This window comes from Neofelis nebulosa, chromosome 3 (genome assembly GCF_028018385.1).
Source record: "Neofelis nebulosa isolate mNeoNeb1 chromosome 3, mNeoNeb1.pri, whole genome shotgun sequence".
NCBI lineage: Eukaryota > Metazoa > Chordata > Mammalia > Carnivora > Felidae > Neofelis > Neofelis nebulosa.
The window spans coordinates 123,693,343-123,803,687 of record NC_080784.1 but is presented as its reverse complement, the minus strand read 5'-3'; the positions used below and the strand labels follow the sequence as shown (position 1 = coordinate 123,803,687).

At 37.0% G+C, this 110,345-nt stretch overlaps 3 protein-coding genes across 7 annotated transcripts in view; 1 reads left to right on the top strand and 2 right to left on the bottom strand.

The window, feature by feature from the left end:
* Positions 1 to 5,969: 5,969 nt before the first annotated feature.
* Positions 5,970 to 30,338, bottom strand: TRMT10A (tRNA methyltransferase 10A). Of its 5 annotated transcripts, none has more exons than XM_058721827.1 (9): positions 30,202 to 30,333; positions 27,228 to 27,289; positions 23,737 to 23,942; positions 22,734 to 22,896; positions 21,711 to 21,782; positions 14,667 to 14,741; positions 12,610 to 12,759; positions 10,606 to 10,711; positions 5,970 to 9,381 (listed from the first exon to the last, which is right to left on the bottom strand). In XM_058721827.1, exons 3-9 carry the CDS (start codon positions 23,919 to 23,921, stop codon positions 9,116 to 9,118), a joined length of 1,017 nt encoding a protein of 338 aa, XP_058577810.1. In that variant the 5' UTR covers positions 23,922 to 23,942; positions 27,228 to 27,289; positions 30,202 to 30,333; the 3' UTR covers positions 5,970 to 9,115. The 5 variants fall into 5 exon arrangements, with proteins under 5 accessions (XP_058577810.1, XP_058577808.1, XP_058577807.1 ...); XM_058721825.1 differs by lacking the exon at positions 30,202 to 30,333 and adding an exon at positions 29,886 to 30,108; XM_058721824.1 differs by lacking the exon at positions 27,228 to 27,289 and having other exon boundaries at positions 30,202 to 30,338.
* A 12,384-nt stretch (positions 30,339 to 42,722) lies between these two features.
* MTTP (microsomal triglyceride transfer protein) lies at positions 42,723 to 90,160 on the top strand. Its single transcript, XM_058721823.1, has 18 exons — positions 42,723 to 42,885; positions 48,843 to 49,030; positions 50,337 to 50,480; positions 56,459 to 56,566; positions 57,769 to 57,885; positions 58,214 to 58,353; positions 60,098 to 60,248; positions 62,391 to 62,548; positions 67,381 to 67,549; positions 68,845 to 68,952; positions 74,611 to 74,823; positions 76,309 to 76,520; positions 78,745 to 78,842; positions 78,948 to 79,069; positions 80,691 to 80,918; positions 84,782 to 84,906; positions 87,094 to 87,264; positions 88,776 to 90,160. The coding sequence occupies exons 1-18, from the start codon at positions 42,825 to 42,827 to the stop codon at positions 88,945 to 88,947; spliced, it is 2,685 nt and encodes an 894-aa protein (XP_058577806.1). The 5' UTR covers positions 42,723 to 42,824; the 3' UTR covers positions 88,948 to 90,160.
* Positions 90,161 to 104,601: 14,441 nt separating this feature from the next.
* Positions 104,602 to 110,345, bottom strand: part of C3H4orf54 (chromosome 3 C4orf54 homolog) — a 19,086-nt gene continuing 13,342 nt past the window's right edge. Inside the window, exon 2 of the mRNA XM_058721821.1 lies at positions 104,602 to 109,345. The gene's annotated coding sequence lies outside the window, so the exon portion shown is untranslated. The remainder of the gene's footprint in view (positions 109,346 to 110,345) is intronic.

Sequence of the window (110,345 nt, the reverse complement as noted above, 5' to 3'; positions counted from 1 at the left end):
AAAAATCAGATAAATTTAGTGCTTTGTTTCACAATGTTCCTATATCTATTTCATTAATATCTCCTTTCATTCTTTATTTTAGTTTCTTTAGGTTAATTACTACTCTAATGTCTTGAGTGGGATGTTATTAATATAGGTATATTCATTCATTCTCATGTATTAGCATAAGTTTTTAAGATGACAAAACTCAACACCCTTCATGATTAAAATAATGAACAAACCAGGAACAGAAGGAAACTACCTCGACATAAAAAGAGCCATATATTAAAAGCCCACAGCTAACATTGTATTCAATAGGGGAAACACTGAAATATTTTGCTATATGATCAGAAATAAGTCAGGGATGCCCACTCTCACCATACTTCTATTCAATATAGTATTGGCACTTCTAGTCAGAGCAATCAGATAAGAAAAAGAAATGAAAGGCAAAAAAAAAAAAAAAAAAAAGAAATGGAAAAGAAGAAAATTAAAATGATCTCTGTTTGCACATGACATGCTATTATTCGTAGAAAACTAAAGATTATACACACACACACACACACACACACACACACACACCTATGAGAGCTAATAAACAAATTCAGCAAAGTTGATGATACAAAAATCAATTGCATTCCTGTACACCAATAATGACCAATTCAAAAAGAAAATTTAAAAAGCCTATTTACTATCCAATTGAAATTGGATTGAAAAACAATATTGCTAAAATGTCCACACTATCCAAAAATATCTACAGATTCAATGCAATTGCTATCAAAATACCAAAGACAATTCTTGCAGAAATAGAAAAAAAAAATCCTAAAATTCATATGGAATCTCAAGGGACCTTAAATAACCAAAACAATCTTGAAAAAGAAAAAAGTTGGAAGCCTCATATTCCCAGATTTCAAAACATGCTACAAAGCAACAGCAATTAAGATAGGTTCTGAAATAAAGACAGAAATATAGGCCAATGGAACAGAATAGAGAGCTCAGAAATAAACCCTTGCGTTTATGACCAAGTGATTCTCAACACATATGTCAAGACTACACAATTGGGAAAGTACTGTCTTCAACAAAGGGTGTTAGGAAAACTGGATTCCACATACAAAAGAATAAAGTTACTTTATACCATATACAAAATTAACTCAAATTTGATTAAAGACATAAATGTAAGACCTAAAACTATTAAACTCTTAGAAGAAAATACAGGGGGAAAACTTAAGAACATTGGATTGGGCAATGATTTCTTAGATATGATACCAAAAACACAAGCAACAAAATAAAAAAAAAAAAAGATAAATAGGACTTCACTAAACTTTAAAACTTTGTGTCAAAAGAAACAATATAGTGAAAAGGCAACCTATGAAATTAGGGAAAATATTTGCAAATCATATATTTGATAAGTGGTTAATATCTAAAATATATAAGGAACTTCTATAAATCAATAACAGAAGACAACCCAATTTAAAAATGGGCAAAGGACTTGAATAGACATTTCTCTAATGAAGATATGCAAATTGCCAAGAAGCACATGAAAACATGTTCAACATCATTAGTCATTAAGGAAATGCTATCAAATCCATAATGAGATACCACCTCACATCCATCAGGATGGCTACTATTAAAAGAGAAAATAAATGTTGGCAAGGATGTGGAGAAGTTGGACCCTTAGACATTGTTGATGGGAATGTAAAATAGTACAGCCATTATGGAAAACGCCAGAAACTACTCAAAAACTTTAAAATAGAATTACCGTATGACCCAGCAATCCCACTTCTGTCTATATATCCAAAAGAATGGAAAGCAGAATCTCAAAGAGATATTTGCATACCTGTGTTCATAGCATTATTCAAAATACCCAAGAGGTAGAGGTAATCCAAACGGCAATTGACAGATGACTGGATAAAGAAAATATGGAACATACATACAGTGGAATATTACGCAGTCTTAAAAAAAGGGAGATCCTGTCACATGCTACAACATAGATAAGCCTTGAGGACATTATGCTAAGGAAAGTTAGCCAGTCATAAAAGGACAAATACTGTATAATTCCACCATATGAAGTATCTAAAGTAGTCAAAATCACAAAAGTAGAAAGGTATTTACCAAGGGCTGCTGGGAGGATGAAGGTGTAATTGGTTTTTAATGGATATAGAATTTCAGCGCTTCATGATAAATAAGTTCTACAGAGCTGTTGCAAAACAATGAATATACTGAACACTACTAAACTGTACACTTAAAAAGAGTTAAGATGGTAAATGTAGTGTTTTATCATAACTAAAAGATATATATATATATATATATATGGGAAAATATATGCCTTGAACAGCACAGTTAACAAGCTTCATAAAATGAGCATTCCCTCATTTTTAATTATCTACAAAGAGTCTGTGAGATGTCCAATTTACTGGGAATCCTGGGTGGCTCAGCTGGTTAAGCGTCTGACTCTTGATTTCGGATCAGGTCATGATCTCACCATTTGTGGGATTAAGCCCCATGTTGCTCTCTGTGCTGTTAGCACAGAGCCTGCTTAGGATTCTCTTTCTCGCTCTCTCTATGCCCCTCTCCTGGTCATGCTCTCTCTCTTTTTCAAAATAAATAAACTTTAAAAAAAAGATGACTACTTTGCTTTTGGTATGTCTCACAGATATGCCCATAAAACATTTAGGCCTAGATTTTAAAATACTACACCAGGAGTGCTGATTCATAGGGGCATATGTACCCCAATGTTTATAGCAGCACTATCAACAATAGCCAAATTATAGAAAGAGCACAAATGTCCATGAACTGATAAATGGATAAAGAAGATGTGGTTTATATATACAGTGGAATACTACTTGGTGATGAGAAAGAATGAAATCTTGCCATTTGCAACAGTGTAGATGGAACTGGAGGGTATTATGCTAAGTGAAATAAGTCAGAGAAAGATGACATATGTTTTCACTCATATGGGGAATTTGAGAAACAAAAGAAGACCATGGAGGAAGGGAAGGGGAAAACAATATTTTCAAACAGAGAGGGAGGCAATCCATAAGACACTCTTAAATACAGAGACCAAACAGGGTTGATGACGGGTTGGGGGGGCAAAAATGGGTGATGAGCATTGAGGAGGGCACTTGTTGGGATGAGCACTGGGTGTCGTATGTAAGCAATGAATCATGGGAATCTACTTCTGAAACCAAGACCACACTGTATACACTACATGTTAGCTAACTTGACAATAAATTATACTTAGAAGAAAAAAATTAAAAATAAAATCTTTAAAAAATGAAATACTATGCCAGTTTGAGTTAAAAATTCTTTGGGGTTTTAAAACAGATGTACATAGGGGAAGGGAAAAAGAGAGAGAGAGGGAAGCAAACAATAAGAGACTGAACTGTAGAGAACAGACTGAGGGTTGATGGAGGGAGATGGGCAGGGGATAAGCTAAATGGATGATGGACTTTAAGGAGGGCACTTGTAATGAGCACTGGGTGTTGTATGTAAGTGATGAATCACTGAATTCTATACCTGAAACCAATCTTACACTATATGTTAACTAGAATTGGAGTGAAAAACTGAAAACAAAAAAATTCTTTGGAACTTTAATTTTTTTAGGGTTATTTTGGTAATTTTAATTTAGAACTTAGTTATTTCATATGAACTTTCAAATGCATTGACATTTAGTATTTTGTAATATCCGTTTCCAATATCCACATTAATTTCTTTATATGTGTCTTCTTGCCCTCCCTCTTAACATTTGGGTTTTTTTGGTTCAATTTTGCCAGAGGTTAACCTTTGCAGGGTTGATTTTTGCCTGGAGCCTCTTTACTGTGTTTATTGCTGCTATCTTTATTTCTTTCAACTTTGAATTTATGCTGCAGTCCTCCTTTAAACTTGTTAAATGCATAGCTCAATAATGCTAGCCTTCCCTTATCTGACTTAAATATTTTAGGCTATAACTTTTCCTCTAAATGTTGCTTTAGTTACATTCCACAAGTTTTAATCCATAGTTTCATTTACTTTTAAATATTTTCTAATTAAATATCTTCTAATTTTCACTTCCTCCTGTAACCAAGTTGTTTATTTTTTTAATTCTCAAACATACAGTGTTTTTCAAACTTGTTACATATTTAAATGATTTAATTGCATTGTGGTCAGATAATGTGATCTGTAAAAATGACCAGTTTTATTTTTTTTTAAGATGACTTAATCCTTTTGTTTTCTTGGGGGTAGTTTTGAGGGTTAGTACATGGTCAATTCCATAAATATCCCATAAGACTTTAAAAGAATGAGAATTTTAAAATTGTTGAACACAAATGTACAGATATATTCATTAGGACAAACATGTTATTTGTGCTGTTCAAATTTTATATACCCTAATTTTTCTTAGTGTTTCATTTATCAATTATAAAGATGTGTAATAAAATTTTCCAACTATTTTAGAGTACATTTTGTAGTTCTGTTGGTCCTTGTAATTTTTCCATTTTGATTCATATATTTTGAAGTGATGTGTTAACACAGTTTAAAATTTTATAATGAAGTCATGACTATCTCCAACACTAATTTTTACAATAAGAACCATCTAACATTGAAGACAAAGGTACTGGGTGGTAAGGCATTCCTTCTATCTCACAAGTTTATTTCCTACTATAATATATTATGAGAGAAGTTCCTTATTTCTTACATTTGGAACTTATTTTCTTTTGTGCCCTCATATATAAATACTTCTATGAACATTCCATGGGCACTGGAAAACTACTTTCAGCCTGTAGGACTTGATATGTATCAATTATAAGTTTATTAATTATAGCATTTACATCTCCCATATATTTATCTTTTGTCCACTTGAGCTACTGTGGGTTGGAAAACGTGAATTAAAGTCTCCTTATACTAATGTATTTCTGTTTCACGTAATTCTCCAAGTCTTTTCTCAATGAATTTTAATACTATGCTACTTAGTGCATATTCATAACCATTAAATCTTCACTAAGGGTTGCATTCTTGAACATTACAACATGCCTTTCTGTTCCTTAATTGTAATGTGTTGAACTTAATTCAATGTTAAAATTGTGACTTTTTAAAAAAATTATTAGCCCAATATGCCTTTCTCTATTATTTTCAACACTGCTGAGCAACATTAAATACAACATATATTTAGGTTTGGGGTTTTTTAAAATTCAATTTGGGTGATTTTAGACATTTATACTTGCTGATAGATTTGGTTTTGTGTAGTTACTGTTTTATGTTTGCAGTGTTTTCACTGCTTTTTAAAACATCTCACTAAATGATGTGATATCCATATTTTGTCTAATATGTATACATTCTGATTATTTAGAAAGTTCACATTTAAAAAAATCTTATCTAAGTCTGGGTTCCTTATCAGAGTCTGAAGCAAATACTTACATATTATTGGGGGGGGGGCAGGCAATGACAAAAAAGAATGAAAACCAAGGGAAACAAGGCAAGTAATGAAGAAATGTCAATATGAGAAAGATTATGAAATTAACTGCTGCTTGGTTTCAAACCAATTGATTGCTCAACCCTAAGAAACAGGATAAAAGGGATAAAACTCCTGTTTCACAAATGAGGACACAAGGACTATGAAGGCTCGTTAAGTTGCCCAGTCACAACAGGTGGCAGTGCCAAAATTTAAGCCTACTCTTCCTAGTGATTGCATTATCTCCTCATTCTGACGCTGGTTCTCCCCTTCATGTTTATGAAATGCCTACTCTATGTGTCTGGCTAGGAGGCAGAAAAACAGATAGGGGCGCTGGGGTGGCTCAGTCGGTTGGGCTTCCAACTTCGGCTCAGGTCATGATCTCACGGTCTGTGAGTTCAAGCCCCGTGTCGGGCTCTGTGCTGTCAGTTCAGAGCCCGGAGCCTGCTTCAGATTCTGTGTCTCCCTCTCTCTCTGCCCCTCCCCCGCTCATGCTGTTTCTGTCTCAAAAAGAAATTAAAACATTAAGAAAAAAATTTAAAAAAAAAGAAAAACAGATAAACATCTCTAGGTCAACTGAGATCAAAGTTTAATGAGCACCATAGGCTACTGCTGTCATTTAATCTCTGCTTTCTCTTTTGTCTTTTAAATTTTCTTTTTACAACTATTGTCTGTACATGTCCTCAGTGCTCCACGGACAATTCTTGCCTTTTAAACTGTATCATCTGTATCCCTATCTATAACATGAAATGATCTTTCACTTTCCTTTGTAATTGGTAGTAATTGAGGAGTCTCCTCATTGTTCATTCACCTTAACATTTCTTCAGAATTGCTTCCTTTTTTCTTTTCCAATCTCAAGTATTTTCAAATGCTCCAAGATGGCAACACACTGATTTCTGGAGAATCAATCTGAAGAATGCTCCTTCAAGAATGTGCTTGATTTATTAATACTGCAGGGTTTTTAAAGAAGTGAGAGAAAATTTTATTTTAGGAGACGTATCTTCTTTTGATGTGTTTATTTAAGTACTAACTGAATTCCCCACCCTTATTATTTTCCAATACAGGTGACTTCAATATTACTGAAGTTTTAAATAAGGCACCTTCATAAACCAAAACAATGTTGCGAGACAATAATACATTAAAATAAGAAAAGAGATTACTATTATTTTAAAAAGATTTTTAAATATCTCAGCAATTACTTATTTCTAATTGTAATCTTACCCTTTTTAAATAGAAGGTTTTATCTCCTTCTTGTCATCAACAGCCTGATATGGACTTGTAAGGATAGAATTGTGCGTACATATGAACATATATTGAACGTGTGAACATTGAACATATGTTCAAGTCCTAGTATCTTGTACCTGTGGGTGTGACCTTATTTGGAAACAGGTTCTTTGCAAATGTAATCAAGTTAATTGACCTCAATATGAGGTCATATTGGATTACAACAAACACTAATCCAATGATTTGTATCCTTATAAGAGGGATACAGACACAGGTAAAGAAGACTGAGGCTAGAAGCCATGTGATGACAAAGCAGATACTGGAGTGATGCAGCTGTAAGAACAGTAAAGATTGCTGGGAACCACTAAAAGCCAAGAGGCTAGGAACAATTCTTCCCTATAGCCTCCAGAGGGAAGCTATAGGGACCCACCTCGATTCTACAGTTTTCGCCTCCATAATTGTAAGAGAAGAGTGTCTGTGTCTTGAGGCACTCGGTTTGTGATAATTTGTTATGGCAGCCCTAGGAAACTAATACAGACCTTTCATAATTACTGAAGATTGTTATATAGTGCCTGCAGGGATTTTTCCCCTTTCAGAATTAACCTGTGCCCCATTCCATATCAAATAATTTAAGTAAAAGGCATAATACAGTTGACCCTTGAACAACATGGGTTTGAACTGCATGGGTCCATTTATATGTGAATTTTTTTTGATATAGGACAGTACTGTAAATGTATTTTCTCTTATGATTTTAACATTTTCTTTTCTCTAGCTCACTATATTGTAAGAATATACTATAAAATACATATAACATATAAAATATGTGTTAATACACTCTTTGTTATCAGTGAGACTTCTAGTCAACGGTAGGTTATTAAGTTTTGGGGCAAAGTTATACATGGATTTTCAACTGTGTGAGGGGGTTGGTGCCCCTAACCCCCACACTTTTCAAGAGTCAAATGGATTTCATGCTACTAAACCATATTTCCTCAGGAATATGAGCCTTTGAAAAAGACAACTTAAGACATAGCTTTGCTCTTCTAGACTAGTAGGGGGTTTTCTTTATTTACATACCTTGCTCGCAGATCTTATTTTAAATGGATGACTACAACAGATTACTAAACTAAAGCAACCAAAAGAGACAGTGAACATCAATACTAAATCCAATGAACTTTCTACCAAATGTGTATATAATTTAAGATGCCAATGGGTGAAAAGAACAGAAACTTAATTTATTCAAATTCAGGGAAGGCTTCCAAAATCTTACTTTAGCTGTGACAAAGAAAAATCACTACTTTGAAAATAACTGCTCTACATTTGCTGGTAGAAAACAAAACATCTCCTTATAGTCCCATCTTCCCTTGCCAATATCCTCATACAAATTTTTAGTTACAGATTTTTGCACTTTCTAAAATTCAAATTCTTAGTGTTGTTCAACACAACCATTCATGCAATTAATATGGATATTTGGCAACTCAGTCCTGTTATCATTAATAACTAAGAATCATACGTGATTGTGGACAGATACATATACATACAATTATATATTTTTTTCATACATGCTTATATGTAGAAACATACAGTTACATTAGATTGCATATTATATGCTAGTAGACAGATGCACATATAAGTTAACTTGTTTCACTTTAAGAACAACAAATATTTTATTTAATAAAAGTACATATAGAAGGGAAGGATAACTAAGAGCTGTTTCCTTTTAAATATAAAACAAAATTGAGACTCAACAGCCTTTTAAAATAATCTAGCCTGAAAAATTAAAATTTTCAATTGAAATAATTTACCACCATTATTGAAATTAAGAAAACATATTAAAGAGATTCTTAATTCTTTAGTGATTGCTTTAGAGCCACAAAAAGGCATCACAGAGGAGGAACTCCATAGTACAAAAGAAATAAACTGTTGAGTTTATCAATCTAATAGTTCTTCCTAAATCACTGTATTCCTTTCAAGTAACTGAGTTATTTTTGAAGTACCTTTGAAGTAACTGGATAAAAAAGCTGCAAATAGGAGATAACCTCCCATTTAGAACATTTTGGTAGATTTACAGGAGATTTGTAAATATCTATCTCCACAAATAAGTAGACAATAAATCAGAGAGACACTTGATATAAACATAAAAAAAAAAAAAAACCTGAAAGGTTTGAAGGCACATTCTAAAGAATATAATCCAGTAAATAAAAGAGAATGAAGGTTTACCAAAAAAGTAAAATTCTCAAGAAACTGTTATTTGAGGCTTAGAAAACTATTTTAAAAATTAAACATTTAAATTTTATGCAAAAACAAAAAATGCTTTCTTATAAGGGCTTTTTATCATTTAGCTCTAAAGAACGTTTTAAAAATTCACAACAGAAATAAGAGGAAATAAAATTTTCTTCCAATTAGAGTATTCTATGAAGCACCTCATCTTTTCCTAAGTTTTCCTTAAACTAAAAAAACAAAACGAAACAAAACAAAAAACAACAGATGACATTAGTGTGGTATAGAGTTTACTGTAGATTCACTGCTATTTTCTTTATCCTGCTTTTCTTCATATTGTGAATCTAGTTCATTTCTGCTATTTTCCTCGTCACTAGAATCACTGTCTAATCCACCTTCAACACTGGCAGAATTCTTGTCATGCGAAGAACTTGCACAGGCTTTGTCTGTGGGAACAGCTCCTTTCCGTTGGGGTAAGATAGTAAAAAATGCTTCTTGCCAGTCTCTGGTTTCCAGATATTCCAGAATAATCTCAAACACTGCAACAAAGACAAACTCCATACGTTTCTTAGGTGCATCACAATGTTGCATACTGTATTTTAAATACATTGCTTTTGTGTTAAGAGTATTAAAATGTCCTGATAACTACTTTGTTGGTATCACTTCCTTGCCCCAAGTCTCTCAGGCCTGTTAGCTCTTCTTTAGCTTTTCATTAATTCACTTCATGAACACTCAAAGATTTACCATTATCTTTCATCAATTATAATCAATAGGCAGGAGCCATTTTCATTTCCTTCCTATTCTTCTTAATCCCTTTCACTTCTTTATCCTTTATGTACTAACATAAAAACTAAAACAACAACGAGAAAAGGTCAGCATTAATCTAAATTTCTTCTGTCTTTCCTACAGTCACTCTGGGGAGCACCTTACTTGCTTTCTTTTTTTCTTACCTTTTTTAAAAATTTCACGTTAAAGGTAAAGAATATAAATACTGTCTTCAAGGTACTCTTACTTTAATATATTGCTGAAGGTCTTAATTTGCATTACTTTATGGAAAAGTAATTTCTACTATCTATCAAAGGTCTTAGAAGAAGTTCATTCCTTGAATCAATAAGGCTTGAATCATTTCTATAATTCCCTAGAGCCTGCTATAGAGAAAGTGTTTAGCACATAAAAAGAGCCTGGTAAGTAGTTGTGTACTAACAAAAATCTCTACTAAACAAAGCTTAAAAAGCAAAACTCCAGGCAACGACTCAGGTCCGAGACTACTATAATGTTATTTACAAAAGGAAAAAGGAAAAAAAAAATCAACAATAATAGAATGGTTACATTATTGTATATTCAGATGACAGAATATTACATAGACATGAACAATGATTCAATGACATAGAAAAATATAAATGTGTGTGGGAGGGAACACCCCAAATTTATAGCATTTTATGCAACAGAGTAAAACTCCAATTATGTAATAAATACTATATACGAATAGGAAAAGAACTGGAAGGAAATACACGAAAAAGTTAATACTCTGGGTAGTGAAATTCTAGCTTATTTTTCTTTCTAGTTTTCTACATTTCCATATGAATGCACATTAATTCAGTTCTATAATATGCATGTATTATTTCTATATTCAAACAAATTATAAATGATTACATTTCACAATTTTGTCTCTAGCAAAGTGTATATTTTCTACTCATCCAGAGGTAATGTTATTCTTCACATTGTTTACTCAGGTATATTTTCATAATTCCCTTATAGCTTACCATGATTAATTGCCAAAACTTTTCTACTATTCATCTTCACAAAATTTCCAAGGGGGAGTTGTGCATGATCAATTCCATGATCTGATGCTTGTTTATATGTGAGTCCCTAAAACAAAGATACTATAACTTGGACTAGAACATTAGATTATTATAACTTAAAGTCTACAACAAAATAAGTACTTTTTAGAAAAGACTTTAGTTCAGTGAACATTATTTGATGAAGTGTGTGTGTGTGTGTGTGTGTGTGTGTGTGTGTGTGTGTGTTTAGCTTCTAATTTGGAAATGTTCTTTTGACAATAAGTGTAATAGGAATGTTTAGGGCATTTGCTTTAACCACTTTACAAATGAGAAAACCAAAGATATTATATTCCCTGCCCATCACAAAGCTCCTCAGTGGCAGAACCAAGGGAAGACCTGGCTCATGCTGACTCAAATAGCTTTTCACTATTCCACACTGCCTTTCTCTCAGTGTAAAATACTCAAATTGAATTCCTAGAGAAGCACCATCACTTTGTGAATGTAAAAGATATAAACATAAAACTTTGTTTCAATTACATAACATTAAGGGGCACAAACGGTGGGGCACCTGGGTGGCTCAGTCGGTTAAGCATCCGACTCTCGATTTCAGCTTACATCATGACCTACAGGTTTGTGAGTTCGAGCCCCAGGTTTGTGGGATTCTCTCTCCTCTCTCTGCCCCTCTGCCACTACGTATCTCTCTCAAAACAAATAAGTAAACTTAAAAAAAGGAAGAGGTACAAATGGTAAAGACAAAGTAAATGAAAACCTGAATGGAAAAAAAATTTTAATTGCCTATAAATTTTATTTTTCCTGTCAATTAAAAAAATGTTGAATATAAATTTTGTCCTCAAAATTAAAATCCTTAAAAGCTTGGTTCTTAACAGAACTCAAGTAGCCAAAAGTACAGGAGAAAGAAGAGCTAAATTTCTTAACCAGTAGTTTGCATATTTTGGGACAAATAAAAGCACCTGAGGTAGGTGTTTTTTAAAACAAAATCATTGTAGTTCAGAGAAACATACAACATCAAAGAAAAAAATATGGTTGTACACAAATAACAAAATGGAATTTTTCCACTAAGAAAAAAATTTAAAAAGCTAAAGATCATTCTGATAAAAACTCCCTGTAACGCTATAGAGCTGCACTGCCCTGCTGTGGCCACAACTGTGACTACTTAAGTTTAAATTGATTAGTTTCTCAATCATTCTACGCACAGGCTCTCTGCTCAACAGCCACATAGCTACCATACTGGACAAGATGATATAAACTATTCCAACGTTGCAGACAGTTCTACCTCAGAGTGATACTATAGAAGAATGATGAATTACTTCATATTATCCTGCTGACAGCATTTCACCTGACACTTAGTGAACATGTCTTTTCTGGAGATGGGCTGAATTTAGCATGCGGCAAAGTAGCTGGCAAAGTACAACATGATGTTTTCTTTTAGAAAGTATATTTCTAATTTTTCATCCAAATGAGCGTAAGGAGGTGGTGGAAGAGACAAAAGTACAAATATAAGAGAAAAGAAAACACAGCCCATTAAAATTATATATTAAAAAACTCGTATTACCATTTTGGTATACATTTTGGTGTAAATTGTTATAAATTTTACCAGTGGCCTAGAAATTGATCAGTAGCAGCATCTACTATCAATACAACATATTGTTTAAGCATGTGGGCTCTGGAACAATCTGTCTGGTTTCAAATATCTGCTTTATCACCTACTATTGATTTTAGACTTAGTTTCTCTGGGCCTCCAGTTCCTTATCTGTAAGATGTAGAGAATAGCACTGACCTCACTGCATTGTAGGGAGGATTAAACAAACTAGTCATATATGTGAAATGATTTCTTTGCGAAAGATGACTGAAATATATAGTAGGCAGTCAATAATGATCAGTCATCATCAGTACTATTGTTACTATCAAGAATTGGTGTATCAATTTTAAGTATAAGCAAACACAAAAATAAAAACTTAACAGTACCTTGTGATGGTTGTGATCTACTAACCCTCCAATCACATAGGCCTTTGATTCATCTAATTCCTTCAGTACATTAGGTGAGTCTGATGTAAGATAAATTAGGTCTTCTTTCTTTATAAATTCACTATAATGCTGTGGTTTGATGTGGATATCCTTTAAGATGTAAGGATAAAGATATTAATTAATAGGATTTTGTGAAAATGGCTAAAAGAGATTATTTTCTTTTCCTTAGACAAAGTCACCCAAAAGCATATGAAGTATAAAACAATATTTTACAATGTATTATTGAAAACCTACCACTTCCATTCCTTACCACCTTACATCTCAATTATTTAAGGTGGCTCCTACTGTTCCCTGTCTCTAGCTTCAGATCCCTCTGATTCACTTCCATAAGTGAGTGATGGCAGACTCACTTCCTAAAAACCCTACTTTCAATGTTTTATCATTACCTATAGGATAAAACTTAAATCCCTTTACCTAGTGATGCTTTCCTGAATATGGCACTAACCTAGCTTTCTCAATTTATTTCTGTTCCAAAAAAACAAATGCATTTTTTTGGTCACATATCTGCTCAACCTGTTCTCCAACCAAAAAATGCCTTTTCCAATTACTTCCTCTCCATCTGCATGAATCATCAAAAGGAAATGGCTAATAGATTTAATAAATTTCATGCATCTGTTTCTACAAAGATACATAGTAGAAATCTTCTTCACCAAAATTATCAGGTCAGAAGTACAAGACTGAACTACGGTTGGCAGTCAAAATTTTGCGAACTACATTCATGGAATAAGGGATGATGCATCACCAAATTCAGATGCAGATGGCATTTTGAAATTTTTAAAGAAAAAATGAAGGAGACTTCTCACCTAAAATTTATATCCTGCTAGGTAATAAATAGCCACTTTTCTGGCAAATGGTATTATAAATTTGATCGCTATGCTTAATAAGGGCCCCTAGAGAGACCTCAGTAGAGACCAGTGATCTCCCAGGTCTCTAGAAAACCGATGGTGTATATAATAATCTTAACAAGCCACAAAATAAGTGAAAGTATGCCTATTTCAATTATCTTATTTCTTAGGAAAATAGGCATGAATATAATAAAACTTGGTAAATATATTGTACTTTAAAACTTAAGAAAGCTTCTGAAAATGTTTTACACTATAGGCTATTATCAAAATAAACAGTCATTATGGGATCAGTGAGTGTGAGAGGGAAAGTTTTTCACAGTAAAAACTGGTTTTGAGAAAGAAAAAAAAATAGGAATAACCTAGTACTTCTCTGAATAGGGCAAAGTTCCTCAGGGATTGGTACTAAAGCCAATCTATTAGTCATCTTTGCAAATGAGAATGGTTTAGTCCAATAGAAAAAACAAATGTGAGCCACATATGTAATTTTAAATCTTCTAGTAGCCACATTAAAAAAAACGAAAATAGGTGAAATTAATTTTAATACATTGCACCTAACATAATATAGCCAATATGTTATCGCTTCGAGATATAAATATATATATATACATATATATATATGTATATATATATTTTTTAATTTTGAGCAGGTATTTTAATTCTCTTTTTTGTACCGTCTTTTAAATCCAATGTATATTTCACATTTACAGTACATCTCAATTCAGACCAGTCACATTTCAAGAGCTCAATATCCACATGTGGATGGTGGACACCATATGGGATGGCACAGAGTTAGAAGAAACAGAATACAAGTACATTCCCAAATTTTAAAGTTACTTCACTCATAAATAATGTATAGCCAGTTTGCTAGGTAGAGATTGTAGAAAGACCTTTAAAATTCTTCCTGCTTTAAAAATTCGTTTTAAAGTTGGTGGTAAAATAAGTGAGATTTAATGAGAACAGATACGAACAGGCATTTCAGTTTCTTTAGCTTCTCTCATTAGTAACATTAGACTTAGCAACAGTGATATACAGCTTTTAGAGACTTGTTGACTCCTATATTTGCTGAATAATATTTAGAATTTAGAATTTAGGTAAAAATGTAGACCTTTAAGCATAAAAATACTTAGAATTATGTTAATCTATTTTAATCACCTTCCAGTTGACCCATCCTTTGTCATTTTCATCCATGTTCTTTTTCAACTGGCCTCCATGGCTTGTCAAGTAAAACTGATAGATTGGTAGACACAGAAAGAAAGAGCAAATGACTATTGAAGTCCAATATTTTATTTCTCTTCTATACCCATCTGATCATCGATGAAACATAAAATATATTCACTCTAGAAAAAAAATAAGCTCGTGACATGCTTTAAACATATAAGAATAAATGTCTGCTACAAGTGACATGTTTTATGTTTCTCATAACCCACTACTTTAAGTATTCCACCTACATTTTTATCCCATTTTCCAACCGCTATCTTTGGACTCTCCCTTAATGGTCACTTTTCTGCAAACTCCCTGTTTCCATGTCAAGTTTTCATTCACTTTCTTTTGCCACCACTGTTTTTTTCATGAGTCCAAAGTCTTCATAGTTTCCCTTTGATTCTAAACCCTGACACCTATTTCAAGTCTAATCAAGGGTGTGAAAAATAGAAAATGTAAAAATATAAAAACACTATCATTTGATAGAAAGAAAATATCTAACCAAAAATAGATTAAGAGTTTCTGGTTCTTAACATCAGTGAGCCAGTGTTAATATTTAGGTCACCTGGAGTTCAAATCAAGAGTAGATAGGGTAAGAAAAAGACCCTATCTACTCTTAACAGCAGCCAATTAGCCTAAGGAAGTACCTTTCAAAACAATCACTGACTCAAAATCCGTTAGGTAGAAGCAACTTCCCCAACAGGTACCATGGTACACATCAACCCGGACAGTTCCCTCACTTCCTGAGAGGGAAGGAATTGAGAGTGGAGAAACAGGTATGAAAAAAAATATATATCCTTTAATGAAGATGTTCAACTACATAGGAATGAGGTCAATGTGTAGAAAACACCATCACTGTGCGTCGTGTGACTAAGACTGACATGTGGAAAAATATTTAAACTATTTTAGTTTTGTAGAAAATTAAAACATTTTTCAAATAGGCATTTTGTTCTCTAATGAAAAGTATCTGTAAGATTTTTTGAAAAGGCAATTGGGATTATCTATGCCTTTTCCCAAGACGTTATAAAAGGAAACTGGAGGGATCCTGGGAAGATGGCGGTGTAGGAGGACGCTGGGCTCACTGCGTGTCCTGCTGATCACTTAGATTCCACCTACACCTGCCTAAATAACCCAGAAAACCGCCAGAAGACTAGCAGAACGGAGTCTCCGGAGCCAAGCACATACGAGAGGCCCACAGAAGAGGGTAGGAAGGGCGGAGAGGCGGTGCGCGCTACACAGACTGGCAGACGGAGCCAGGGCGGAGGGGCAGCCTGCCAGCAAAACAGAGCCCCCAAGTCTGGCTTGCAAAAGCGGAGGGGCCGGACGGAGTGTGTTCTGACAGCAAGCGGGACTTGACATCTGGAAGGTTATAAGCTAACAGCTCTGCTCAGAGAACAGGAGGGCTGGAGGACAACAGGAGGGAGAGTTGGTCGACAGAACGCAGCTTGGCGGGGAACAGAGGCCTCGCCAGCGCCATCTCCCCCGCCCATCCCCCAGCCAAAATCCCAAAGGGAACCAGTTCCTGCCAGGGAACTTGCTTGCACCGGGCAAACACCCAAAGCTGTGCTTCTGCAGATCCATCCCTCCGGTGGCAGGTCTGACTCCCACCTGGTGCCACAGGGCCCCTGTCGAAGCGGATCTCCAAAGGAAAAGCAAGCTGAGCCTGCCCCTCCCACCCCTGTGCACCTTGCCTATCCACCCCAGCTAATACACCAGATCCCCAGCACCACAAGCCCGGCAGTGTGCAAGTAGCCCAGACGGGCCATGCCACCCCACAGTGAATCCCGCCCCTAGCAGAGGGGAAGAGAAGGCACACACTATTCTGACTATGGCCCCAGCGGTGGGCTGGGGGCAGACATCAGGTCTGACTTCGGCCCCATCCACCAACGCAAGTTATTCAAGACAGCACAGGGGAAGTGCCCAGCAGTCCCACACCACTCCAGGGACTATCCAAAATGACGAAACGGAAGAATTCCCCTCAGAAAAACGTCCAGGAAATAACAACAGCTAACGAACTGATCAAAAATGATTTAAACAATATAACAGAAAGTGAATTTAGAATAATAGTCATAAAATTAATCGCTGGGCTTGAAAACAGTATAAAGGACAGCAGAGAATCTATTGCTACAGAGATCAAGGGACTAAGAACAGCCAGGAGGAGCTAAAAAATGCTATCAATGAGCTGCAAAATAAAATGGACACAACCACAGCTCAGGTTAAAGAGGCAGAGGAGAGAATAGGCGAACTAGAAGATAAAATTATGGAAAAGGAAGAAGCTGAGAAAAAGAGAGATAAAAAAATCCAGGAGTGTGAGGGGAAAATTAGAGAACTAAGTGATGCACTAAAAAGAAATAATCTACGCATAATTGGTATTCCAGAGGAGGAAGAGAGAGGGAAAGGTGCTGAAGGGGTACTTGAAGAAATTATAGCTGAGAACTTCCCTGATCTGGGGAAGGAAAAAGGCATTGAAATCCAAGAGGCACAGAGAACTCCCTTCAGACGTAACTTGAATCGATCTTCTGCATGACATATCATAGTGAAACTGGCAAAATACAAGGATAAAGAGAAAATTCTGAAAGCAGCTAGAGATAAACGTGCTCTAACATATAAAGGGAGACCTATAAGACTCGTGACCGATCTCTCTACTGAAACTTGGCAGGCCAGAAAGGAATGGCAGGAGATCTTCAATGTGATGAACAGAAAAAAATATGCAGCCAAGAATCCTTTATCCAGCAAATCTGTCATTTAGAATAGGAGAGATAAAGGTCTTCCCAAAAAACAAAAACTGAAGGAATTCGTCACCACTAAACCAGCCCTACAAGAGATCCTAAGGGGATCCTGTGAGACAAAGTACCAGAGACATCGCTACAAGCATGAAACCTATGGACATCACAATGACTCTAAACCCATATCTTTCTATAATAACACTGAATGTAAATGGACTAAATGCTCCAACCAAAAGACATAGGGTATCAGAATGGATAAACACAAGACCCATCTATTTGCTGCCTACAAGAGACTCACTTTAGACCTGAGGACACCTTCAGATTGAGAGTGAGGGGATGGAGAACTATTTATCATGCCACTGGAAGTCAAAAGAAAGCTGGAGTAGCCACACTTATATCAGACAAACTAGACTTTAAATTAAAGGCTGTAACAAGACATGAAGAAGGGCATTATATAATAATCACAAGGTCTATCCATCAGGAAGAGCTAACAATTATAAATGTCTATGCACTGAATACAGGAGCCCCCAAATATATAAAACAATTACACACAGAAGCAACCTTATTGATAAGAATATGGTAATTTCCAGGGACTTTAACACTCCACTTACAGAAATGGATAGATCATCTAGACACACGGTCAATAAAGAAACAAGGGCCCTGAATTGATACATTGGATCAGATGGACTTGACAGATATATTTAGAACTCTGCATCCCAAAGCAACAGAATATACTTTATTCTCAAGTGCACATGGAACATTCTCCAAGATAGATCATATACTGGGTCACAAAACAGCCCTTCATAAGTATACAAGAATTGAAATCATACCATGCATACTTTCAGACCACAATGCTATGAAGCTTGAAATCAACCACAGGAAAAAGTCTGGAAAACCTCCAAAAGCATGGAGGTTAAAGAACACCCTACTAAAGAATGAACGGGTCAACCAGGTAATTAGAGAAGAAACTAAAAAATTTATGGAAACAAATGAAAATGAAAATACAACAATCCAAATGCTTTGGGATGCAGCGAAGGCAGTCCTGAGAGGAAAATACATTGCAATCCAGGCCTATCTCAAGAAACAAGAAAAATCCCAAATACCTAAAAAATTAGAACACACCTAAAAGGAAATAGAAGCAGAACAGCAAAGACAGCCTAAACACAGCAGAAGAAGAGAAATAATAAAGAGCAGAGCAGAAATAAACAATATAGAATGTAAAAAAAACTGTAGAGCAGATCAACGAAACCAAGAGTTGGTTTTTTGAAAAAATAAACAAAATTGATAAACCTCTAGCCAGGCTTCTCAAAAAGAAAAGGGAGATGACCCAAATAGATAAAATCATGAATGAAAATGGAATGATTACAACCAATCCCTCAGAGATACAAACAATTATCAGGGAATACTATGAAAAATTACATGCCAACAAACTGGACAACCTGGAAGAAATGGACAAATTCCTAAACACCCACACGCTTCCAAAACTCAATCAGCAGGAAATAGAAAGCTTGAACAGACCCATAACCAGAAAAGAAATTGAATCAGTCATCAAAAATCTCCCAACAAATAAGAGTCCAGGACCAGATGGCTTCCCAGGGGAGTTCTACCAGACGTTTAAAGCAGAGATAATACCTATCCTTCTCAAGCTATTCCAAAAAATAGAAAGGGAAGGAAAACTTCCAGACTCATTCTATGAAGCCAGCATTACTTTGATTCCTAAACCAGACAGAGACCCAGTAAAAAAAGAGAACTACAGGCCAATATCCCTGATGAATATGGATGCAAAAATTCTCAATAAGATAACTAGCAAATCGAATTCAACAGCATATAAAAAGAATTATTCACCATGATCAAGTGGAATTCATTCCTGGGATGCAGGGCTGGTTCAACATTCACAAATCAATCAACATGATACATCACATTAATAAAAGAAAAGATAAGAACCATATGATCCTGTCAATCGATGCAAAAAAAGGCATTTGACAAAATTCAGCAACCTTTCTTAATAGAAACCCTCAAGAAAGTCAGGATAGAAGGAACATACTTAAACATCATAAAAGCCATTTATGAAAAGCCCACAGCTAACATCATCCTCAATGGGGAAAAACTGAGAGCTTTCTCCCTGAGATCAGGAACACGACAGGGATGTCCACTCTCACCGCTGTTGTTTAACATAGTGTTGGAAGTGCTAGCATCAGCCATCAGACAACAAAAGGAAATCAAAGGCATCAAAATTGGCAAAGATGAAGTTAAGCTTTCACTCTTTGCAGATGACATGATATTATACATGGAAAATCCAATAGACTCCACCAAAAGTCTGCTAGAACTGATACATGAATTTAGCAAAGTTGCAGGATACAAAATCAATGTACAGAAATCAGTTGCATTCTTATACACTAATAATGAAGCAACAGAAAGACAAAGAAACTGATCCCATTCACAATTGCACCAAGAAGCATAAAATACCTAGGAATAAATCTAACCAAAGATGTAAAAGATCTGTATGCTAAAAACTATAGAAAGCTTATGAAGGTAATTGAAGAAGATATAAAGAAATGGAAAAACATTCCATGCTCATGGATTGAAAGAATAAATATTGTCAAAATGTCAATACTACCCAAAGCTATCTACACATTCAATGCAATCCCAATCAAAATTGCACCAGCATTCTTCTCGAAACTAGAACAAGCAATCCTAAAATTCATATGGAACCACAAAAGGCCCCGAATAGCCAAAGTAATTTTGAAGAAGAAGACCAAAGCAGGAGGCATCACAATCCCAGACTTTAGCCTCTACTACAAAGCTGTCATCATCAAGACAGCATGGTATTGGCACAAAAACAGACACATAGACCAATGGAATAGAATAGAAACCCCAGAATTAGACCCACAAACATATGGCCAACTAATCTTTGACAAAGCAGGAAAGAACATCCAATGGAAAAAAGACAGTCTCTTTAACAAATGGTGCTGCGAGAACTGGACAGCAACATGCAGAAGGTTGAAACTAGACCACTTTCTCACACCGTTCACAATAATAAACTCAAAATGGATAAAGGACCTGAATGTAAGACAGGAAACCATCAAAACCCTAGAGGAGAAAGCAGGAAAAGACCTCTCTGACCTCAGCCGTAGCAATCTCTTACTTGATACATCTCCAAAGGCAAGAGAATTAAAAGCAAAAATGAACTACTGGGACCTTGTAAAGATAAAAAGCTTCTGCACAGCAAAGGAAACAACCAACAAAACTAAAAGGCAACCAACGAAATGGGAAAAGATATTTGCAAATGACATATCGGACAAAGGGCTAGTATCCAAAATCTATAAAGAGCTAACCAAACTCCACACCCGAAAAACAAATAACCCAGTGAAGAAATGGGCAGAAAACATGAATAGACACTTCTCAATAGAAGACATCCGGATGGCCAACAGGCACATGAAAAGATGCTCAACGTCGCTCCTCATCAGGGAAATACAAATCAAAACCACACTCAGATATCACTTCACGCCAGTCAGAGTGGCCAAAATGAACAAGTCAGGAGACTATAGATGCTGGAGAGGATTTGGAGAAACGGGAACCCTCTTGCACTGTTGGTGGGAATGCAAATTGGTGCAGCCGCTCTGGAAAGCAGTGTGGAGGTTCCTCAGAAAATTAAAAATAGACCTACCCTATGACCCAGCAATAGCACTGCTAGGAATTTACCCAAGGGATACAGGAGTGCTGATGCATAGGGGCACTTGTACCCCAATGTTTATAGCAGCACTCTCAACAATAGCCAAATTATGGAAAGAGCCTAAATGTCCGTCAACTGATGAATGGATAAAGAAATTGTGGTTTATATACACAATGGAGTACTACGTGGCAATGAGAAAGAATGAAATATGGCCCTTTGTAGCAACATGGATGGAACTAGAGAGTGTTATGCTAAGTGAAATAAGCCATACAGAGAAAGACAGATACCATATGTTTTCACTCTTATGTGGATCCTGAGAAACTTAACAGAAACCCATGGGGGAGGGGAAGGAAAAAATAAAAAAAATGAGGTTAGAGTGGGAGAGAGCCAAAGCATAAGAGACTCTTAAAAACTCAGAACAAACTGAGGGTTGATGGGGGGGTGGGAGGGAGGGGAGGGTGGGTGATGGGTTTTGAGGAGGGCACCTTTTGGGATGAGCACTGGGTGTTGTATGGAAACCAATTTGACAATAAACTTCATATATTGAAAAAAAAAAAAAAAGGAAACTGGAATCTGTTTTAAATTCTTCAAACATACCTGCACAGGATGCAGTGCTCGTCGATTTTCTGCATAACACCGTTGAATCTGCTTATGAAGTTTCTTAATGTCCTATAAGAAAGTGCCATTTTTAAAGCAGCATTTTGAAAATCATCTATGGCCACACCACAATCTTAGTGGAATAGAATAAGCCGAAGAGATGACTCGATAGGTACGTTTTTTTTCTCTTGAAATACAGGTCCTTTCTGATCTTTTCTATTCAATTTCTGTATATACTAACAAAATAATTACTATGAAGTAAATACCCTATAAGTGACCAATAATTTCAATTCTGTATCCACTTAAAATGCTAATTCATGATGACATTTACTCTTCTTAAGAGACAACAAAAGGAAAAAAAAACTGGTAGAGCAATACTACTGCTATTTGCATAACATACTAATGGTTTGGAAAGTAAGTAAAGCATTCACTAGCATTGTTCAGACAACCAATTTTCTCAAACTATTATATAAGAAATAATTCTATTTACCAATCACATTTCTTACTTTCTTCTTCTGATTACAAGTAACAAAAACACTCCTGGATCTATGATTTATATGCAGTTAGTGAGTCTTGTAATCTAATGATGGTGTGTCTCTGTTCTATACATATAAATGAGAAAAATTTTATTAACTTAGTTTAACTTAGGGAGGCACGATCTTGAAAAACTTTATTTAAGATGCATTTTAACGGGTGCCTGGGTAGCTCAGTCAGTTAAGCATCCGGCTCTTGATTTCAGCTCAGGTCATGATCTTGCAGTTGAGGGACCGGGCCCCATGTCAGGCTCTAAGCTGATAGTGCAAAGCCTGCCTGGGATTCTCTCTCTCTCTCTTCCCTCCTCTGCTCACACACTCTCTCTCTCTCTCTCTCTCTCTCAAAATAAAGTTAAAAAAAAAGAAAATTTAAAAAGAAAAAAGATGCATTTTAATATATAAATTTATAGCCAGGTGATATGCCCTATTAAAACAAGAATTATTCAGCCTACTTTACCTACAAGATTTTTCTGACAATGATTCATGATACCTTTAATACCATCAAGCTGTCAAAACTGCAGTCAATGATAAGGCGGAGTGTGCTGTGAACAACATCTCTTCGAATACGTTTTCTGTCGTTTCCATCTGAGTTTGATTCCAGTTGACACTGTCGCTCTAATTGTTTTCTCTTGCGTTTTTCCTTCCGTTTTTGTCTAAAATTAGGAATTGAAACTTTTTGTTGTTATTCGTATATTCAGACATTTACAAGACTCTTCTGACAAAGAAACAACTATTTTTTTAAATTAGCAGGTTGAACCACATGAAACAGCCATTTCTGTGGATCAAATATCCGCAATTTTACATAGTCCATCTAAAAGCTTTAGATAGAAAATGAATTTGCGAAGACAATGTAATATTTTCTACACAAACTCTTACTACTAATAATTCACTTATTATTGTGACTTTTATGTAAGACTTTATAAAATACTGAACTTTAGGCCTATAATGAATTTTTACTTTTATCATTCTTCTCCTACATAATTTTCAAGGAACATTAACAGAATATAGAGAAAAAAGCAAAGTAAAATTGTTTAAAAAAAAAAACTTACAAAGCTTTTTCTATAATCTATATCAACTATAGTTTATTCTCTCTCAATAAATTTTGGCGTTCTACAATAAGAGCTTCAGTTCAACTGCTCTTACCCAAACCTACAATGGCTTTTCTAGCAAAATCAATGTTAGGCCCAAATTTGATCTTTCTGAGGTGGCTATTTTTGTTCTATATCTAGGACATGGATGCTAACTATATCCCTCATCTAAGTCAGTTATTTCAGAAACTGTGCTGCTACTCACAATAGGTTCTGGGTGAGAAAAATTATAGTGTAAATCCATCAAGACTGAAACACATACAGTTTTAACAGCCAGTGGACAGTGCTGGGTAACAACATGCACAGCCCCAATGTTAATTAACACAATTACTTTCGATGTGTCACAGGACTATGCAAAGTCCAACATTCCTGAATGGGGTTGCATATATGCATTTTGAAACATACTTGCGGAGTTCTCGTTGCTCTTCCCATTGTTTCTGTTTAATTAGCTTCTTCATTTGTCGTTTAGATATTGGTTCAAATCCTTCACCTAATCTTGGCTTCTGGCTCTTCTCTTGTTCTTCACTTAAGCTTTGCTTTCTTTCAACATTAGAAGACTCAATAAATGCTGGCAATGTTTCAGAGGACATTATGTGATGCCTCTGAAAAAACTGAAAAGCAACTTTTGACATGAATAGGTGATTTACACACACACACACACACACACACACACACACACACACACAAAGTAAAAAAAAAAAAATGACCAATAGATGTGATTAAAATTAATTCATATCAATAATGAATAAAAATATAAATTTAGACAATTGAATGTCATTTACTGGCAAAGATCATTTGATGAAATGGGGTGTTTGCATTTACTATTTGTGGTCACAGCACAATTTTTCCAGAAGGTACACAGATCTGACTTTAAAATGCCATGATACCCTTTGACCTGGTAATTTATTTCCTTAGAATAAATCTCTTTAAATAGATCAGAAATATACACAAAATTAATGCAAAAGGGTATGTAATTTTTAACAATGAAATACTAGAAATTACTTCAATGTTAGCAAAAGGTGGCTGTAAATAAATTACAGTTCATCTATAACATGGGCTGGGAATACTAAGCATGTTTCCCAAAATTATTTAGTGATAAAAGGAAATGGCTAAGTAAAAAAATAGAAACAATATGTACATTATGTCCAACTTTGTTTTAAAGGGAATACACACAAACATGTTTAATTCTTACCAATGGTTTTTTGCATTTTCTGTATTTTATATAATAAAAATATATTGTTTTATAAAAGAAAAAAATGTTTTTAAAAAAGAGATTGGAAGCACTTTTTTTAGTTGTCATTAATGCTACAGTGCAAGGGACATGTTACTTTCATTATCTGGGTGTACACTCACATGATTTTTGACAAACGATATGCTATAGATTTATATACTTTGGACAGTGCAGAAAACAAATTTGGTTGCCTCTCAGTATATTTCATTGTAAATATGTAATTATAGATATCCATATTAGTTATGGCTAAAACAATATGTAAGATGATCCTATAATCAGTCATGGAATACTTAGAACCATCTCAAACATTTTTAATTGGATTAACAACCCACATCTTTATATCTATGTCTAGAAATGAACTTACCTTTAGATTAGGAAAGGGCTAAAAGTACTGAGATTTCTTTTCTTTAATAGATTACGAACACCACAGCTTAAAAGTTTATTTACTTGTCCCTACCAAAGACTAAGCATGAGGCTTGCAAATGTTCTCTTGTCCTTAAAGAAAATTCTATGATTATTCCTTCTTAAAGAGACAGCTAACAAGTCTGTGCAGAAAAGCTAGTATCTAAGAGAAAAATCCTGACAATTCAGAAAATGGAAAGGACTAAACCTTTGCAGAACATAATATGAATAGTAGCTTTATTATATGGTTCTTGCTTTCTTTAAAAGTACAATGTTGTAACAGGATACCTGGAGATAATTAGGCAAACACAAAGTTTACCAACTTTTGACTGAAAGATGAATTTTAAGATGTGTGCTTTATGGGTTACAGCAAAAGCCCTAACATTTTGCTAGGTCACAAATTACTAAAGGTAAAGAATCATCTGGTAATCCAAGTGAGAGTTCACAAGTTTTCCTTATACCACGAACCAAACAGTATCCTTAGTTTGGGGGAAGTATCTCCTAGAAATGACAACCCAAATTTGATTTTACACTGGAAACTGCCTATGGGCATGGATGATGTCTGCTTTTACCTAACATTACATTGCCACATTAATTACATTACTAACACAGTGCCTGGCACTTAGTAGATGCTTATAATAAATTTGTGGAATAAATAAATGAGTGACTATATCACAAAGGATTTTAAAAATTAATGAAAGTGGTTATGATGAACATTTATTAAATACTGTGCTAAGTAAAGAATGTATTATCTAATTTAATCCTTAAAACAAACCAGTGAAGTAGATAGTATCATGCCTACTTTACAAAGAAAGAATTACAAATTACAAAGAAAGAATGCCCCAAATTACAAAACTACTAAATAATTCCCAAGAAATAAGGCACCTAGAACAAATCTAGGACAAAGCATGTTCTCAAAATACTTGCTGAATGAATAGACAATGAATAGACAAATGAAATGATGGAGCTAAGATCCAAACCCACATCCAACTCTACTCTCCCAGAAATCCAAAATCTTATTTAGAAAATGAGGGTTTCCAAGGAATGTAAAAGAGCTGTGTTGTTTCAACCCTGCTGTGGGAGGGCTCTGAGAACACTGTGTCACTGAAAGAAGACAAAAAATAGCTCTAGTTCTATTCCTATGCCACTGAATATAAAAATGGGACAGACTTCCTAGAGATAGTCGCCAGAAGTTCATGTTTTAAGATACCCCGTCTCTCAATCTTGAAATACATGACAATATTAGATAAAATATAAAAAGGGGAGACAAAAAAGGTATAGCCTCTCTCAAAACCAAAAACAAGAACTAGAACAGATACTGTTCCTGCTGGGTCTGCTGTGTAAAAGCAACTGGGAGTTTTCCTAGATTTAAAGAAGATGGGAGAAAGACAGGAGCTAGTTGAAGATGAACCCTTAAACTAGTGTCGGGGGTGGGGTTCCTCTTTCCATGAAAAAGTCTGAAAACAGGTGAAATTTAGACTAATAATGGCTTATACCACGCTGAATACTTGGCGGAAATCTGACGGAAGTAGACACGGCTTCTTGGCTACAACAAGGGCCAAACCATGCGATGACATATAAACTCAGAACCCTACAGGATTAGGGAGTGCCTGGGTGGCTCAGTTGGTTAAGCATCTGACTTTGGTTCAGGTTATGATCTCACGGCTCATGAGTTCGAGCCCGCATCAGGCTCCACACTGAGTGTGGAGCCTGCTTGGGATTCTCTCTCTCCTTCTCTCTCTGCCCCTTCCCAGTGCACACTTAATCTCTCTCTCTCTCAAAATCAATAAATTAAATAAATAAATAAATAAAACAGAACACTACAGGATCAGAATTCTAACCCACCTATGTAAGCTGTGCTGTGGAATGAAGCACTGAACAGGGCCATGGGTAGAAGCAACCACAGAATCACCAGTAGATAGAGAGATGGTTGGGAGAGAAGTGATAATTCCATTCAAGAGAACTATGCAAAGTTAGAAAAAGAGAGAAATGATGAGGAAAAAAAACAATAAAATCAACATCAGGAGACAAATTCACTCTTCACAAATTGAAAATAATAGCACAATATGAAAATGACTTTAAAATAAGTCTGGTTGGAATCTTTCAGAGGTCAGATGAATAAGAATCATAAAAACAATACAGGAAATTGGGACACAAAAGCAGGCATAAAAAATCAAAACCAAAATCCATGAAAAAGAACCTATTTGGAAACTAGGAAATGAAGATATAAAAATTTCAACAGATGAGATAAACTCCAGATTACCTGGAATCCAAGAGGTAATGGATGAATTAGAAGACATCATGACAATCTCAGAATTCAGAGAACTAGAATGACAAAATATGTCAGAACAGTTAAAAGACTTGAATAACAGGATGAGAGAAATACAAGCAAAAAGTTAACTGAAAATAAATGTATAACCTTGAGTGCATTCATTAAAGTGTTTTTAAAAAGCTGTAAAATAAGCATTCAGCTTAAGAAACAGGAGACAGGGGAAACTCAGTAAGCTCAAAAAAATTAGAAGAAAATTTTAGAATATATATTGTGATTCCCAGAATCATTTTTACTTCCTTTCCATACATAGTGCATTAAATAAAAGCCAGCAATGCATATATGCAAAACAATACATGGTAGAGAAAACGTAAGCTAGACCTGCCCAGTAAGCTAAACCTGTAAACTTAAAAGCACAATTAAAATCCACAGGAGACAAATTGCTTTCTTCATGAAACAATGATTAATATTACAAAGGAGGGGACACATGGGTGGCTCGGTTGGTTAAGCATCTAACTTCAGCTCAGGTCAGGATCTTGCAGTTCATGAGTTCGAGCCCCGCATCAGGCTCTGTGCTGACAGCTCAGAGCCTGGAGCCTGCTTCAGATTCTGTGTCCTTCTCTCTCTCTGCCCCTCCCCCACCCACACTCCATGTCTCTCTCTCTCTCTCTCTCTCTCTCTCTCTCTCTCTCTCGCGCGCGCGCGCGCGCGCGCGCGCGCGCGCGCTCTCAAAAATAAGTAAACATTAACATTTAAAAAAAAATATTCCAAAGGAGAACATTTCTGTTCACAGTGGCATTGTGTTTTGTGCTAGTTCTTTATTCTGTTAAAAAGCTGCAAGTGGGGGCGCCTGGGTGGCTCAGTCGGTTAAGCGCCGACTTTGGCTCAGGTCATGATCTCACCGTCCGTGAGTTCGAGCCCCGCGTCGGGCTCTGTGCTGACAGCTCAGAGCCTGGAGCTTGTTTCAGATTCTGTGTCTCCCTCTCTCTGACCCTCCCCCGTTCATGCTTTGTCTCTCTCTCTCTGTCTCAAAAATAAAAACGTTAAAAAAAAAAAAAAAGCTGCAAGTGTAGATTGGCTCTATAATGTGAAAATTTTTAAAAAGCAATATATAGATAACAATGTTTTACAGCTCGCACGTACACCAGGGGGAGCTTTTGCCCTTTCTATCTAAGAAGTCTAAGTTAATTTTAACTTGGCCTATCATTGCATACTAATGTTTTTAAACAGGCTATCATATGCAAAGAAAGGTCATGAACTGGTCGACTTTATCATCATTATTTTTAAAGCTATTCGCAATTAAGAAAATGCACTGCAGCAAGTGAATTTTTTTAAGCTTTGATAAGCTACATTTAGAGAGGCACAAAATAAAAAAGTAATGATGTATTATATTTTATATATATATATAATTATATATATTATATATTAAGGTCCAATATATTACTGCTTACATCACACTTTACAAAGATGTGTACCAACTCCCACTTCCCATACAATAAGCATTTCACTATGTACTAGCTTGTTCAGGTTAGCTGATAAAATATGGCATTTTACTACGTATACCCGCTTTTTAAAGTTTTTTTGCTCGTTTAGAAGCCTCACACCAGTTTTGTGTTCTTCCCTCCAGAGAAGTGACACTCACAGCACATTTTCGTTTATTCAACCACGTTCAACAAATATGTAAGAACAATATATTGTAGCCATTATAGAAATATTTGTGTGAACGTTAGTTTAACACAGAAGTTGTAAAAGGTTGGTTCATTTAGTCAAAGAAATAGGTTACCAGGTGATCTGATAAAACTAAGAACTGGATAAAGATGACTAAGCCCATTTGGTGTGAAACAAAGAAGCAAAAAAAAAAAAAAAAAAAGAAAAAGAAAAAGAAAAACGTCTCAATCTTCCTTGTATTTCCACTTCTTAGCACGGCTTCCAGCAGGGAACACAGATATCACACATCAGTGAATTGCCAAAATAAAAAATAAAAATAAAAAATAAAAAACCCCACCAACTTTCATGGATTGGGCTAAATACAATCTTCATAATTTATGACACTGCCTCCCTTCCTGAAAGATACAAACGAAGGTTGGAAGAACTGCAAAATGAAATTAAATGACCTGACAGTGACAGGGAAAGAAAGAATACCCTTTTTAAAATGCGCCAGCCTGATGGGCAGTATCGAAAGCGCTTGGTTCAGCTCTCAGGTCCCTTGGGAGGATTTGGCTGGGATAGGGACTGGGGAAGAAATTACAAAACAACCCAAACAAAAAGTGAGAAAGTCATCTGATGCTATCCTCTTTATATCTCCAGAAAAATTCCCGCATTTTAACACTGAAAATATTTCACTGAAATCAAGTTAACACAGTCTTCTTAAAAACCATCCTCGGCCCACCACCATGGGCTTAAGAGCACTTGCAGCAACTCTGTCCTGGGCTCTCTACATTTCAGAGCGCTCCGCCACGTCACCCCTCGCTGGAGAAATGAGGTAAGGCCGATTTAAACAGGTAAAGCGACGGCTCACGGTCTCTAGCCACCAAGTGGCAGAAGCACAACTCGTTTTCCAGACCTTCAGAGTCCAGATTTCCCTCTCCCTTCATTCTTTGGGAGCTCACACTCTTCCCGTACTAAGGACCCGATCCCGACCCCCAAACAAACCTCGGCCGTAGGTGGCCCTACTCGGGGTGGGCAGAACCTCACCCCACTCTCCCTCTCTAGACCACCCGCCTGCGGCCGCACTCGAGGAGGGATTAAACTGCAGCCAGCGAATCAGGGAGCTGCTTGGCGCCGGGGACGCGCTCTATCTGACATCACTTCCTTCGGGAATTGGGTCCAGGCGCGGCTTCCACAGCCCCACTCCCCTCTCCGCCGGAAGCCCTGATGCTAGTCGAGGATGGCACTTACCAGAGCCCCTTTTGCGCCCAAAGGAGACCAGAGGGGAGGCAAGGGCCAGCCGCAGTACCAGGAGACTTACCGAGCTCAGGAGTTGTCAGGGAACCGGGAACACCAACACAAAGCCTTCTCTTAATGATCTTGGTACAGCTCGCGAGTCTTCCCCGGGAAACTTCAACTCCCAGAGGCAGGGACGGTCGCTACGCGTAGGAGGCTGCGCGCTTACGTTTTAGCGTCATCGAACTGCGCCAATTTTGGACCCGCAGTGGACGACAGGGGGAGGGAGTTTTATGTTGGGCGGGGTCTAGAGTTAGGGTTTTTGGAGAGGGACATGCTTGTAGTGGTGTCTGTTTTTCCACCTCAAGGCCAATGTGTACTTGGCGGGCATGTATCCATTTATGTATTCCTATGGGGATGGAGGAGGGGTGTTAAGGCATACCTAGTGTTACAAATTTTAAATGCGAAAACACTGATGGAGGGCTCTTAATTCTCTGCTGGAGATGAAAGGAAAGCGTAGCTCGCCTCAGCCATAATTTGTACGGAAGAAGGTTACATCACATAATTTCACACAACTCATGGAAAATCACATTTAAAGAGTGAGTCAAATTCCCAGTAAGATGCGTTTAATCTAGAATGTTTAAACTTTTTTTCATCATTGTAGCCATAAATCTTAGTCTCCATTCGTTCCTTGAGCTATTTTTCCTACGCTATTTTGCAAAACATCATGTGGCATTTCATTGTTTATAATACGTGACCTTATATGATCTTCTTTGCTATAAATAGACCCAGTCAACAGAGGGAGAACTGAAACATAATCTAATAGACTCATTTTCTATTTAGTTTTGCTTTTGGCCTACTTCTCATAGGTGATAATTGCAGAATTTGAAGATAAGAATGAAGTTTGAATTGATGAATAGAAGACTGCCAAATTGGTATGGAAAGAATTGTGAAGTGAATAATTTTTGATATTTGAAAGCATATTTGAACATGTTTAAAGGTTTTAATGACCAGAAAATTAAATTCAGAATTTGAGTTTTCTAGTCACAAAACTGAAGTCATTCTTGCTTTCAACCTTCAAATTTTACTTGAAAAACTGTCAGCTGCAACACTGTTGTGGGTCATTCCTTGTTTGTTCCTCATCTTAAATCGAAAAGATCTTTTAACTGAACATTGACAACAAAGTCTGGATCCATTTCTGATGTTAGTAGGGCATCTTTTTTCAGCTGCCTCTGTATCAGGGCAAAGAGTAGCTGAGGAAGGATTAGTAATCGGATATGTAGCCCTTCACATGTAGGTCATTAAACTCAGGCTGGCATAGTGATGTGCCAAATTTTTCAACAGCTGTTCAGTGCCCCTCAGGATTCTGTTTATGAGTAATTATATATTTTTTTCAGTGTTAATACCTGGCATCCTTAGCTATTTAAAGCATAACTTTTAAGTTACCTTAAAATCCCTTATATTGTCATGGTGGAGTCAATAAGTTTTCTTTTGATACAGCCATTTAACGTTACAATCATATGGTGCACAGTTTTAAATGATTCTGTTAATCCAAAGCAAGCCCCCAAAAAAGTACCAGCAAGAAAAAGGGGGGAGGGGGCAATTTAACCAAAGATTGAAACATAATATAGAAAGTACAGGAAGGTAAATTCATGACATGGAATAATCTCATTTTCATTGATTTGTAAGATTCATGTATTTGTTTTTTGACACATTTATTGAGTTCCATGTTTTTGTCTTAGTACTGTTGATACAGAGATAACTAAATCATAATCGCTGCCCTGGTAAGGACTCCATAGACTACTGGGAGAGTAAATAAGTACCATACAACATATAATGTACTTGAGATGGCTATACATGGAAAAGAGCAACTAGATGCTCCTGGACACAGGGGATGCAGTTTTAGAAATTGGATAATTTTGCTTCGTCTTGGAAAGTAAGTGGTTTTCCCAGATATAAAGAAGGGAAAGGTATTTAAAATATTGGGAGCTATAAAAGCAAAGATATGTCATAATTTGGCATATGATTGAGAAGCTGTGGGTAGGATGAGGAAAAAGGATGAAAGAATAACCCTAAGGGTTTTTTAATTTGGACAACTGTAGGAATATAATTATGTTAACTGGGTCATTTAAAGAATAGTGGAAGGAAATTACATTTTGAAAAAAAATAGTTTGATATTGAATATGTGGGTTCTGGGGAGTATACAGGATGTCTAAGTAGAAACAGATTTAGAAATCATCAGCACATATCTGCTGGCTTAAGCCAAAATAAGAGTTTGAAATCAAAGAGACGCTAGTTCATGCGTTGCAAATCTATAATGTCTATGAGAACTTATGAGAACTGGATGGTAGCAAATGAGAGAAACTATCTGGGAGAAAAGTGTCACAAACTGGAGACAATATTCTCTATTTAGTCAGGGCACAAGTTCTAAGTAGGAATATGGGCTTAATTACACCAGATCTCAATTTTTAAAGAGCAGCCAGGAAACTGGATTTTTATGTGAAATCTGGTTTTTGAGTGTTGGCAACTCTTTTGTTTGTTCATTTTTTAAATAGTGAGCAGGCTAAACAGAACATGTGGACCACAATCAGATAATTGGCAGTTTGTTAAATTGGATTGTATACCATAGAGTGAGAGAGGGGCTACAGATAGAATTTTGTAACAACAATAACAAAATGGTAATAAATACAGCTATGAGCTCCTCCAAATGTTTGGCCTGAAAACATTGGGCAGTCATTACAAATTCCATTATTTTAAGCCTAGTTCTGGTATTTCATTAAGTCTGAGAGTATTCTTCAGCAAGTTGGAAGTGGGAAGGTATGGGAATAGAGTAACACTCTGGAGTATGTTAATTTCAGGCTAAGAAAGCAAAACAAATTAATTTTTAAATTACTTGAAAGCTATCTAAAAATCAGAATCAACCTATTATAATAATTTCAACTTGTATTTTGATTGATTTTGAAAATATAGAAAAAATTTAAAACAACAACAACAAAACAAACGAAAAAAACTTATCCCCTCTCCCCAAGTAATACATGAATAGTGAAACTCTAGGAAGATGACTATGGAGGCATTGTAGTCTGAATTTACTCATAAAAACAGATAGAATGTCTTGGATAGCAAAACAACAACAAATTCAGGTCATGGCAATAACATAACTAAGTGAAAAAGAATCCTTATAAAGCTCAAAATGTGAGCAGGTGGGAACAAACCATCAACTTAGTATCAGCATCTGTGTAGGAGGAAACAGTGGGAAGACCACAGAGCATCTGAAGGCCATGAGAGTGGGAGGACCCCCAAACTACCAACAGCTATTTACTGAAAAGCAAGGGAGACTAGTATGAGATCAGAAGCAAAACTGGTTGACTGTAATTTCAGGATGAGTAACAAAGGGAGGAGCAGGAAAGTCTGAGAATGCTGGAGGGGTATAGAGCTTATGAACTCATCAAACTTAATAAAGCTGAGGTCCATTCTTGGACAAAACCCAACAGTAAGAAATTTCTGGGAGTAAAATCCAAATTGAACAGGACAGGGACAATAGAGGAAAAGAAAAATGCAGGTCAAAATAAAAGTAGAGGGAAGAGACAGAGCTCAGAAATGACAGTGATATATAAGTGTCATTTTATGAAAACATGAGAAAAGGAAGCTTTAGAACTATGAGGCTAGAAAAGCTATTATGCCTGCCCCTCTTTCTTAAAGGTGAAGAATAATTCACTTAGCTTAAAAACATATGACAAAAGGATTATTATTGAATCCTTTTTAAATTATTATCATAGAATATGAAGTAGAAAAAAGCATATGAAAAATATAACCCAATATTTCAAAACAGGAAAAAAAATTTTAGAGATAAAAGGTAAAACAACATAAAACAAAACAAAAAACCCTGAGAAATAAAGTGATTGGAGAAGAGATGTGAAGAGTGACAGAACTCAGAAAAGAATACAGAACATTAAAAGTACACATATATATTCAACCATCTTACTGGAAGTCCTAGTTAGTGCAATAAGAAAAGAAAAAAACTTTTCTTAGAGACTACTAGAACAATTATACCAACAAATTGGAGAACCTAGAAGAAATTGATAGATTCACAGAAATATAGAACCTTGTAAAACTGAATCACGAAGAAATAGAAAAATCTGAATAGACCAATTACAAGTAATGAAATTGAATCAGTAATTTAAAAAATCTTTAAAAAACAAGGACCAGGCAGCTTCACAGTTGAATTCTACCAAACATTTAAAAAAGAGTTAGTATCAATCCTTCTCAAGTTATTCCAAAAAAATTGAAGAGGGAGGAATACTTTCAAACTCATTTTATGATGCCAGCATTACCTTGATACCAAAACCGAAGACACTGTCAAAAAGAATAATAATAATAATAGTAATAATAGTAATACAGGTCAACATTTCTGATCAAAACAGATGCAAAAATTCTCAACAAAGTATTAGTAAACCAAATTCAATAATACATTAAAAGGATCATAATTCATGATCAAGTGGAATTTATTCTAGAGATGCAAGGATAATTCAACATCTAAAAACAAATCAGTGGAACATACTAGATTAATAGAACAAAAGATAAAATCCTAACATCCCAGTAAATGCAGAAATTAACAAAATTCAATATCAATTTATGATAAAAATGTTTAACAAAGTGGATATAGAAGGAACATGCCTCAATATAATAAAGGCCACATATGACAGACTCACAGCTAACATCATACTTAGTGTGAAAAACTAAAAGTTTTCCCTCTAAGATCAAGAACAAGATAAGGAAGGCCACTCTCACCACTTTTATTCAACATAATATTGGAAGTCCTAGCCACAGCAATTAGACAAGAAAAAGAAAGAAAAGGCATCCAAATTGGTAAGGAAGAAGTAAAACTGTCACAACCTACAGATGTCATGTTACTATATATAGAAAATGCTAGCACTCTCAACAATAGCCAAATTGTGGAAAAAGCCTAAATGTCCATCAACTGATGAATGGATAAAGAAATTGTGGTTTATATACACAATGGAGTACTATGTGGCAATGAGAAAGAATGAAATATGGCCCTTTGTAGCAACGGGGATGGAACTGGAGAGTGTTATGCTAAGTGAAATAAGCCATACAGAGAAAGACAGATACCATATGTTTTAACTCTTATATGGATCCTGAGAAACTTAACAGAAAACCATGGGGGCAGGGGAAGGAAAAAAAATGAGGTTAGAGTGGGAGAGAGCCAAAGCATAAGAGACTCTTAAAAACTGAGAACAAACTAAGGGTTGATGGGGGGTGGGAGGGAGGGAAGGGTAGGTGATGGGCATTGAAGAGGGCATCTTTTGGGATGAGCACTGGGTGTTGTATGGAAACCAATTTGACAATAAATTTTGTATATTAAAAAAATGCTAAAAGTTTTTTTGAGCAAAAAAAATTTTTTAACATAAATTCAGTAAAGTTACAAGATACAAAATTAATATACAGAAACCTGTTGCATTTTGTACATTAATAACTATCAGAGGAATTAAGAAAATCTCATTATAATTGCATCCAAAAAAAAAAAGATACCTGGGCATAAATTTAACCAAGGAGGTGAAAGACCTATACTCTGAACCCTATAAGACATTGATGAAAGAAATTGAAGATGACATGGATAAATGGAGTGATATGCCATGCTCATGGTATGGAAGAATTAATATTGTTAAAATGTTCATACTACCCAAAACAGTCCACAGATTCAATGCAGTCCCCACTGAAATATCAATGGCATTTTTCACAGAACTAGAAAAAATAATTCTAAAATTTGTATGGAACCACAAATGATCCTGAATAGCCAAAGCAATCTTGAAAAGGAGAACAAAGGCAGAAGTATCACACTACCTGATACTACAGTACAAAGCTACAATATTCAAAACAGTATGGTATTGACATGGAAACAGATGTATAGATCAATGGAATTTAATATACAGCCTAGAGATAAACCCACACATACATGGTCAATTAATTTATAACAAAGGGGGCAAAAATATTCACTGGGGAAGAGATAGTCTCTTCCATCAATGGTGTTGGGAAAACTGGACCACTATCTTACACTGTATACAAGATAAATTAATAATAGATTAAAAGCTTGAATATAAGCCCTGAAACCATAGAACTCCTAAAAGAAAACATAGGCAAGAAGCTTGTAAACATAAATCTTACCAATCCTTTTTTTGGACCATCTCCTGGTCCAAGGACAACAAAAGCTTTAAAAAAAAAGGGGGGGGGATTACATTGAACTAAAAACTTTGTAACCGTGAAGGAAACCATCAACAAAATGAAATGGCAACCTACTGAGTGGGAGAAGATATTTGCAAGTCAAACATCCAATAAGAGGTTAATACCCAAAATATATAAAGAACACACACAAATTAATATAAAAAAAAAAACCAGCCTGATTTAAATATGAGCAGAAGACTTGAGTAGACATTTTTTTTTTTCCCATGAAAACATACAGATGGCCAACAGACACATGAGAAGTCCTTTTTCATCACTAATCATCAGGGAAAGGTAAATCCAAACTGGAATGAGATATTGCCTTACAGCTCATGCACAACAAATGCTGTTTGATAGCATTTTACCCACAATAGCACTTCTTTCAAAATTGGAGTCAATCCTCTCAAACCCTGCTGCTTAGTTAGCTAAGTTTATGTAATATTCTAAATTTTTTATTGTCATTTCAACAAGCTTTACCAGGAGTAGATTCGATTTCAGGAAACCACTTTCTTTGCTCACCCATAAAATGCAACTTTTCACCTGTTATGGTTTTATCATGACATTGCAACAATCCAGTCACAAATCCAGTTACATCTTCAGGCTCCACTTCTAGTTCTCTTGCTGTTTCTACCATATCTGTATTTACTTCCTTCACTGAAGTCTTAAACACTTCAAAGTACTCCCTGAGGATTGGAGTCAACTTCTTCCAAACTCCTTTTGATGTTGATATTTTGATCTCTTCCCATGAATCACAGATGTTCTTAATGGCATCTAGATTGGTGAATACTTTCCAAAAGGTTTTTAATTGGCTTTGTTCAGATCCATCAGAGCTATGGCAGCTATAGCCTTATGAAATGTATTTCCTTTTTTTTTTTAATGTTTATTTTTGAGAGAGAGAGAGAGAGTGGGGGAGGGGGAGAAAGAGAGGGAGACATAGAACTTGAAGCAGGCTCCAGGCTCTGAGCTGTCAACACAGAGCCTGACGTGGGGTTTGAACCCATGAATCATGAGCTGAGCCAAAGCTGGACGCTCAACTGACTGAGCCACCCAAGTGTCCCTTATGAAATGCATTTCTTAAATAATAAGACTTGAAAGTTGAAATTACTCCTTGATCCATAGGCTGTGGAATAGATATTGTGTTAGTGGTCATTAAAATAACATGAATCTCATTGTACAGCTCCATCAGAGCTCTCGGGTGACCAGGTGCATTGTCAGTGAGCCATAATATTTTGAAAGGAAGTCTTCTGAGCAGTAAGTCACAATAGTGGGCTTAAAGTATTTAGTATACCATGTTTTAAACAGATGTGCTATTATCCAGACTTTGTTGTTTCATTGATAGAGCACAGGCAGAGGAGATTTAGCATGATTCTTTATTTTTTATTTTTATTTTATTTTTTTAGCATGATTCTTAAGGGCCCCAGGATCTTTTGAATGGTAAATGAGCACTGGCTGCAACCTAAAGTCACAAGCTGCATTAGCCCTTAAGAAGACAGTCAGCCTGTCCTTTGAACATTTGAGATGATGATTAATATGGCATATTCTGTTTTTTCTACATTGAGAATCTATTATTTAGTGTAGCCACCTTCATGAATTATCTTAGCTACATCTTCTGGAGAATTTTCTGTAGCTCTACATGAGCACTTGCTGCTTCACCTTGCACTAATGTTATGGAGGTAACTCCTTTCTTTAAACCTCATGAACCAACCTCTGCTAGCTTCAAACTTTTCTTCATATTTTTCTTTTTTAGCTTCAAATTCTGCAGCTTCCTCACCTTTCTCACCTTCAGAGAATTAAAAAGAGGGCCTTGCCCTGGATTAAGCTTTAGCATGAGGGAATGTTGTGGCTGATTTGATCTTCTATCTAGAACACTCAACCTTTCTTCATATCTGCAAGAAGGCTGTTTCACTTTCTTACCATTCGTGTGTTCAGTGAAATAATTTTAATATTAATTTCCTTCAAGAACTTTGCCTTTGCATTCACAAGTTGGCTAATTGTTTGGCACCAGAGTCCTCGCTTTTGGCCTATCTTGACTTTCAACATGTGTTTCTCACTACGCTTAATCATTTTCAGCTTTTTATTTAACATGAGAGACTTGTGATCCTTCCTTTCACTTGAACATTTAGAGGCTATTGTAGGGCTATCATCTGACCTAATTTCAATATTGTGACCCAAGGAATAAGGAGGCCAAAGGAGATGGAAAAGATGGAGGAATGGCCAGTGGAGCATTCAGAACACACACACATATTTATTAAATTCTCCATCTTATATGGATGTGGTTTGTGGTGCCCTAAAACAATTACAAGAGTAACATCAAAGATCACTGGTCACAGATCTCCATAACAAATATAATAATGAAAAAGTTTGAAATATTGCAAGAATTACCAAAATGTGACACAAAGTCACAGAGTGAGCAAATGCTATTGGAAAAATGGCACCAGTTTGATCTTCAAAGCACAGTAAGGTGAAGTGCAATAGAACGAGGTATGCCTGTATGTATTTTAGTTAATAATAATGTATCAATATTGTTTTTTTAATTAACAAATCTACCACAATAATGTAAGGTAATAATAGGGATGCCTTGGTATAGGCTATATGGGAAATCTCTGGACTGTCTTGGTAATTAAAATCAGTCATCATGATCCAAATTTAAATTTTGTTGTCTTTTGGGGTGCCTGGCTGGCTCAGTCGGTTAAGCGTCCGACTTTGGCTCAGGTCATGATCTCACAGTTTGTAAGTTCGAGCCCCATGTCGGGTTTTGGGCTGACAGCTCAGAGCCTGGAGCCTGCTTCGGGTTCTGTGTCTCCTTCTCTCTCTTCCTTCCTCACTTGCGCTCTGTCTCTCTCTGTCTTTCAAAAATAAATAAAAACGTTAAAAATAATAACAAATTTTGTTGTCTTTATAGTGTCTACTGAAAGAGAGTCATCAATTCTCTCCTTTAAATGCTAGAAATTCAGGGGTTTTGTGGCTAAAGATAATGTAAAGTTAGATTCCCCTCAGGGTGACTGTTATTGACACTTAAAGATTTTGTTTTTGTTGTCAAATATGTGTGTGTCTGGAGGTGGGGGTGAAGGTAAAGTTTGTTTAATAACTTCATTTTGGAAAAATTGCTATCCTTTTTGGAGATTTCAAATGTTTCAAACCTAAGTCTCAAGTTTATTCTTGTTAAAGAAAGGCATTTAGTATTAGGCACTTAGGTTTTTATTTTTTCAAAGAATTCTTAAAGTATACCTTTTAAAATAGTTTATATACTCTCCTATAATTTTGCATTGGTATAAAAGAGATCATCACATCATAAGAGTATTCTCAATCTAACAAAATTATCTTATGCAGGATCTTGAAAATTCTAACTCCCTCACTGAATTGAAAATGCTGTTAGACTTTATTGTGACCACTTTGGGGTATTTGAAGTGTCCTTTTACGTTTTTTTCCCATTAATGCCATGGTTTTTTTCTAAGAACAGAGTAAAGTGTTATAATGTTATAAAGACTTCCCCCCCCTCTAACAGCTTTCATATAGCCTGCCTTACTGTATCTATATCTGGTAGGGTAATACATTTCCTTCCAACCTCTAGCGTGTGAAGTTCATTTATCTTCCAATCTATGAAAATGAGTTAACTCCTAACAACCTCTGATACTCAACAGAAACACAACTGCACTTTGGAATTAGTAATTCATCTTTATGTCATAGTTTCTTATTTATCACTGCAAAATAGGTGTATAGCAGATATTCCAGTGTCAAGCACTACCAATAGAATTTCATTGCAAGAGAATTGTTTTAAAATCTATTGTTTGATTTTTGATCTTGTTAGCACAGATCAGTTTTTTCCCCTGTATGTTCAGCCTGGAACATTTAAACACAACAATCAAGTGCCCTGTTAGCCTCTGTACAAAATTGTGGTGGATTTACCAAAGTTAGTGACAGTCCCAATTAATAATTCTCTGTCATTCTTAAGAAATCAAGTTTTCTACATCCTATCTTTAATATTTTTAAAGTAAAGGAGAATAATGATTAGGTTTTAGGGTTTGTTTTTCCATATTTCTTAAGTCATTTTTACCAAATTAATCCAAGCCTCATTTTTCTAATATGTAAATTGATTGTTAGGATGTACAATAAAAAATCTAAAGTGCTCAGCAGAGTTTATTATACATAGTAATTGTTTCATAGATGATAGCTCTTGTTATTTTTATACTGTGCTATGCTCTGGTCCTGCTTCACATGCATGTAAAATAAGAGATGAGTTTGGGGAGATATCTTCCACATATATTATACTATGTTTGCTTTACTTGATCAACCGAGCCATAGAGGAGTGTGCCTCTTCTTCGGTATACAGAATTCACCAAATATGGAAAGATTTTGGCATTCTTACTTTATTTTTGGTGAAACAACCTTAAGTCTTTCAAATGTCTTTGTACAAAGTAAAAGTTCTAAGCAAAATATAGAACGATGATATTATTTATTACCGACAGAAACAGGCTTCTTTGAACATTCTATGCTGAAATGACTATTTAATAGTGTGATTCATAGAAGCGTTCTAGTCCAAAGCAAAGGCTTGAATGAAACAGCATTTATTTTATTAGGCAATAGTGATGTGTCTTTTATTGGTTGGACTCTGGTAAACATTTGACAACAAATGGTACTTTACCCAAAGAGACACGTATCATGCATCACATAGTCTAACCACGAACATTAAAGGTCTATGTAACTGTGAGCCTCAAATGGAAATACAAAAGACAGTTATCATAGAATCACATATGATTTAAACCCAGTCTTTTATTTAAATAAATAAGCATAGCAAGTTTAGGTGAGTCTAAAGGCTGCATATCACTATGTATGTAATGCAGAAATTGTGGAGCACATAGAAATCTATTTAAATGTAAAGCAACAAAGCATTTCCACATTACCTTGTGTTTAGAATTCCTGTCATTCATAAAACTTTTATTTTTTCAACAAACATTTTTCTAAGAATGGCCTTTTCTGTTTACCCCAGGAAAACTTAATATTTATAATTTTAAAGTGATAGTCACAGCCAAATATTTTATTTTTGAAATGTTTATTTTAAACATCTAACCATTATTTATATATGAAACTTATGGTAGCAAATAAAATTCTAATCGCAATATACGATAAAGACAAACAATTTTCATCTTTCAGTTCTTTATACAAAAATAGATTTCAAGAGGTAATATGCTTAACTTCAGAGATGTTTAAAGTTTATATTTCATTTTGTGACTCTATTAAGTTGGCTGTCTCTTATCTGAGTTGTCTAAAAGATGTAAGCTTAAGGTTAGAATTCTAGAAAAGGGTTTTGAGAAAGAGGATAGAAACTTTAAGAACCTGTTTTATACTTAAACATGGCTGTATTTTCATATACTTAACAATATTTACCTATTTATAATATTTTCATTCAAATAGCCCTTCACAAGTATTTGATTCCCTGCCAAAACATCCCCACAATGCCTCCCCAAACCACCTCATTTTAGTAGATTTTATTCATAGCAGGTTTCTCACAGGAGTTTTCAAGGACAAGAGATAGTTCAGTTAGTATGGTCATAGCCATACTAGAATATTCACTTTAATTCTAGAAAACTTTCCTAATTAATTTTCTGTAGCAAAAGTGCTAAGGGCTGGAATTCCCCCTCTGAATTTCTTCCTAGAAATGAGATTCAGAAAGCATAGGGGACTCCAGCCAGCCAGTCTGAGGACTTAGACAAGTGTTTCTTGTCACAGAAATAGCTAGATGTCTACTGTAATATCCTCATTTGATAGGCTCGCATGTTAATGATAGACAATGCTGATTTGCTACAACCCCATTAGTTTCACATATAAAAAGAACCATCTAGTTTTCAAAACTGAAAGTTCTATGTACTGTAACATGATTTTTGAAGTGATTGGTGGTGGTACAACCTAAAAATGTTTAAATAAATTATAAAATTCAGAGTGATTTTTAAATAACAGCATACAAATAGTATAAAAAAATTCCAAGATGACCATAAAAGACATAATAAAATTCAATTAAGTTTAGCTTGGTTTGAGAATCCTTGTCCCCCTCCCACACAATGTGGCCAAATGTACAGATAAGCACTTAATATAGGCATGATGATTATTGTGTATTGAGCCAAAAAGCATCACTACCAGTTGTTCTCAAATGTCCTTAAGCACTTCTGAATTTATAGGAAGGCAGACTGGTTTAGCTCTCAAAAGTGAACATTTTCTTGATTTTCCTTCTTGAGTAAAAAAAAGTAAAAAGAGTGAGAGACTGAAAACTGCAGCCCACCTAAGTTTAATCATTAATAGTGAGTTCTTTGGTGAACTTAGGTCCTCATTTTGGAGTTTGGAATCTGACCTTTCCCCAAAGATAAACACGCTTGTTGCAGGTTCTGAGGAGGGTCACTCCCTCATCGCCACCAGAAGAGTCCACTTCTCAGTGACTCCTGGCTGGGAACTGGATGCATTAGAGGGTAGCTAGTCAATATGATTCTTCTTGCTGTGCTTTTTCTCTGCTTCATTTCCTCATATTCAGCCTCTGTTAAAGGTAAGTTTGTGTCACCTTTTGCTTAACTTGAATTTTAATCACTGAGAGGAAAAAGTGTGTGTGTGTGTGTGTGTGTGAACAGTGAAAGAGTTTCTAACTAAATCGTCTTCAAAACTACAAAACTTTGGAATACTTGTGAAGGCATGACTGGATTGGAATGAAAATCAAATTCAAATTCCTACATACATTAAGGAAACAGAGGTCCCTTTTAGTTTCAGTCCCTTAGACTAATGTGCTCCTTGCTTCAATGTCTCATTCATGGTCTATTTTTAAAAGGGAGAAAAGAAATGCCAGCTATTGTTACCTGCTGCTGTTGGTCACTCACTGAATGCAGCTCCTTCATTTGAATTGTAAAAGAGGATTTTAAAAAATCAGTTTTTAAATTTTCTTCTAGTTGCTTAGCAATGTGACATCAAGAAGCATTAGGCTCAATGAAACAGGCACTTGATTTGCCAAAGAATTATGAATGAAATAGTAAAGTATGTATTTAATTGCATTGCCATTCAAAAGTGAGGATTATCATAAGTGGTGAATTAAAGAAAATAAAACTACATGGTATTGATGTAAGAAATAAGACTTATTGTCTTTGGATTAATAGTGTTGCTAGTTGTAGTTTCTACTTTAAGATAAAGTTGATTTTTAAAAATACATATGAATCGTATACCTTTCAGAACAAACATATTTTATGATGGTTTATCGGATGGTTTATGATGGTTTATGGGATGATTTCTAAAAACTGAATGAAATGTATTATTATGGAATCTTCTTTTAAATCAACCAGAATGTAAACAAACTCCTTGGATTTCTAAATGTTGCACCTGTAAACTAAACACTTTTAGAGTCTCTTACTAGGCTACACTGTCAAAACCAGTTGATCTAACACATCACTTAGCATGCATGCTAGGGTCCAGTTTTAATAACTATGTATCCTAAGTGATACAAAACAATTCACATTAAACTTCTAAAACCCTTTTGGGATAATTAGATTTTCATAAGTGAAATTTGTCTCAAGATTTCTCGTGTGGAAAATTTCCACATGAGGAGAGAAGACAATCTTTGTTATTGAAGCAGAAAAATGCAGGGCTAAATTTAAATTATTTTACCTAAGCAAATAACACTTTAGTTTCTTGAACTAAAGATTTCTTTAGTTTCTTAAAACACCAGTTTCTAAAGTGTTTAGTATTTAAAAATACAGTCCTTACTTGCTATTATCTGCCAAATGAATTGTAGAGTGTTTGAAATATGAGGGATTTATACACCATAATATCAAGCCTAATACCCTTATTATTTTGAGAAAAATAATTGAACTATGGTAGTTATTATATACTTCTATTTTTTTCTACTCTATAAAGGAAAAAAATTGGATAACTTGGTGTTTTCAAATGCATGCGGTTATAATGACTGAAACACACACACACACACACACATACACAACAATGACATACAGGAAATATGGTTTAAAATATGACAGATAGCTACCATGTGTTGTGTACAAACTCAGTGGTGAATCCAGAGTTTTAGAACCTGAAGCTTGTGCAATTTAGGGGGCATCTTGAGAAAAAATTGCAAAAACACCTTACTTTTGCAAATGTTACTGAAAGAAAAGATATGGCATGTGTGCACATTGCTAGGGTCCCCTTCCAAGATCTTGGAAGGAGCTTGGGCAAGTGAGGGCCCCAAAGCTTAAGCATCATTAGCTTCACGGTACAAGCTACCTATACCAAATATCATAAATAAAAAGTATAGAACTTGACAGCTCTCTCTCTACTTGAATGTGATAACTTTTTGTATTACAGTACCATGATTTTATTATAGATTCCTTGCCTTCTGTAATGATTGACATTTAAGAAACAAACTCCTTGTGAAAGTCTATTTTAAAATCAGGCCATGATAAATTTGGGCATCTCATGTATCACCTCAACACCCATGTTATATTTAATTATAAATGCAACTGTTTGGCAAATCCCCAGATCTGGGCAGATATTGAGCCCAGAGAGAAGATATCCCCAGATCTGGGCAGATATTGAGAGAAGGTGGGTGAGATTCGTACAGATGAGGGTCTATTTAGAAGAGATAGGCTGAGTATGAGTGTCCTAAAGACTCAAGTGTCCCCTACTTTTTCTCAATCATCTTTTGTAATGGTTTATCTATTTTCAGTGCATTCTTCGGGTGTGCTTTTACTTTTGCTAACCTAGGCATGAGCGTTCTGTTTATTAATCTTGTTATCTCTGAACACGACCGGTTCCTTTACTTCCAGTCTTGCTCTCCAGTCCCTGGCCTGACCCACGCTTTTCAGTCCATTCACATCAATCACATCTTCCAATCTTTTCCCCTTGTCCTTCATCCTACTCTTTTACATTTTGTCTTAGAGTTTTCTGTTGGAATCCTCAATTCCATTGCCTACCCTTACCACTGTTGCATGCGCCTTTAAGTCTCACCTTGAATTTACCTGTTTCAAGATACATATTTTAAGATATTTCTTTACAGGTTCAAAACCAAGAGTTTTGGTGCTTTTAAGTCACTTAAAATTTTTAAATGCATTTGAAGGGACATGTTGAAGAGGTTTTGTCTAAATTCGGTTTCAAAAAATGCCATCCCGTATATTCTATAGAGTAACATCCTAAGAAAGAAGTAAGTCAGCAGTATAAACAGAACATGCTCCCATCGCCAGTGTTGCCAGATCTCTGAATAACATGAACAGAGGAACACTAATCAAAGAGGAAAGGATAACAGGGACAATATTACAGCATGATCCACTTATTTGAATCATTTGAGGTTTTATCTCTTGTTTCAAGAGGTAGGAAAAAGATCTAGAACAAGGCCTATTCTTTCCTATGCTTTATCATTTCCACATCATAGTCAAGTTCTGATCTATTATATATTGTCTGCTTTCACATTCTTTTGACTGGTAAAGTAAGAGCAAGGAAAAAATGATCAACATAATACTTTGGAAATCTTTAAAATTTAAGAGAGGCTACCTTCCTACAAACTTTTCATAGTTATTTTAACCAGAAGATATCTTTATGTAGCCCACAAAACTTGGATCTTAGTAAATTTAAACATCAAATTCTGCATTCTATCTGCTATGTTGGGTTGAGAGCAGAGTCAGCTTTCGTCAGCTGTCTATAATGCTTACCTTTCAGAATTGCTGTGAGGATTAGATAAGACATGTTATTTCCTTTATGCCCTCTGTGGAATTCGATAGGCATGATAAAAAGAAGGCTCTCTGGCCAAAATGTCTTTCCTGATCAGAAAATCAATGTTTGAACCTGTAGCAGTGTCCCCAGTTAAAATGTGGAAGAGGTTGAGGTAGGGGAGGCAAGAGGTAGTCATAGACTTTATCTCCTCCAGGGTTTTTCCTGACTTTTTTTTCTTATTATCATGAGAGAGAGAGAGAGAGAGAGAGAGAGAGAGAGAGAGAGAGAGAGAGAGAGAGAGAGAGAGAACATGTGAGCAGGGGAGAGGGACAAAGGGAGAGAGAGGGAGAATTTCTCTCCACAACATGGGCCTTGATCCCACAACCCCAGGATCATGACCTGAGCTGAAATCAAGAGCCAGACACTCAGCCAACTGAGCCACCCAGGTGCTCCTTTCCTGACTTTTTTTTGTCTTCTGTATCTTATACCTGAGGTTCTGCCTGATTTGCTGCTTGGACACAGTGTATGTTTGTATGTATACTCTTGGATACTCCCCTCCCACACTTCCTTCTAGCTTTTCTAGATCCCTGTTCCTTGTCTCTGTATCCCCTTTCTTTGAAGGTTTGTCAAAATATATAACTTCACCACCCAAAACTTTCCTTTTTGACCTCATCTTCTGTAGTGTCTTTCACTGAATTCTGGCCTCTTTGGCCTCCCTGCTGTTCCTCCATTACACCTGCACTGCGCTCTCCTTAGGGCCTTTAAACTTGCTATTCTGTCTATGTGTGTGGAGGACTGGGGCAGGTGTAAGCATGGAGATAGAAGGGATGCCCTTCCCACAGATATCCATGTGGCCTAAAGCCTTTGTCCAGACTATTACCTTCTCACAAAGCTCTTTTCCTCAGCATTCCCATTCCCTTTCCTGTTTCATTTTTCTTCATTAGCAGTTCTAACATTTCTAATATGCTTATATACTTTTTTATTGCTCATCTCCTCATTTAAATGTAAGCTCCACAAAGGCAGACATTTTGTCTGCTTATTAATTAGTACAGCCCCAGAGCCTAGAAAAGTGCCTACCACCCAGGTGCTCAGTTCATCCTTGTTGGATGTATGAGTGAATTCCTAGCTCCCTCCCTAGGAATGGAGAAGAGTTCAACCTAAAGGTTTAGTTGTGTGTAGTACAGGCAAGAGCATGGTCTCTAGAGCCAGACAGCCTGGGTTCAAATCCCGACTCTATCATTAACTGTCTGGGTCATCTTGGGGAAAATGTATAATCTCTATGCCCTTCAGTTTCCTTATCTATAAAAGGAGACTAATAATGGTACCTACCTCACTGGGTTTTGTGAGAATTAAAGAAGTTAATGTACATAAAGCACATTGAACAGTTTATTAGAGACAATGTGTTTTTTTAATTAAATTTTTTTGAAATGTTCATTTATCTAAAAGAGAGAGAGGGAGGGAGTGGGGGAGGGGCAGGGAGAGAGGGAGACACAGAATCCAAAGCAGGCTCCAGGCTCTGAGCTGTCAGCACAGAGCCTGACACGGGGCTTGAACTCACTGACTGAGAGATCATGACCTGAGCCCGAAGTCGGACGTTTATCTGACTGAGCCACCCAGATGCCCTGAGACGATGTGTTTTGACCATTTTTTTTCCTCTCAACAGGAGGCACTATAGTAGATGATGGAGACAGTAGACTTCAGAAGTTTTCTTAATTTTTGGCTTTGCAAAGTAACTTTGTTTTCTTTCTCAGCTGCCTCTCTTCTGGCCTACTCATTTGAACTTCCTTTCCTCGCCCTCCCTCCATACGCATATTTCCTGAGGGAAGAAAAACTTATGGTTGCTTATTATAGTTCACTAGGCAATGCAACCCCATTAGCGCTGAGGAAAAATGTATACTGAAATCTTTTTTGACTATGTCCTGTGAGCCATAGATAGAAAATACACAGAGGGTTTACATGACCATAAAGATTTGATCCTCCTGTGTCACATTTCTTTGGGTTAAGGTAAGCTGAATTAGACAATGTGTAAACTGCTTCATATATCAATTATTTTGGCTCACTATACTATTTGACATTAAGCTGCCGATGCTAAATTAAAACTGGTACTAAAATCTTGTGTAGTAAAACATTATTTTCTTCAGGAATAGCTAATTTAAAATTACATATGTATAACCTTGAAATGTACCTTTGTACTAAAAGTTTACTATAATTAAATAAACTATAATATTTTTACTGTAATTAGTAGAGTTAATTGCATTGGGGGGGAGGATAGTCTTTAAATATTCAAAATATCCAATTTAAGGAACTGCCTTCTAACCCCTAAAATTACCTTGGCATTGATCTGTTGCATTGAAATGATATATTACTCACAAATAGTTTTTATTAATTTTGTAAAGCAATTCCTGGCTAAACCTCTACCTGGAATCATATTCATTTTACCTCAATAAAGCTGGAGAGAGAAGAGAAATCACATTCATATAATTAAAAGCAATGCAATGACATTTCCTTAAAAAAACTGTTCTATAGTTCAACCAGAGCAATATTTAGATGATCTGATTATTGATAAAGGATACAAATTAATGTCTGTTCTGAAATGGAAGTTTATTTGTTTGTTAGTTGTTCTTTCTGTTGTTGTTCAAGTCAGTGATTTCAGCAAATGGAGAATAGAATAGAACCATCTTTCATTTAGCAAATATTACTAAGTTCCCACTAGGCAGCACTATGCTGGACAAGGAATGCATTGATGGCAAGATAGCACACTCCATGGCATGACAAGTACCTTACAACTGAGACTTGACTTGTGTCACAATCTTTATGCAGGTCACACAACCGGTCTCTCATTAAATAATGACCGTCTGTACAAACTCACATATTCCACTGAAGTTCTTCTTGATCGGGGCAAAGGAAAACTCCAAGACAGTGTAGGCTACCGAATTTCATCTAATGTGGACGTCGTCTTACTGTGGAGGAATCCTGATGGCGATGATGACCAACTGATCCAAATCACAGTAGGTATTTTCTACCAGGGATGCAAAGATTAGATGTCAGCAAAGTCTTTGAGAAATGTTATCATTTGAGAGCAATTGTTTTGTGCTCTTGGTTATATATCCCTTTACTTTGTTATCTATCACTAAAATAAATAGATCTACAGTTTTGGAGTTTTTGCCAATAAAAAGTAATCTGGTCTTTCTAAGTTGTTGAAGCAAGCAAAAGAAGGCATATGCTAGTGAGTAACTATGGTATGATGTCCAGGTCTATATTTCTCGCTAATAGGCACATTAAACTATAACCCAGTTGAAAAGTTCTAGGAGTGAGGGGTCTAGAATCCATGTCATGTGAAAAACAATTAAGACTACTTTCACTGAAGGAGGAGATAATATTGGAACCTCTCAATTTTTCTGAGTGCCTCCATATAACGGAAGTACCAATGAGGAAGTGAACCCATTCTGTGTTCTTCCTGAGGAAAGAGCCAGGTGCTCTCCTGCATGGCCGTATTTGGTCAATTATGACAGTTTAGATTTATGTGTTGAGAAAGGAGGTCAAATCATATGGTCTCTGGGACCTCTTTCAGTTTTAATATATGGTTATTCCATATTTGCTTTCAAAGGCCTAAAGGCAATAGATTTCTCTAGTAAAGTCTGTTATTCTTCTATGTGTTGGTGTGAAGCAGGTACACGGGACCAAGATTTGTTCCATTATAACTGATAAGCAGTTGTTGATAAACTTTATAATGAGGTGTCATTGCAATACATGTATCAAGTGATCTTTGCTTCTTTGGATGTCTCTAATAGCTGTTGTGACTTCCAGATTGGCTCAAAACCTCATCATCCACCTCTCTAAACCATTTCTCAATAGAACAGTAAACTATTCTGCAGAAAACATTATGTACCTCCTTGTTCAGTAATCAGACTGTTCATCTTTAATTTTGTATATACAAGTGAAATACAATGGGACAGGATTCCTTTCCAAAAAATGGTAAAGAAAGTGAGGAGACCAGGCAGACAGCAATAGTCAAAATGAATAAGGAGAGTGACAGTGACAAAAAAGAGCTACCTTTCAGTCATGATTATTACAAACCTGAATTCACAGATTTATTAAAGTATCAGTATTTTTACCTAATTCAAAAACCTAATTTTCATGTGACTTCTCCATTATTTTAAAGTTAATGGCTAAGTCCTATGAATCATGAATTGAAAAGCAACATAATAAGTTATGGCCAACCCTGTTTATTGCTTTAGCATTTTATTTTCTAAAAGACTAAGATGGAAATAGAGATAGCAGGTTTTTCTAACATGTTTCTTTCCATGCTTCCAGATGAAAGACGTAAATGTTGAAAATGTGAATCAGCAGAGAGGAGAGAAGAGCATTTTCAAAGGAAAAAATCCACCCAAAATCATAAGAAAGGAAAACTTGGAAGCTTTACAAAGACCTGTGCTCCTTCATCTAATCCATGGAAAGGTAAAAGTGATTTTGGGGGTCCCACATCTTTTTTCTCCTACTTCAAATTTTTCCTTCCTTCTGTAGTTATTACATTGAAATGATCATGATATCACTACTTTTATAGTAAATGGAATTTTTTCAAGAACTAATAAGTAGAGGTTGCAAACTAAATGCTTCAGAAGTCAATCAAGGTGTTGAATTCACTTATATTTTCTAGCCATTTGTTTCTTATTTTTATGAAAATCTTTACAATAGAATCAAGTATTTGTTTATTGAGAGGCACTATTAAAAGGTATATTCCTTATTAGGAAGGATTAGAAAGATATTGTAACACATTAGGTCATCACAGATGATTGTGTACATCATTCAGGAAAGCAGACAAATTGTGAGAATGGAATGATCTAGCTTCATTCGATAAATGATATTAACTCATGAGACTATCAGTATCTGGCTAATGCACAAAATTGAAGCTTTTGAAAGGGCATGTCATTCCTAAGGTAGATTTGGTGTTTTAAAAAAGTACTTAGAGGTTATTTAAAAACGATGACTTTGAAAAGTATTTTTTTATATATTAAAGAATGAACACTATAACATCCATTTGTAAATTTGCTCAGAAAATTCTGTAAGTGTGCATTACTTATGGTTTGATTGTGATTTATTACAATGGTCTTAATATGTTTGTAACTGAGAAGAAACTGTGATCAGTGAAATACTAGGCATGACATATGTGGGTTTATGAAAAGTAGAGATATTATATTGACGTACATAAAAATGTATCTGTAAAGGTGTACACTCAGTTTTAGTTACCAAAGTAGAAAAACAGAGGGACCATTATAGTTAAAACTCTACACATCTGCAAAATGTCTCTAGATTCAAAATTTTTAAAGGTGAAAACAAATACTTTAAAATAATATAAATTTCGGACATGTGATATATTGCTAATCATGATCTGCATGTTTATATAAAGCAGTAAAAGGAATTCTTATGTTGTCACCTCTCCTACAACCAAATGTGAATCCCCATCTCAAGGATGCTTCTCTTCTCCACTTGTCAAAATACTTACCATGGCCCAGGCATTGCTCACAGGCCCTTTCTTTTATAAAGTTCATATCTTTCCAGTCAACTGGAAGTAATCACCTCTCTTTAGAACCCTCTTAGCACTTTGTAACTCACTCATGGCCCTTATCACTGTCCTTTTGGTCATTTGTGCCCATTACTAGATTTTGGGTTTTGGTAGAGAAAATTCCCATTCCTCTTTGTATTCCAGCCCCTCATGCTCCCCTTCATGCCCTTCCACTCCCTTCCTCTGCAAAACACCCAGAACCATGCCTTGTACTGACTGACCTGGTATTTTAAGAGACTTTCCCAACATTCTCCCAAACCCCATACTCCTTTAGGTTTATTTCTATTCAAGTGTTTATCATAGATGTTTAAGTCCTCTCTTTGTCTGCAGTCAGCATTCAGAGTAAGCTCATAGGCAGCAATTGTGTCTTTCACTCTGTATTTTCAGTGTCCTGCTCATAGTGGGGTCTCAATGAATGTAAATTAAAGGAATGAACACATAAAGTTATATGGGGATAAAATGAGTTGAACTTTGAGAAAGTCTGGGCTATTGTTTGCTGAATATTAGCTAAATCATATTGAGCACTTAATGTGCACCAGAGGCCGAAGGCATTACATTAGTGATCTCTTTTATCCTCGTGACAGCTCTGGGAAGCAGGTGCTGCTTTATCGTCCTCTTGTAATAGATGAGGAAACCAAAGTTAAGAGCAGTAAAGAAATTTGCCTAGGGTCACACAACTGGCAAGTGGTGGAGCTGGGATTCAAACAGGTCTAATCTCAGAGGCTAGGCTGGAAACCTCCACATTATACTGTTTTCTAATTGTAAAGTATTTGGGGAAGTACCACCTCTTTGGTTGACTTGCAATATTCCTACTTTATCCTTCAGTATATCTATTAACTCATTTGATTTTCATATGGCACAACAACATGAAATACTATTTTCTTCCTCTCTGACCTTCTAATGTGGAAAGACACTTGAGCCCATAAAATATAAGTTGCATTTATAATCTTAATGACAACCTGCCATTTTATAGCCCCTTGGGTAGCAGTTGAGTACAAAGTCTTTTGTTACACACACAAAAGAACTCAGTGCCCTCACTGTTCAAAGGCTGGGATGGAGCTGCCACATCATTATTTCAATGACTCCAACATGCCAATTCTACAGGAGCTGTGATTGTGATGGTTTACGATAGCCTCAGGTTAAAGTGCACTGTGGTATCTATCAATGATATGATAAAGTACCTGTTGGGGAAAAAAAAATGACCCTGGAGACTAAGAAGCCATGTGGAGTTTTCAGCCACATCACTGTCAGAGAGATCATTATTTAAATGATCACCTCAGCCTACCATGAGAGGAATTAGGGAAGCAAGGGCTGAGCTCCTGATTGGCAGTTTTATTGAAAAATATTTTCCACCCCAGGCTCAAATTAAGTTTTACTCCCTGAAATTTCTGTGATTTCAGGGATGCTCAACAGCATGTATTTTTTGTCTTTCCAGAGCCCCCTGTTTTAAGCTCCCATATTTACATGGTAAAGGAGATATTTACATTAAAACACTCAGATGCATATTTATTGCACATCATCCTTTTTCCATGCCCACTCATCTTCCCTATATAAGTGTTTGGGCATGACTCTGGTTTTGTCTACAGATCATAAGTGAAGTTGGACATATGACAGTTTTCTGGTTACGTTGATTAACACTGACAAGCAAAAGATGCCTCAAGTTACAGCATGGATCCTTTTTTGGCCTGAAATGCTAATCCAATTAACTGGATAATTACCAGATTTCCATTTCTGGTTTTTTTTCTGTCAGTATTGATTAAATGAACCTCATGGCTGCCGAGTTGGCCCTTTATTTTGTGTTGTTTCTGGGCATTGATTTGTTCTCTGAATCTGGCAGTATGGCTCCTTCACACACACTGAACCTCCTAAAGAAATATGACACCTTGAAAACCTTCAATTCTTCAAGTATATCTTCACTTGTCTGTTTTCCATTGTGTCATTCCCTAGCTATACTCTCTGTTAGATATATATCAAAGATATATTTAAAGACATAAATCAGCTAAATAGACTAAACAAAATGATAGTCTGTTTGCTAGGATTCTTTTTGTTTATTTTTGCTGTTTGGCCAGTTAGTGGAATTTTGCTTTCTCTTATTCTTCAAGAATACATACATTAAGGGGATGGATAGAAGCATTTTTTTTTTCCCTAAGGAAAAAATACAATGAATCTCGACAGATTCCACGGTGAAATTAGCCCTCAAAATTTAGCAGGAGACTTTCTATTCTATTCTAGAATAGAATCCTTTTCTCCTTTTCTGCAACTCACCTATCTTCTCCTATGTTTGGTTTCCTTGAGTTAAAGACTTAGTTTGTAACTAGGTGGTGTCACTGTTGCTCTCCGGAAGCTATGGGGACTGTGAGTTTAGATAAGAGTCCTGTACTTGCAGATGTTCAGAGCTCATTTCAGAACTGGATGAAGTAAATCAGCTTTATGGCATGAATATAATAAAACTTACTTGGTTCCTGTTGTGAAATAATGAATTTAAGATTATTGCTGTGACAGCCACACGGATTGAACTGCAAAGTTCTGACTTACTGTTTTGTCAATTATTGAGAGCCTGCTCAATTCTAATAGTTGACATTTAGCTAATATGGATACCAGAGCTGTTTTCACTTTGGCTCACAATGGTCTGCACTTAACAGAATTTAGGCCTCAAAGATAGCTGTCATACAAGTGAGGAAAACAGATGTGTCCACTTTTCTAATTTTAGGGAAATGATAGAAATTAATGGAAAACTGAAAAAAAATCTCTTTTTGTTTTCTGGCTTATTTTGTTCAGCCTATTGGGGAAAAAAAGTTGTGAACACCATTTTCTTAGAGACCTGGTGGTCGAGTTCAAAACTTGATCTGTACACATGGGCCATTGATAGATGAGTACTTAATCTTTTGTGTAGTTCAAAGATTAAATTGGAGAACTAGGTTTCCTGAAATTTTAGGTGAAACTTTATAAATAGTTCAGGTACATTTTATAGCATGGAAGGAAAGTGAGGATACTAATGATAATCATACAAGTATTTTTACCACTTAATGACTCCTTTTTGCTTTCTAAAGTACTAAAGCCTTGCCAAAAAGTCACAGACCATAGACATATGTGTATTGCCACTAAATGAGTCCTTCTGACTGTATCTGGGTTCAAGAGACCCACTTATGAACTTTTAAAAGTCATGATATCTAGAGATATACTCCCAAACATTTGAAAAGGAGGTTATGCTGTAATTCCTAAAAGGAAAGAAGACCCAGTTTACAAATTAGAACATCAGAAACTCAGCCTTGGATCTGAGAAATTGCCAGTGATTTGTTTGAGAATATGATACCATGGATTTTCAGACGCTGAGGTCACTATTCCAGTTCCTTTTTAACCTGGACAAATACAATTCCAACATTTATAGGTTCGTTTAGTGTAATGACTAAAATTGATTGCTGGATAAAATACCTAGTAAATTTGTCACTAGGCAGAGTATATGCAGAAAATAAAAATAGAGATTTGAGACACTTGTTTGGCTAATCCAGACAAAATAGTCCCTGCTAAGGTATAAGCGTTTCCATATAGATCGAACTGTGTTCAGATTGGCATTAATTGAATTCATTGCCAAATTACTGAGCATTCTGTTTTACTTGAGAAATCAAGTTTTAAAGAGAATAGTAAGACATTCAGGATATTTCCAGTAGGAATGCTCGGCTATAATTAGCATAGACCTTGGGAATTTTGACAGGGAAGCTATATCCATCCTCTATTTCTATCTTTTTAAAAAATTTTTTAGAGAGAGTATGCACACATGTGTGCATGCATGCAAGAGCGTCAGCGGGGGAAGGGCAGAGAGAGAGGAGAGAGAGAATCTTAAGCAGCCTCCACAGTTAGCACAGAACCGGACGGGGGGCTCGAGCTCAACTGTGAGATCACGACCTGAGCTGAAATTAAGAGTTGGATGCTTAACCGACTGAGCCACCCAGGTGCCCCCAGCCTCTATTTCTCAATTGTGTGATGTGTTTGGAGTTAATACTTGGTGAAAAGTGACACAGGCCTTCCAGGAAATTCCCTTTGTATTTATATTCTTGTTTCTTAAACATGACCTAAATTATCAAAATGGTATGAGACATTGTTATCACCCTTGTGCCTATAAATATCAAGGATAAAACAAAGCTAAGATAAGATGTTTGCTATTTCAGCCAAATCACAGTCATCCCCTCATTTCAACCTCTCTTCCTGCCTTCTAAAGGGACTCAAAGCAGCGCCTGCATCAGGCCATGCCATGCTAGCAATCTCAACCTCAAATCCTCCAACCTTCTGTATCTCCTTATACCCAATGCCAACATGGATGCTCTGGAGAGCCAGAGAAAGTCACCCCTGTGGAATTTTGTCCATGGGCATTATGGTCATGTCTAGGCCCTTGTCCAGCCCTTAGAGGCTGTGCTAACTCATGACTGTCAAGTGTAATTGCCATTCTCTTTTAAGCACCAGTCTCTTTGTCATTTTAAACATTGGTTAATTTTTGTTTCAGGCAGAGTTTTAGGTAGAGAACATGTTGATGTGTTCAAAGAGAATATTCCTGATTTCTCTTCCTTGGGCAATCCTTCTTGTTTTCATAGAAATCCCAGTCTAAATCCATGCACTCTTTCCTTCCCTATACTATTCCCATCATGTTCAGAGCCTTAATTATCAGTCTCCCCAAATTTCATGTTCTCATGGTCTAGCTTCTTAGACATTTAAATAGCCTCTTTTCACACACAAAAAAGAAATCCCAGCTTTGGAGGAAACAGATCTCTATTTCCCAGATTGATAAGGGTGAAAATCTGAACTTTCATGCCACTTGTTTAACCAAATCTAATAAATGATGCATTTTGCTTCATTTATGTTTGTCTTTCTTTCTCCCTAGGTCAAAGAGTTCTACTCATATGCAAATGAGCCGGTGGCCATAGAAAATCTCAAAAGAGGCCTGGCTAGCCTATTTCAGATGCAGTTAAGCTCTGGAACCACCAATGAGGTACTTACTAATGTTATTAAGGATCCAGAATATTATTTATCAATAGTTAACAAAATTGCTTATATGGATTTCTATTTGTAGAAATTCAGTAAAAAAGTTGCTACTATGGTAATGCTCAGAAAAGGTGAGTAGGGTGGTTAAGTCTCATTTACATGTGAAACAGATTGCTGTTTACCCCAATTTGTACCCAAATACAGGGTAAAGGAAATTAGAATCCATTATACTAAGGGGACATATAGAATGATTGAATGACAGAGATGCAGAAAACCTTGGGGAGCATGTCAGTGGCATCACTGTGCATCACTATCTCATGGGGAGCTTATTTAAGATATAGATTCCCTGGATTCACTGTGAAGATTCTGATTCAATAGATTAGAGAGGACCTGAGCATCTGTATTATAACAGTTTTCTCAGATAATTTGGATACATTATCCGTTTGGAGAACCAGTGGTCTATACCAACAACCCCCTTCATTTTACAAATGAAGAAACTGAGGTTAAAACTAGAGAAGTTAAGTGGTCCTCCCAGTATCATACTTTGAGTCAAAAGCAGAACTGAGTCTAAGTTTCCTGTTCTGAATTCAGCCAACCCACGAATGGGCAAGAAAATCTAATCACAGGGCGGGGCTGAGGGAATATCCGTCAGTTTGCTAGAATAAAAGCTGGGTGTGGTGCTGGCAGAGACTTGTAGGGAAGGCTCAGAGAAGCTAAACAGTCTGTACTGGCATACATTTGCCCACACTCAAATTGTTAATGTGACTTATGAGCTGAATTAATCCCACAGGTTTTTAAGGATTTCTAGTTATATTCATCTAATCAAAGAACACATGTACACACACATTCACATCTAGATACGGCATTAAAAGTCAAATCCCCTTCCCACACAATTACCCCTTTTCCAGAGGTTTTGATTATGACCAGGTCATTTGTCCAATTCTCATTAAACTTTAGAGAAATATAGGAAATCCTTTATTATTCCTGGGGCAATAAGAAGGTGCTAGTAAGACTCAGCAAAAGAGGATGGAAAAGAATCCACATGTTATGGGAAGCATTGAGTTCTTCCTGTCTTACCATCTTGTCAGCTTGGACAAAAGGTAGTCCCCCATGGCATCTCAGGAACCCCAGTTTTCAGGCTACTTCCCACTGGAATTCAAATGGTTCGTGGGAAAATCCCAAACATTGTATTTTTACTTTTCTTTTTAGGTGGATATTTCTGGGGATTGTAAGGTGACATACCAGGCTCACCAAGACAAAGTGATCAAAATTAAGGCCTTGGATTCATGCAAAATAGAGAGGTCTGGATTTACAACCTCAAATCAGGTATGATTGATATCACTCTCTTTAAGGCATTCAAATAATTACATTTTTAGAGATTAATTTAAAATAGTAGAAGAATAAGGTAACAATATAATTTTGGAATATTTATGATTTTTAGTTTAGGGTATTGTTTCATACAATGTCAAATGAAAAGATTTGTTTTCATATGTTGTAAGTTTGGGCAGTGAAGGGAAGATATTAAGGGGAAGCTCTTTTGAACATCAAAAGACAGTTTGCTACTTGACTTGATTCAAAGATAAAAAGCTTATTTTTACAACTACAAATATGTATGTATGTATCTATCTATCTATCATCTATCTATCTTATTTAGGTCTTGGGTGTCACTTCAAAAGCCACGTCTGTCACTACCTATAAGATAGAAGACAGCTTTGTTATAGCTGTGCTTGCAGAAGAGACACATGCTTTTCGGATGAATTCTCTACAAACCATTGCAGGCAAAATAATATCAAAGTAAGATAATGCTGGAATATAAATTTTCTTTCCTATTCTTTTATATATTATCATATTTGGTTTTTACATATATATGTTAGACATGTTAAATATATATATGTTTTATGTATATTTAGTGCTTCCTCATTTTGACTGTTAGCTTCTTGAAAACTGTGATTACATCTTGTTCATCTTTATTTTTTCACATCATCTATAATAATGGGATATATTAAATACTTACTGTTTATTTAATAGAATTTCATTTAAAAATTGTATCAATTGTTTATTGAATAGAATTTACATTTAAAAAAGGCAAACTACTTGATAAGTTCTGGTTTATTTTCTAATTTCTCTGTCAGAAGTTTACAATGATAAGGTTAAAAAGTGGTGACGTTTGCATGTTCTCTCCTTGAGATTTTTTTTGTTACTGTTGTTAAAAAACACATAAAAAATTCCATAGTAAAGTGATATGACAGAATTTTTGTAGTCTTGATTTATAGTACTTACAAATTCAAGCCTGTTATTTCAATTTAAGAAGATTTCTCTGATCAGAAGTTCTCACAGGCTTAAGAACTAAAATTTTCAGATCTAAGAGTATGTGTTCCTTTAAGATTTTAATTTAGAAAAAGATTTTTCTAGCATTAAATGTATTATATCTTATACCATTGCTTGTCAAATGTTTTCTCTGAAATAGCTCCAATATCAGAGATCAGTGGATGCAAAATCTTGGGAGAAGTGCCTCAAACCATAAACGCTTGAAGTATTTTTGAAGTCTCATCTGGATAGAATTTTGCATTTTACTTTGTACCATATTACTTTCATCTATTCTCATACAAAATAAATATTTTAAATTACGTACCAGGTCTATCAGATTTCCATTGCTTTATAGCAAACCACTCCAAAGTCAGTGGTGTAAGAAGCAACAATCATTTTATCATTCTCTCATAATTCTGAGTCTTGCGTTGGTTCAACTGAGCATGCCTTGTTTGGCATCTATTCTGCGGTTGCAGACAGGCACTGACCAGAGCTGGTTCAAAGGTTGCTCCCTTGCTTATTTGGTACCTGGGCTGGGAAGACAAACTACTGAGGCTCCCCAAGCATTTCTCTTTTATCAATATGTGGCCTCTCAAAATGGTAGCTTTGGGTAGCCAGACTTTGTACATGGCGGCTCAAGTCTCCGAAGGTACAGGCGCTGCTAGCATTCCAGATGAAGGCTGAATTTCCTTTTAAGATTTATCCTTAGAAGTCACACAGTGTCACTTCTACTGTCCCTCTCTTAGTTGGGGAAGTCACAGAGTCCTGCCCAGGCTCAAGGATAGGGATGCAGACTCTACCACTTGACGGGAGAGAGACACGGTTCTGAAAGAGCATGTATCAGGCAAAAATATCTGTGAAACCATTTTTAGTAAAAAAGATTTCTTAACTGTCTTAGTTAATAAGTGGTGTGTGGTTGTACTGATGGTATTATTTGCAGAAAGTAGGGCTAAATTCAAAAGAGGTGACATCACATATCTTGTTCAGCATCCAGGCAAGTTTTTTTCCCTGTATTCTCTTAAATCCAGACTTAAATGTTCAAATCTTTGAATAAAATTTTTGCTCCAAAAAGACTTCATAATTAGCTTGAAGTCTGTTACTGATATATTGCAGTTTGAAAGATATGGACTTCCATAGTGTGAATAAATTGTTTGCCAAGAGAATGGTAATTAGTAGCTTGTTCACTCAAAGGAAAACTGCTTATGTGGTATTTCTCTTCCTTGTTGTACAGGCAGAAATTGGAGCTGAAGACCACTGAAGCAGGCCCAAGACTGATGTCTGGAAAGCAGGTTGCAGCCATAATTAAAGCAGTTGATTCAGAGTACAAGGCCCTTCCCATTGTGGGACAGGACTTCCAGAGCAAGTGTAAAAGATGCCCTTCTGTAAGTGTGAACAACTGCATTGAGTGGTTGGATAGGGGAATACTCAAGGCTTAAAATTCCGTTTTCTTTTTGTTTCCAATGGAAGCTTCAGTTAATTCTTTGAAGAAAGTTCATAAAGAGCTACCAGCCACCACTGAATTATAATGGCACTATCTTAACAATATGCACCTGAAATGATGTGTAATCCAATGATATTTAACAAATAATTATCATCCACTCATCTCAAGTTAAAAATGTATGACTTAAGTAAGGGCAGCTTCTGAATAGTAGTACCTAGAATACCTGGGGGGATAAAGGCCCTAATGAAGTTAGGGGAAAACATATAGTGTCAAGAGCATGGACAGGATCTGAATCCTGAAAGTTTTCGCCACTTAATAGCAATAAGTCCTTAGGTGAAATATTGTGCTGAGCTCAGTGTTCTGAGTATTGCTTTGAGAACTAAAAAAGGATGCCAAGCCCTCTTCTAAATTAGGAAACATTTTTCTACCATGCCCCAAACTCCTCTACAATTATAGGCAAAACGAGATCTCACATCTCCCAGGCAAAGGATAGGTCATCTTATAACATTTTAAAATCAGCAAAGAGAAATATCATTTATTACACGAGTCAGTTATGATGATGGCTACAGATGTGACCTTAGGATCTAGCATTTCCTAATACTTAACCTCTTGTCAGGAGAGCAAACCCTGAGCATGAACAACAGAGCAACATGCTCCATTGGTAGCTACCAGAAGATTCTGTTCCCTTGGGTTTTATTGGTATTCAGAGAAGTAGAATTATCAAGAACGAATACCATAATTTGCTTAAAGTTCAAGACATTATTCCTTGCTAATTTCAAATTTATCAAAATTGAACTAAAGAAAAAACAGAAAAAATAATTCTCAAATTTTGTTTTTCCTTTTACTTGTTTTTCTTCCATATATCATTTAATATTCTGCTGTGATTTTCTAATGTGTCATATGGAGGTGGAAATTATATAGGAAAGTGACTAATGAAACCAATCATCTTTTTTAATACTGTGAATTATTAATTTGTCTCCCCCATGGTTATTAAAAAGAATAAGCTGTTTTAGATTTTTGATAATTACTTCTTCATTATCGTAGGAAGCGTTGATGTCTTTGAGCAATTGCTTTTCCAATTTCCATATACTGTCACCATTGCAACCCTTCAAAGAAAAAAACTCTGAATTCACACTAGTGTTCTTTCTGCCCTCAGAAATGACCCAGTAAATACTTAGCTAAGAATAGCTAGAATTTTGCTTTGGAATATCCTCTTAAGATTAGATAACCAAGAGGAGTTTGAAAAAGAGAAAATATGTGTCTATTGCTTATTAGAAGGACTGAATAATTTAAAAAATTGGTAGCATGCTGATTACCTCAGAATTAGAGAGCTGGAGGTGACTAATGGGATTAAACACATTATACAAGTAGGGGAAAAGTGGCAAACTATGAAAAATCAGTTATTTAGCTTATTTCAAAGCCAGAATATGTCACTAGTTAGAATTATTTACTATTTTTAAAACCATAGTAGAATAACAATAGTAGGAAAATTACTTTTATCTGAATAATACTCTACTTAACATTTTAAGTAATGAGCAGTTCAGACCTCAGTGTAGTTAAACATTGCATTTCATAAAAACAATAAAAGAAAGAGTTAGAATGGGGAGCTCACATTATTACAAATACTGATTTTCAGTGAGTTCCCTGTAAATAATAAACCTGACACAATTATTCAGCAGTTTTGATTTATTCCCCCTCCAACATATCCTGCTGTTAACGAAAATTCTGCATAGTTCTAGTATGGTAGTCAAAGCCCGGCCTCACACAGAATTTCCTTAGGGTAACCATGGAATGACCTTCTAGGCCCAGAAGCCTGATTTCTTTTGAGCTAAAGAGTAATAGACAAAAATGGTGCTCCTGAGAAAGAATCATACACAGGGTCGACAGGCCTCAATATTTGTCTCCGTGAATCCCAGGAATGTGATACTGGCAGGTAGCAATCTGGCATATTGAGGCGATACAAAAAGCTTCTTTTGCTTGTCAGATACAAGGAAAAATTTGTTTCTGGGGAGAACATCCCTTGTCAATGTGGATGTTCAGAATTATGAACGGGGTGCGAGCCTGCAGCCATGTTTTCTTGCAGCTCTCGGAGCACTGGCAGTCTACCAGAAAACACCTGCAGCCTGACAACCTCTCTAAAGCTGAGGCTGTCAGAAGCTTCCTGGCCTTCATTCAGCACCTCAGGACTGCGACTAGAGAAGAGATCCTCCAGATCTTAAAGGCTGAAAACAAGGAAGTATTGTAAGTTCCCAAATACTGTGTGGCATTGTGTGTAGAAAAGCATTTCTTGGTTATTAGCTTTAATTAAGCAAGAAAGATTCCTTTTATTTATTTATTTATTTATTTATTTTTATATTTATTTTAATGCTTTTATTTATTTTTGAGATTGAAAGCCTGAATAGGGGAGGGGCAGAGAGAGAGAGAGAGAGAGGGGGACAGAGGATCCAAAGCGGTGGCTCTACCTGACAGCACAGAGGGGCTTGAACTCACCAACTGTGAGATCATGACCTGAGCTGAAGTTGGCGCTCGACTGAGCTCCCCAGGCGCCACAAAGAAAGACTCCTTTTTAACTAACTGCCCAACCTCCAAATCAATTATTGCGTTGTTTTGCATTTTCATCAAACAGTTATGCTTCAATATGGTAATTTAACAGTTACTTGACCAGAAATGTAGTAACAAGGTTTTAACAGTGACTCAGAATGAACATATTTTGAGTGTTTATGAGTTTAAATCAGGTCTAAATTGGTACATACATAAGGGAGGGGAGGGCTTCATCTTGATATGTGCTGCCTCCTGTTTTTGGACCTATTAATTTACATTTGAAGAGATTGCAGAGTTGATTATAAAAACAAAAAAAGAATATGACTTTTTCGATTGAAAAATGAAAAATTTTATTAGAGATCCAATGATCATCCCCATCAAAGCCATGTTTTATATAGAAAATTGAGAATGGAGGTAAATAGTCAAAAAATATAGAAAAAGACATCTGTATGCTACTTGAATGGTGAAAGTATGATTCATTGCACACACATAGTGAAAAGTTGACTTAATTCTCAAATTTATTTTGTAGATGTAAATGTTTTATTATTTTTAAATTTTTTTTTAACGTTTTATTTATTTTTGAGACAGGGAGAGACAGAGCATGAACAGGGGAGGGTCAGAGAGAGGGAGACACAGAATCTGAAACAGGCTCCAGGCTCTGAGCTGTCAGCACAGAGCCCGACGCGGGGCTCGAACTCACAGACCGCAAGATCGTGACCTGAGCCGAAGTCGGCTGCTTAACCGACTGAGCCACCCAGGCGCCCCGATGTAAATGTTTTTTGTCTGTAATATAGAATCTGTAAATACAAATTCAACTATATGATACTAATTACCCTCATGATACAGAAAATAGCTTAATTAATTTGACTGTCAAAACTAGCCATTAACATAATCAAAAGTGGAAATTGGCCAACTTACACACACACACACACACACATACACACACACACACACACACACACACACACACACACACACAGCAACAGCAGCAGCAATAGCGGCAACAGTAGTCACTGAGTACAAAGGACTCAACTCAATTCTCTAAGAAGATAATTTAGCTTTTTTTTTTTTTTTTAAAGAATTCTGTTTATTCTTGAGGCACCTGGGTGGCTCAGTTGGTTAAGCGTCCGACTTTAGCTCAGGTCATGATCTTGCGGTTTGTGGGTTTGAGCCTGGCATCAGGCTCTGCACTGGCATTGTGGAGCCTGCTTTGGGATTCTTTCTCTCTCCTCTCTCTGCTCCTTCCTGACTTGTGTGCACCTATGCATGCATGCTTTCTCTCTCAAAAATAAATAAATAAATAACTTAAAAGTAACAGAGAAGTCTGTTTATTCTTGATTGTATTTGTTATTTACTTGCCTTGAGGACATTTAAAAAAATTGATAGGTCGGGGCGCCTGGGTGGCGCAGTCGGTTAAGCGTCCGACTTCAGCCAGGTCACGATCTCGCGGTCCGTGAGTTCGAGCCCCGCGTCGGGCTCTGGGCTGATGGCTCGGAGCCTGGAGCCTGTTTCCGATTCTGTGTCTCCCTCTCTCTCAGACCCTCCCCCGTTCATGCTCTGTCTCTCTCTGTCTCAAAAATAAATAAACGTTAAAAAAAAAAAAATTGATAGGAACTCCATATGACTAAACAGAGTTGGTTGCCCTCTTCAAAAATAAATATTTAAGCCAGAAATTGAAAAATACACGAAATAATAAATTCTCAGACTCATGTTTTAATCATAGAACTTTAAAATATATTTGTAGGGTGATTTTTCTTTATAGGAAAGGCAAAGATACTGACCATAAAAGTTTAAAAATTAGCTATTAATTTAGAATGGAGATTATATGACACTTTAACCTTATGTGAGTCCTAGAAACCTTCAGGTGGCAACAATTTGGATTTCATGATGTATTTTCTAAATCAGATTACAGGTTTCTCCTGCTATCCAAAAGTGGAGACTTCTATGAAACCTTTTGTAACCCGCAATTGTGCAAAGCAACGAATTACCATTAATTTACGTGGCAAATCTTTTGACCATTTCCAGACCCCCAAAATAACTTCTTTTAGGTTTTTCTGATACCTTAGGCCATTATCTTGCTAATGGATGTACACAATACATTGAGAGAAAGCACAGATGCTCACAGATACAGTTCTAAGCTATCGTGACTTGATTGTAAGATGCTGAGTGTGCTTCCCAGGGAAGGGGCTTGGTGGGGCTACCCTCACTGCTCAGGGTCCACACTGCCTCTATAACAGGCTTGCTGCAAAACACGTTGAATGCTATTTTGCTTTTCACCTTTTTTTGGTAAAAGCAAAATTCCTCTTCAGGATTTCTTTTGGTTAGCAAAAACAAGTACTAATGTAGGTCTTTTGTAAAAGCAAAGTAGCGTAACACAAACTTTGGAAAAGCAGGAGATACTTGTATTTACATAATATTGTGCCATATCATATGTAGACCACATGTAGCATAGTGTAATGGAAAGGATACTAGGATGAACTAAAATCAGAAAACCTCGTTTCTAATTTTGACTTCCAACAGCATATAACCTTTGAGCAAATTGTTTACTTTTAGCTTCTCCAAGTTTCACTTTCAACATCTGTAAAATACAGAGAATAATTCTTTTTGTTTACGGTAGGATAGTGCAAGTCAGGGTGGTAGAATATAACATTTCCCAAAGAGTCCATTGTGTGTATCCTGTAATTTGCAGAATACTAGCAAGTATGGCAAGAGGAAAGGATTCTGTGAGCAACTGAGTTAGAAAAGCGTGGGGTGAAACCAAATCAAATAGTTTTCTTGGCTGTAGAAATTTTCAGCATATTTAATCATATAATATTAGGTGTAAGTTTCCTTAAACATTTTCTAAACTTAAACAGCCTTGAAGATCCCTTTGCTTACAGCATGTTGTAGGACTAGAACCACATGTACAATACTTTGGGAAACACCAATGTATTTAAAAGATAATGGGGGTACCTGGGTGGCTCAGTCAGTTGAGCATCCGAGTTTGGGTTAGGTCATGATCTCATGGTTTGTGAATTTGAGGCCTGCGTTGGGCTCATTCCTGTCAGTGCAGAGACTGCTTTGGATCCTCTGTCTCCTTTTCTTTCTGCCCCAACAGCCCCCCTCAAAAATAAATAAGCATTTTAAAAAAAAATTACAAAATAGGGGCGCCTGGGTGGTTCAGTCGGTTGAGCGGCCGACTTCGGCTCAGGTCATGATCTCGCGGTCCGGGAGTTCGAGCCCCGCGTCGGGCTCTGTGCTGACAGCTCAGAGCCTGGAGCCTGTTTCAGATTCTGTGTCTCCCTCTCTCTGACCCTCCCCCGTTCATTCTCTGTCTCTCTCTGTCTCAAAAATAAATAAACGTTAAAAAAAATTAAAAAAAATTACAAAATAAAAGATCATGGACACCTGAGACACCTCAGGTCAGAAAAACCTTGAGTTCCAACTCCAGCTATACGCTTAACACCTATAGGGCCTTGAAGTCTGTTTCTTCATATGTAAGGGGGATATTAGTATTAAACTGACAGAGATGTTTAGTCTATTAAATGAAGTAATTGTTAATAGCAGTGTATTTTTATTGAGTATTTCACATGTCAAACACTATTCTAAGTGCTCTGCATAGATTATGCAGTCCAGTTCTCCCAAAAATTTGAAAGTAACCACTATTTTTAACCCCATCTTACAGACGAAGAAGTGAAAGCAAAAATTGCATATTTAAAATTTATAGTGCAATACTTACATACTAGGCACCTAATAAGTGTTATCTCTCAGTGTCTGCTTCATTCACTAGGTTTTTTGTTAGGAACAAATGATACAGTGCAAGTATATCATTTTTTTTATAGTATAAAGCACTAAACACATGTACGGTGTGTGTATACAATGTGGAATATACTTACATACATGATATATTCATTAGCATGACAACTAGTTTCAGAAATTTTACCATCCCAGACTCAACTAACCAAAGATTCTTGATGACTGGTATATCTAATGAGAACTTGCCTATAGGAGTTCCATTCTGCCCACACATAATCATTATGGTTGAACATTGGACTATACCATGGTACTTTTTATTTTTAGAAACAATGGGCAAAATCTTCTCCCTTGGATATAAATTAAAGTTAAAAGAATTTCCTAATAGCACCTGAGTTAAATTAGGCATTTAAGAAATGTATATATTTGTCGAGATAATTAGAGAAAGAGAATCAATATTTGAGACTATAACTCTGATGTATTACTCGTAGAGAAAACAATTTGAACCTAGTGTATAATTTTTTGACATACAAATTTCCAAATTATGTTTGACTTAGGCTATTATGTGAAGTTAGTTTATATATTCTGAGTATACATTGAGCTAGAGAGTGAGGAATTAAATGGGAGGTTTAAAACAAAATTAGGGGATCTTTTTGAGGGAATTATTCATTTTTTTGTTTATATAAAAATTTCACTTCTTTATGAAACTTAGATCAATGGAGAATCTGTGAATGGTAGAGATTTAAATAATTCCTTAAGCATGCTAAAAATTGATATCAATGACTTCCCCTTTTTTGTAGACCTCAACTTGTGGATGCTGTCACCTCTGCTCAGACTTCAGACTCATTAGACGCCATTTTGGACTTTTTGGATTTCAAAAGTGACAGTAGCATTATCCTCCAGGAGAGGTTTCTCTATGCCTGTGGATTTGCCTCCCATCCCAATGAAGAACTCCTGAGAGGCCTCATTGTAAGTCAAATGAACACTGTGAAAATAAAGTTTGTCAGCTGCTAAAAAGTTCATAAGACTCTAAACAGGAATTGGGCTATCTTCCATCCATTAATCATTAACTGTAGTACACTATTTCACATAATGTCTTCTTTGCAATTCCTCTAAATAACATAAACTATACCATATAGAAATATAAAGATTGTATTCACCCATCATATAATGTGACATGGGATAAAATTTCAGAGGAGATGAGTCTTGGTTATGCTTCAAAATTTTATTTTATTTTATTTGTTTTTTAAGTTTATTTATTTATTTTTGAGAGAAGAAAAAGAAAGCATGAATTGGAGAGGGGCAGAAAGAGAAGGAAAGAGAGAATCCCAAGCAGGCTCCACACTGTCGGGGCAGAGCCCGATGGGGGTTCAAATCGAAGAACTGTGAGATCATGACCTGAGCTGAAGTTGAGTGCTAAACTGACTGAGCCACCCAGGCATCCCCCAAAATTGATTTTAAAAGATTTATTTTGAGTTCAAAAGTCTTCACAGCATTTAATATACAATACATTGAAGAGGTACAATTCTTCCAATATTAAAAAATTTATATTGGAAATAAAACTAGACTTCTCTTGGTCCAAGATTTAAAAACAAAATGTGCACTTATCTGCTTATGATCTAGTGGAATAACTCATAATCTTTTTTGGAAAGTGAGATCGTTTAAGAACCTGATAAAAGCAATGAAACCCCGGGGCACCTGGGTGGCTCAGTTGGTTGAGCATCCAACTCTTGATCTCGGCTCAGGTCATGATCTCACGGTTTGTGGGTGCAAGCCCTGCATTGGGCTCTATGCTGGCAGCAAGGAGCCTGCTTGGGATTCTGTCTCTCCCTCTCTCTGCCCCTCCCCCTCTTGTGGTCTCTCCTTCTCTTTCTCTCTCAAAATAAATAAATAAACTTTAGAAGAAGAAGAAAAAAGCAATGAATCCCCTCTTCACCCATACACAAAATTTTACAGATCTCTTTTCCTTTTTTGTTCACTAACCCAGTGAGCCCAATCCATAAACCTCTCAGGAGTTCATAGACTTCCTGAGTTCATAGTTCATATGTTAATAAGACTTGCATAGGAGAGATTCCATAAACTCTTCGATTCAAAGTTAGGTAGTGAATTTGCAAGTATCCCCAAATCAAAATTTTGAATTTGCTATCTAGGAACATAAAACAGTTCTCTTAGACATTGGTTACTTTGTGTCTTCATTTCTAAAAATGTCCCTCAGAAATGTTTAAATATTTTGATAACCTATTTTATCTCTGTTTGGCTAATAGAGTAAGTTCAAAGGTTCCTTTGCGAGCAATGACATCAGAGAAACTGTTATGATCATCATTGGGGCCCTCGTCAAGAAGTTGTGTCAGAATGAAGGCTGCAAACTCAAAGTAAGTGTGAATCCAATCTTGTGTGTTATATAGTTCCAGACCATTCTATGTCTTACTGAGCTGCCCACCACTGGCCCTCCTATTTCCCCTTACCTTACGCCACTTTCTTTATTTCATAGCAATTATTGTTATCTAACATACCTGATATAATTCCGTTATTCATTACATTTATTGCTTATTTTTATCTTCTACTGAAATCATAAGCTCCATGCATAAATGGATCTTTGTCTTGTTAATGCCAATTGCTTAAAATAATATGTGATGCATAATGTTCAACAAATGCTTGCTAAAGAGTAAATAGTCTATTAATCCCTCACCAATTGTATTTATTAAGTGCCCACTATGTATGCAGCCTTCAATGGCATGTATGGTATAGTTCTTATTCTTAGAAAAAATATTAGACTCTAGGGCTATCTCCTAGAGGAGAACTTTATAAGTGTGGTTTGCAGTTTTGAGTTTTGATGGTGTGAATTTAGTTATTTCTAATTACCGAAAACTTTACATTTTATTTTTAATTTCATTTGCTCAAAGTTTATCCATTTGCCAGAGTGGACTATCAACTTTGACACCTTTCTCATAAAAAACCAAAAACTCACTTTGTAAGCTTAACTAGATGTAGAAAATCCAAATAGATTAGTATCCAATATAGCCTATCTTTCTATAATGCAAATAGATTGAAAATGTTAAATATATAAAAAGTCTTTTTCTGTCCACATTTATTATATAGCCAGCTTATAGTCAGCATTTTTCTTCTATCTCAAAAAAGACGTCACTGTATTATTTTGCTTACAGAATGCTTGCTCTTAAAAATAATATAGAAAACATTCTTGAAACCAAATAGTTCCAAAAGAGGCAACCCATAACTAGAATGTAAGCTAAGTGTGAAAAAGATTACTAAAAAAGAAATGGCATTGAAAATGTTTGAGTATCAGCTTAGTAAGCTCAGGCAGAGATCAAATTTGTACTATTTCTATGACATCAAAGAACTATAACTTCTTATATTTTCCAATTTCCATGATTATTTGAGTAGCCAATTTACCTCAGTAATTCTGTATCAAATATCTTGGCTAAAGACAAAGCTCATACCTGAAAACATCCATTCACATAATTTAATGAACATCTACTCTGTGCTAGATGTGATGTTAATCCCTTAATATAAAAATGCATAAAATATTCTACCATCCTCAAAGATCTTCCACTCCATTTCTCAAATACAAACAAAAAATAATATTGAAATATAAACGAAGTGCTCTGAGAATACGGAATATGTAGCAAACTATTCTGTTTGGGGGTGCTAGGGAAAGTTTCACCAAAATAGTGATATTTGAACTTCATATAGAAAAGCTCTTTAGGTGAAGAGATGGTAGTATGGAATGAAGGACATTCTAGGAGAAATACAACAATGCATGAAAAGGCCCAATGTCAAAATTGGTCTGGTATGCCTGAGAACATGAGAAACTCTGTGGGGCTGGAAAACAAAGTATTCATATTTATGGGGCAGATAGATGAGAGTGGAAATACAGAAAAGAGAAAAGAGGTTGGATGTTTATTAATGAGAAGCTAACAAGTCTGACCTTCATTCCATAGAGAGAAGGGAGAATAGTGCGTTTTTAGGCAGGTGAATGATATGCTCAGATATTTTTTTATTTAGAAAGAAGCAGAGTGTATGGACCAGCTGTGGACTGGATTAGAGTCAGCAAGATTTGATTGGAAATATTTGCAACAACTGGGCAAGAATAAGTAAAGGTCTGAATTAACATAGAGGCAGCAGGTAGAGAGAAGGAGACAGCTTCAAGAGCCATTTAAGAGGTAGAGTTAATAGTACCCAGTGACTGATGGGATGTGGGTGGGTAGTGTGAAAGAGGTAAGAAGATGGGTGACTATTAAGCTTCCAGGGTAGGGTACTAGGTGTGGTGATGTCAACCACTTAAGCACAATTTATAGAACCCAGTTTGGGGGTTGGGAGGAGGGTAGAGCTATGAATTTGTTTTGGTCATGTTAAATTTGAAGTCCTTTGGGCCACCAAGTTGAGTTGTCCAAAAGGCAGATGGCCATATCCACCTGCAGCCCAGAAGAGGAGTCAGGGCCAGGAACAGAGAGTGGCTGCAACCTTGAGAGAGAATAGAATAGCACAAGAAGGAAACTGAACAAAGAATTAAATGTAAAGTTTTGCTGATAACAGGAGAGCCAAGTTCTACTCACATCTTTAGATTTACCTTGTAGGTAGCTCAAAACTATCCACTATCACTGTCATTCAATTCTGTTAATGTTTTTGAGCAACTTTTAAAACAATGCATCTTTGAAGAAAATTAGTCACCAGATAGATTGTTGTAAATGCTCACATTTTCTTTTCAACGTTCTGCCATGGAATATTCATCTATCTCCAGCCCAAATCACAGACATATGAATAGGAAGAAAATTATGTACTCTAAGCAAAAATTTAAGGTATCTCCTTACAAGGCATACAATACTTCTACTGCCCAAATGGTACCTGCCATCTGATAGACTGCTAAAGATTTTCCAGCATTTGCTAGCATGAAAGCTCCCACCTGCCCTGTGACAGTCCGAGTGGCAGCTGGTCAAGTTTACTCATTGAGTACAAAGCCCCCTATTTCTTTTTTCTATTAGTTTTTGGCGTACATTTCAACCTCCTTGCCTCCTAATTTTGTTTTTCCTCAAATTTGCATTTGAAAAAATTCAAACCTATAGAAAAGTTGTAAGAATAGCACAATTCCACAAACATCTGTGTACCCTTCATCTAGATTTGCCAATTTTCAACATCTTGCATATTTCCATTACATCATTCTGTTTTATTTCATTTTATATGTACTTATGTTGAACCATTTGAGATTGAGTTGCAGATATCTGGCATTTTACCCCTAAATGCTTTACTTCTAATTACTTGAGTGCTATTGCATCTTGGCCCTTAAGATGGACAAAATACGTATATTTGTATTTATATTTATCATATGGTGAGTGCATACTGCTGTCTTTAATTCCGGGCCAGTACAACAAGCTTCTTTCTCTCCTTCCATGCCATAATTTATCTTCCTTCTCCTATAGTGAGAAACTTGGTGTTCTAGAACATCAACCTGTTGATTCATTTGCTCAGGCCTAAAATGCACACAAAATAGTTTGGGAATTGCTACACCAATATTGCTACAAAAATCAGACTAAATAAAGGTTAAGACTTCATCACAGTTCTTTTGTTTTGGAATATACTAAAGATAGACAGCCAGATGGGGCACCTGGGTGGCTCAGTTGGTTAAGTGTCCGACTTTGGCTCAGGTCATGATCTCATGGTTTGTGGGTTCGAGCCCCTTGTCGGGCCCTGTGCTGATAGCTTGGAGCCTGGAGCCTGATTTGGATTCTGTGTCTCCCTCTCTGTCTGCCCCGCCCCTGCTCATGCTCTCTCTCTCTCTTTCTCTCTGTGTCTTTCAAAAATAAATAAATGTAAAAAAAAAAAAAAGATAGACAGCCAGGGGTCCATATTCAGAAGTCTCTGTTATTCTTTTTTGTTTAGTTATGTTAGCAGTTTGATACACATATACATTCCCTGCTGTTTGAATTCACTTTTAGCAATCTTCCATCCTTGCTGATTGAGTTGTATTTCTTGAATATGTGAAATATTGACATGTTCAAAAGTCAAAACTGCATTTTAAAAGCATTCTCAAAGGGGTCTTGTTCCCTTTCTTACCCCTTCCACCCATTCTCACCAGCCTCCTCCACATAACCAGTGTCAGTTTTTGGTTTCTCCTTCCTGTGCTTCCTAAGCAAATGTACACACACATTTTTACTTATTTTTTCTTTCACAAAATATACACTCTTTTGTGTCTTATTTTGTCCTCCTAACAACATACCCGGGAAGTCATCCCATACTGTTCTCAGAGATCTTCCTTGTTCCTTTTAGCAGCGCTTAGAACTGCGTGTGTCGGCATACCAGTGTCCTCAGCATCTCCCGCCTGTGGTCAGTAGGTGGTTTCTACCATTTTGCTGTTACAAATAATGCTGAGATGAATAATCGTAGGCACATTTTTTTTCTCGTTTCTGGAGACATAGCCTCAGGGCTAGGGTTGCTGGAACAAAATGCAGATATGTTAGCTTTTGCCAGTTACCTTCCTTAGGAATTGTATCATTTTATGCGTCCACCAGTAATGCACGAGAACGCCTATTTCCCCATAGCCTCAATAGGAAAGTGTCTTATCAAACTTTTGAATCTTTTAATCAATCTGATAGTTGAGAAATGGGATTTCTCTTATTACCTGTGAAATTTAGTGCCTTTCCTTCCATTTAGAGACCTTTTATATCTTCCCCCACTCCTATCCCTCTCTCACTGTCTCTCCTCCGGTGCGTGTGTGTGTGTGTGTGTGTGCGCGCGCGCGCGCGCGTGCGCACGTCCCTGTAGCTTAATTTCATAATTTCCAAATCCTACAGATGGATTAGATTTTAGGGCTCTTTAAAGATGAAACTGAAGCCCCTAAAACATAGATAGTGACAAAAACCAGAATCTAGGTGTCCCTATTTTTACTTTGCTTTTCCATTGACTTACTAACTTATACTCAATCATTTTTTTTCCCTAGGCCAGGAAAAGGGGCCTTTTTGATTGAAGAACATATGTGAAAAGTACCTAGCAAAGTATCTGCCATATAGAAGACATTTTTCTGAAATATTTTTTGAACTGTATGGCAGCATTAATCAAATTTTGATTCAAGTGGAAACAAGCCCTTTTTAAACATTGAGAACAAGACCTTATGGTCAAGTTCTAAGTATTTTCACCAAATTATTACTTAAGAAGAAGTACGTGGCATCATTTAGGTGCCATTTAATTGTTGCTTTAGAAATTCAATGAGTGGATAGTTTTACGAATAATCGATCACAAAGGAATTTTAAAAATTACTTTATACATTCAGAATGTGTTCAAAAGTAAATATACCTATTTTTTTAAGTGTTTACTTATTTACTTTGAGAGAGAGCAAGTGCACATGTGCACACAAGTAAGGGGCAGAGGGAGAAAGAGAGAATCCCAAGCAGGCTCTGTGCTGTCAGCATAGAGCCTGATGCCAGGCTCAATTCCACAAGCCATGAGATCATGACCTGAGCTGAAATCAAGAGTCGAATGCTTAACTGACTGAACCACCCAGGTGCCCTATGTATCTATTATTAGTCGTATAAATTGCTTCTTACGAATATGTTAATTTTTACATTTCTTAAAAAAAAGAACACCTTTATAAAGTATACTTATTCATTTTTATTGTGTGTCTCAGTCAGGCAACTAGTGCAAAACTTTCTAAAACTTTAGGCTGTTTTTGGAGCGCCTGGGTGGCTCATTTGGTTGGGCATCTGACTTCAGCTCAGGTCATGAGCTCACAGTTTGTGGGCTCAAGCCCCACGTCGGGCTCTGTGCTGACAGCTCAGAGCTTGGCGCCTGGTTCAGATTCTGTGTCTCCCTTCCTCTCTCTGTGCCTCCCCTGCTCATGCTCTGTCTGTCTCTCTCTTTCTCTCTCTCTCTCAGATAAACATAAAAAATAAAATAAAAATTAAAAAAAATAAATAAAACTTTAGGTTGTTTTCTTACGTCCAAGAGTGAAGCCAGTATTGTCCAAGCCTTGTGTAATTTGTGGTCGTACGTATGTTTGAGGTAGTATGTGATTTTTTTAGGCAGTGGTAGAAGCCAAGAAATTAATCCTAGGAGGACTTGAAAGAGCAGAGAAAAAAGAGGACACCATGATGTACCTATTGGCTCTGAAGAATGCTCTGCTGCCGGAAGGCATCCCACTCCTTCTGAAGTTTGCAGAGGCTGGAGAAGGGCCCGTCAGCCACCTTGCTACCACCGCTCTCCAGAGATACGATGTCTCTTTCATAACTGATGAGGTAAAAGAATATTTGTAACATAAACAAAAGAAAAGAAGCATGCCTAAACTTGAGTCAAATGCAAAGTTCTCTGAAGTCATCCTATTTTTTTTTTTTCCAAACTGAGGATCTCTCTTTCCTGTTTAGAAATAACTCTTAAATTGAATTTAAGGCTATTTTGAAGCAGCCTCACATTTTGAATAGATAATGTCCGTATCCTGAAGCATAAATATTGAAGCACATTCTCTTATTTTAAGAAACAAACTCTTTCCAGAAATATCTTTACTTCCATAAGTTTTAAGATGCTGTTAAATTTTCAACACTGAAATATCCTGGCTTAAGGATTACTGCGGTGGTTCCTATAGCTACATTTTCAGGAAGCCATCTAAATTAAACTTTTCTAAGAGCGGAAAAGTCTATAAGCCTCAAGATAAGCTGTCTGCTGAGAATGATATTTCCGGTTTGCAGCTGAGAACCCTCCCACTGCTTTTGTGTCAAAGTCGGTAGGCTGCAGAGCATGATGGCTAGGGCCACAAGTGTTTGAGACAGACCCACAAATAAATTGACTGTTCCTTCCCAGTTGTTTTGCTCAGGTGAGTCATTTAACTCCTATATACCTGAGAACAAGGCCAAGATTTAGGGGAAATAAAAAAAAGCAGAGGGAAGTGGGAATTGAAAGAACTGTTCAGAAATGCCTAGTACAGAGCACCCCCACCTCACTCCATACCACATAATGCTAGTAACCAATGAAATTATTCGTTGCCACAGAATGCCATTATTTTGGCAAGTTTTCTTTGGTGTTAATATTTTGTTTTAAAAAAAAAAAGTCCCTAATGTAGCCTGTGGACTCCGGGTGACAACGATGTGGCAGTATGGGTTTTATCAAATGTAGGATGCAGGATGTTGATAGAGGTGAGGTTGTATGTGCTGGGCAGGGAGGAGCCTGGAAGCAAGGGGTATATAGGAACTCTCAGCTCAGTTTTGCTGTGAACCGAAAATTGCTCTAAAAAATGAAAGTTTTATTAATTTTAAAAAAGGATAAAGGGAAGATCCTGAGAGACTCCATTGTAAGGAAATATCAGCTAATATAGCCATTGCTCCCCAGAGATCTATTGCTATGTGACAGTAGTCTTTAAAAGTCAATATTAGTTGGGTAACACCATGATAAGCTGCAATAACAAATGAGCTACAAAATCTCAGCTTATCAAAAGTTTATTTCTCATTCATGCTATGCCTAGTGTAGGTAAGGAAAATGTGGCTCTAAGCCTACTAAAGTAGTAATAAAAACAGAGGGAGAAGGCACAGCAGCTCTTAACGGTCTCAGTCTAGAAGTTTCCCATGGCCATTCTCTTCATAGTCCATTAGCTACAATTACGGCCCAACCTAACTGCAAAGAACCTTGGGAAATGTAAGAACACACGTATGTTTTAAGAGCACTAACTGTTCCTGCTACAATATCAATTTAAAAAATCTAGATGTGCACTAAGTTTGAACATCTTTGAACAGGTCAAGAAGACTTTGAACAGGATATACCACCAGAATCGTAAAGTTCATGAAAAGACTGTGCGCACTACTGCAGCTGCTATCATTTTAAATAACAATCCATCCTACATAGAAGTAAAAAACATTCTTCTCTCTATTGGGGAGCTTCCCAAAGAAATGAATAAATACATGCTCACTCTTGTTCAAGACATCCTACGTTTTGAAATGCCTGCAAGGTATGATAGAGTGCACCTGTCTCTCCGTTTATTTAAGCAAGCTTATTTTATTTGTTCAAGCTTATTTGTATATTGGTGTGGTACACATGTGGCTGATAATAATGGTGTGGTCATTATGCTAGTTTATGTTGCATAAAACCAAAGTTTGCCAAATTTCCCATGAGAACTATTTAACGGGCCAGATAAAACAACTTCACTCTGGCACTATGATTTGAAACCCGGTGTATGATTGTTACTCTGGGTTTCCTGTTCAGTCTGTAAATATATATTGCCAAATGTTTATAATGTTTTACAACCCAACTACATTTTTAATAGGATTATTTTTATAAACAGCATAACAAAGCGATGTAAATTCTCACCTAATGGTCTTCCATGTTAACTTTCCAAATGTTAGTGACCTAACATTGAAACCTCATCTGTCACAGATCAAATGAATTTGCCATTTAAGTTAAATACCTTAAGCATGGCTCATGTTTGGGGACTCTTCAAGGTATGAAGAGTGGGATCAGCAGACTTCATCAGGCTCAGTAACTCTTACTGGATTCATCTTCCTTCCAGTTGCTGGGTCTCTTCCTCTTCACTCACTGATGTCTCCCTTCAAAGTGGGAGCTCCCCAGGGCTCTCTGCAGTTCCTTACTGAAATGAGAGGGCTGAAAAAGAAATTTCCATTTCCCCTGAGTTATTTGCATGGCAGTATCCCCAGGAAAGATCAAATTTGAGTATTTTAAGTTGAAAAGGAAAACAGATATGGGGGGGAGTGGGTGTTGGAAAATGGATAAAGAGAAAGGAAAAACAAATAAGGCAGTAAAAGAAAAAAGGTGTGAGAGGAGTGAGTAGACAGGAGAAAAGAGCAGGGACAGATAAGGAAGAAGAAGGAGCAGAGGAGTGAGGGAGGAAGAAGCAAAGTCTATCTACAACCATGTGTTCCTAGTAGAATGGATTTGACTTCTATTTCTTTGTTTATTTTTATGAGACTCTGACAAGGAGATCCTGAGTGGGGTTTCTGTCCTTGTCTTGTGAACCTAGTGATGCAGGGGATGGTAAAAGAGGAGGCTGTGGGGTAGAGAGCAGCAGGGAAAGGCGAGGAGACCATTGGAAACACTGAGGTTCAGATTCTCACGATCGGAATGGCTCGAGTTGGAAAGGACATCACAGGCCACTTTGCTTGGCATCTCTCCAGTGTGCGGCTCTAGTCTCCTAGCAGGGGCATCCAGTCTTTGCTTGCACCTGGCCAGTGGCAGGGGGCTCACCTCCCCTGAGGGAACCTGTGTCATTATTCACAGTGTCACTAGGACTTCTTTGTGTAACTGAAAGCTTCCCATTGGCCCTATTTGCCCCAATCCTTGGAGCAAAGCAGAGCAGGTCTAAATATTTCATCCACCCGCAAGCCCTTTGAATATTACGAAACAGATATCATGGTGTCCTCAGCCCTTCTCCAGGCTAAATCTTATCACCTAGTGATATTGGGTGGTGGGGGGCACCTATAGGGTCACCATTCCCACCTCTCAATAAGTTTCTACCTCAGGTCCAGATCCTAATTTCTTGAGTGGATTATTTTGATATTTTTTGTGGTGGCATCATAATTTTATTATTCCTGATATGATTAGTGTTAAGTAGTCAAGATTGGAAAGATCTCAACAGTCCTTAGATAGTAGACAAGATAGAGGCATAGGGCAAGGTTTAAGACTTACTTTAGAGGAGATGATCATTTATATATGGGTTTTACTGAGATGTCTCTTTAATTGAAAACTACAGAAATAGAAAAAATTCCTGGGAAGTAACTGATATGTCATCAGCCACTGGTATCATTAGAGAGTGTAGGAAAATATTTAAAGAAATATTGGGCAACTGCTCCACCATCCCCTGTCTGGTACAGCTTTCCTTGAAAGTATATACTATTTAATAATACAACCATAATGATTCATGGAATATGTGTTTTCCACTCCTGAGGTGTGTCCATCAGTTAGTTTAAGCCATTCATAGCTGGGCATCCTCGTCTTGCTGTCATTTTGATACCAAACCCAATTTCAAATATCTGAGGAATGAAGGGGAAAGCCCTAACCCTGATGCTGGCCCTCCAGCTGGCTCCTCCCCAGTCTTGGAGCAGCATGGGGAAAATTTGGCCCCTCTTTTTTCCACTGAGGATTTGTTTTTTTTTTTTTCCAAATCTGACTTGGGAAGCAGCCATTACAATGAATGTGCTTTTTCCTTTTACGTGTTGCAGCAAAATGGTCCGTAGAGTTCTGAAGGAAATGGTTGCTCATAATTATGACCGCTTCTCCAAGAGTGGATCCTCTTCTGCCTATACTGGCTACATAGAACGTACGTAACCCAGAAAGGGGTTCTCCCTCTCTGCCCTTCCGCAAGTTGGTATCGTGGGAACTGTTACTAAACTACAAGAGTTGTTTTGTTTTGTTTTGTCATTAGGTACTCCCCATTCAGCATCTACTTACAGCCTTGACATTCTTTACTCTGGTTCTGGAATTCTAAGGAGAAGTAACCTGAACATCTTTCAGTACATTGGGAAGGCTCATCTTCACAGTAGCCAGGTAACTCATTTTCCATTAATTTTGCTTCATAAATATATAAGAAATTAGTCTGAAGTAAAATAAAAAAAAAACATACTGATGGTAACACCACAAAATGCATAAGTTAATGGTGGCTTCTGTTTTAAGTTGCTCACAATTCCATCATTTGCAGGAAGCTATATGGTTTATAATGCCAGAGAAAGTTTCAAGCATGAACTTGAAACCTAAGTAATTTGATATACTAGACTTGTTAAACATCCATTCGTCATTTCAAAGGCAAACATATTCACAAAGTTGAAACTGTGCTAATATTTTTCAGATATGTTTAAAAAATATTTTATTTTTATTCATAGATATATCCGTTAAAGCTCCACTTATCTAACTCTGGAATATATTTTCCTTCTCCGGTTGTTTCTTAATTTTTTTTAATGTTTATTTATTTTTGGGAGAGAGAGAGAGAGACATAGAGCACAAGTCAGGGAGGGGCAGAGAGAGAGAGAGAGAGGGAGACAGAGTCTGAAGCAGGCCGCAGGCTCTGAGCTGTCAGCGCAAAGCCCGGCGCGGGGCTTGGACTCACTAGCTGTGAGATCTTGACCTGAGCCACCCAGGCACCTCCCTTCTCTTCCCTTCTCTGGTTGTGTCTAAGAACAGATTGATTCCCCATAAGAACTTTGACTCTCTAAAGAGCCCATCTATATTTTTCAGTACCATTAGGAGAGAAAAGAATAAAGTGTAGGCATGTGATGACTGACTGAATTCCATCTCTTTAGTCTTATACAAAATTTGGTTATAATCTATAAAGTCTTCCTAATTATGAAATATACTTCTTTTTATGCATATCAAATTATAGCCTTCTAAATAAGCTCATTTAAGTTTTAAAAATGGTCCAGTCCTACACAAACTTGAGTTCTTATCAATATTATATTATACACCCTTTGGTAGGACGCTAGTCAGAATACCTCTATCCTGAGGAATGTCCTTCTATCCTAAGGAATTGCCATCTGTTTTCTGATATGCGTTCTGAAATGCCAAGCACCCACTGGGTATGGGGCTGGTACAGAGGACGGAGAATATGTAAGATTCCTATGCATGGTGGAGATCTTGATGTGAGCCTCCATCATCTTTTCTTTCAGCTAGAGAGAAAAGTTTGATAGGAAGGGTGTGAGTCATGCCTTGGAGTGTTCCATATCCTCATGTAGCAATAGCCTCAAGGCAATTGTCCCAGCATTTCTCCATCTCCTTCTTGGGGCTCTGCCAGACAGCTGATCCATTATGTATGACAGTCCTGGAGGGATTAAGAGTCTCAAGGATGACACCACAAAAAGGAAAGTTCATGGCATTGGCAGTCACACAGAAGGGGTTTGAGTTCTGCCTCTGCCATTTGAATTTTTTGTTTTTAGTTTTTGCCTCTACAAAATGGATCAATGGGTGTGGGAACTAAAGGAAGAAAATGAATTCACCTTATGTTCAGGCACAGAGGTGTGGTTTGTTTTGTTTGTTTTGTTTTGTTTTGTTTTTGTTTGCCTAGCTGCTGCAGATACCTCAGGTTTTGGAAAGTTCTAGCAATAGCCCAGGAGCCTCACCGTCACTTACAGAATAGGCAAGGAGCTTACGTCATGAATGTGATCTGCATTTCCCCTAGGTAGTCATCGAAGCCCAAGGCCTGGAGGCCTTGATTGCGGCCACTCCCGACGAGGGGGAGGAGAACCTCGACTCCTACGCAGGCATGTCAGCCATCCTCTTTGATGTTCAGCTCAGACCTGTCACTTTTTTCAACGGATACAGTGATTTGATGTCCAAAATGTTGTCGGCATCTGGTGACCCTATCAGTGTGGTGAAGGGACTTATTCTGTTGATAGATCATTCCCAGGTAATCCATTCATTCTGCAAATATTTATTGAATCCCTAGCGTGTTCTAGGCACATTTTAAATGTGCTCAATGCTTGGAGAACACAAGACAAAGTTGCACCCATCTAGGAATTCACATTCTAAGCACCCACCCTAGTGGTATTGCCGCCCGCCCTTCATCCTTTTCCCCTTTGTTACAGGTAAGCAGGGTTTTCTCTCAACTTCATTAGCCCATGAAGACATCTCACTGTTGAGGCAAAAGAGGATATAGTCAATATAATATGAGTGTAATAATGCCACATATATCTCAATAAAACTGAAAGAAAAAAAAGACAATACTGATGCTGACAGAAAGAAAGAAATTAATGGAGAAAATAACCAAGGCTCTTTTTGTTGTTAATCAAAACTGTGTCATATGGCTATCTCTAGCTTCAAGGAAAACTGGTAAATGTAGTTTTTCAATGGGTGCATTGTCACTCGGAACAAATGAAGAGAAGGACAGTGAACAGGATCTGTCATATCCCTTAATCCTCAAGGTCACATATGAAAAAACAAGTCTCAAATTATATCACAATTTTACATTGCGCATACCCATTGTAGTATTGATTCTGGTGAGATGAATTCTTAATGAATCTATGAAGAAGGCGTAAGAGTGCTGAGTAAGTGGTCCACATTTTAAGACACAGGAATAATTATGGTTCAACACCATCTGTGTGTATTCAACTACCTTTCAACAGTCTGATGGTCAGAATTGGGGTGTGAAACCTGATAAAAACAGTAATCTAGATCAGGCTCAGCAGACAGTTTATGTAAGAGGCAGAAAGCAAATATTTTAGGCTTTGTGGGACATACGGTCTCTGTTGCAACTACTCAACTCTGCCACTAGAGTGGAAACAGCCATCAGCAATATATTAACAAGTGAATGTGCTCCAACAAAATTTTATTTACAAAAACAGCAAGTGGGCCAGATTTGCCTGCAGGCCATAGTTTGCCAACTCCTGGTCTAGATTATCTTTTAAAGTTCTTCTGTTCATTAAGAGAGGGCACCTAAGGCGTATTCTAAGGGAAGATCATCCTGTAGCTATTAAACGTAACCCAATGTCTGAATTTCAGATTGGAGTATTTGGCAGATCAAGGGTAACCATACAAATAGGCTCTTTGAGGCTCCCTGGCTCTGCAGAGCACTCCAGTAATGCCATCCCAGCTTCAGAGGCACATACCACTCTAGGTCAAGTGCTGACATTGAAGGAAATTTTGGCAGTGGATAGCCTGTCACAGCCACCAGGGCAGATGGAATTACTCTGTGCTTACTCTTGCTCTCTCTTTTCGTCTAATTGGATTACTCTTCAGAGAAGGCTGTCTGATAAAGTCAGCTTAATAGAGAGATCCTCTTTAGCCAGCAAAGACCATATTTTCCTGAATGGATGCAATGGTACATGTTGTCAAAATATTAGTGTTTGAACCGTAAGAAACACCTTTGGGGCCAAAGGTGCAAGATCAAAGGAGTCACACTAGCCTACAAATGCAAAGCTTTAGTATCTTGTTCCTATAGTTCATAGACAATAATTTAAATAAATATGCATCCTGGGTCAAATAAGGACATAAACCTATGATCTTTTTTCACAATATTTCTCAGAAGATGCTTTCTTGCACACCAGGAGACAAAAGAGAGATGATTGTGTGATAACCATGTGTGGTAATAGAAAAGTATCCTCCCTAGAGACAGTCTGGATTTTATTCTGTCTCCACATGTGCCACCAAGCCTGAATCTCCTTTTTAATCTTCAAGATATAATGCCTACCATGGAAGATCAGTATGGGAATTAAGTGAGATACCAAATGTAGACCCTTGGGGACACAGTAGGTGCTCAAAACTGTTAGTTTCTCTTATTTTATACCCTCAAAAATTAGAACCGCTGCACTATGTGGTTCAGTCCCTTTCCCAAAGAGAGAGTGGTTTGCTCTTCTATAGGGGTTAGTGCTCTGTCCTTCCACGGGGGCTCAGGAAAATTCCTCTGTGACTACAAATAAGAGTTCTTCCATGATCCCTTTGCATGAGAGAAATTGAATCTTCCAAGAAAGCCAAGGTACTCCCTAAAACCCAGACCACAATGGAAATGCTCTCTCCGCATAAAAGGCACATTGTCTAAAAGCTGTGAAATGTTCTTTTCCATGGCACTTGGTGTGCTTTGATATCTACTTAATGTATGGCCAGTGGGAAAACTAAAGCCCACATCAAAGACCTTTTTTTGATTGAGTGGACTAACAAGATTATAGCTTTCAAATTGGGAAGAGATCAAAAGATCCAAAGAAATACTTTTAAGACAGGGCACACAGTAGGATTCGTTTGGGAATAATCACAACCACTGTGCAACTGCAGAACTCTGGTATCTGATATTCTGTAGTTCATAGGCATAGGTTAAAATCTGGGCATAATTTTCTGGCTTTCCTAGGATAATTTGTGTTCCTTCATATTAGTTATGATATACGAGACAACCTCGTATCATACTACAACCACATTTTATTCTAGACTAAATGTAGCTGTTAAGTATTCTTAGGGCTCTCCTAATGTGTCCTGAGCTCTGTGTCAAGAATCTCATGCTTTCATCCAAGTGTGTTTTAGACTGAAAGTAGCTTCATGCCACAGTGAGACTTTTTTGATATACCTGGTTGTAAATGAAGGCCTTTGACTGAGATTTCTTGCCATGTTTTTCGGAAAGGGGGAAGAATTCAAGGAGATCAATATGATCCTTTCTAGAAAGCGAAATCACGGCATTTATAGTTGGTGAAAGCATGGCTTCTTTGGTCTGAGTAGGGCAGTTACATAAGGAAGTTAGTCATGCTGGCAGTTACCGTGAATCTAAGATCTTTGGAGGGATATCAAAATTAAGGATATGGAGCCTTTTTTTCCAGAGCCATTATCATTTCCAACACTGTCTCCAGTCAATCTGATTGCAATCCAGCTGAAGAACTTTTAAGCCAACATCACTTCATTAATGTACTCAGAAAATGCAAGACTTAAACGTTGACAAACAACACAAAACAGTGGGCTTCAGACAACTGCAAAATTACTTAGGATGGACTACGTTTGTAAATGAGAAGTGTCCCTCTGGAATATGCTCTTAAGTTCATGTTGGACTTGTTTGTTAATTTGATGTCATTTCAAATGTCAAACAACAAGGTGTTAAGGCTTAGTTAGATTGCCTTGCCTTCCTTTCCCAGCTTTATCTAGGCAATTCCTGGAACTTGTATATTGCACCAGCAGTTTTTATTCTGCATTTACTTTGCCAGCATGACACTGCAGCTGCCTATATTTGACACAGCACATAGCTAGAGAGGTGCTGAAGGACCACAAGAGATCATCCAGCCCAACTTCTTACCCCCACCCCAAAGCCACAGCTGGATTTCGGGTGACGATGCTTTCATTTTCCCCATTCTGGTAGTTCTCAAATTTATGTGCATCAGAATCACGAGAGCTTATTAAAACCCACATTGCTTGGCCCCATCCTCAGAGTTTCTAATTCAGTAGGTATGGCACTTGCATTTCTAACAAGTTCCCAGATGTTGTTCCTAAGGGGAGCACACTTAGAGAACCTTTGCCTCTCCCAAAGTGAGGCAACGATTGAAAAACATCACCCATCTCAATTGGCACTGCACTTCTCTAGTATTTTAATAGACTAAATACTTGAGCAAATCAACAGTCTACTTCTAGTGATCAAGATTAGAATAATGTGTTTCCAAACCTAGAGAAAAACTCCAACATTAGCATAGCCCAAATGGTATTATGTATAGCAGGAGGTTGAACATGCCTTTGGAAAGGGGTAGGCTCAATTTGCTTATGATGATGACGATGACGATGATGATGATGATATATTTTTGCTTCTAGGAGCTTCAGTTGCAATCTGGACTAAAGGCCAATATGGATGTCCAGGGTGGCCTAGCTATTGACATTTCAGGTGCAATGGAGTTTAGCCTGTGGTATCGTGAGTCTAAAACCCGAGTGAAAACTCGGTAAGCATATGTATAATATTCTATGCAATGAACTGCAGAGATATGCTTTTGGAATTGTTTAGCTCTCTGATTTTTCAAAAATCTGTATTTTCTATTTGTAATGACTAAACCATAGAGCAGGAAGAAACCATGGGAACTCATTCTTTCTATAGCTTCTTATGAGCCAGTTAGTTATCTAATCAACTCAGCCAACAATTGTCACACTTTTAAAGACGTCCACATACAGCATGCCCCATGGATGGGAAGTTCATTTTCTCTTAGTATTCCACGTTAGTAGTTGACAATGCTCTCAGGAAATACTGTCTTGAAGCAAACATTTTAGTTTATCCCTCTCGTTAGGATTTTAAATGTTCCCTCCTTTGCTGTCTTCAGTGGAGGAAAATTAAAAAGATGATCACTTGTGTGCAGAATCTATGTCTTAAATGGTAGGAGTCCTTAAGTTTTTCATTAGCGTTCATTTTTCTAAACAAAATGTCCTCAGCTCCTTTTGTTTTTCTAATATAGGTGTCAAATCAAATGAAAGTATTGTATTTTGAGTAAAAGATGATAAATCTGAACCAGTGTGATAATCAAAAGAATGATTCTGTTTGTTGTAAAATCAAAGTAAAGAATATGGAAGTGCAATTGATTTTTACCTTTTTTGATATTTATTTATATTTTTAAGTTTATTTATTTTGAGAGAGACAGCACAAGTGGGGAGAGAGGCAGAGAGAGAGGGAGACAGAGAATCCCAAGCAGGCTCCACGCTGCCAACACAGAGCCCAGCGCAGGGCTTGAACTCATGAAACTGCAAGATCGTGGCATAAGCTGAAACCTAGAGTCGAACACTTAACCTACTGAGCCACCCCGGCGCCCCCCTTTTTGATATTTATGAATATGGTGGTGCAGAAGTGAGATAGGAGTGATAAAATTAAATTTTTGATTTATGTTAAACTATGGCTAAAGGAATTGAGAAAAATCAAAAGGCAGCACATTTAATGTGAAAGGTGACCCACAGTGTTACTAAAAGGAACAGAAGAATGAGAAATAGAACGGGCCATCAGAGGGATCAGCAGTATAATTTAGGGCTTCCCAGTGAATTGGTCTTCTTTCTCCTTTTTCTGAAGTATTTTCTAGATAGAAGTTTCCCCAAATTTGACTGAATTGAATTCTTTGCAGAAACAAATCAACAACAGCAACACCAAAAATTATCTGGATTTTTAAAAAGAACACAGTATCCCTAAGAATTTACCAGTATCCACATTGTAGCCAATCTATTTTCAATTTTTCATTTGTTCATTTAAAAAATATCTCTTAAGCCTCTGTTGAGTGTAAGATATTAGAAGGTATGATAAGGGATTCAGGGATTTAAATGATACCACCTCTGACCTACTTTTACACTGACAACAACAGCAGCAGGGACTTTAATTTGCACAGCAAACCTTGATAGTATCCTTCTATCAAAATAGCAGGAGCATAAACTCAGATTTAATTGTGGAGTAATTTCCACAATTTCATTTAAGGTCTACAATTAAATTAGAGTGATCCTAGAGGTAAGCCTTCTGCTTCTTCATCATCATCCAAGCCATGTTCCCCAGTCAACCCAATCTGCCTACTCAGTTCTTAAAGCGATTACTGGAGCACCCACCATATTTGTCCTTCCTAGGGCACACCTGTACGTGCCCCACTCTAGGAATCGTTTTTTGTGACACAATATTTTTTTCAAATATCTTGGCAACCATAGATATAGAGACCCTTTGGAGACAGTAAACAAATGGAATTGAAATAGCTACACAGAAGCCCACACACAGAGAGATAGTTACCAAGAGCATTGTTACGAATGTCAACTGTCTTTGTGAGTTTAGACTGTTTTAAGCTAGCTCAGGTGTTTCTGACTTCCTGAGAGAATCACATTCCAAGCATGTTTTCACCCTGGCTCTTGGTATGCCCATAGCAAACAGTAGTACCTGATAGACACTTCATCCCCAGATCTAGAACTGAAGTCTGTGGGAGGGCTCAGGGGAAGGGCAGAACTTCACTGCCTAATCCCTGAAACTAGCCAGGCCCTGATTACCAGCAGAACTCTGACCACATTTAGGTCACACGTTAGTGAGTTCAGACCCTATGAAATTATAGCTGTTGGTCCAAATCAGTTAAATGTGATATTAATGGTGTTTGTTTGTTTGTTTGTTTTACCTAAATCTTTAGGGTGGCTCTGGCAATAACTGGCAGCATCACTGTAGACTCCTCTTTTGTGAAAGCTGGCCTGGAGATCAGCACAGAAACAGAAACAGGCCTGGAGTTTATCTCCACGGTGCAGTTTTCTCAGTACCCGTTCTTAGTTTGCATGCAGATGGACAAGGATGGAGCTCCACTTAGGTAAGAGGCAGCGCTCGTGGAATGTTCTCGGGCAGTCCCCATTTGGCCAGGAACTTAACAGCCAGTTTTGAGCATTCAGTTTCAGAAATTACAAGTAAATGATAAAAATACAGTGAAACATAAATTTCCTTTACATAAGTAAGAGAATAATTGATAAAGCTTTTAAAAAAAAAAAGTCCGTTTCTAGGATACCAAGAAACTATAAGGACCAGTTCATTTGATTCTGGAGATAATATCGTATTCTAGTCCAGAAATAATTTATCAAGGTAACAAAAGGATTTGATTCACCATAAGAGTTGCCACGTAGTTTCAGCAAAAATAGTGGATGTGTATTTACTGTCAGTTAACTTCACAACTGTTTCCTGGACAGAAAGTGCAAAACACAACAGCTGGCAATCATTTACCATGGGTGAAGAGCCCAAATTAATTCATAATTTTTAGGGAATTGTACAATAGCAACTTGACCTTGTTTAAGTTTTGGCTCAAGCTTGAGAGTTTGGGATTTTGAATTAAAAAAAAAAAATGCTTTCAGTAGAATTCTTAGTGTCTCAAATACTAAATATACGATTGTTCATGTAAGTTTCCTAGCACCTCTTCTACCCTATAGCATCTCATTTATACTGTGCCCTTTGACTCTTCTAATGGTCATTTGTAACAGTACTGCCACGTGGAAGTGGAATGCTTTGGGTCTAGTTAGCGCTGACTCCTCTGTTAGTTGTAGAGGTCACCCTGACACACGTTATTAACCATGAAGGCACTTTGTATATTTAAAACAGCAAGCCACGTCTTCTATCATCTCCTTCAGTAAGCAGGCCAGAGTTGAGCACCTTCTTTATTTTACTGAAATTTCATGACCCATATGAGGAATACATAAATGATGTCAGTACAAAGATGAGTGGGTTGTATTTTTACAGATAAAAGATAGTAGAGTATAATCAGAATATTAAGCTATTGTTAACCCACACTAACTTATTTTTAGAATAAATCTCCACTAATGAGTTAAAAAAAAAACAAAAAAAAAAAACAACCTTCCTGTGGTTGAAATGCAGTGACCACCAACCCAAGCTCACGGCTAACTGGTTTGGTTCCACATTCCACTTGGCCCAGAGCTCAAGGAATGTTATGCCTGTCAGCATTCTCAGCCTAAATCCAGTTGGACTAGCTCCCAAGGTGGGGCTCCTGGAATGATGGGTGGGAGACATAGCAAGGTCTGCAGAGCTTAATGGCATCTCCAGAAAGCTGAGAAGAATTTGGACCTTCACTCTAGAAAAATGTGTGGCAGGGCTCCTATATTCCAGGAATCTACAGTTTGTCTATTGGTATAGAAAGACATGGGAAGAAAAAATCACCCCATTCATGGGAACGGAAACTGGTAGTCTTTGGCACTCCCATCCTTTCTCAAATTGCTTTGAAACAGAAGCTTCAAGTCTACACTCAATAATATGCCTCTGAGGAGTGTGGGGTAACTTGAATATGTGTATAATTTTGTTATTGTTGCTGTCGTCATGCAGGCAATTTGAGACCAAGTATGAAAGACTGTCCACAGGCAGAGGTTACGTCTCTCGGAGAAGAAAAGAAAGCCTCATAGCAGGATCTGAATTCCCTCTCCACCAAGAGAACTCGGAGATGTGCAAGGTGGTGTTTGCTCCTGAGCCAGCAAGTACTTCTAGCGGTTGGTTCTGAAACTGATTGGTGATGTTTCACTTGAATCTGTCTTCCCAGAAGGGATACCATGTGACATGCCTGTGTACTTGCTCTCTGAGAGCACAGTGTTTACATGTTTACCTGTATTTAACATTTTTGTAAAAAGCTATGAAAAGCCTTAAAATGATTAAATGTGGGCCTATTCGGTATGCTCCCTATAGTGTCATTCTGAGCCAACATTCGTGACACTTCCGGCAACATTCCCAGTTTTCTTGTCCCTCCATCAAATCCCGTTTGGTGCGGTGGGAAGAGGCTGTCCTGAGAAGAAATGATTGTTTATAAAACACATGACAAAGCACGCGTATGCTCGGGAGAACCCAATTTTGTTTTAACAATTTTTAATCAGTGTGTATAAAAACCTTGACAGGACCTTAAGCATGGCTCATTTCTACCAAATGTGTTGCCCAATCAGAAAACTAAAACAAAAACAAACAAAACACCAGACCTTTTTCTTTTTTTTCTTTTTTGAGGGAAAGTGGCAGGGAGGGGATATGACTTTCTAAAGACTTTTGTCACAGCTTCGAGAGTGAATATTTATCTCTTTTGTTGTTAGTTTTACTAAGTATTGAGGTAGAAGGAACACAGATTTAAAATATACATTATCTTTCTGCTGACCATAAAGTCAGACTGCTAGAAGAAAGCCATTTAGTTCTCTGACTTCTGCCCTGCAAAAATACTGGACTTAGCACATAAGAGTTGGAAATACTAATTTCAGAAACTCCATTTGATTTTACTTGTGCTGTCTCTTTGAGACTGTCATGTGGTACAGTGTCCTTTATAAGGGACATCTTAATCTAGTCATTATTTTATCTTTCATTCAACTGTTTTGTGGTGAAAGTTCTAGTCTGTTTGAATACAATCTGTACAAAAACCAGAATGGCCAAAAGACTTTAACACTGCTTTTAGAAACTGATGGATTTGGACTTCTAAAATATGAGATCAAGAAAATATTGTCTTTATCTGTACAAATTGAAAGAGCCATGTTAAACATCTTTAAATATCTGTTAATAAAAACAGATATATGTGTTGATAGTGATAAACTCAAAACAGATAATAGTGCTCGTTTGCCCATTAAACACACACACACACACACACACACACACACACACACAATGGACGTTTAGCTAGCCCATCACTGGTTGTAAATTTTAAATGACGTGTGATGAAATAAACATATAGAAATCCTATTGAACTGTTTTTGTCTTCCATTACTTTGGACACCATATTTCTCTGTTTCTGCCACTTTCTGAGCGCAGACACATATGCAGCTAAGCCTCTGCCACTCTATAGAGCAGAGCCCTTTGGAAAATGAGCCACTGAGAATAGCCACAGTCAGAACCTGTTGAAAACAAGCTCTAATTGCAGTTTTCATAAGGCTCAGGGCCAGCACTTTCATTGTTATGTTACTGAGAAGAGAAACAGGAATCAAAACCTGGAGGGGGGGTGCAGTGTATCACTGGTGGTGGCATTGGTCTTGGAAGGAGTACTCTGTAAAGATACTCATGCTACAGCAAAAGCAAATTGATCTAGAGCACTAAGTTAGAGAAAGATGTCACAGACATCTCAGGAAGGAACCTCAGCCATGTGATGCTTAATGAACTACAATTGCTTCTGTAAAATGTAAAATAATAATTTACTCAAGAGTGATGACTGTGGTGTTCTGGACATTAGAGTTATAGGACTTCCCAACTGCTTGTTTGCCGGGCCAAGTCAAACGCTGCAGCCCATTTGGAGAATGGATAGTACTTAGCAACTCTAACTTGCTCCAAAGAAACAAGAAACCTGAAGCATAGAACAAACACTACCTCCTATCTGGATGAAAAGGTAGAAATTTAAGAGGGATGGAGTGATAGTCCACATTTTGGAATGATGTATTGGAGCCAGAAATGTAACCATAAGCCTCACTTGTGGTCTCTGACTTCACTGCTTCAAACACCAGTGTCCGTAGCTCTGTCCCCTGCAAAGATGTCTTCCTGGGAAGGTGCCATAGCTTCTTCCTGTATACCTTAGAGATTTAAGCTGACGGCTTTGCTTCCGTGAAGTGCTGCCATTCCGTATCTCATTAGAGTATTGCCCTCGACAGGTTGCTCCCTGCCTCTCTGAACCTGACCATCGTGAAAAATAATTTTAAAGCTAACACTTCTTCAGTGCTTAGCAGGTTATGTAGCAGGTATTGTAAGCATTGTATATATGTTAAATTATTTAATTGTCACAATAGCTATATTTAATAGGGAGCATTATTATTTCCATATTACAGATCAGCACTGTCCAATAGAAACAGAATGTGGGAGCGCCTGGGTGGCTCAGTTGGTTGAGCATCCTACTCTTGCTTTCAGCTCAGGTCATGATCCCGGGATGGTGGGATCCAGTCCCACGTCGAGCTCCACACTGAGTGTGGAACCTGCTTAAGATTCTCCCCCTCTTTATCTCTCTCCCCCTCTATCCCTCTCCTCCCACCTAAAATAAAATTTAAAAAAAGAAACATAATGTAAACCACATAAACAATTTTAAATTTCTAGTAGTGACTTAAAAAAAAATAAACAGAAACGAGTGAAATGAATTTTAATAATATATTTTAACCCAATATATGCAAAGTATTATATCAACATGTAAGAAATAGAAAAAATATTAATGGGATGTTTTGGGGGAGGAGGATTAGATCTTTGAAACGTGATATATAATTAGCATACACTGCACAGCACATCTCAGTTTGGATTAGCCACATTTCAAATGCTTAATAGCCGCATGTGGCTAGTTGTCACTGAATTGGAGAGTACAATTATAGATGGAGAAACTGGGACACAGAAGACATTTAACTTCTGCCACAGAAGACATTTTCTTGGCCAGAAGATGGTAAAACCAGGATTCAAATACAAGTGGTCTTTCCCAGAATCTGCTCTCTGAATTAATTATATTTTCCAGATCATTTTGGTTTTTAAAATTTGCTGCTTAAAGAAGACAGACAGCAGTTATGAAAATGACAAACATGGAACAGCAGCTACAAGGCTTTAAGCTGTATTACAAAGTTTTGAGTCTCAGTGCCCTTCTCTATGATTCTTGCGTCTTTTTCTCTGATATTACCAGAAGTTCTTGTCCACTCGTAGACCTCTATTTGTTTCTTTGCAAGTATGCCTTTCTCCATGAAGAGTATTACAGTTTTAGCTCTAAATTTAGGTATTTGATCCATTTTGAGCTTATTTGTGTATACTGTGGGCAGTAGGGGGTCCAAATTTATTCCTTTGTATATGGATATCCAATTATCCCAGCAGCATTTGTTGGAAGATGATTCTTTCCCATTGAGTTGTTTTAGCACTCTTGCTTAAATTTGATTGACTATATATAATGGGTCATTTCTGGATTGTCAGTTTTATTCCATTAATCTACATACCTACCTTTCTGCCAGTACCACACTTGATTACTGTTGCTTTGTAGTATGCTATGAAATTGGGAAATGTGAGTTCATCTACTTTGTTCTTTTTCAACATTGTTTTGGCTATAGTGAGTTCCTTGCGTTTCCATATGGATTTTAGGATCAATTTGTCAATTTCTACAGAGCTAGCTAGGAATCTGATAGGGATTGTGTTGAACCTATGTATCAGTTTTAGGAATATTGTCATTTTAATGTTAAATCTCCTGATGCATAAACATGGGGCATCTTTCTACTTACTTCAATCTTTAATTTCTTTCAACAATGTTTCATAATTTTCAGGGTATAAGTTTTGCACTTTTGTTAAATTTATTCCACATGTTTTATTATTTTTATGCTATTGTAAATGAAATTGTTTTCTTTCATTTTTGGATTGTTCATTGCAGGTGTACATAAATACAGTTGATTTTTGTACACTGATCATGAATCCTGCAACCTTGCTGAACTTACTAGTTCTTTTTTAAACATTTTTTAATGTTTATTTAATTTTGAGAGAGAGAGAGAGAGAGTGAGAGAGAGAGAGCCCACGCAAGCAGGAGAGGGGCAGAGAGAGAGGGAGACACAGAATCCGAAGTAGGCTCCAGGCTCTGAGCTGTCAGCACAGAGCCCACACGGGGCTCGAACTCAGGAACCACAAGATCATGCATGACCTGAGCATGCATGAGTTGGACACTTAACTGACTGGGCCACCCAGGCACCGCTGAACTAACCCGTTCTAATATTTTTTGGTAGTTACTTAGGATTTTCTATGTAAAACATCATGCCATCTGTAAATAGAGATTGATTTACTTCTTCCTTTCCAATCTGAATTTCTTTAATTTCATTTTCTTGCCAGATCGTCCTGGCTAGAACCTCCAGGACAGTGCTGAATAGGAGTGGTGAGAGTGGTCATAGCCAAGATGACAGTGCTGGTGAAGATGATGTTGGGGAGTAATAGCAGTAACTCCCCTTCATGACCACAGAACATAAAAGGAAGGCTCAAATTAATTGGGAATGGCTCTAGTTCTAAGTAGTTATAGTTGAGAATTCATAAAGTCTTATTTGAAAGCTTAAACACTTAAATAATCCAAATGCCCTCCCTAACGAAATACAGGGATGGGGAAAGCATAACGTGAAGTGTCTCTCCTGGCGTTAAGAATCTTAGAGATTTGGAAGCTTCACTTCTCTTTAATTGAAGCTTCACTGCTCTTCATCATTTTGGTGGTTAACTGAAAGGCAGTGGGGGTGGCAGAGAGGGAGACAGGGAGGCCTGGTTTGGAATTCTAATTCCACTGCCTACTGCTTGAATGACATTGGGTATGTGACTCAATTGTCATCTCTAATATGGGTATGATAATCTACGTTTCACTGGGTTATTTTAAGTTGAGACAGGACATGTTAAAGTACAGTGCCAACTATACAGAGCATTTGATAAATGTTTTTTTTACTATCATTAATGTTGTTTTTAATATTAGAGCTGTAGTGAACAAGTTCTTATTTATCAACAATCAGCTTTGATCTTATTTAATAGCAAAGAAGTTGGTTTGTTCTACCTTGCAACTAGTTGGAGAGCACAGTGGTTCTCTGTCAGGGCTTAGTGCAATGTGGTTTGGGTAGCTAAACCTCTTGTATGCAGCATCTGGGAAGTGGGAAGCAGGGCAGTATAGCAGTGAAGGCGATTTGGAGTAAGATACTCCAGCACATCTGAAATCTCACCTTGTCCACACACTTCTGCTTTATAAACCTCCAAGCTTCTCAGTTTCCTCATCTGTAAAATGAGCAGCCCCTCATAGGTCATTGTGAAGTTGAAATAAGGTAATGGGCCAGTGCCTGGCACATAGCATGCACTAAGTATTTGCTAATATTAACTTTTAATATGTGGTCCTATAGAACTCCTGAATTAAGTAACATTTTATATTCTGACTCATGGAGTGAATTTGTTTTCTGCATTTTCACTCGTGGGCATCATGGATTTTAGGAAGATCACCAGGTTTGCTTATTTGCTTATCGTGAAAACACTAGTTTCACATTATAAAAATCATTTGCATATTTTGTAACAACATGACTTTCACCCATTTCTCCACATTCCAGATTTCATTGATCCTTTCTTTACCAAATTGGTTTGCTTTTGGTCTCTGGGACTGTGATAATTACCAAGAGGAAAGAGTAAGTATTTTCATGAGGAAGCAAGGAATGAACCTAAAATCTAGACATAAAATAAGCGAGTTCCAGTAGAGTTTTGGGGTACAATAGTAAGGGGACTCCACATCATAAGTGAAATGGATAGCATTTTGAGAGGGAAGAAAACACCAGAAGAAGACTGCATCCCACCTCAGTTCTCATCCTTCTTCAGGACTGGAACAGAATGTCCTGCGTCTAATCTTCAACCAATTCTTACTCACCATCCCCCTCATTGTCAGATTCTCTTTCTTTGTCAGGGACCCTGTAGAAAGAGGGTCACTGTGTGAAACAGATGGCACATCCAAACTGGGTAAGTTCAGAAGAGCTCAGTAAATGTCATAAAGATATGAGCAGGTTAGAGGGAAGCCAACAAGAGATGGTGCATCCCGAGGCTCACAACCACAGGAAGCCTGAAAGGTCAAGGGAGAGAGTACTCATTGGAATCTAGAGAACATAAACTATGTGGAGCTATGATGTTGAATTAAAGAGCACAAGCAGCCCTCACCACATCTTCTGGAGGGAGCCAGGGAAACAAACACCATACCTTGTTTTCTTTTCTCCCTCCAATCTCCTGTCTGTAGTACCCACTGGCTGATACCAACCAGAATCCAGAGGCAAGAATGCCTATTGATCCAGACTATCTATAAAGGTGGGAAGGGTAGATAGAGGTTTGGAAGGGAAAATGGAAAGCCCAAGCTTATATGAGTCTTTCCAATTTATCAACTGATTTAATCAGTCATCTTATACAACATGGTGTGTCTATTAGGAATAAGAAATGTACTAGGTTAAAAAAAAATTAAAATAAAATAGATTCCTTCACCTCAAGAAAAATCAGTGAAATGAGGTAAATCATACAGCTAGAAATAATTTTAGCACAATGGTATAAATGTTGCCAAAAAAATGGGCTCAAAATCCTAAGAGAGCATAAAAGAAAGAAAGATAAAGAAAACATCAAGGAGGTAAAATTCGAGCTAGTTCACCTGACTTCTTTACCTCTATCCCAGCTGCTGTCAACCAAAATTGGCCTCTTCCTTTGGCCTTGTATCAGATCCCTTTACAATCCATGATAACTACAACCCCAAAGTGAAGTATGTTCTGTGTACCTTCAGCTTGAGTGCACAGATAAACAATTCTCACTTTCAGAGAACTTACTATACAATTGCATTTTCTACTTTATGAGAGTATAAAAGAATATAAAAATTTAGATCAATAAAAAGCCCATCATTGGTGGTACATTAGTTCACCATTTACCTATCATCATAGGATTACAGTTAATCTAGAATGAATTTGTAATCATTTGCTACCCTCCTATTAATAAAAGTTTAATTTATTCACAGTTGACTTGGAACATCACATAAACCTGTAAGCTATTTTTATCCTTCTATTTTTACTAGAAAGATTCCTGCCATAATCTTCTAGGATTACATGTAAAAGTTTGTTCTCTGTTGACCATGTGTTTGTCTTCTTTGGAAAAATGTCTACTCAGGTCCTCTGTCCATTTTTAAATTGGATAATTTGGGGTTCTTTTAGTGTTGAGTTGTATAAGCTCTTTATATATTTTGGATATTAACTCCTTAGTGGATATGTCATTTCCAAATATCTTCTCCCATTCAGTAGTTTACCTTGTCATTTTGTTGACGGTTTCCTTCACTGCTCAAATGAAAAGATGCTTAACAACCCTAATCATCAGGGAAATACAAGTCAAATCCACAATGAGATATCACTTTACACCTGTCAGAATGGCTTGAATAAAAAAGACAAGACATAACAAGTGTTGGTGAGGATGTGGAGAAAAAAGAACCCTGTGCACTGTTGGTGAGAATGCAAATTGGCACAGCCACTGGGGAAAACAGTATGGAAGTTCCTCAAAAAATTAAAAATAGAATTACCATATGATCCAGTAATTCCACTACTGAGAATCTCCCCAAAGAAAATGAAAACACTAATGTGAAAAGATACACGCACCTCTATGTTTATTGTGGCATTAGTTACAATAGCCAAGCTATGGAAGTAACCCAAGTATCCATGGATAGATGAATGGATAAAGGAGATGTGGTATATACATACAATGGACTATTACTGAGGCATAAAAAAGAATGAGATCTTGCCATTTGCAACCACATGGATGGACCTAGAGAGTATAATGCTAAACAAAATAAGTCAGAGAAAGACAAATACCATGTGATTTCACTCATATGTGGAATTTAAGAAACCAAATAAATGAACAAATAAAGAAAAAAAAAGACAAACGAAAAAACAGACTTTAAATACAGAGAACAAACTGCTGGTTACCAGAGGGGTGGTGAGTGTGGAGGATGGATGAAATTGGCAAAGGGGATTAGGAGTTCACTTATCATAATGAGCATTGAGTAATGTGTAGAATTGTTAAATCAATATATTGTACACCTGAAGCTAATATGACACTGTATGTTATCTATACTGCAATAAAAAATCTTGGACATATTCTCTCCAGAATAGGTTTTAGGTTTAAATACCTGATTCCTGGCAGTAACTCTTTGGCATTGGCCATAGCAACTTCTTTCTAGATATGTCTCCTGAGGCAAGGGAAACAAAAACAAAAATAAATATTGAGACTACTCAAAAGAAAAAGCTTCTGCACAGCGAAGGAAACAATCAACAAAACTAAAAGGCAACCTATGAATGGGAGAAGATATTTTCAAATGACACATCTGATAAAGGGTTAGTATCCAAAATATATTTTAAAAAACGAATAAAACTCAATACCCAAAAAATGAATAATCCAATGAAAAATAGGCAAAAGACATGAATGGACATTTTTTCCAAAGAAGACACACAGATGGACAACAGACACATCAAAAGATGCTCAACATCACTTATTATCATGGATATGCAAATCAAAACTACAATGATATATGTATATATATATATATATATATATATATCTCCTTATGTATATATCCCTATATATATATCCCTATGTATATATATATCCCTATATATATGTATATATATGTATATGTATATATATATGTATATATATATAGGGATATATATATATATATATATATATATATATATCACCTCACACCTGTCAGAATGGCTAAAATCAACAACACAAGAAATAACAGGTGTTGGTGAGGAGGTGTAGTAGGGGGAACCCTCTTACACTGTTAGTGGGAATGCAAACTGGTGCAGCCACTCTGGAAAAGAGTGTGGAGTTTTCTCATAAAGTTAGAAATAGAACTACCCTATGATCCAGCAATCACACTACTACTTATTTACCCAAAGAACACAAAAATATTAATTCAAAGGGATAGATGCACCCTGATGCTTATAGCAGTATTATCTACAATAACCAAATTATGGAAACAGCCCAAGTGTCTATCGATTGATGAATGGATAAAGAAGTGGTATGTATCTATATAATGGAATATTACTCAGCCATAAAAAAGAATAAAATCTTGCCATTTGCAATGACATGTATGGAGCTAGAGAGTATTATGCTAAGCAAAATAAGTCAGAAAGGAAAATATCATATGATTTCAGTCATATGGAATTTAAGAAAGAAAACAAATGAAAAGGGGGAAAGAGAAAGAGAGAGAACCAAACCAAGAAACAGATTCTTAACTATAAAGAAGAAAATGATGATTACCAGAAAGGAATGGAGGTGGGGGGAAGGAGTTAAATAAGTGATGAGGATTAAGGAGTGCACTTGTACTACACTCGCACTTGTGATGAGCACCAGGTGTTGTATAAAAGTGTTGAATTACTGTATTGTACACCTGAAATTAACAGTACACTGTATGTTAACCACCGGGAATTTAAATAAAAACTTAAAAAAAAAAATTACCTGATTCCTTTTGTTACCGAAAGTGAGTCACTTCCATTCTGTTTTAGGTTTCCTATCCTCACTTTTTAAAAATGTTTTTATTTAATTTTCACAGAGAGAGAGAGAGACAGAGAGAGACAGAGAGAGAGAGAGAGAGCAGGGGAAGGGCAGAGAGAGAGAGGGAGACACAGAATGTGAAGCAGGCTCCAGGCTCTGAGCTGTCAGCACAGAGCCTGACGTGGGGCTCCAACTCATGAACCATGAGATCATGACCTGAGCCAAAGTTGGACACTCAACTGACTGAGCCACCCAGGCGCCCCTCCTCACTTTTTTTTGTTTTTAAATATGTCTTCCACTCAGTTTTCCTGAAGATAAACCATGTAACCACAGTCATGGAGTAAGATGTGTGAGATGAATCTTTCAAATTATTGAGCTATAAAGAGATGCTTAGTAGTGATGTTCTAAAGTATTTCTTAGGAAAGAAGACATTAGCTCTTTAATGAAATCCTAGAGAGCCATGCTGAATACAAAGCATTTATTGGGAGTAGACAATTTCTAAAAATTAACCAATTTACGCCTAACCAAAGTCTCCCTTTCTCCCTTTATTACTTATCAAACATTTTAGGTTAGGTGCACTTGTTAGGTGTCATACACGGTTCTAGGCCCTTCACATGTATCCAATTATTTCATTCTTATACCAACCCTATAAGGTAGGAACTATTATTATATACCCTTGGTATATGGAGCACGGAGAGATACAGCGACTTGTCCAAGATCTTCACAGATGGTGAAGAGCAGAGCCAGGATTTAGCCTAGGGAAGCCTCCTTCTAGAGTTCAAGCATGTACCTACTGTACTCTGCTACCTAACCAGGGTCCAGTCTGAGTCCCTAAGCCTGGAAATCCATTCACTCTCCACACTTAGGTTCAACATTTCATTGGGGCCTCATAGGCACTGCTCTTCTTGAACAACACACTTCCTTTTCCTGCAGCATGCACGCCCTGAGCACAACATTCAACTGTTTCAGTTCCTCTGCTCTCATCTGTCCCCCTGCTTTCTGCCCAAAGGGATCTTAGCAAGCCCAGTTCCCATCACATTTCCTGGGCATGGCAGCTTCCAGCTGCCAAGACACCTGCTTCCCAGGTATGCTTATTACACTTCGCACCTACTTGGGAATTAATCGTACCAACTTGGGGACTGCCTTTCTGCATTGTGTCGTGTTATTAACAAATTACTTTCGTTATGTAAATATCTTATTTTCCCAAAAACGGTAAGAACTTCTCAAGCTCAGGACTACGTATACCGTCCTTAGAATCCTCCATGCAGTGCATGATGTTCAGTAACTACTGAGCTGTTCCCTATGGATGCCACTGCATTTGTACCTTTCAGGATGGCCAAAGAGCCATTTGAAGCAGACAGATTTCAGTCAGATCCTCTGAAACAAATCATTTTACTCCCCTTTAATGACCCAGTATTCTTACACTCCCCTCAAAATAAAATAAAATAAAAAAAGACTAAATTAATTTTGCCAAAAAGTAAAGAAAGCAATATTTCTTAAGCACTATCTTTTTTAAATGCTCACAAAGACCCTGATGCAGACATCTGTTATCTCTGTTAGAAAAAAAAATCATTGAGAAAAATGAGGCTCCGAAAAGCAGTATTTACTGGGGGCTAGTATGCTAACATGATGGTTCAAGAGCAGGGTTCTCTACTCAGGGATAGCAACCTTCTTGCTTCCTTTCAAGGGGTCAGCCTGTGGTCATCAGTCAACTGTGGTTCAGAGCAGTGGTTCCCAAAACTGTGTGTATGAGAGTCATCTGGAGGGCTTCTTAAAACACAGATGCTGTCTGCCACCAACCCCCTCCCCCCCCCCCCCCCCCCGCCCCCTACCCCCATTGCAGATTCAACTATTGGCCTGAGGTAGGCCGAGGATTTGCATTGAAAACAGATAATGTTTCCTAGGTGGCATTTCCTAGTTGAAGCCCCTGCTGTTGGTATGGGGACTGCACTTTTAGATTCTTGCTCCTAGAGAAAGAGGAAGACACTTCATATCATAGTAAGACCATTGATCTCTCCTAACATTTGCAAATTGGGGTGGGGGGGGTAGGAGCTGGGAGGGAGGGTGAGAAAGTAAGTCTGTGGTTTCAGCAAATCATTAGGAGCCTCTCACCCCTCCGTCTTTAGGATAATTAAAAAAAAATTTTTTTAACGTTTATTTATTATTGAGAGACAGAGAGAGACAGAGCATTAGCATGGGAGGGGCAGAGAGAGAGGGAAACAGAATCTGAAGCAGGCTCCAGGCTCTGAGCTGTTAGCACAGAGACCGATGCAGGGCTGAAACTCACAAACTGTGAGATCATGACCTGAGCCAAAATTGGGCGCTTAACCAACTGAGCCACCCAGGCGCCCCTAGGATAATTTTATTTATTTATTTATTTACTTACTTATTTATTTATTTATTATTTATTAATTTAACGTTTATTTATTTATGAGAGAGAGAGAGAGAGAGAGAGAGAGAGAGAGAGATTGCGAGCAGGGGAGGGGCAGAGAGGGAGACACAGAATCCGAAGCAGGCTCCAGGCTCTGAGCTGTCAGCACTGAGCCTGACTCAGGGCTCCAACTCACAAACCTGTGAGATCATGACCTGAGCTGAAGTCAGACAACCGACTGAGCCACCCAGGTGCCCCTAGGATAATTTTAAACAAGTACTCAAATATGAAGTTTGTAGATGGTGAGTTTGCATGTTAGGGGGTGGGTGTGCAGAACTGGGATAAAGGAGGTAGGGAGACATCTCAAAATCCCATGTATCTCAAGTTTTAAGAATGTTCATGTCCTTTTCATTCAGTAATTCCACTTAGAGGCCTTTTCTCAAGGAAATAATCAGAGATGCTTGAAAAGATTTGTGTTCAAAGATGTTCACTGAAGTATCATTTTCACAGCCCAAAGCTATAAAAACCAAGTACTTAAAATATGAGATTGATTAAACAAATTATAATGCCATCTGAGGAAATAAGATACAGCTGTTAAAAATTATTCTTCTAAGGATATGGGAAGATAAGGAGGTAGGTTTCCAGGTGCCTGGGTGGCTCAGTCAGTCAAGCAACTGACTGTTGATTTCGGCTCAGGTCATGATCTCATGGTTCATGAATTTGAGCCCTGCATTGGAGTCTGCACTGATGGTGTGGAGCCTCCTTGGGATTCTCTGTCTCCCTCTCTCTCCCTTTCTCCCACTCATGCTCTCTCTCTCTTACTCTCTCTCTCTCTCAAAAATAAACATTTTTTTAAAAAGGAGGTAGGTTTATAATTTTATGAAGCAAGAAGGTAGACTATAAAAAAGCATATAAAGTATCAAATATACTTACAAGTATTTATTCCTAGAAAGCAGTTTATGTAGTGGGTACCTCTGGGTGATGACAAATTTTCTCAACTCTTCAGTTTCTAGAATATCCTAACATTCTCTCAATTTCCTTCAAAGAACATGCATTATTATGCTAAGTAGAACATGTCCAAATAAACAGCTTGAGTATTTTTAAGCAACCTCTACAGCAGTGAATTTGAATTTTTCAGAAGCAGAAGTGCTGTAATGGAGAGGCGTAGCATAGTAGTTAATATTTCTTGAATGCTAACCTCAGGCTAGAGGTAATATAGAGTATCTCTGTATAATTCTCACTTTATAATAACAGGTACAACATAATGTTATTTCGCAATATTGTATTTCTAGTGTGTGTCCGTACACATATGTATATAATAAAACCTGTTCTTATTCTGTATCCAGTGTACTGAAGTACATTAGCATTCAGAGAAGATTACAGTTGACGACAATCTGTTGATGAAGGTTGTAACTTCAAGGGGCAAAAGAAATCGTAGTTTTGGCTCTGTCTTTGACTGTCTTTTCACACCACTTCTGTGGGATAAACTTCCTGTCAAAGGGCTCTGGGTGTGTTGTTTCTCCTCGTATGTACCCTTTTTAGTACCGGTCTACTATTGCCCTTCAGTAGCTCCCTGCTCCCTGCACAACTACATAGCTCTTCATTTTTGGTCTCTTGCTACTGCTCTGGTTTTCCTGGTTCTCTTCTCACTTCCCCCTCTGTTCCCCGCCTGCCCCATGCTGGGTCGTTGGCTTGGATATCTTCTTTGTGGCTCTTAGCCGGGTTCCTCTTTCATTCTCCATGCCTTTGACAAGGCTTAGACCAGATAGCTTCACCAGCATATCAGGCATTCTCACCATATTTAAGGGCTTCCTGAAATCTGAACCTCTTCATGAATTAGAGCACCTGGCATATAGTAGGCATTCATTCATTCCCAAAGGATATTGAGTCCCTCCACACTGGAAACTCAACAGAGATTTCTACTCTATGAGACTCCAACATATACACAACACACACACACAAAGCGTGCCCACTAAACCTTGTACAGGCTGCTGTCATTCTAAATATTTTCTAGAATAATTCTAGAATCTAGAATTTTCTAGAATCTGAGCCTACACTAACCTGAAAACTGACTTTAGAATTCCTTTTTAAAAAAAAAAATACCTGTTTAAAAACACACCTTAATCAGCATACTGGCTTTAAAACATGTCCCCAAATTATTTGATGCTCTTCCTGTTGAGAGATGGGATCTGTGTTCTAGCCTATTGAATCAGGATTCTGTGTTTGCTTGTCAATAGAGTGTGATGAAAGTGGATGCTATGTCACTGCATGAATTGAGGCCTTGGGAACTGGTAGTATCTGCTACTGTCTGTTGGGATACTCATTGTTGGAAGTCAGCCACCATGTTTTGAGGAAGCCCAAGCAGCCCATGGAGAAGCCCAGGTGAAGAGAAACTGAGGCCCTGCTGAATGCCTGGCCAATAACATCAGCTTTCCAGTCATATCAGTAAACCATTATGGAAGTAGATTCTCTGATCCCTAGTTGAGTGGCTGTGTAAAACACAGCCAAGCCTCCCATGCTGAACCCTGCCCAAATTACAGATTCACGAGCTAAGCAAATGGTTTTTGTGGTTTTTAAGCCCCTGTTTGATGGTGGATTGTCACTTAGCAATACAAAGCTAGAGCAATGCATGTACTTGGTTATGAAGATGGGTCTTCTGCAGATATTGTAGTGGGTCTGCATTAGTGGGGCTTCATTAGGTGGCCGAATTGCTCTGTGTAAGAAATAATAGGATGTTAGAGGATTCTAAGCCAGAAAATAAGGAGCAGAGGAAGCAGAGGATGAAGGAGGGAGAGGGATGTCATAATAGGGAGAGTGGCTGAAGTACAAGTGAACTCAACAACCAGTGAAATCATCTAATACCAGAGACACCAGAGAATGGTGATATCATTCTCCATGGGAATGGGGATATCATTGGTTCGGATTTAAGGTGTTTGCTGATGCAGCTGGCTGCCATGCAATGGGAGCACCTGCTAATCTCCAACCCATGCTCCCTAAACCTTCCTCCAAATCCTGCCTTACATATAGTTTTGAGTTCGGAATGCCCAGGATTTGATGGGTGTACTGCCTTAAACTCCATGGGGGCAATGCAGTGTTGAGTAACACCGTGAACACTTGACGCAAAATGGAGAATGGAATTTCAGAATTCACTGGAAACAAGAGCTGGAATCTACAGGTGCCTCAGGAAAACATAAGGCTTGTAACTGTCCTCAACTCTTTCTTGCCCCATTACCCCCAACCCCTGGACATATGTGAGGGATCCTGGACATCTCTCTTTGTGGAATGTGGGCTCAAATATTTTGGGGGCTTTGATCAACTCCAGTTGACTAGTGGTTGCCTTAAAGAACTTGTTACAGCATTGATCCTCACTGTGAGCTGAGTCTCCAAAATGTGTGCCTCTAATATTTATGCTTTGAAGGGGACAAGCACAATTTCCTGGGCCTCCATGTGTGCCCTCAGGGACACTTGTCTAGGTTGCTCTTGGGCGTCACCAGAGCATCACATACCTTGGCAGGTGCTCCTCACAATGCTACTTAATGACACAGTTAGATATCTTCAGTTGGTCAGGTGAAATACTCTGGTACAGGGAAAGACCCATACCAGATTTCCGATCTTCAGAAGCGTAAGATGATAAATTTGTGTTGTCTTAAGCCACTAAATTTGTGGTTACCGCAGCAATCAAAAACTAACACAACCTGGACATAAAACATTACGATAGAGGATTTTAGTTAAGTGAAGGTAGGATACAGAAGAAAATCAAAATGCCCAAAGCTTGATTTTTGAGTTCAAATAGAGACAAACGATGCATGTTTTCTTTGCGGTTACTTTTACTGAAAAACAACAACAACAAAACATTTCTTTTTCAAACGAGTCCAAATAAAAGACCATTACACAAGATTGCACAATCACTTACAAATGCTGCAGTTAAAGGTAAGTAGGCCAGTCTCACGAGTCCTTGTCTAGTAGTTTTCTCCATATGCAACACACCGAGAGTGTAATTCTCCGAGCTGTTGGGCTGATTTCACAGTCCCATTGGCCAAGCTCACTGTGTTTTATAATTGAATCAGACCTCAGGTAGGAACTTTTCCACCATGATTTCTGCCTTGAGAGCAGTTTTAATTTTCACATTCTTTCCATTTACCTCTGGCTTTTTCATCGTCAGGGGCACAGTCCGGCATTACCCAATGTCTTTCTCTATTTACCACACAATTTCCTCTTCTCTGTTTGGGACATAACTTCCACAGTCTTCACATTCTTTTCAACAACCACTGTCTTTAGTATACAATAATATGATTTCAATGTAAATACAGACACCTACATCCTCAAAGAGGGAGAAAAAGAAAGGACTGCCTGCTAGAAAACAGATCCAGGTAGGAAGGGTAAATTCAGGGAACCCTGGCAAGGACTCTGCCATTAACATTAGCTTGTGAAAAAGCAATTATGAAACTTAAAAAAAGGAAATCAAATTTGATGTGTTGTGTGTGTGTGTGTGTGTGTGTTTTATTCTGCACCATTTTGAATTAAATAGGAATAAATCTAATAATATGCTCTAGTTGAAACATGAAACAAGAATGTTAACAGCTTACAAATACTGCTGTGCTGTGAACGTTCAGTTCTCTTCTGAGACACGGGGCATACAAATGAGTCCAATTTTCAGAATCTTCCTCTGGGCCTTGTAGTCGCACGTGTCACAGATGGATGTGCTTTTTTTTTTTTTTTTCCCCCAGAGAACCAGAGTCTGCAATTCTGATTAGATTCAGGCTCAAGGTACAATTTAGCAAATGCTACATGCTTTCTTAATGATTTTACGCACCTGTGAGGTCTACTTAGGACCCAGAAATTAGTTAAGAATATAGAAACAGTCTCTTGAAAATATATATCATATCTATATGTATATCTTCTTAGAAATTATGAAAAAGCATAACATATTTTATGAATTTGACTTTTTATAAGTAGTTTTCTAAAACAAGCCTACACATAATTTTTCTCCTCAACAGTACTGGTAAAACACAGGGCACCTTTTTCTTTCAAGTATTGGGTAAAATACTATACCCTGAGAATTTGGGGTGCAAACCTACACCTTGTAAACTGTAGAATGAAAACTCCTCAAGCACCACATAGGAAAATGTATACCATGATAGTTTTTAAACACAGAGACTATTATTGAATGTGTTTTCTCATGCACATATATATACTTATCATGAGATTATAGGGAATCTACTTAAGAATCAATACTGTCCTGCAGTCCAAAGTATTATTTCAGGTAGCGTGAGCATTCAATTTGTAGCAAACACAGACTTTCATTTCTATGAAGTATGAAAAGAATTAAAATGCATTATCTCTTTAAGAGGCAACAATGATAAAGTCAAATCTGAAATTAAGAAGAAGAAATTTATATCACTAGGTATTTCCTATTGTTATAAGGATGAATTTGAACTGTGTGTTAACATTTGAGATTTGTCATAAAGATGTCAAAGCGTAATCTGTTTTAGCTTATTTACTCAGTGGTACATAGAGAGCCATATACATACAAACGTATAAAGACATATACAGACAGACAGAGAGCTTATATATTAAGTCACTAACTGCATATTTGGGCTTCATTTAATCCTGAGGGCGATTTCAGTGAGTGCTTCTAAGAAAATATATTCTTGTGGATGAAAATTTTCATACTGGTTAAAAATGTGTTCAGTTTTCCAGAAACAACTCAAATGGAGTAAATTTCCACTTGACTATTTAACCAACAGGGGGAAAGAGGAAACGGGTCAAGTTTTCTATGGACAATGCCCTGTGGTTCCTCTGGAAAACTGAGTCACACATGTAACCCTGAGTGGAAATGGCATAAACCGGACTCTCGTTAGATTCAAGCTCAAGTCACTATCTGGGAAATGCTACATGCTTCATTAATGGTTTTGTGTACATAAGACATAAAAGGGTAGTAGTTCAGTAGCTAAAGGGACATTGTTAGGGTAATAGTTTTATGGATCAAAAGGCTTCATAGACTCTTGCTTTATTCCACGTAACTTTGGTTGAAATAGGAAGGGCACAACCACCTCATTCCAACAGCAATGCAACCTCAAGAAATAATGAAACACTGAAAATGAGGATTTAGAATTACCACGTCTTTAAAAACGTTCGTCCCTATCACTTGAGGTAGTAAATGGCCAGCAGCATTGGTTTGGTTTTTTTTGTTTTTTGTTTTTGTTTTTTTTTTTTGTTTGATGAAATAGAGGACCATAAAATTATCAATAAACAATGTGGTAGTCATAGAATACTATTTTTAAAGTTCCATTTTAACCACTTGGACATTTACTACGTCCTTGGCAGCTTCTTAGAAGATGTGGCCTCTCTGATAGAACCAATGAGTGAAAAGTTCTCTTTTCTTTCCTGGTTTCTGTACTAGTTTACCTCAGTGTGAGAATTTAAGGCTCAGATCTGCTGGTGATAAATAATGATAAATAGCTTATGGGGTCCCCAGGCCCCCAGGTAAGAATTCGACTACATTTTCCAGGGAAGGAAATGTCTCTCTTTTTGAAGACCTGGCAAGCAGTTGACTACTCAGTATGATCACTGGGTTTGCCTAAAAGTCACACGTGTTTTTAAAACAGTCTTGTCAATTCTGGTACTATCCACCCAAATCCTATGTCGGTTTTGCCAGATGTGTTCAAATATTTGAGAATTCATGGTGCTTCTTTGGGCACTGCAGGTTTGAGCTCTTTGAAATCGATTCTACCTTCTTGTTTTAATACTAAATGACCTCATACCTAGCCAATCTCTCCTGAAAATGGCTGAATGTGGTAAGAGTGGTGAAAAATTAAGGCAATTCTGGGGTGACACTGCTGCTGTACCTGGGTGAGAAGACCTCCGTGACAAAGAAATAAGGCTTGCCCCAGTATGGTACAAGGTCATCTTTTCTATACACAGAGGCCGTTTTATATTTCATGCTTCTCGTCTCATAGAGACATTCATTTCATTGCTCATCAGCCCATTGATGGAATTGTGACCAGAGCTGACTATTCCTGCCTCAAACCTTTTCTTCTACCCAACAGAATTTCGTTTTAAAGGAAGATCCCTTTCGGGAAGGCCCTAAAAGAGAAATTGAGTCATTTTTCCTACAAGAGTCTGAGACGGGAAGCCTAACTACAAATGAGATTACGTCAATCACACAAAAATCAGTCTTAGGTTTTACTCACATCTTCAGTCATGAATAGCATAAAATTCTGTGGCTTCGAGAAAAAAATTTAAGCAGAAACCAAATACCGATGATCATTAAAATCAAAATAAGGATCTTAAAAAATGTTTTACCAGGATGATTTGCCTTTGAACAAATAAACGGATAAGAGGAAACTCCTTAAAGAAAGCCTGGGAGAACCTTCAAGTTATTCTTTTTAAAAGTAAGAAATATTCCAATGTATCATTTGTTGAGTATATGTTGGCATGCATACTAATTATGACAAACTAAATATTTATCTCTCCAATCAACTCATCAGGACTCACTGTGAACACTCACTAAAATAACCTTCAGAATTGAGTTTCAGCGGAGGCAGTATTGAAAGTCGATGACAGATTCTGTGATTTGGATTCTCAACATCTCTTAAAGCCATAGGGAGCAAGTGATACAATCCTAGGTCACTGCTATCTGTATGGCTGGGGCTGGAGAGAATCAGAGCCACTGAATCAGTTCACATTCCACTCTACTGCCCCAAACAGGCCACTCCTCAGACTTCAGGCAACCCCGTGAGAGAGGAGCATGCAACTATGGAGAGAGGGAATCACCGAAGAAGACAAAAAACTGCTATCCACTCATAACAAAGGTTGGATTCCAAGAGGAAAATAGGTATTTTATACTTCTCTGAGACTAAGAACTTAATTTTAAATGCAGTCACTGGCTCTTCAGTATTTCAAGCCATTCTATTTTAAGGCGACAGATCGTGTCATGGCGTTGTACAAATGGGAAAATTAAAACAAAGCCCAAGAATGAAAACTACTATTTTTTCACAATCACATTTGAAATCATGCTAAACCCAATAAAAGAACATGTAGAACATAACCAAGGGAATGACTAGGCTTGGCTCGTATGTGATTCAAAATGCAGACCCATCATATTTAAAAATCAAACAATCCTCACATATTCCAAGAACCCATAAGGAGATTTGTAATCCAGATTATTGATTTACTGATGTGGTTTACAACAGAACCAATCTCGTTCTGCTGTATGTTTTGATTGAACTATGAAAACACTGAAGGGATTGTTTGCCTAGTCACAAGTACAGAAGGGAGAGATGAAGAGAAAGCTTGTATTCTGTATTACAGTATAAAAAGAAATCGTTTCACAGGGGGAAAACTGCAACCATTCAATCAGCTTAGTAAAACTAAAATAACACAAACTGTTTTAACAGGGTTGTTCAGGAAAATATAGAAACTTACACACTTGGTTTATAAGAAGCAAAAACTAAGAATAACACATGTAGAGGAAGTGTTTCAGATGCATTCTTAGTGCTGTTACAATGCAACCTTCAGATTACAGAATAGTTCATCTTCCGTCTTGCTCCTATAAACAAACATGGTCAAGAAAAGATTGTTAGACTAAAAGTAAATCTCACTTCTTTTTTTTAATTTTTCTTTTTTACATTTATTTATTTATTGTTGAGGAACACAGTGAGACAAAGCGTGAGCGGGGGAGGGGCAGAAGAGAGAAGGAGGCACAGAATCTGAAGCAGGCTCCAGGCTCTGAGCAAGAGGTCAGCACAGAGCCTGACGCAGGGCTCAAACCCACAAACTGTGAGATCATGACCTGAGCCGAAGTCGGACGTTCAACTGACTGAGCCACCCAGGCACCCCAGTAAATCTCACTTCTAAAGAAGGATATCAAAGTACATTTTATTTGACTATTTGGCTAATTTCAACATTAATAATGATGAAGATCTCATTTTAAATTGTAGTTGGCAAATGTGTTTCTGAATTTCCTTAGACATTATACTGACTTTAAGAAAGTACCCAAAGAAAAGCTTCTCTTTGAAACTTGAATTGAATCAATCAACTATTGAAAAATTATTTTAGAGTTAAATGTTTAGTTTCATTGAAATCATCCACAGCAGAGATAAAACTGTGATAGATACAGTCCTAAAATATCATGCAGAAATGATATTTAAGCTAAATAGAAATATTTGAAATTTATGAGTTAGTAATCCAGTTAAGTGAGTAAACCCTATACTGATAATTCTTAAAAGTGAACAATCACTACCTAAATTATGTAGAATTTCGTACAGTGCATTTTGATTAAAATGAGACACGCTGATTAGAGCCTATAACTTAGTTAAATCCATTCTATCACAAGATTAAAAGCTTACTGAAAATTAGCCTTTTCTGTTGATCTCTCTATAGTAAGTCTACTAAAACTATGCCTTAAAAAAACATTTTTTTCTGACATTTGAGAGTTGATATTTGAACATAATATTATGAAGACAGATATAGAGTGGCCTACAGGTAATATTTGTTAAGGATTAAGAACACTCTGTCATGTGAAAAAATAACCTGTGAGGAGTATCAAA

Coding starts and splice junctions, on each gene's coding strand:
- TRMT10A (XM_058721824.1), bottom strand. CDS start 23,921: ATGTCCTCTGAAACATTGCCAGCATTTATTGAGTCTTCTAATGTTGAA. Junction 22,897..23,736: donor GAGCAACGAGAACTCCGCAA/GTATGTTTCAAA, acceptor TCCTAATTTTAG/ACAAAAACGGAAGGAAAAAC. Junction 10,712..12,609: donor TAGATCACAACCATCACAAG/GTACTGTTAAGT, acceptor TCTTTGTTTTAG/GGACTCACATATAAACAAGC.
- MTTP (XM_058721823.1), top strand. CDS start 42,825: ATGATTCTTCTTGCTGTGCTTTTTCTCTGCTTCATTTCCTCATATTCA. Junction 42,886..48,842: donor ATATTCAGCCTCTGTTAAAG/GTAAGTTTGTGT, acceptor ATCTTTATGCAG/GTCACACAACCGGTCTCTCA. Junction 58,354..60,097: donor GCAGGCAAAATAATATCAAA/GTAAGATAATGC, acceptor CTTGTTGTACAG/GCAGAAATTGGAGCTGAAGA.